The 144,179-nt window shown below is 40.4% G+C and overlaps 1 protein-coding gene and 1 long non-coding RNA gene across 2 annotated transcripts; one reads left to right on the top strand and one right to left on the bottom strand.

Moving 5' to 3' along the window:
• Positions 1-9,177: 9,177 nt before the first annotated feature.
• Positions 9,178-9,681, bottom strand: LOC102154511. Its single transcript, XR_005381838.1, has 2 exons — positions 9,547-9,681; positions 9,178-9,439 (listed from the first exon to the last, which is right to left on the bottom strand). It is a non-coding gene; the product is annotated as an uncharacterized LOC102154511 (long non-coding RNA).
• Positions 9,682-55,274: 45,593 nt separating this feature from the next.
• Positions 55,275-101,072, top strand: UACA (uveal autoantigen with coiled-coil domains and ankyrin repeats). Its single transcript, NM_001003112.1, is given in 17 exon segments — positions 55,275-55,681; positions 58,133-58,266; positions 62,922-63,010; positions 66,237-66,301; positions 67,308-67,365; positions 70,755-70,825; positions 70,925-71,031; positions 73,437-73,618; positions 74,760-74,797; positions 77,967-78,035; positions 80,968-81,075; positions 81,818-81,850; positions 82,322-82,420; positions 90,875-93,613; positions 95,369-95,521; positions 97,402-97,467; positions 100,878-101,072. Coding segments are annotated over 17 exon segments (4,167 nt in total). The 5' UTR covers positions 55,275-55,597; the 3' UTR covers positions 100,950-101,072.
• The last annotated feature ends 43,107 nt before the right edge of the window (positions 101,073-144,179 follow it).

The raw sequence follows: 144,179 nt of genomic DNA, 5'->3' as shown, positions 1-144,179 counted from the left end.
CTGTAGTATCTCCCTGCTTGGGTCCTCAATGGGCAGTTCCAACCAGCATGACCAAAATAGAACCCTTGGTTTTCCCTTCAAAACATAGCATATCGGGAACCCTGGGTGGCGCAGCAGTTTAGCGCCTGCCTTTGGCTCAGGGCGTGATCCTGGAGACCCGGGATCGAGTCCCACGTCGGGCTCCCGGTGCATGGAGCCTGCTTCTCCCTCTGCCTATGTCTCTGCCTTTCTCTCTCTCTCTCTCTGTGTGTGTGACTATCATAAATAAATAAAAATTTTAAAAAAAGTAATTTTATAAGGGAAGGGAGAAGAAATGTGTGGGAAATATCAGAAAGGGAGACAGAACGTAAAGACTGCTAACTCTGGGAAACGAACTAGGGGTGGTAGAAGGGGAGGAGGGCGGGGGGTGGGAGTGAATGGGTGACGGGCACTGGGGGTTATTCTGTATGTTAGTAAATTGAACACCAATAAAAAATAAATTAAAAAAAAAGTAATTTGCAAAACATAGAATGTCCTCCCCATTCAATAAACGGTATCTCCACCCATCTAGTGGTTTGATGTCTCCCTCTCCATATCAATTCTACTAACAAGTCACCTTCATTTCTAGTCTGTATCTCAATCTTGTTTATGCTCTCCTGTTTTTCCTCTTACTCATTTATTATCAATTCTTTCCCTAGAAGCTGGAATCTTTTTTTTTTTTTTGTATATAAATAAGATCCATCATCCCCTGCCTAATTAGCTTCCCATTAGAAAAACCTAATTAGCTTCTTATAAGAAAACAATCCCAAATCCTTAGTTTGGCCTACAATTCCTACTCCTGTTAGCCCCAGGCTGCCTCTCCAAACTCGTCTGGCTCATATTCTTCTACCACTATCCTTCAGCCACACTTAAGTTCCTGTAACATTGCCAAGCTGGACCTCCCCTTAGGGCTTTTGAATTTGCTCTTTCCTCTGCCTGGAGTGTTCTTCTTCCCACATCTAAACTTGGCAGGTTCCTTTCTGTTCTTCAGACCTTAGCTCAGTCACTTCTCCGGAAAGAATTTCCTTGAGCACCAATCTATAGTAGTAGCCAGTTTTCTAGCACATTCTATGTCCACTATCTACATTTATCTTGCTCCTGTTATTTGTTTAGTTTGTTTGCTTCCCACCACTCTTGCTGGAATCCAGCTCCATGAGAGCTAGCAGGTGCTTTGTCTAACTTGTCTGCCCTGCCATTTCCCCAGGGCTGCTTCACACATCACCTGTGACTAACCAACTCTGTGTGTGCTGTGTGACTGAATGAACAATCTGGGCATCCCACAAAGGCATTTCTAAATATTATAATAGTAAGTATAGTCGAGGAGACCATCTGCTACACCGCTCACTGCCCTACATAGAAAGCCACACCCATGTGAGAAATTTATTGTAGAATGCAACATCAGGAAAACTTTACCTCGATGGAGAACCTACCCTGCCCTTTCCTTTTCTAGTATTAAAGCTGTCACTGATTGTTCCCAGTTTCGTTTTGCCCTGGCTCTTAGGAAGCTGAAAGCCAACTTTCAGACTCAGGATAGCAATAATAGTTGTTCTAACAGTAAACATAAATTCCCCCTTCCTCAGATTCATTTCCTACTTTTGTTATGGGAAGTATGGTAACCGCATTTGTTAGAAGTCATTTGATTTCTTTCTGGAGAGGTGTGATTTAAACAAAAGTACGTAAAGTGTTAACATTCCTGCATAGGCTGGATAGTGTTGACTTGGGTAGTGTGGTAGCAAATGGGGGCTTTCTGGCTTTAAGTTTTTAAAAAAATTTAATTCTACTTAAATTCAATTAATCAACATATAGTGTATAGTTTCAGAGGTAGAGTTCAGTGATTCATCAGTTTCATAGAACAGCCAGTGCTCATTACATCACGTGCCCTCCTTAATACCCATCATCCAGGTACCCCATACCCCCACCCTTCTTCCTTCCAGCAACCCTCAGTTTGCTTCCTTTAGTTAAGAATCTCTTATGGTTTGTCTCTCTCTCTCTGATTTCGTCTTATTTTATTTTTCCTTCCTTTCCCATATGATCCTCTGTTTTGTTTCTTAAACCCCAAGTATGAATGAAATCATATAATTGTCTTTCTCTGATTGACTTATTTTGCTTAGAGTAATACCCTCTCGATCCATCCACGGCATTGTAAATGGGAAGATTTCATTTTTTTGATGGCTGAGTAATATTTCATTGTACCCCCCAATGTTTGTAGCAATAATGTCCACAATAGCCAAACTATGGAAAGAGCCCAGATGTCCAGCGACAGATGACTGGCTGTAAGTATTGATGCAGCAGTGTGAGGAAACTTTATCATTGTTAGGTGATCTGCTGTGATTCATATTTGGGAAATTCCATAAGGTTACTTCAGTTAGGGTTTACTTATCTGATAAGAGCCCAACCCTCTGGTTTTAGAGCTTTCAGGTTTCTTTGTATTTGCTGGCTTGATGAGTGACACTTCAGAGTTATGGGCTAAGAAGGTGATGGATCTTGGAGTTTATTATTCTCTCAGAGCCCCACTCTCAGTAGTGGAAGAAACATGCTTTTAGGTTATCTTTAAAAGGCTGTGCCTTGGTCTTTGGCAAATTCATGGACCACACCCTCTAAGGTTCAAAGGAACTGTTCTTAATTGTTGTTTAGGTTAGGGATGGTTTTGAAGTTTATGAAGCATAATATATACATGCTTCTCTCTAGCATAGCAAAATGAAAACTCTTTTGAAGTCCAGAATGAGTTGGTATTTTAATTTATTAGCTATTTTACACATTTTGCTTGTGGCGACAGCAATAGGAAAAGCATACATCAAAAAAAAAAAAAAAGGAAAAGCATACATCAATCAATGATCGGGTGGATGAATATTTTTTGATGCTTGTATTAAACCAGTGTAGATAATGTAAAGAATGTATAGATTATCCATGAGGGTAGAGTAGTGGATACATCTCTCTGCATAAAGTATGCTTTTTAAAATTGCTCTAATGACTCATACGCAAGGTGGAATAATGCTGTTGTATACAAGAATGATACATTGGTTAAAATTTTTCTCTCAAACCAGCATTGTAATTAAATATTACTTGCCAATTTGATACAAATTATGTTTTCATTGTATGATAATTTAAACATTGTTGAAAGTAGTTTTGAAGAAGGGGAACGCAGGAATTTTTTTCTCCAGCTACTGTTTTCCAGGAAGCTAAAGTCTGAGTCTTTTGGTAACCAAATCCATCCATCCATCCACAAATCCTGTGTGGTATTGTGCAAGAAACTAATTTTCAAGATTAACATTTTAAATTACACATTTCATCTACACTTATATGGATTGAATATTTACATAAAAATTAGGACTTACAAGATATATTAAATTGTAGAGATATTTTATGAAAGAATTCCAAATGGTATGTTAGAAATATGTAATATAATATGCAATCTTATGTAAAATATATGCAATAAACTGTGTTTATACTCAACTTTGTTAGAACATCTACATATCTAGTATATTGCCTATAGACTTCCTTTTATCAGAATTTAAACCACTATAGTTGGGGCACCTCAGCTGGGTTGAGCTCCTGCCTTTGGCTCAGGTCATGATCCTGGGGTCCTGGGATCAAGTCCCACTTCGGGCTCCCTGCATGGAGCCTACCTCTCCCTCTGCCCATGTCTTTGTCTCTCTCTCTCTCTCCATGTCTCCCATGAATAAATAAATAAAATCTTTAAGAAAAACCTCACTAAAATCAACAGTAATTTTAATTTAAGTGACAGTATGATCATTGTCAAATGTACATCATAAAGCCTGGACATTTACCAAGTGCCCTTGAACATGAGATTTACCTTGACTTATTTTGTCTTCAGTGTTCTTTCATTAGGATGAGTAGCAAAGATTGGCATGGAGTAACAGGTGGTATACTAGTCATATAACTTACCAGTAATTTAACAATTCAATGAAGAGTATTTACTGATACCTTGCCAGAATTTAAAAAGTCCCTCTGGGGACGCCCAGGTGGCCTAGTGGTTGAGTGTTTGCCTTTGGCTCAGGGTGTGATCCCAGGGTGGGGATTAAGTCCCACATCAGGCTCCCTGTGAGGAGCCTGCTTCTCCCTCTGCCTGTGTTTCTGCCTCTCTCTGTGTCTCTCATGAATAAATAAATAAAATCCTTAATAACAAAAAATTTCCCCCCTGGAGATCTGATCCAGAAGGGGAAGTTATAAGAAGGACAAAATTTTTCTTTAAATTCTATGGAGATCTTCTTTACTTGCCATATTTTCAACTCAAAAGCAAGAAGCTTTTCTACTCATTCAGGAATGCTGGAATCTTGGGAGTCTTTTGGCTCATTGTTTGTGCATATCCTGGCATCCTAGTTAAGATAAGAGAACTCCAAGGTCCAGGAAAGTTTACTACGGAGTCAGACGGTTACTGATCCCTGAACCAAATTCCTTATGTTTATCTGGGTTCTGGGATGAGTAAGACTGTTTTAAAAGAGGCAGTCAAGGGCTTCTGCCTTTGAACCATGCACACACAGGGCCATCCATCTCATTACAGTGAAGCCAATGGCATTTCTAGAGTTTGTGTAATCAAAACTTGATAAGAAAAGTTCATTTTCACCAAATGAAACGGTTTGGTCTTTTTCGTTTTTTTGTTTGTTTGTTTGTTTTACACTAAACCTGCATTCAGAGAAATAACTGAGTATCTCAACTGCCTTTAGGTGTAAGTTCAGACATGTGGAGGAAGTTCCTGACCATGCCCCTCCCTGCTTTTTTTGCTCCCTCTTTCAGTATTGAACCCAATGACACACTTGGATGGTGGTCTGTAAATGCCACGGAGGACAGAGAGATAGATGGAAGGCAGCCCTCTGTGGGAGATCGCTATAGCAGAGCACAAAACAACTCTGTGGGAGAAATTAGAGAAGGTTCTTTAAAAGGGAATTGACATCTCTAGAAGTTTTTAAGTGGAGTAAGAAAACTCACACAAGTGTCTATGGTTCTATAGGGCAGAATGATCCCTTCTTCCTGCTTTTTTCCTTCCCACTCTAGTTTTCCGGGATGGAGACATTGGAGAGCTCACTAGAAATGCAGATGGTTTTTAAATTAGTGCCAAAGATGACCTATTTATTTTTTAAAAGCTCTCTTATGCAATATGTTTTAGTTTTGAATGTGGCAAGAGACGAGGGTGTGAGAACTGCCTCAGGTCTCACATTCCTGGGGATGCTGTAGGGGTTGTGGCTGGGGGTGCCCTTCCTTGTGACCCCATAGCCACACGTGGCTCTGGCAGCTATGGCCCTGGCATCTGAGCTGGGCCACCATGGTTCCTCCATGGAATTATTGACGGGCTTTTTGGCCAGGTTCCCTGAGATACCAGGAGTGGCAAGAAGCTCTAAAAATGAAGAGGGAAGTCATTGCACATGAAGTTCATAACTGGAGCTTGTCTGGAAGATCTTTCTGTTTCAAAAGGGATCTTTTTATGTGTATGTTTCTGATTTTGTGTGTCACTTCTTTATTCTTCTTCTAAGGACTGGTATTTGTCATCTTGTTGCCATTATCATCAGATTATTTTCAGTGAGCATCTCCCAACTGTGCTCTCTTACCTGCTCTGGCTGGTCCTTCTGGGTATCCTTTTCCCACCTGGTGTTGCTTCTTATCTGGGTGCACTCACTGAAGCTCCATCCAACCTTGGGTACCATCCCTTTATGCACACTTATTACCTACCCTTTTCCTTCCCTGAATACCATCTGTATCTGCAATCCAACTCTACATGTCTTAAGTAGTCATTCTTCAATTGAGCTTTGTAGCTTGGTCTAGAACACAAATTCCTTGACAACAGGGGCTAAGGGATAGAGGTGATAAGGAGACTAACTTCACCTTTTTGTATGATTTGAGATTTCTTTACATTGTGCATGTATAACCTATGAAAATAATTTCTAGAACTTCATTTTCCTTCCTGGTTTCATAAACTACAATACATAAGCAAAACAAAAACTTTCACTGAGATTCCGTATGGTAACAAATAAAAAAAATCTATCTAGGTTTGATAAGTGCCTTTTGCTCTGGAGGGAAGATAAGAATAAATAGTAGTGATAATAGTTAACAACACCAAACCAAACCTGTCTGGCTGAATTCTAATAATAGTGACTTTACTTCATGTAAGGGCTTCCAGATCAATATAAAAAGCCTTACTCCATATTCAAACCACTGCTATTTACTTAGCTGTTCTCAAATGGGAATAAGCAGACATCAGCTATCAAGTTTCTCGCCTGGAAAAATCCATAAAGGCCACTAGACACAGACACCATGGGGACATCATGCAGACAGTTCATAAAAATAACTTGCCCAACATTTTTGGAAACTGATGCAAGCTGGAGTTGTGTCTCTGTCTGTTTCCTTGATGTTATGCAGTAACAACAGAAAAGGAGCCAGTGAGAACTTGGATGCTCCAGAAGACAGCCAGTATTCACAACAGCGGGAGTACCAGTCCTGCATCACATGAATACATGGGAACAAACAACCATAATTCACTCTAAAAGAATGCATCAATTCATTCAGGAGTATTCATTGAGCACTTACTACATGCTACGTATCGAAGGGAATTCCAACATATACCAGTTATTCCCTGGTTTTAAGGAGTTTGAAGTCTAGTAGTGAAATAATGCTTGTTCAGAAAGTATGTATTAGCATCATTTGAGATGTACAATTCAGCCATTTGGAGGATGGAGAGATCACTCTCAGTGGAGTGATCAGAGAGGCCTCTGTTAGAGAGGAGGGCACTTGGAACAGATTTATGATTAAAAAGGCTTATTTATTTTATTTTATTATTTTTTTATTTTTAAAGATTTATTTATTTATTCAGAGAGAGAGAAAGGCAGAGACACAGGCAGAGGGAGAAGCAGGCTCCATGCAGGAAGCCCGATGTGGGATTCGATACCGGGTCTCCAGGATCACACCCCAGGCTGCAGGAGGCGCCAAACCGCTGCGCCACCGGGGCTGCCCAAAAAGGCTTTTTTTAAATTAAAGTATAGCATACACACTTATAAAAGTGTACATATCATAGAGACTGTAGGATAACTGAATTTTCACAAACTGAACACACTAGTTACATAACCAGAACTCTAGTTATGTAACCAGATGGAATAGTACAGTATTCCAGAAGCCTCCTTATGTCTTCTTCCAATCATTCCTGGAGGAAGTAGGATTTTGTTAGATGAATGTAGATAGAAAATTACCGGAGGAGGTAATAGCCTCATAAAGATGTGAAAATTGAAAGGCATGACCCACGTTTGAGGAATGGGACGAGGAGTAATTTGTTTGGATTGCCACAGGGAGAACAGGGTTGGGTCCATGTAGTAGAGCCTTACACGCCAAGTAAAAGAGTTAGATTTTATTCATTAACTGCTGAAGGTTTTTGAGCTAGAGAGGAATATTTTGTAAGGCTTTTGATGATTGATAATTTACTGGTGATGGGAAAGGGGAGACTGGAGGTTGGGTGTCTCATTGGGAAATTTATAGAATATCCAGATAGAAGTTTGGTCCTGCAGTGGTAGGTGAGGACAGAGACACAGTGTCCAGGTACTATAAAGAGCCACTAAAATCTGAATGACTGTGGATCTTGAGGAAGGAGGAGGATTCAAGAAAATTTCCTTCCATAGAACTAATCAAGACAACATTTAATAATTTTCTGTTATTTTCAAAGACAGTGTTATTTTCAAAGACTATTCAAAGTTCACTGCCATTTACTTGGATGCTGTCTCTCCAAGAGAGCTCTGAAAAAATGTTTTTACAGCATTTATTTATTTTTAAAGATTTATTCATTTTAGAGAGAGAGAGCATGTGTACCTTCAAGTGGGGGGAGGAGCAGAGACAGAGGGAGAGAAGTATACTTCCCGCTGAGCAGAGCCCCATTCAGGCATGGATCCCATAACCCTGAGTCACAACCCAAGGGGAAATCAATCAAGGGTTGATTGCTTAACTGACTGAGCACCCAGGTGCCCCATTTACAGTATTCAAATAAAACCCTGAGTTACTCTAAGGAAACTCTAAAGAGAGCAACTGACCTTTCAGACAAAAAGAATCCATTGTTTGTTGGAAACATGGACTGTTTGTCTTTTCAAATGGGTACATGCTAGAATAAATATTTTGCTGAGAAAAACTGACTCCAACGAAGACTTTTGAAGATGTCATGTTAAAAGCAAATTATTGAGTGTTCCTCACCTACTTGTTTCTTCATCCTTCCTTGAAATGATTCTCACTAATCCAAATTTTCTGGGCAGGATGAATTAATTAGCTTTAATGTGTTTCTACAGAAAGCAAACACAATATTTTGCAGAAAAGACCATGATATGTTTTCCTTTGATGACATTCTGTATCACTTTGGCTATTATGGGTCATTTTAAAAAAATAAATAAGTATCAAAATCCGGCTTTGCAAAAAAATTATATATATATATATCAGGCTTTGCTTCTTCCATCAGGTCTTTGAACCCCGTAGACTGGAGAACTTGGCTATCTATATCATCTCCTAGCAACTGAGGCAAACTCTGCATATGTTAGTGATATTATGGTTTTATGGTTTGTCTAACTCACTAGATTGTAAGCTTCCTGGATGCAAAGGACCTATCATGTTAATCACTTTTCCTCCAGTAACTAGCAGCGTATAGTACTCCTTAAACATAGGTGTAGGTTGAAAGAAAGCAAGAAAGAATGAATGAATGAATGGATTGGATTGGATTGTCTATTTCAAAGATTTGTGATGATCAAACAAAATGAGATGTCTGTACAGACTGCTGTTAAAAGCATCAACAGATATTAGTTAAATAATCTTTTTTTTGGGGGGGAAGGACAATATAGCTGAGAAATACAAAATATACTACTATTCGAAATAATTTATAAACTTTTAGCTGAAATAATATTATTGAAAGCCTGGATTCTCGTTCAAACAGCCAGGTCTTTTTTTTTTTTTTTTTGAGATATACAAATTAATTCAGTAGATTAAATAGGGACTACTACAGCAGAGAGGAAAGGTCAAGTGTGGAAAGCAAAAAGTATAGCAGCATGTGACCATATGGAAAGAGCTAGACCTTGTTTCCTCTTTGGCACAGCCCAAAGAATTCCAGGTATACTTATTTCTGGTTTTCTTTTTCTTTTATTATTATTTTTTTATATTTCTGGTTTTCAAAAATTTTGTCACTCCTTTTAGCCAGGCTTTACCACCATATTTTTATTGATGCTCTCCCCACCCGCACCCCATCTCTCTCGCTTTCTCTCTCCAAAGCAGCGGGTTCTTCACTCATCAAATTGATTATCGATCATTTCACATTTATTGTCATGTCTTTCAAAGTCCGGTCGTAGCTGGACGTTCTTCGGCAGCGCCTTATTCCTTAGAGGCCGTTGTTTCCCAGGAGCTGCAATGAAACGCCGGCGGGTGGAAGGGAAGCTGAAAGCTGCTGCGCGTCCTGCTGGGAAGCAGAGCAGAGTTAGGGACCTGAGCTTAGGGAAGAGCACGTGCGCGGCGGTGGGGGGAGGGAGGTGGCTGCGGCCGGACCCCTCGCTCTCCTCAGACCTGAGGCCCCGTCACCGAAGTGCGCTGGCCGGAGCCCTGCTCTCCCGCGGGTCCCCGCCGCCGCCGCTCACCTCCGCCGCCCGCGCAGCCGCGGCCCCAAACTTCTGCAGCTGCGAGAGGGAGGGGGTCTGTAAGTAAGTTTGAAAGGGAAGTCCCACCCCCTTCCCGGATTCCGATTGGCCGCGGCCGGCCCCGCCCCCTCGGAGGCCGCGCCAGGATTGGCTGCGGGAGGGCGCCCCGCCCCCGAGTCCCCAGGTGGCAGGTGGGGCTGGGGCCGCCGCCGCCGCCGCCGCCGCCTCCCCGGGCGCTCGCGGCCCGCACGCTTGAAGGTTCGGGCGCCGGAGCGCGGACACCTGGCCATGAAGAGCCTCAAGTCCCGGCTGAGGAGGCAGGACGCGCCCGGCGCCTCGTCCGGCGCCCCCGCCGCCGCCGCCGCCAGCGCGGTGAGTCCCGCGGCCCGTGCGCGTCCCGGGCTCCCGGCGCTGCGCTCCCCGGAGCCTCCCGGGTCGGCCGGGGCCGGGGCTCGGCTCCGCGCGGAGACCCCGGGCACCCCCCCCCCCCGCCCGGGGCGGGTCACACCGCCGAGCGCCCCGGGGTCCCCCCGGCCCCGCGTCCTCCATCCCGGGCTCGCGGGCCTGCGCGGGGAGGACTCGCACCCTGCACCCTGGGAGGCTCGGGCTCCGTGCGTCCCGGACGGCGAGGCTGGGGCGGGTGGCCCTCGCCCTGTCGCGGGGAGGTCGGGTTGCAGAGGGCGGCGTCCACGCGGACGAAGCCCGGTGCGTGCTGACCCTGCAGGCGGCGGTGCAGCTGGGAACGTGGGGGTCCTGTGCGGCCGACCTTCACCTGCGGGACAGGCGTGCGTGACCATCTGCAGCCCGGCCTCCCTGTGCACCCTGAGGTGTCCTCGGGGCCTCTCTCTAAGTTGGCAGCAGATCAGAGCTCTTGAGAAACAGCCTGACTGCAGATGCTGGGGATTTAGATGATTTGGCGAGTCAGAAGAAGGGCAGTGTCATCAGCATTTCTACGTTATTAGGAAAATTCTAGGTCCCTTAAAAAAGCCATGAAGAGTCAGAAAGGTAAAGGAGATAGGATGCTCAGACAGCTCCACTTGCCCCTTTGGAGTAATTGCAAAGAACCTTTATGATTTCTCACTAGTTTTACCGAATGATTACATGCCTTTTATGAGAATACTAATTAATCTGCTTTTGGTTATGAGTTAATTCAGGCTTGTGACTCTTCTCTCCACCTACTTCTGGGATGATGTTAGTTGGACTTAACAGGAAACTGTAGCAAAAGTAGGCTTTTTAATTTCCAATTAAAAAAGGAAAGCTATAGGAGGCATGGTATTTGATGATTTGATGTTGTTTATAAAGCATGAAATTGTTTTATAAGCACATAGAGATTACTTTGTTTCACATTGTTGTTTTTCTTTTTTAGATAATAATTGACAAATGTCGTTTAGTGATGTCAGAGGTCAGTGTAGTTAAAGATTCAACTTTTTTTTTGTAGTGCAGGTTGTGTGTGTAGCTTTTTTGGTAGTGCGGGTTGTGTGTGTAGCTTTATAAAAGACATGCTTTTTAATATTTCTTTGCTCCACTTTCCCATTTTCTTTGGCCTGCACTACATATCCACACCCCACTTGGAGGTTTTTATACCTTGATTTTATCCTGTTTTCTCTTCTAGAAAGGCAGAGTATCTAATTGTTATTGCTATTATCAGCATGCCAGTTTGCATTTTATACATTTGGAACATGAAGTGCATCTCTCTGAACTTAAATCTTAGCACTTAATAAACTGGGCATTCTTTTTCTTTAAGTCCGTAAAAATAAAGAGAAATACAGAGTATAAAGAGGTAGAACTAGATTTGTTAGAAAACATGAACTTAATCTCTGTTTAAGTTAAATCTTAGAATACGTTTTGTAAAATATTTCCATGAAAATAATTGAATATGGGACGCCTGGGTGGTTCAGCGGTTGAGCGCCTGCCTTCTGCTCAGGGCGTGATTCCGGTCTGGGGATCCAGTCCCACATTGGGCTCCCTGCATGGAGCCTACTTCTCCCTCTGCCTGTGTCTCTGCCAGTCTCTCTCTGTGTCTCTCATGAATAAATAAATAAGATCTTTTTTAAAAAAAAGAAAATAATTGAGTGTGATGACTAATAAAACCAAACCAAGATAGAATAAAATGAATGTGCAGGAGGAATAGGTTCCTTTTGCTTTCAATCTGTACCGTAATCCCTAATGTCAGATTTGGTCACATGGGTATGTATTGTTGGTGTTATCTGTTGCTTATATGTTCTTCCAGAAAGAGTTTAGTAACTACAAGCAAATGGGAATATAAATATTCACCCTTATGGGAATGGTTAGGACACTGTACTTGTTCTGTATCTTTTTTAAAAACTGTAAATAATTAGGCCCATTTAGAACATCTCCCTTCAAATCCATGCTGTAATATGCAATGATGAATAAGCCTGTGTATATTTAAAGTTTGTGTGTGCACGTGTGTGCATGTGTGCAGGCACACATGTAGGATCCGTTCCTAAAAGTGGAATTGCTGGGTTAAAGGATATGGAACACTGGTAATACTGAAGAATGTTAAATTTCTTTCCATACATCATGTACCCAAAGTGTGAGAAATTACTTTTCTGGGCTTTTAAGAGCCCACAGCATGTTCTTCTTTATTTTTCATGAGCAGTTTATCATTTCCATTTTTCCATGGGATTGTTGATTTTTAAAATTCATTTGTACATACTCCGTATCAAGGAAATTAGTCATTTTAATATGCATAATATGTTTTCTTAACTGATTACTTGTCTTATGATTTTATGGTGGGTTTTGCTATGCAGGACGTGGCTATTTTTATGCAATTGAATTTGTCAACCTTTTGTGACTTTTAGGTTTAAGTTATATCTTGCCCTTTGTACTCTGCAATATTAAGCAAAAAAGAAAAAAATTCCCCACCTCATTTCTTTTAGCTTTTTTTTTTTTTAAAGATTTTATTTATTCATTCATGTAAGACACAGACTGAGAGGCAGAGATACTATAGGCAGAGGGAGAAGCAGGCTCCCCTGTGGGGGAGCTGATGTGGGATTGATCCTGGGACCCTCTGGGATCATGTCCCCGAGCCAAAGGCAGACACTTAACCACTGAGCCACTCAGGCACCCCATTTCTTTTAGTTTTTTAATTCGTTTCATTTTTTTTAACATTTTAAGTTAAATGTTTGTATAGGATCTATTTTGGCATAAGGTAAGGGGTATATATCTTGCTTTCTCCATGATTACCTAATTTGAATCCCAAAGCAGTCATTTTTAATTATCATGGAAATAATCACAATATGGCCTGCACAACTTTGATTTGAGGGAAAAAAAAAACTTAAAATGTGTATTTCATGAATATTTTTCTTCTCGTATTTATTTAAACTTATGCATCTGAAAGAGATGCATTAGCAATAGTCTAAGGTATGTAAATATTTTATAGTATGTGAAATATAGAATCTTAGCTTAACATGCTAAATTATATGTAGAAAAAATCATTTAAAATATTCTGAATAGTACCATGGTTATAAATATGTCCGTGAGTTTAGAGTTCACTCAACAGAGGTTATGTTTATACACGTATACATAAATGTATTAAAATACATTTGAGACTTTTATCTTGTTCTAGCTGAATCTGGAGATAACTGCCTCTTTTAATCATAAAATAAGACTATTTTGTTGTTGACATTTATCTTAATCACTAAATTGGAGCTTCAGATTTCAGAAAGGGGTAATTAAATGACTGTAAATGCCATTTCAAATCTAGTCAATTATGTGTGCAATTATATGTACAATTATGTATACGATTATACGTACAGTGAGAATAGGCTATTCCGTTTTCACCTACTTCAGACTAGGAAAATTGAGTAATTAAAATTAAGGGGCTATATTTCAAGAACTAGTAGATATACTGCAAACAGATATTGTAAGCAGACATTTTGGAAGGGGGCTTCACTTAAACTGTACCTACACTTGACATTTGTAGTGGAGTCAGTGCTTGATTGTTAAAGTTATCTCTGATATGGGGAGGCTCTGTAGTTATTTTTGCCGCCGTTTCTCTAAGTGACTCTGATTTTGGAACAATGAATTCTATAGGAGCAATCAAATATGTTCTAAAGCATCTTGTTAATGTCTCAGGACCCTGAAAAAATACTGATATTTCTAAAAACATTTAGAGTTACAAATATAGCAACTGAAAAATATCCTCAACAAAATTCCTTTGGTTCCCACTAAGAACAGAAGTTTGAGATGTTTGGGGCGCCTGGGTGGCTCCGTTGGTTCAGTGTCCAACTCTTGATTTTGGCTCGGGTTATGTCCTGAGATGGAGGCCTACATTGGGCTTCCTGCTAAGTGAGATTCCCTCTGCCCCCACCTCCCGCCCCCAGCATCCTGCCTTGGTGCACATGCTCTGTCTCTCTCGTTCAAAGTAGTAAATCTTTAGAAAAGAAAAAAAAAAAAAAGTTTGAGATGTTTAGAAAGCATAAAGGATTAAATTTTGTCTCAGTTGTGATTTTGAAAAGGAGAGTTTTGTGTTTTCCTTCTAGGGGTTAGAGTATGTTTGAAAAGATGTTAATATTATAACAATGATTTTTGGGTAATGTGAATAATTAAGGTGAGAAATTGTTAAATTTAAACTCATGATACTTAATTGAGCACTATTTACTCAATTTCATTAAAGATGCCAGCCTTTGATTAAGAATGTTTAGCTTAAAGTTTTATTCGAACAGTTTCCTAGAGTCATCTCTGCACTGCATTTCTTGTGGTTCTTGAAGGAAGATCACAATAAAGAAGCTCTGTCTCTTTATATTTTTGATGTCAATCCCAGGTTGTCATGGTTATTTGAATTGCTGAATTTTATTATAATACAAAGCAGAATGGTTGAGTTGCTTTGGTACATCTTTTCGTATACAGTGAGTCCAAGAACTCATTGTGTACCAAATGATGAGTAGTTAACCATTTAAATTCCTTCTTTTAGTAAGAGTGGAATAGTAATTGTATCTCTTTATTGTGCATGATACATATTTTTTTTCAAATTTAAAATTAGTTCAGAAATTGGATCTTGTTAAGCAGTTGCCTTATTTAATTTGGAAAACATTAATGGAACACATAAGTTAGGCTCAAGAATGTATTAATAATTAAGTCCTTTGTAAGGAAATTGATGATTCTAAGTTGGAAACAGAAAATGTGCAAGTTGAGCCTGGAATCCTTTGTCACACTAGAAATAAAGGAGGCTATCAAAGATTAGGACTCAGGAGCCAACTTGAAGAGGTTCCCACTATCCAGCAATGGGGTAGTTCCATCATCAATATGGATAATGTGTCAATGTGCCAAAATCTTTTAAGTATGTGAATTCATAATAATTATTGCAAGAAAAGGAGATAGTTGTCACTTTTTGATGTATTCTTTCAAGAACCAGAAAATAGGGGTAGCTCAGCAGTTAAGTGCCTGCCTTCAGCCCAGGGCGTGATTCTGGAGTCCCGGGATCAAATCCCAAGTCAGGCTCCCTGCATGGAGCCTGCTTCTCCCTCTGCCTGTGTCTCTACCCTCTCTCTCTCTCTCTCTCTCTCTCTCTCTGTCTCTCATGAATAAATAAAATCTTAAAAAAAAAACTCAGAAACTAAAGACAAAGGTATTATGCTTTTCCTCAGGCTAACCAAGGAAGGAAGGGGAGTTCCTCTTTTATACAAGGTGTTTTATCCCAGCTAATAGAGGAAGAAGGGAGATGGAATTAGTATATCACAATTTTACAGCTCCTAAAAAATTGATGGATCTAGGGCAAAGACAGTGATTATCAGTGGCTACTAATGTTCAAAAATAAAAAAAAAAATCAGATGTAATTTATTTCCTGATGGGAATATTTATTACTGCCTATGAATAGTCTTGCCAAAAGAACCAAGCCTGAATATGATTGGCTTCCAGATCTTACCTTCATTTAACAGAAAATACAGGGATGGAGGAACATGGGGATGCAAAGGATGTAATTGTGATCATGAGAAACTCTTAGAACAAATGGCCTAGTTTCTTCAAAAATAAATTATAAAAAGAAGAAAATGAAGGAGAAATCTGAAGATTAAAAGATATTTAGGAGACATTAACCAATTGCAATGATAGACTTCATGTAGACCTTGATTAATAATAAAAATTATTAATAATAAAATAATTTTAAAATGCTTAATTTTTTAATTAGCTGACTGGGTGGCTCAGTCGGTTAGGCATCTGACTTTGGTTCAGGTGGTGATCTAAGGATCTTGGGATTGAGCCTCACTTCAGGCTCTATACTCCGTGGGGAGTCTGCTTCTCTCTTGCCCTCTGTCTTTCCCCCCTGTTTGTGCTTTCTCTCTCTCTCTTTAAATAAATAAATAAAATCTTTTAAAAAATAAAAATAATATTTTATGATAGTTGAGAAATGTAAATATTGTGATATGTGATGGCATTATGGAATTATTATTATTATTTTTTTTAAAGGGATAAAGCCCCAATTCCATGTCATTCCCCAGGCTAACATTTTGGAATGATTCTTTCCAGCTGTTAATTATTACCTAAAAATATTTAAATGTGACAGTGGTTGTAATGTGGTTATGTTTGCAAAGCATTTTTATCTCTCAGAGAAACACTATTTACAGATGAAATGATGTGAGGTCTGGGATTTGTTTCCAAATAACCTGTGAACAGGGGGTAGGAGAAGTGAATAGGGGATATAGTTGAAAGAGAGATTGATCATGAATTAATTGTTGTAGGTGGTGGGTTCATGATACAATCATATTTACTTTTGTGATGCTATTGTATTTTGCATATGTTCTAAAATTTCTATAGTAAGAAAAATCTAATCACAACCTTCAGATTTTTAAGAAAGCTAGACATAAAATAATAATATCTTATGTTAAAAGCCATTGACAGAGGCGTATATAAATTGCTGTGGGAGCACAGATATATAGGGTGGGGTCAGGGAGGAGATAGGAAAGTGAAGCTTGAGGCTGGGCCAGATAGACGGTGAACAGCAAGTGCAGTGGTGTGGATTTGTGAAATTATATAGTGCACTGAGGGAACTCCAGGTTTCAAAAGGAACTTTGGTATATGGTAGGGGGTGGTGCAGAGGAGGTGCAGAACTTCGGTCAGAGTAAGGAGGTGGAGAGGGGGCCAGCTAGGGGGAAATAGTTAAAGGAAGGCTTTTATTTTTTTTTGTTTTGTAACCTGAATTAAACTTTTGTATTCCTCAGCAAGTGTAAATCCTTGTTCAGAGAGATTTCTGACTGGAGTGGGTAAGTTTCATCTAAAGAAATGATTCTATTGGGGAGGTAACAAGTTCTCCCTTCCTCTTTTCCCTTTCTCCCTAGAGCTAGCTGATAGCCTGCAACGTTTTATTCTTAACAACCCTGTTTAATTTACAGGCTAACACTTGGTGAAGGAATCTACAACCAAGAATATTAGATTTAAACATTATAATTCATGTATTACATCTCTGTTGTAATGGAGGACTTAAGTGTCCTGTTAGTAATCATGCAAACATTTGCCCTGACACCTAAGGAATATAACAAATGGTTGAAAATTTCCACCTGCCCGAGCTTATTTATGCAAGAGCAATCAAATTGATTTCTGGAGGGAATTTAATTTGCCAAAGAATGATGATTGAAATGCACTTACTGAAATGGTAAATAGAAAGATGGGATAATATATGCTTATTGCCTCATTTTTCTAAATCATAAAATAATTAAAAGCTTTGTATAGCTTTCCTCTTCTAGGCTTAAATATGTAACACAAAAATACAAGAATAAATTTACCTGTTCGTTGTTACAGAAATGGTTTTGTCTTTTGGACTTTTGTTATCCTCAGAAATCTTGAATATTACCAACATTGACTAATTTATTTCTAAATCGTATAATCTCTGAAATGTGCAAAAGATGAACCCATATAGTTGAGTTACTAAAGTTCTGGCAAAGGTTGAGATGTGATAAGATGTAATTATATAATCGAATCAGCCCTGCTAAGTACCCTTGAGAGAGACTCTCTGTATATGACTGAACCAGTCAAGATAAATGGCTGTCTATTGTTTTAAAAATCTTTCCCCCCACATAGAGGTCATAAATGTCCGGTATAGAAAACAATACAATTGAATATAAAGAATAAAACAAGTCACCATGCCATGCCATAAACCACTGGTTTATGCTCTTTTTAAAGATTCTAGGGGTGGGGGGACGCTTGGATTACTCAGCGGCTGAGCCTTTGCCTTCAGCTCAGGGCCTGATCCCAGAGCCCCAGAACTGAATCCTGCATCGGGCTCCCTGCAGGGAGCCTGCTTCTCCCTCTGCCTGGGGTCTCTGACTCTCTCTGTGTGTGTCTCACAAATAAGTAAATAAAATCTTAAAAAAAAAAAAAAAAAAAAAAGATTCCAGAGGGGAGCTGCAGGCAGAGGGAGAGGAAGAAGCAGGCTCCCCGCTGAGCAGGGAGCCTGATGTGGGGCTCCATCCCAGGACCCTGGGATCATGACCAGCAGTGTATAAAATTGTTGCAGTCACTACACCTTTTCAGTAATGAACCTATTATTTAGAACATATTTGTCAACTTGATTGGAAAAAAATAGCTTTAAAAATACAGCTTTAATGTGTGTTTTTGATTTCTAGGGAGTGTGGACATATTTCTATGCCTATTGCCATTTTCACTTGTTTTAGGAACTGTTTGTGTTCTTTGACCATTTTTTTTTCCTTTCAAAGCCTTGTTCATATTAATCTTTAGGGGCTTCACATCTTTATTTTTGCTACTTGGTTTATTGTAGCTTTGAGAGTAGTGTATATCTCTCACTATAGCTGTGTTACTGACACCTTCCCTTATTTATATTCCAGTTTTTGTTTTATGTACTTACTTTTATGATAATTGATATTGGCTATTTTATATTCACCGTGGTGTGTAACTAGTGGTATAAAAGTATCTAATTTGTAATCCAACTTTTGTCTTGAATCCTACTTTGTCATATTATCTATGATATTATTATCCCTTCTTCCTTTTTGCTTTTGTGTGTGTGTGTGTGTATTTATTTGCCCAACATATTGTCCTACCATTCTTGGTTTTAGATATTTAGGAGGACGTATGGATGAAGCAAGTGCTGAGAATCCAGTAGAACTGAAAATTGTGGGCTAACTATCTGGCACTGTGAGTGTACAAGTGTATAACATAGGATATATCCTTTTTTGGAGGGATGTTATGTTTTTAATATTGACCTTATTGATATATTGTCAAGATTTGACATTACCGCTGTGGTAAGGTTTTCCATTCAGGCGCAGAAATACTTTTATGTCTCAGTGACTTTTAGTTCATTTTTTTTTTTAACCAGATTGTCACATTATTAAAGAAAGAGAGGGTAAGAGGGGAAGGACATGTACATCATGCTTTCTAAACTAAAAAAGTGAGTGTATAGTTTTTCTTCTAGCTTATTTTTGTTATTCTATGATTTTCTCATCTGCAGGGTACTTATTTTGTGCAGAGGTTGGGGTACTTTGAAAATGGGTCTCCAGTGGGTGAGCCTAGTGGGTATAGTTGTGTTCTAGTGAGCACAGTACGCCCTGATCTTTTCAGCTGTGTCAGCTGTGTCAGTGAGGAAGCTCCCACAAGCACTTGCTATTTTACATGTGAGAGATCTTTTTAATGAGAGCTCTTTTTTCCTGATCCATCTCTTTTTACGGTTGGATTCTTTTTAAAAATTAACATTTTATATTTTAAAAAGCACATTATAAAATATAAACATTTGTGGCAGTGGCTACGTACATAAATGTGGAAAATGGAGTGTTTTTCAGCCTTAGAAAAGCCAAATTGTGGGCCAAAGAATGTCCATTCATAGCTCTTGTAACCATGCCTGGGGCAGAATGGAGGCAGGGCGGTGTGTCAGCCTATTTGGATTTGAGTCTTGCTGCCCCTTTGTGACCTTACGCAAGTTACTGAAATATATTTGTTTCCTCATTTGGAAAATGGGACTAATGATTATGGTTAAGAACTCAAAAAAATGTTAGTCCTCATTAGTATTAACTGAAAAATCTCACCAAAGGTCTTTCCATTTTTATCCTTTATAACCAGGTGAACAGAAGTCTCTCCTGATCTTTTCCTTTACAATTAATACATGCCCCTGTAGACTTTTAGATCTAGATCTTCAAAAGACCATATGCTCTAGCCTCTTGCACCAAAGGAAATAAGTGGTGTTTATATTTCTCATTTGTTAAAAAAAAAAAATGTTTCTTGAGGGACTAGGCTAAGCACAAGGGAATGAGAAGATGAGGAAGATAAGAGGCTCAAAATATGGTGGGAAATTCTATGAACAGGTAATACAGAGTCATAACTGCTGTGGCAGGGGAGTGTTCTCAGTGCTGATCCTGTCTGGGGTTGAGGAGTTGGTAAAGGTGTTTTTTATTTTTATTTTTTAAAATTTTTTACAGCATGAGCTGCTGCTGCTTTTTGAAAAAATTGAGGTGAGATTCACATAACTTAAATCTAATCATTTTAAAGTGAGCAGTTCAGCAGCATATAGTATGTTTGCAATGTTGTGTAACACCATCTTTGTCTACTTTGTCTGGTTCCAGAACATTCTCATCACCCTAGAAGGAATTACTCAGTATCCATTAAGCAGTAGCTTATGTGATAGAAGGGAACAGCAAGAGCAAAGGCATGGAAGTGAAGTGTCTGGAGTTGGGGGAGAGGGCAGTTAGTTTGTCAGCTTAGCTTTGGTGAACCCTAGAATAATAGGCAATGGGATTGAGCAGGAGATAGGAGGGGAGGTTGGGGCTAAATATTGGAATGGCTTAAAATACGCCATATATTCAGAGCGTTGGACTTGTACTGCATATGCAGAAGTTGGGAACCACTCAATCAAATGTGTTTTGGAAGCATTACTTGGTAGCTCTTTTCAGGATGTTGAGGGGCTCAAGCTTGGCAGTGGATGGACAGTGTATGAGGCTGCTGCCATAGTCTAGGTAGAAATTCTTGAGGCCTGAATTTATACAGTGCTGCAGGGGATGGAGAGGAGGGCATCATGAGAGGAACATGGTTTCTGAGCCCCAGAGAAGTTGTGACTTGTCAAAGTAACACACGATCAACACATAGAAGAACCCTGCCTGCTGACCCTGAGGGAGCCCCAGTAAGCCCCCTGGGTATGATGCAGTGTGTGGGACGTGCGGTCCCTGACTGGAGGTAATTGCGTGCTAGAACACTGTCTGTGGGCACCTGGGTGGCTCAGTGTTTGAGCATTTGCCTTTGGCTCAGGTTGTGATCCCTGGTTCCTGGATCGAGTCCCACATCGGGCTCCCCGCTGGGAACTTGTCTCTGCCTCTCTGTGTCTCTCATGAATAAATGAATAAAATTATTAAAAAAAAAACAAAACAAACACTGCCTGTGTCTTCTTGTACGCTACCGAGTTAGCGTTGTTTTCATGTGCACTTGATATATACCCATTTGGATGCAGAACTCAGTGTTCTGACGATGTTTGCAAAATAGTTTTGAAAGTTTACTTATGATGCTAATAATCATTATAAGCACAGATTCTGAGCACATATCTAATTTGTTTACTACAACTTTTATTATGAAAAATTGAAATATAAGAAAGAATAACACAGTTAACTAGGTAAGATATACCTGCTCACTACTTAGACTCAAAAGTTAACATTCTGCTGTATTTGCTCTATCTATATATGTGTATGTATTTAAGTATAGAAAATATACACACATTTTTCACAAAGCCTTTTGAAAGTAAGTTGTAGACAATATATTTTACCTTTATTTTTATTTATTATATTTTACCTTTAAATACTATAGCATCTCTATCACTTAAGAATAAGACATTTTACTTATCTACAGTGTAATAGTGGTATCTTGAATATAAGGAAACTGAGGCATTATATGACATATGAGGTTGAAGCAAAATTGGAAGAAATAATGTTTTGCAATTCCTCAGACTACTTTCTCTTATATTGTACGTGATAATACTATCTCAAATTTTAGTAATATTAATGCATTATTAAAAAATTTTTTTTTAAGTATCCCTATCACCAAATTTTCATAGTCAGGTCATTCATAGCCAAAGGCAGCTCACTCTGATATCTGAGTAGAGCTAGGGTTTTTTTTTTTTAAAGATTTTATTTATTTGTTCATGACAGACACACACACACACAGAGGCAGAGAAACAGGCAGAGGGAGAAGCAGGCCCCATGCAGGGAGCCCAACGCGGCACTCGATCCCAGTACTGGATCCCGGGTCTCCAGGATCACACCCTGGGCAGAAGGTGGTGCTAAACCAATGGGCCACTAGGGCTACCCCTTAATGCATTATTTTGATGATTTTTGTCACTTTCTTGAAACATTCCTGCTAATGGTTAATATTCTTTTAAAATGATTTATTTAGAAGAAAACTGGATGAAGGATGAGCATCTCTAGGGAAGGAGCAGTAATAAAGGGGTAGAGGCAGATGGGAAGAGCAGGTTGGTGTACAAGTACGTGGTTGCAGGCAGTGTGTGAGTACTTGTGCTCTGCTTGTTCAGTCTCGAAGTTGAGCCAGGGATCATGGCTTTGATGCTGGCTCCTCCTATTGAACCTTTTCTTATTTTTCTTATGTTGGGCTTCTCTTATTTATCTCTCCATGGTCCAGGCCCCACTGCTATATCTGTCCCTGCCTGCAGGCTGATCCTGAATGATCTGGAACCTTAGAAGGAGCTGCCTGAAGACTGTCCTTGTGCCAGTGAGATATGTATATGTATAGGGTGAATAGGTCATACTTGAGAAATGCTCAATTTCAGTATTCTCCCACTATCCTGTTTGCGATTTAAAAAAACCCAACTTTCCTTTATAGCTAAGGATGATAATTTATTCAAATTCTTAATTATTCAGTCATTAAAATTGGAGAATGCACATTTTAAAAAATCATGCATTCTTTAAGTATTTACTATATCCCAGGTGCTGCCTTGCTACAGAATGTAAACATAATTTAGTGTATATTCAAGGTTATTTGGAGTTTTTCTTCAGTTTCTTTTCTCTAAGTTTAATTATCACCTGGAATTATATTTAAGGACCATTTTTGAATGGCAAGTAGGTTATTGAAATATTCAAATAGATTATATGAACATGTAAATTATTAATGTGTCCAATATATTTTTTAAATTTCTTTTTTTTTAAGATTTATTTATTTATTCATGAGAGTCACAGACTGAGAGAGGCAGAGACACAGGCAGAGGGAGAAGCAGGCTCCCTGCAGGGAGCCCCATACGGGACTCAATCCCAGATCCCAGGATCATGACCCGAGCCAAAGGCAGGCGCCCAACCGCTGAGCCACCCAGGCGTCCCTGTGTCCAGTATTTTATTTGACTACTAAATAAATATTCTAGTGTAGGATATTAGGTACATGGCCTTTTTTTTTTTTTTTTTTTTTTTTTGTATTTCTTGTAGCTTTTGGTTTCTTATATTGATCTGTTTGTAAGAATTTTTATAAAAATCAGTGCTTTGGCATAAATTCTTCTATGATTTTACGTTTCCCTGTGTTAAAGAGAAGGAAAATGTGATGCAATTTTAGAAGCATCTTTCATTTTAGTGTCCATACCAGTTAAGAAGAGATATTCTATAGGCAAACGATTGGGAATAAACCAGGAATAACAACAAAAGCTTGGTTTGAGTCCAGGCACTGCTATTGAAAAGCTGTGTGACCTTGGGCAAATTACTTTGTAAGTTTCAATTCTTTCTCTTGTAGGATGGGGATAATTTTACTTGCCTTTCTATCTCGCCAGGGATTTTAGGTACAAAAAGAATGAGCACATTTTGGAAGCTGTAGAACAATATAAATAGAAATTTAAGCAGTGGTTGTTATCTGTCAGTTAAAACATTACATTAGTTTTTGTTTGGTGTACCTAAAATTGTACTGATCCAATTGTGAAAACATAGAAGACGTTGCTCATATCTTGATGAAGTGAAGAGTCAAGTTTATTGTTATATGTAGAATGAAAAGATCTTCTGAATTCTGATTTGAAATGCTTTTCCTATTGATTGCATGAGTGGAGAATAAGAAGAGTACAACTTTTGTTTTTGTACAAAGGAGTTTTGAGTTGGTTAGCTGAATAGAAACACACTTGAGAGGGTAAAATCTTTGTAAGGTTACAAAATGCATATTTTTCCCCACTAAACTTTCATTGTAGAGTAGCACAGTGAATGAGAACCTTGCAAATGGTGGAAAACGTGACACTTGTCCATTTGATACGAGTTGAAACTATGGGTAGTATTTTGTATTTATGACTGTTAGGAGCTTCTCATTCCATGGTGTCATTCACAGCTATCAATGTGTTCTTTCTACTGGTTAGTACCAATAGGCAGATTCCTGGCTTATTTTGCTGGAAACAAGTCTTTGGAATTCTGTTGAGGGACACTCTGTCTACTTGTATATTTGCCACTATGTAAGTTGTAATTACTCTGAGACTAAAAATTTCAGCAAAATTCAGTTCTGCCAATATTTAACATACTCTTTTTTTTTTTCCTTAACACTTTTATTGCCTGTGTTCATTTTCTTGTGACTCCTAGGAACTGTTATCCAGCCTCTTGCAGACTATCCTACCTTGGATCCAGGGTCAGCCTCCTGGTAGGCTGTGGGTAATTTTTAGCCCAAGAGTAGTGGAGATTTAGAAAGACTTCTCTTCTCTGGCTAAGGGGGTGAATTTTCTGAAGGCTAACATGCTTATGATCTGTTGCATTGTACTTTCATTCAACAAATATTTAGCACCAACTATATGCCAGGTTTTCTTCTTTTTCCTTCCTTTCTTCCTGCCTGCCTGCCTCTCCTTTCTTTTTCTTCCTCTCCTTGAGACCTCTTTCCTTCTCCTGGTTCTTCCTCCTCCTCTTTTTCACTCCCTTCTCTTCCTCCTCCATCACTAGGTTTGTGTATTGAGAATGGGAACCATCTTATACCAAAATCGGTTAGCTGACTCCCTCCTGAGAAGGCCCTGCCAGCCTGATCCTTAGCTGTATCCTTAATCCTGGTTTTTAATGAACTTTGGGTGGAAGAGTCTGTATATGAACTAATTTTTCATTTGGTCCATTTACTTCCTCTAATCTTTCTATCTAGAATCAAACTAGAGTTTTGTGTTATGGAAATTGTCACTGGTTTCAGAGTTCTTTGCTTCTTGTTTCCCTAGGAGTTATGATTTGGCATGTAAGTGGCACTAACCTTTATTTCCACTTTAATGGTTCATTGTTTTCCGAAATGTTCAACCACCTGTTGTGACTAGAAAATTGGCCCCCTAAAAGGTGACAGTATTGCAAAATCAACTTCTGTTTTTAAACTAGAAGAAACTTTAGGTCTCTTTTTTATTTAACTAATTGAAAAATTCGTATAATTTTATTTTCTTTCCAAGTTTTAAAATAACCTTACATTTTATTTCTTTAATGCATTTAAATATTCGATTTTTAGCAGTTTAGAATTGGAAAGGACCGTAAAGGTTTTCTGGTCCACTGGCAAAATTATCTTCAAGCTTTTCAGCTACAACCCACAGTTAGAATTATATTTTCTGTTGTGATGCAGAGGGGTGGTAGACAGAATTCTAAAAATGACCTGCATCCCCAGGACTTTGACTATGGTGAGATAATATGCCCATGATTATGTTGCTGTGTGACAACAGAAATTTTGTGGATGTAATTTAAGGTTGTAATCACTTAACTTTGAGTTAGCCAATAAAAGATTGTCCAAGTGGACCTATTCTAATCGCATGAACTCTTCACAAACTCTTAAAGATTTTTCTCTGACTCAGAGGTTTGAAGGACAAAAGGGACTTGTCATGTTGCTGGCTTGAAGGTCTACAGTGCCGTGGGAGAAGGAATGCCAGTAGCCTCAAGGAGCTGTGAGAGAGAGGCTTTGGTCTGACAGCCATCAAGGAAACAGGTGCCTCGGTCCTACAGTTGTAGGGAACTGAATTCCACCAACAACCAGAATGAGCCTGGAAGCACATTTGTCCCCAGGTAGGAGGAGCTGGGCCTGGCTGGCAGCTTGATTTTGGCTTTGTGAGATCCTAAACAAAGAACCTGGCCGATCCCACCTGGATTTCTAATCTACACAACTTTGAGCTAATAAATAAGTGTCCTTTTAAAGCCTCTAAGTTTGTGGTGTATTTTTACACAGCAGTAGAAAACTAATACGCAAGACTATCTTGCAACCATAAAGAAGTTCTGTGGAAGAGAGAGAATTCTTATACGTGAAAAAATCAGAATAAAAAGTGTAGTTACAACCTGATAATAGTCATAAAACATTCACTTGGGAAGAGACCAGGAGGGGATATACAAAGATGATCAGTTATGAATTATGAAATTTTTATTTTCCATTTTCTGTCCTGTTATGTTTTATAATTAAAATGGATTTATGTTATTAGACTTTATAATAAACCTATTTATGTAAAGCTAAGAACTTTATTTGGGAATTTATTACTGGGAACATGCAAATTCGTAGGCCTGAAAGACTTTTGCTGGCAAATGTTAAATGTGAAAAACTTCTGAACGGTCCCCCTAATTTTGCTTAATTACCGAATATGTCACAAAAACTCATTGGTGGCAAGAACCTGTAGGTAGTTAACTAAACCCCCTGTATTTCCTAACATTTACCACATCACTCATTTGCTGAGGAAATAGCTTTTGCTGGCTCCTCTTGACTTGACAAGGAGAATGCACAGGCCTGTATGTTTTTTGAAGAGGTTCTGACTAAAGGTCTAGGAGTGGCCACTGGAAAGGTAGATTTAAAGCTGCTTGTGTATGGCCTTTAAAATAAAGATGTGAAAGGATCTCTGCTTATTATTACTTGTCTTTGAGCCACTTTAAGTCCTTTAGCTTTATTAAAGTTAAAGCGTGATTTGTTGCAAGGGGTCCTGTAAGTTAAACACTTATTAATCAGGATGTTTTCTATACACACAGGAAGTAAAGCAGCAGTTTTCCTAATTGCTGAGATCTAATTACATTCCTGTGGTGGGACTGTGCTGAGGGCGTGGGAAAGGATGAGTCACAAAGGAGGAAGGAACTGCACTTAGGACCCATTATAAAGACTTTTGGGTGTGGTGTGTTTGGGTGTACTCCTAAGACAAATGAAGTGTCTCATTTAACACAATGAGGCTATCCTGGAGGGTTTTTGTTGTTCTTGTTGGTTCTGACCTGTAAGATAAACTTTCGTGGGTCTGCTCCTGACTGCTTAGCAGAGTTGATCCTCCTCAAAGAGCACAATAAGGAGGGAGGGAATGTTGTTGCATCTTGAAGGTGAAACCCTATCTTCTAAGTTATTCTTGAATCAGACTGATTCTTGAACCTAACACTGCTAACCACATGGGATACTGTTGCTTTTCATTGTTCCTGGGTGATAACACTGATTCAGTTAAATGGCAATAATTAGGAAAAATGACAGCATTTCCATTTAAAGTGTGAATACGCATGCTTAAAAATTATAAACCACTTTTTTTTTTAAAAAAGATTTTATTTATTCATGAGAGACACACAGGGAGAGAGAGGCTGAGACACAGGCAGAGGGAGAAGCAGGCTCCATGCAGGGAGCCCGATGCGGGACCCAATTCCTGGACCCTGGGATTACACACTGAGCTGAAGGCAGATGCCCAACTACTGAGCCACCCAAGGGTTCCATAAACCACTTTTAAACACCAGGCAAACTTTATAAAGGACAGTTTAGGAAACTTCCTGGAATGTCTATAGACTTTTCCACTTTCATAATTTCAAAATATCTAAGTGGTCCGATTGTATGCTTGTAGGTGACCCTTCCTGCTGAGTTTCCCTGTCCCCGTTTTGTACTATCACTCTAAACAGGCTAAGCAGACCCTGTGGTTCTTTGGTGGGGGGGGGGGGGGGCACAGATGATGAGCAGGGAGAGTGTAAGTGCCATGGCTTAGTACAGGATAGACCCTAGGGATGTGGGAATCATTTTCTGCTAAATGTATTTCCTGCTGGATGGAGGTGAGATTAAAACAGCAGGTTCTTGCCTCGTGTTTTGGCTCATCTGCTGGCCCTGAGAATGAGTGTCTCCTTAAATTTGGTACCCTACGCAAATCTCTCCCCAAACCCTGATCCTGGCTCCCCTCCCCCTCCCCCTCCCCCTCCCCTCCCCTCCCCTCCCCTCCCCTCTCCTCTCCTCTTCTCGAAACTATTCTTTTTCCCCCAGAGAATATACAACTAGGGTCTTTAAATTGGTTCTTGTATATATGACTTGACTTGGTCAATGCTATCCTAGATTTATACATAAATGTAAGAGAATCTTCAGTTAAAAAGATTCATAAGATTTTTTACGCAGTTGAAATAGTTTGATTTGTATATGGCCATTTTAGCAATTAAGTATTGTGGAAACAGTTTCGATCATAAGTATTTCATGACTGTAACTGCTAATATGACTTTTCTAATATGTTATTTGGGTTTTTTTTAATTGTTGAGACAATATTCTGATATGTTGTGCTTATTTTTAAAATTAATGCTCTATTCCTGTAATTTATTACAGAAGCTTTCTGTGGTGTGTTTCATATCTGTAATTGGTGTTAGATTAAGAGGTGGAATTGGGACGTAAATTGCCATTGTCATGAAGTGGGAAGAGACTCCATTTTATGTTTGGAGGTTGGGAGAGAAACAGCATGATTGATTGGTATTCAAATAAAGAAATAAAAATCAACCTGGGGCTTGGGTACACATTACATACCAAATTCTAGAGCCAATAGATTAATTTAGTTTAACTTCTAACACAATTCTCTTTCATATTGACTTCAAAAATATGGTTGAATTTTTGGTTAAATTATATAGATTAGCAGGAATCTATTATCAATGGACTTTTGAATATTTAATATGTAGTCCCTTGAGAATTTGGTTTATGACTTACATATCTATAAAGTTCGCATTTTAGAATCATTTGAGCTTTTTAAATAAGCAAAATTAGTTTATATTGGCAGAAATAAGACCAGATTATCTTTACCTTAACTCACCTCTTTATGGCAGTGGTTCTCAACTGCAGGCAGTTTTGTTTCCTTGGGCACATTTGGCAATGTCTGGGGACATTTTTGGTTGTCACAACTTGGGGGGTACTACTGATGTGTAGTGGGTAGATGCCAGGGAGGCTGCTAAACATCCTATAATACATAGGATAGCCCCTCCACAACAAAATATTTTGTGGTTCAATATGTCAGTAGTGCCAAGGTAGAGAAACCCTGCCTTCTAGATACTCCTAACAAAGTATAGTTCATGTCATTCTTTGCATTTTCCATTATTCCTCCACTTTAGGTGAACCAGAATTTTTGAGAAAGCGCTCTTATCATGATATTGGATAGCTTACAAAAATTACCTCATTCTCTACCCTTCCTTGTATCCACAGTCTGCAATGTAACTGTTTTCCTGCCTCTTGAGTCTAGGTTGTGCCTCACTTTGGACAGTAGAAGGTTTTGGAAATGGATGTTGAGCCTGGATCTCAAAAGATCTTTCATGCTTCTGTTCTCTCTTGTGAACAAGCCCATGCCAAAGCTAGTTAGCAGTTACTTCTGTTGCCCCAGCTGTCAGCAAACCAGTCACCAGATATGGGAAGGAGGCCATCCTAGACCAGCCAGCCCCCAACCAACTTGAGGAGTTGGCAGTAGACGCGTGCAGAGGCCTCTGAGATTATGCCGTCTGGCCTAGCACAGCAGAACTGCCCCCAGTTGACCTGTAGATTTGTGAACAGTAGTAAATGGTAGCTGTTTTAAATCACTGTGTTTGGTTTTGCAGCAACAGAAAACTGATACGTTATGTATAGTATAGTAACAGTTTTGTGGGGGAATGGACTTTTTTGCTTTCTCATCTAATTATTAATAATTCCAGGCAGAGGGCTTGTTAAAAAAGCCTTAATGTGGGATTGTATTTGTTATCTTCATGTTCTAAAAACAGGAAAACCACTAAGATTGGACTCAAGTGAGCAAAGGGGAGAAAGTGCAAAGAGATTAAATCAGTGATCTCTTGGAGTCTGGGTCATGTTTGGGTAATGGCTTTGGATTGTATTTGGATCCCAATCTAAAGAGTTCAGCAGACTATTTTTATTTTTTTCATTTGTTTACAGAACATCCACATATTGGGTTTGTTTGATTGCTTCCTAATTATTAGTTTTAGGTTCAATATTTGTGGCAAGAATATAAACTACTGGAGGATTTTAAGCAAAGGAGTGACATGATCTGACTTGTTTTATAAACTCTTCTGACTGCTGTGTGGAGAATAACTGTGGGGGGGTGAGGGACAAGGGTAGAAGTGAGGAGACCAATTAGTAGATTATCATAATCCAGTCCAGGAAGCTGATACCAGAAAAAATGTAATCTAGAATAGGTCTTATTGCTGTTGGTTAAATTAATTTTATGCTAGGCTATTTTTAAAACTTTCTTTTATATTATCTACATACTGTCACTTGAGAAACCACGCAATTAAAAAAAATTGGCCTATTAAAATAATGTGCTCCTCGGTCTATTTAAAAACTCATCTTTTCCCAGCACATTAATGTTAAGTCCAGGAGGGATTGAGAAGGGAATAACAAATTGCATGTGTGAGACTGTGTTGTTTGAAAAGCCTTAAGCAAATTATTTGTAGAAGTTGCCCTCTAGGGATCCCTGGGTGGTGCAGCGGTTTAGCGCCTGCCTTTGGCCCAGGGCGCGATCCTGGAGACCTGGGATCGAATCCCACGTCGGGCTCCTGGTGCATGGAGCCTGCTTCTCCCTCTGCCTATGTCTCTGCCTCTCTCTCTCTCTCTCTCTCTCTATGTGTGTGTGTGTGTGTGAGACTATCATAAATAAAAATTAAAAAAAAAAAAAGTTGGCCTCTAAATGTGGCTCACTTCTCTGTTTAAGGACTATGTGATTTTTTTTTTTTTAAGTAAAAGGCTGTGATTGAGGTACAGAAGATATTCCTTTAAAAGATTCAGACATCTTCTATATAACAAAATTATTATATCTTATAAATATGTATGAGCAGATAGAATAAGAAGTGTTTCTAAATGAAGAAGTACTGTGCAAATTAAAAACTGAATGAAACTTATTAGAATGACTCTAACATAAAATATAAGATTTTGACCTCAAGAAAAACACTATTTTTCTTCTTTAATGTAGACACTCATAAGACTCTGAAACGTCTCACTCTTCAAAATCTGTTCACAAAATAGGAGTGGTTCTCAAATAGGTACTGTTATATTCAAAAGGGATAATCTTCAAGACATTCCGCCTCAGACACCTTGGGAGCCACCGATTCAAATTAGCCTGCCAGCTCTGCACAGTAATGATTTTAAAGCACCACAACTATTCAGGATCTCAGATCTGCTCATTATAAAACCTTTCCCACATCCTTGAAATTCAGAGAAAAATATGTCTGTGAGACACTATAGTTAGATACCTCTTATAATACCTACGATTATCACTCATCAACATTTGAGAACCAGTGAGCTGAAACTCTTGTGACACACGCTGCCAGGCCTTGCCATTAGGAAAGGTCGTGTGCTATGTCATCAGCTGAAAAGTTACAAACATAAGCATTTATTAACTACAATTAGAATAATCACCTCAGGGGGCACCTGTGTGACTCAGTTAGTTAAGCATCAGGCTTGATTTTGGCTCAGGTTATGATCTCAGGATCCTGGGATTGAGCCCCCAAGTTGGACTCTGCACACAGGGGGGACGTTTGCTTGAGATTCTCTCTCTCCCTCTGCCCCCCCCACCCGGCCGCTGCTCAAGTTCTCTCTAAATAAATAAATAAAAGAATAATCATCTCAATATAAATAAGTACAGTCCCTCTGTTAAGATGATAATAAAGACAATAAAATAGGGCAGCTCTGGTGGCTCAGCAGTTTAGCATCTGCCTTCGGCCCAGGGCATAATCCTGGAGACCCAGGATCGTGTCCTGTGTCGGGCTCCCTGCACGGAGCCTGCTTCTCCCTCAGCATGTGTTTCTGCCTCTCTCTCTCTTTCATGAATAAATAAATAAAATCTAAAAAAAACCCAAAAAACTCCTTAAAGTTTTTTTTTTTTTTTTTTTTTTTTAAAGAAGATAATAAAATAGTGGTGCCTAGGTGGCTCAGTGGTTGAGCATCTGCCTTTGGTTCAGGTCCTGATCCCCAGGTCCCAGAATCGAGTCCTACATCAGGTTCCCCATAGGGAGTCTGCTTCTCCCTCTGCCTGTGTATCTGCCTCTCTCTCTGTGTCTCTCATGAATAGATAAATAAAATCTTAAAAAAATAGATAATAAAGATGATAATAAAGCAGATCAATAAAGATATTGACAATAAAGATATTAAAGCTCCGTTTCTCAAATACAGAAAGTATTATTTGAAGGCCTGCTGATTATGTCGGCATTCTATTAAAATCAGTACAAAATATTTTAATTCCATTTGTATAATAAAAGTTTTAGAATACTTTGCTATAAATAAGAATTTGACTATAAAAACAAAATATTTAAAGCATCCTAATTAATATGGAAACTACTTGTTACTCCATGCCAAATTTAAATTATTCTTCATAGACAGTCGTTTGATGTAAAATAGAACTGAAACAGTTAAAATTGCTTCTAATAATTGTCAAATAAATAAATAATATATGAAAATTAACTAATTTAGAAATTTGGCAATTTCTTCCAAACCCCAAACCAGAGGTGTCATAAAGGTGTCTGCCAGTACAATATTAGTATTATAACCCACCTAACATTTAATTCTAAAATCAATTTAGGAGATCCCTGGGTAGCTCAGCAGTTGAGCATCTGCCTTCAGCCCAGGGTGTGATCCCGGAGTCCTGGGATCGAGTCCCACATTGGGATCCCTGCATGGAACCTGCTTCTCTCTCTGCCTCCTCTCTCTGTGTCTCTCATGAATAAATAAAATCTTTAAAAAAATCAATTTAGAATACCTGAAATAACAAAGATAATAAAACTCAAGCATTTGTTATTTACCCTTTTAAAAAATCTTTGTTTTCTTTGATCATGGAAAATTGTAAATCTTTAGAAATTATCATTTAGACTGGTCAGGATGTCCAAGATCTATTTATTATGGGGAAGAAAGCAAGTTGGAAGATGGTCTGTTAGTATAATCCTTGTTTGATTAGTGGAGATTTTAAAAAAAATTTTTTTATTGGAGTTCAATTTGCCAACATATAACACCGAATGCTCATCCCGCCAAGTGTCCCCCTCAGTGCCCATCACCCAGTCACCCCAATCCCCTGCCCACCTCCCTTTCCACTACCCCTTGTTCGTTTCCCAGAGTTAGGTGTCTCTCATGCTTTGTCACCCTCACTGATATTTTCACTCATTTTCTCTCCTTTCCCCTTTATTCCCTTTCACTATTTTTTATATTCCCCAAATGAATGAGACCATATGATTGTCCTTCTCCGATTGACTTATTTCACTCAGCATCATACCCTCCAGGTCCATCCACGTCGAAGCAAATGGTGGGTATTTGTCGTTTCTAATGGCTGAGTAATATTCCATTGTGTACATAGACCACATCTTCTTTATCCATTCATCTTTCAGTGGACACCGAGGCTCCTTCCACAGTGTGGCTATTGTGGATATTGCTGCTATCAACATCGGGGTGCAGGTGTTGCGGCGTTTCGTTGTATCTGTATCTTTGGGGTAAATCCCCAGCAGTGCAATTGCTGGGTCGTAGGGTAGCTCTATTTTAAACTCTTTGAGGAACCTCCACACAGTTTTCCAGAATGACTGCACCAGTTCACATTCCCACCCACAGTGCAAGAGGGTTCCCCTTTCTAGTGGAGATTTTTTTTTTAATTGGAAAAATATATGCCAAATTCTTCACCAAACTCTTAAAAATAAATTCCTATGATTGGAGAGTTTAGAATATGGAGTCTCAAACATTCCTGGACCACACTTGAAGAGATGAATTTAGAAGGTTTGGAGTGGTGGTGGCTCTCTGCATTTTGAATAAACACATGCATTTGATGCAAATGGTTTGCCTGCCATGTACTCTGAGCTGCCCTATGAAAGATCTTCCGTGGTGCAGGGACAAAGGAAGAAATACGGCTGTAAAGGAACAGCAACTTTTCTTTATTTCAGGGCTTCTTTGAAGAAAATTTCTGAAATTAAGAAGGTTGAAAACTACCATCTTAGACAACTGCCCATATCGAGTAGAAGTTCTAAGAGGGTATTCAATAATTTAAAATCTTAAACATCACTACCTTATGTTTATTTGATGTTTTTTTTATTTTTGAGAACACTTTCAACAATTCTTTTTTAATTTAGGGAATTAAACCTGAGTAGGACAGATGAAAAGTATAATAGGACTTGAAATCTTTCTACAATGATGAAGTATCTCTCATAATTTATAAATAGGTTGTCAATATAAGTTTATCTGCCCTGTGGACAGTAAGGTTGAGAAAAGTATTTAAAGTAGAAGCAATCAGTTTTAGAGTGCTTTCTGTTATTTCTATATGAAGTGATATCAGATATTTTTGAAGTAACTGTTTTGATTATGTGCTCTTTCTAGTTACACAATAATTATTTATGTATTACAATGAGAAAAAACTTTACAGATATTGTGCTTTGTTAAGTGATATTTTTATGATTTTTAGAAATATAAATGTAAATTTTCCTTGTGTTGATTACTATATCCATATCCCAAAAATGCCAGGGAACAGGAAGGAGACTTGATCTTTTTATATATCCAGCCCTATACCATTGGATCTTTATAAAAACTATGTGTATGGGGATGGAGTCCTGTATCGGCCTCCCCACAGGGAGCCTGCTTCTCCCTCTGCCTCTGTCTGTGCCTCTCTCTTCTTATGAATAAATAAATAAAATCTTTAAAAAAAAAGTGTATGTATAATTCTTAATCTAAAATCCATTTGCTTAATCCTTAAGCAAAAGCTGCCTATTGTCCTTTCTTTTACCTCAGCCACAGCCTACACATAAAGTGAAAGAAATTCGGATTTTCAGAGTTTAAGATGGAAGCAAAGAATATTCCTGGCTGTGGGCGAGTGGGTTAAGATCACCTAGACTCATGCTGGGTGGTGTCCATAACAGAGCTTTGATGGCAGCTCCAGTTCTCTTCAGGAGGTTTCTACAAAGCAGGTGACTCTAGGGCCACCCTCTAGCTCCTGACTGGGGCTCAGTTGTGGTTCCCATTATTTGTTTTCTGTGAGATTTCCCTTGTGGCTTTTTGTGTATCTTTACGATAAATCCTGTTTTTCTAAGGCAACTGAATGGGTGTTTCTAATAAGATAAGAAGCCGGAACAGAATAATACTCATTATAGAAAACTGAGAAAATACAGGGGGAAAAAAAGTGTTCTCTAATACTACATTCCATACGTGTTAACTCTTCGGTTATTTCCTCCCCCCTCCCCCCCCGCCTTTTTTTTTTTTTTTTTTGAATGTTTACTTCTTAAAATTGTGATTTTACAACCTTGATTAAAGTTTGCATGCCTTTTCAATGTACTGAGCCCTGTGATCTTATTTGTAGTTAAGAAGAAAATTAAAGCCAAGTGAAATGAATAATTGGAAGAAACTATGTAGGGAATATATTTTTAAAACCTGAATTTTAGAGAGATTTAGTTTATCATTATGAAAAGAAGAGCAAAAAAGCGTCTAAACTAATGAAAAAAGTACATATTTCTTACAGTTTTTACAGTTTCCTCTGTGCTTCTAATATATTCTCTTATCTTGTAAAAGTTTGAATTACAAGTTTTGTTAGGGGAGACTCAGTTTCCCGTTGCAGGGTGAAGGTCTTTTGTTACCTTGATAAATTCACCTGAGCCTTGTTTAAGCAGAAACTCAATCTTGATTGGATTCAAAGATGCTGAGTTACACTGCAAGTTCACTGTGGTGTGAAGTGTCATCTTATTAACGTGTAAGGAGAACTAAATAGCTGACCAGGGGGCTGGTTACTTCCGTCCAGTCTCTCTGTAATCTGGAAGCAAGTTTATCAGAAGTTTGCCTGTTGAATTAGAACGATGGGAATGAATGGGAGGATATAAATGTGTAAGGCCATGGCGTTTTGATGACTAGATGTCTTCGCCATCTTGGATTGTTCCAGCATGGTCCGTGCCAGAATTCTTGAAAATCTGCCTTATCAGCATACCTCTGCTCTCATTCAAGCACACTGAAAGGTACTTCAGCTGCGCCCCGACTCTCAGTTCAATGATCACAAAGGAAATATGTTGTTGAACTGTCATAATCCCTCTACCTCCGTGGGGAGGAAGATTTGCCTGAAGTAGTTATCTACCTCCTTTCACAACACTTAGCAGCAGATGTTCTCTGTGGCAATTAAAATGACTGTGCTGTTCTTACATTATTTTTTAAAAGATTTTATTTATTTATTCATGAGAGACACACAGAGGCAGAGACACAGGCAGAGGGAGAAGCAGGCTCCCTGCAGGGAGCCTGATGGGGGACTAGATCCCAGGACTCTGGAATCATGCCCTGAGCCAAAAGCAGATGCTCAACCACTAAGTCACCCAGGCTCCCTGTTCTTACATTATTGACTACTGCTTTATACTCAGGGTCCAGGGAGCCTGTGCACATCCTTGGTCAAAAGGAAGGGGCGCTAAGATTGATTTATCCATATTCACCATGGGAGTGGCCACAGATATGCCAACTTTTTACATTCTTGGACTTGATGATTCCTTGAGGTCTTGATTCTATTATGCATCTGAGATATATTTTAAAATTTAATTTTCTTTAACAACAATGGAAGAAATTAATTTCTGGATTTTCTACACATAATGCAGCTTGTGGGGGAAGAAAATAACTATTGCTATTTTGCAGCCATAGGATGTGCTAACAATCTATCATAATGTTTAACCTTAAAAACCAAACTGCCAGGTCTTTTACCAGCAAAAATGAGTTTATTTGAGAATAGCAGAGAATTACAATTCTGGGTGAGCAAACCACTGCAAATCATAGGGAAGTTCTGAGAACAGAGGAGAGAGACACTTTCATAAAGGAAAGGGGTAGGTGCAGTTAGATGGGCTGTTGTAAACAAAAAAGTCCATTGGAGTAAAGTGGAGTTTGAAGTATAGCAGCTTTTCATTGGCTGCGACTGTCCTGACAATCTCTCATTGGCTGGCTGTTGCTGGGTCCCGGGGAAAACTTTTCTTCCTCCTGCTGAGGTGGTATTGCAGGAGCTAATAGTACTGATGTGCAAGGTGTGCTTTTCCTGTTGGGTCTGCTACTGAGGAGTGGTAGAGCCTCAGAGTTCCCGTTCTGGCTTCCTGCCTATTTTAGTGAGGTTTCCCTTTATTAATTTAGGCCAAATAGATCTATCAAATATTCTATAAGATAAAGATTTTAATCTGAAAGATGTGTTGCAGACCTTATTGCTTTCTTTGGTTTGGGCTTTCCAGATTTTATTTTCTGGTTTTGGTGTAAATGAATAGAAGAAAAAGCCATTTGGGGCCAAAATTTACCAAATACACTTGGGAATACTTACTCTATAAAGAAAGGACTTAATTTGTAAAAAAGGTCAAACTTTTTAAGGCAATCATTGGTTTAAAATAGTGCAGTATAGTTACTTACTAGAGAAACCATGAAGCACACCTGTTAGCTGGTTATTGTGAACTCTACCAATTCATTTACCACAGGTTTCCTTGAAAAGTGAAACTCCCTGCTACAGTGTGAAATACTCAGATTGAGGTACGTTTTTAGTTGGTTAGTTAAAAAAAACCACAGGCATTAAAATTTTTAAAAATTTGAATTGGAAGTGTTAAAGGACTGTCATATATTAGGCTTCTGTGTTCTTAACGATTCCTCTCTTTGAAGGACACAACTTTTTCGGAGTGTGGGTATATTCTTTTCTATCAGCTAGCCTGAGAAGCAGTACGAAGGCAAATATTCATAAATGTTATTTATATGGTCACCTTCTATCTGAAGCAGTTGGATTTAGAAATAATTCTTTAATTTCAATATTTGTTAATTTTAGCTTATTTGGTCACTCAACAGATACTTAATTGCCTCCATGCAGAGAAGTGGCTAGGTTGTGAGGATGCAGGTATTCCTTGCTCCTGAGAAACATGTAGATAGGTGAATGGGGGAGACATTATTCCAATGCTAACACATTTAAACATAAAGCTACAGCTCTATGTAGTAAGCTCTGTAAAGGAGAGATATTCCAGAATATGTAACAGGGAAGGCCTGACTTGGCCTGAGAAGTCAGAGAAAGTTTCTCTGAAAGAGTTGAGCTGAGATCTAAGAAACCTGGTTATTGTTAAGTAGCACAGAGGAAGGGAAGGGTGTTCCCAGGTACCCTGTGAAGGAACTTGGTACTTCTGATGAACTTCCCTCTGAAAAGAGATTGGAGAGTTGGAGAGAGAATATGGTCAAGTGGGGGCCAGACCATGCAGAATCTTTGAGATCCTGAGAGCAACAGGAAGTTTTTTAAAAGTGTAAGGATAGTAAGTTTATATTGTGAAAGTAGACTTACTCGAACTCTTTAGTACTTACACTTTCTATAGTAGTAGTTGGTAGTAGTAGTAACACTTCACTGCCACTTATCTTAGCACTTACTCTGTGTTAGTACTTTGGAGCATACCCAAGGTATAAATATTTTAACTGATTTTTATAACTAGTGACGTGGTTGATCTTTTACAGATGAGCATACTGAAGTTCAGAAGGTTTAAGTAATTTAACCAAGGTCATTAGCAAATAAGTGATCAAGCTGGGAACTCAGTTCAGGGTTTTCTGATGCCAAATCCCTGTCGGCTAATAGGAATTCACTCCAAAAGTTATCTACTGTACACTTTCTGGCCAAAGTACATTCAGACAGGTTTTTAAGGATGTTTTTAATAATGATAAATTAATGCTTCTTTTCTTTTGATTTTTTTCATACCTAATTGAAAAAAAAAAAACAACACAACTTCTCTTAGTTGCCAGCAGAGGGAGCCAGAAAGATTGATACTTTAATAAGTGTTGGAATTCTGCGAGTTAGGAGTATTTATTCATAAGCAATTCTATTGAACTCCTATTAAGAGTGATTGTTTATATGACCAAACCAGTCATTGTATGTATATAATATGTTCTAATTTTGATTTAAAAGGTGTATCTAGGTGTTGAGAAGAAGTATGGAAAGATAAAAGAAAGTATAAAGTTATTGTTATCTTTTAGCATTGGTTTTGCTAGGTTATCTTTTCCTCTTTGCCACCTTTTTTTGGGCATACATATTAGTCTTGTCTAATTTTCTACAATGAACATGTATTATGTAGTAAAAAATAGTTCTTATTTGTCGTTTATGTGAGTAGTGGAAGGGCTATAAATGATTTGTAAAGTGTTCTAGTCTAATATGCATCACCCATCATTTTAATGCATTGTTAATTTCCTTGGGACATCTTTTCTGTATTGACAAGGTAAATCTAGGCCATAATTTATCTGAATCTTTAAAATTCTGAATTACTATAGCCTAATTTAAGAAAATGTACCAAGTAGAAATGAAACATATTTTGTTTTAGATTCCTGGTCATCACATTAATAAGAATATTACAGAGTATAATAGAAAAAAGTCATTATATATACTAAATTTGTTTAATAGGATTCAGACTTAGAACTGAGTTTATGGTATCAGCTTTCTCTTGCATCTATGTTATGGAATTGGTAAATATTATAAAATCAAGTTATCACTTCAGTGCAATGATTACTAAATAATCTATCTTTAATTGAAGTTTAAAATTAGTTAGTCTTGGAAATTGAATTTTAACTCTGCCACTTAGTAGTTATTTAACGTTGGCAAGTTACTGAACCTCCCTAGGCTTCTTTTGCTTTATATGGGGAATGAAGATGGTAATAAAAAGTCTTTTTTGATTATAGTTGAAGGCTATGTGAAATGTTTATTAATGATAAATGTTAATTTATCAGGTTTGCAATCTTAATTTTATTTATATATTTTAAAAGATTTTATTTATTCATGACACACAGAGAAAGAAAGGCAGAGACACAGGCAGAGGGAAAAGCAGGCTCCATGCAGGGAGCCTGACGTGGGACTCGATTCCGGATCTCCAGGATCACGCTCTGGGCTGGAGGTGGCACTAAACCGCTGAGCCACCCGGGCTGCCCATTAGTTTTATTTTTGCCACAACCTCACTTCCAACAACTAAACTGCTTTATCCTCTATAGAACCCATATTTATCCATACCAATAGAAGCTGCCATAGAAGCATAGATCCATCACTAACTGTACTTACCTACAACCATGGGCATACCACACTATAATCAGCTACCAGAATAATAGCCATGAATCACATAATATTTTCTCTTTTAACCTTTTGTTTCATTCAAGTTCTATACTAATTAAATTTGCTCTAGAAAACCCCCACAAATCTCGGTGGTTTATAACAGTGCTACATTATACATAGATTTTGAGCTGCCTCTACAGAGTGGCTCTACTCCACGGATTTTCATTCTTAGACCTAGATCAAAGGAGCAGCCTCTATCTGGACTTGCCATTTGCGTGGTAGTGAGAACTCAGAGGGTTGGCTCAAACTTGTGATGTCTCTCAAAGCTTCTGCTCAGGTATGCAGTGCATCATGACTGCTAAAGCCCGTTACGTGGCTGGGCTCTGAGTAGTGAGGCATAGGGACAAATACTCTTCCCACTGGAAGTATAAGCAAGTTATAAATCAGAGGCAGGAATGTGGAAGCTTCTTCCAAGGATGAGGGTGCTAAATAGTGAACAGTAATATAATCTACCACAATTTGTCATCTTCATTACAAATGCCAACTTCTCTTCTGCTTACAAAATATGTTTCTCCCTTTGTCAAGGAAAATACTTCAAGAATTTCTTTCAATCCCATTAGTTTTGAAGTCTAGAACCTCATTAGAATTTATATGTCTTTTATAGATATAGATTTTCTTGATCCAGAGACCAGTTCTCTTCTACCCTCCATCTCTCCAACATATAGTGATAGAACAGAGATAGGCCATCCACAGTAGACATTTCTGTGAAAAAAGGGGGAAGAATGGAGGCACTGAGCATAACTGGTCCCTGGCAATTAATTGTAAAAATCCTGTTGGGTAAATGTAATGGGGCTCCTTTTCTTGGCACTAGGGGATGTTCCTTGATTTGGCCCTCGTTATGCTCCTGTGTGTAGCTCCCTAGTCCATTATTTTTCATGGCTTTTGGCTGTGCCCTTCATGTGATGTTTCCTTTCATATATAGTCCTTGTCCAAATTTGAACAGAGCATTGGTGGGTATGCCCTTGTTGGCTGGGAAATGAGGTAGGGGTTGAACAGCTTCCTGGCCAGTTTCTTGCCTGTAGAAACCTTGGGACTGAAATATGGTCTAGATGTGTAACAGGATCTAAACCCAGGCTGGGCTTGTGGTTTTGGAAGTTACTTTATGTCTTTTTATCTATTTGGTTGAGTCCCATCCATGTGTTAGTTACTATATCCTTGATTCTTTGTGCATTTTTCTCTAGATTTCAATAGTTACCTTGAGCTTTTTGGGCTTCTGTGGGACCACATCCTTAGGTTCTTCCTGTGGGGAGTCTCCCTCTGAGCCATTTTGTTTCATTGAAAGGGTTTATTGGGTTAAAGGAAAACACTTGTTTCCTTTACTCACTATTCACTGAATGGTTCCTTTGTACTCAAGTGGGTGTGTGTTTTTCCACACCAAGCAATTCCCCAATTCTCTTTGAGAACCAGATGGGTGTCCTCCAGTTTAACTGAATCTTGATACTGACTACTTAGAGTTAGCTCAGACTCCACAGGTTAAGGGCTCAGCTCCATAAGACTGTGCCCCTCTCACTTTGGATGATAATCACAGGCCCAGTCTTTTCACCAAGTTATGTCATTTTTTACACATGAACAGTTTTATTTACCACTACATGATGTGGTTTCCCATCTCACCAACCTCCAGTAACCATTTCCTTGTCCATCACTCAGCTTTAAAGCTTGCATCACATATTGTTATTATTTTTGGTGTTGGTAGGTTGTTAAGGTACCATCCTGCTCCTGGTGGCAATGTATGCAGCGTTCAGCTTTGTGGTAGCAATTGCTTTGAATTGCAGAGGCTTCTCAGAATAACAACAAACTTGTATTTCCTACTATGTGTTGTAGACTGTGAGTCAGCTCTGTAGATACAGCCTACGGCTCCCCTCCAGAATCAAGGCTAACGGAAAAGCCCTTTCATGAGGTACATTATTAGTCTCTTGACTGAAGTGAGAAGACTGGCAGAAACTTGCACTTATTGCTTCAAGTTTTTGCTTAGACATGATGTGTGTCACATCTGTTCGCATTCTGTTGGCCGAATCATATCTCATGAGTGATCCCCAAGTCAATAACCTAGGGGTGGCTGTTCTTTCACTATGAGATGATGCACAAATTACACATTTACGTATGGCGAGATACATAAATATGTGTGTGTATAATCTTGCAAGGAAACAGAGGAATGACTAGTCTCAAATAATAATGATACAGTCTATCACAATTTTGTCATGTAGTGTTGGATGATGCACAAAAAATAGAATATATATATATACACACATATATATATTAATTTAATGGCATATTACCTTAATATACTGTATCTAGGGTTCTCCAGGGAAATAGAGCTAGAGATATAATTTTATATATCTATATCTATGTATCTATGAGATATTTATTTACTTAAAGGAATTGACTTACACAATTGTGGGGGCCAGAAGATCTGAAATTTGTAAGGCAGGCCGGCAGCCTAGGACCTCAGGCAGGATTTCTATGTTACAGTCATAAGACAGATTTGCTTCTTGTCAGGGAATCTTTAGTTTTTGCTCTTAGGTCTTAAAGTGATTGGTTGAGGCCTATCCACATTACCAAGGGTAATCTCCTTTACCTCAAGTCAACGTATTTGGCATCTGTAGATGCCAGTCACATCTACAGAATACTTTCCTGGCAACATCTGGATTCATGTTTGACAGAACACTGGGCACCATAGCTGAGCCAAGGTGATGCAGAATTTACTGTCATATATACATAGGGCTATTTTGAAGATAGAGTGAACACAGAGATTACTCTCTTACAGATTTCAATGTAAAGCACAAACAAATTAGCTTGATCATAGCTAATAAACTCAGTATATTTTGGCTGAAGATAATTGAGCACCTAAAACAGGACTTGGCAAACTATGGCCCACTGCCTGTTTTTATAAAGAAAGTTTTTTTTTTTTTTTTTAAAGAAGTTTTATTGGAACATAGCCATGCTTATTCTTTATATGTTGTCTCTGGCTGTTTTCATTCCATAATGGCCATAATGGTTGAGTATTTACAACTCAGTTACAGTCTCAGTATAGAGACTGCATGGCCTGCAAATTTGAAAATATTATTATCTAGCCCTTTACAGAAAATGTTTGCTGATCCTTACTATAGAGAAAAGATCTTGTGGTTCTTGCTTTTTCATGGCCTACTCCTAGTGCAGTGTCTCTATTCAAGAATAAGTATGTCCTCATTAAACACTACAGTAGCAATATTTTATTGTTTAAAGTCACAAATTTTATTAGATTCATAAAAGTTAATGGTTTCTTAATCTTTATTGCGTAGCCATCCAGATTTTTATTTTTTTTATTTTTATTTTTATTTTTAAAAATATTTTATTTATTTATTCTTGAGAGACACACACAGAGAGAGGCAGAGACACAGGCAGAGAGAGAAGCAGGCTCCATGCAGGGAGCCCGATGTGGGACCTGATCCCGGGACTCCAGGATCACGCCCTGTGGGCTGAAGGCAGGTGCTTAACTGCTGAGCCACCCAGGGATCCCACCATCCAGATTTTTAGATCACATACAGAGTTCAGTTTTTGTGGATAAAATGCATATGAATGCTGTTAGTTTTAAATGAATACTTGTGTACCTTTAGGAATATAGAAAGTACTTTAGAAAGTACTCTTTCTACAAAATTTTATCAGTTTCATATTATTATAATTATAGATTTTAACATATCTATTTTCTTTTAAGATGGTAAAAAGTTGTATTGGTGTGCCCAACTCATCCTCTGTTTTAGTTTTTTAATTTTAATTTTTTATCCCCCTTTTTAAGATAATGGATGAAAAAATAAGCTTATTTCTCAATTTGATTGCTTTTATATAATATATAAAATATCTATATATTTATATAATATCTATGAAATTGAATTAGACTATAATGTATTGTTTTGATGTATTTGTTTCCAAACGAAAGAGTAAATCGCAGCTTTAGTTAATGGAGAGAGTCTAGGCCTTGGTTTCAGACAGTCCTAGGTTTAAATTTAGTGGCTTTGTAACACAGCAGCTATTTTATTTGCTGCTGACTGCATGGATCAACAATTTGAGCTGGGCTCTGTGACATGGTTGTTCCACTGGTCTTGTCTGGGGTTACTCATGTGGCTGCTGCCATTTGGTAGCTCCTCTAGGGGTTGGTTGGTCTAAGATGGCCACACTGATATATACCTGACATATTATGCTAGCCAGCATGGCTAGCTGTCATGGTTGGGCGACTGGGATCTTTCCCAAGATCTCTGGTGCTCTAGGAGGATGGCTTGTTCACCCTGTGCCCGTAGTATGCCAAGATGGGGAGGTACAAGGCCTCTTGACGCCTGGATTCAGGAGTCCTACAAGGTCTTCTGCCACATTTTATTTTTCAAAATAAGTTACAAGTCCAGCTTAGATTTAAGGGATGAAGAAATAAATGCCATCTCTTGTTGGGAAGCATGGCAAAGTCACATGGCAGAGGGTGGACTTATAAGAATGAGTAATGGCTGCACAGTTCACTGCTGTAGATTCACCACTTACTTTCTTTATACCCCATTTGGAAAGTAGAAATACCAGTATGAGGAATCCTTCCTAAAGTTTGGCAATTACATATATATAAAACACTCAGAGGTATTTCTGAAACAATTCCGAAATTGAATCTTTATTTTAAATATTGTGCTTTTTATTATAGACATAAATATTTTGAGAGTATATATTCTCTCATTATTACCTTGGCTAGGTATTTTTATATGGAAGACATATTAAGACTCAGAGGAAGGATATCCTCTGTAAAATACCTGTGTACGAAGAGTTAGACTTTTGTAGAACTATGTTATTCAATAGGTAAAAAGAAAAGCAATTAACTATGATATGATTACAAAACATACATTGTCCCATAGCCCTGTGTGTTTTTATATTTCTTCTTTTAGATTTAAAAAATATTGGCCTGTAATGTAAGGTTTGTATCAGTTTAATTCTTGAAGAGTCTTTTGAGTACTTGCAACATATTTTTGTTTAGCTAATGTTTCCTTGCAAAGCCAAGAAAAAATAGAAAGCCAAAGGAACAAAAATATCTCTTATTTTTCATTGCGGTCAAACTCCATCAGAGGCTTTTTTAAAAGTGTATCTGTTTTGCTCTTGACTTTGTTAGGAATAAACACAGAATGCTTCCTAAATCTGTCCTGTTTTGAGATTTTATATATATATATCATATATATATATAAAATATATAATCAGACATATATATATGATATATATATATCAGACATTGGCAAAAATGTTAAAACTCACTAAACTGTTCATTCGTGTGTGTAGGGTTGGGTAGGAAGCATTATAGACCTTCCTCAGTTTTTAGCCTTCGTATTTAAATAATTTCACTCATGGCGTTTAGGCACTTAACTCTAATTTGAATGCATTTTTCCATAACATTTTCTAGGGAAAAGTTTATTTTTCCCCAATAATCAGTTGCTTAACATTCTAAATCTTACTTCTGCAGCCTGAGAGCTCTATTCTTACGTGATAGACATGATCATTTATTGTGTTTAAGATCTATGCATGTATTTACTTTGGAATTTAATGCTTCTGCTAGTGAGGAAGGTTGAGATAAATAATATTACAAGGTGAATGATACTCATTAAAATTGGAGAGGAGATTTCCTGTCTGTATTTTTCAAACTCTTTTGGGTGCCTAGACAGTTTTAATAAAGGAACATTTGTTGTAGGAACTTGTTATAGGAATTTGTTAAGGAACCCCTGCAATATGGGAAGGCATTTATACAACAGACTAGAATAGGCTCAAACCAGGTGGTCCGGAAATCTTTTCAAAGCAGTGCTTTCTCTGAGTCTGTCCGACTTGAGTTCTTTAAAATTTCTTTCCCCCTTCCGATTTCATAGCCACCTTTAGTCCTGAAGATGTTACATTTATTATTTAAACAGTAATAATAGAAACTATTATTACTTTTTTGGTCCATGATATTTTTATGTAGAGAAATTCCATTAAAGAAGGATTAAACTTGTTATTGTCTTGGTCAGAAAAATGATCAATGGCTTATAATTTTCCCTTTCCTCTATTTGTTTCATTGAGTAATAACTACATACTTTCAGATTGTTCAGTGGAAGTTTGAGAAATCAAGAAAAGCAGATGGGGCATAATTAAATAAGGATAAGGAAAAATGAGAAAGGGAAGAGAGGGGCCAGGGAGAGAGAAGCTGGATGTAGAGCTTTTGTTTTCCTGGTTTATTTTAGCATTCTTTGTTGCCTTTTCGATTACATAAGCTCTCATTTGCTGTTATGTAAGAGGAGGGAAATAAATAACCTTTGGACTACATGGAACAGGGGAAATATTTCTAATTATCACCAATCCAATGAACTGTAGAACAGTTCTTAATTGTACAGCCTAATCTGCAAGGAATGTTTATGCTTCATGAGCTTTGCTTTGTGCTGTTCGCTCAGTGTTCAGCTGTGGCAGAGCTTTTCTTGGGTTCAGTAATGGGGAATGTTGACAATTGTAGAGTCCTATCAGTGCCTGTTCTTTGTTTCAATGAGATATTTAGGGCAGTTTGCCTAAACGTACATGTTGTTTAGTTTATATTTAGGATTTTTTTCCCCCTCGGAGAAGACTCTATTTAGTTGCCCCTGTGATCTTTTTATTTGAAGAGCCTTATCTTGTGGATGTGATTATGAAATCCTACTTTTTGGAGGTGCTGTTTTCCTTTTATGGTGGATTTTTTAGTGAAGTTCATGTCCAGGTTTGTTCAGGTTTCTAGGTCTGATGTGGGTGAGCTAGATTATAATATCTCTTATGTTAAAATAATTAATCTTATAAACATTTCAAGGCAAGTTGAACTTCAGCCGGTTATTTTTAAATAAATTCTTGGAAGTGAAAAAAGATAGTATGTCGGGATGAATTTTTTTTTTTTTAGTCTTGATTCTAAAGTGGCCAGAAGAACCCTATGAAAAATAATTGTCGTAGTTCTTGAGGAAATCTCTTTTGAAAAATGTTTAAGACAAAACTAGAGAATCCCACTTTTAGATCCTCATCTCCTCTGTACCCTCATCTCATTCTGTGATCCTTCTTACTCATTATACATCAGCTATATTGGCCTTCTTTCAGACATGCTTTCACTAGTTTGTTCCCTCCATCTGAAATGTCCGTTCTCACAATCTGGTTGCTACCTGTCATTGGAATCCCACCATCAGCATCACCTTCTCAGAACTTTTGAGTTACCAAGTCTATGCATTCTAATCATACTCCAGCATTCCATCACATCTCCTTTCCCTGTTTGCACCTGATGCTTTCTTGTTTTCCATAATTGTTAACCTATCTTACCCCATTAGAACATCAAATTCCATTAGAAGAGTGACTGGTAATTTGTGGCTCTGATGGTTGTGATGGTTTTAGGGGTGTATACTTATCCCCAAACCCATTGAATTTATGAATTAAATATGTACAGCTTTTTACATGTCAGTCACACTTTAATAAAGTATTTAAAAAATACTTAGGCTGGTTTATTCACTGCTGTATCCCTAGTACCATGCATGACATGTAGTAGGTACTTCATAAAAGTGTAGATATGCAAATGTGGAAGCTTTCATCCTTTTCTGCTAGAAGGAGATCTAAAAGCTTATGTTTAAAATTCTAAAATACCACTTGTGTTTTTTACAACAAAGATTTGTTTTCAGACAATTAGAGAAATGGAAACAGCTTAATTATCGGAAAGCACCGGACAAGAAGTTGTAATGATAGGATTCCCAAATCATTCTGCAACTAATTATAGTGAACAAAATTCCATGATCTCCTATGCCTTGGTAGCTACATACATAACAGGAGAAACACTGTTAACTCATGTGATGAGGTGAGGAGGTTGTTGGGGCAACACTGTTGAGGGATTTATGGACCCCATTAAGGAGTTTTGTCTTTATCCTACAAGAATAGAAAAATGTTGAAGGATCGTGAGTGGGGGGTTGGGGCAGGGTACATGGAAGGGAATGCTGGTGGCAGTAGTATGACTAGGTTTACAGTTTGGAAAAACCATTCTGGCTACAGTGTGGAGAATACAGGGAAGGGATGAAATGAATATGGCCAGACTGTTCATCACTGTGTTCATTGTGGTGAGGGATGCTGCTACCTGAAGTCAGGTAATGTTGACAGGCATGGAGAGAAGCAGAGGGATTTGAGCAATTATGGGGAAGTAAAATCACCAGGATTTGGTGATTGAGGACCAAAGAAAGGAGGGTCATCAAGACTGATTTCTAGGGTACCTGGATTTCTAGGGCTCAGTGGTTGAGCATCTGTCTTTTGCTCAGGTTGTGATCCTGGAGTTCTGGGATCAAGTCCTGAATTGAGCTCCCTGCAGGAAGTCTGCTTCTCCCTCTGCCTATGTCCCTGCCTCTCTCTGTGTGTCTCTCATGAATAAATAAATAAAATCTTAAAAAAAGACTTATTTCTAGATTTTTGTCTTGTGCAACTAGATAGATCATAGGATCGTTTGCTGTGTTACCACAGCTTGCAATAGGATGAGATTTCAGGAGGGAGAACATGTTTTTTGGTTTTAGGATGCTGAAGAATTGTCAAGAAGATATTTGAATACGTGGGCTTGGAGCTTAAAGAAGTCTGGGTCGTGCGTGTATGTGAGTTAATCGTGTCTAGATTTTAGTTGACAATCATGAATATGAAGTGCTTTGTAAACCATCAAGGGCTACAAGTTGAGTTGGTATTTTCCTAATTTGTTTTTTTTTAAGTTTTTTTGGTATTTATTTATTTATGGGAGAGAGAGAGAGAGAGAGAGAGAGAGAGAGAGGCAGAAACACAGGAGGAGGGAAAAGCAGGCTCCGTGCCAGGAGCCCGACGCGGGACTGGATCCCGGGACTCCAGGATCACGCCCTGGGCCAAAGGCAGGCGCTAAACCACTGAGCCCACCCAAGGATCCCCAGTATTTTCCTAATTTGTGGTGCTGTTTCAAACCTAGTGATTTTCTACTCATTCTTCAGTGGATGGTTTAGTTATGTTTTTCTATAAAACTTTTCTGATTTTTCTCTCTTTTGAACTACTTCTATAGCTTACACATAGTTATTGTGGATTACCACAGTGTATTGTGCTCGTATGCATGTTTACATACATATATGTCTGTCTCTTTACACTGGGACGTCAATAAGAGGGTTTTATTTCTGTGAATTGCCTGAGACCAGGCCTCATGTCTGTCTCCTCCCTATGGTATACCTAACACCCAGCATACACCATGGCACATAGCAAATGATCATACATATTTGAAAGTTGAGTGAAGTTTTTATATCCCTTTATACATAGATGCTCAGTAAATTTTTATTGAACAACCAAATTTTCCAATCCTCTGGCAGTTCTTCAGTACTTGTTTTATAAACCTTGTATAAAAGACATAACTCTCTTGCTGCCTCTCTTTACGTTAAGGATTTGTTTTCTATTTAGGAATTCATGGACTCCATGTTGTAGGGAGATCAGTGAACTCTCTGAAAAGAAATGTGAATTTTTCTGAATATGTATAATTTCTAAAGGAGGATCTATGGTTTTCATAAGATTCTTAAAGGGGGTCCATGACACAAAAATTATTAAGATTTGTTAATTAGATATTTTTGTTAATTAACTAGATATTTTGACTCCTCATGGTTTTAAGCAGTTTTCAATGAAAGTTTTACTGTTATCCTGTATATTTCTCTTTGGAATAATAAATTAAAAATTGCACTGCTGGGGATTTACCCCAAAGATACAGATGCAGTGAAGAGCCAAGACACCTGCACCCCAATGTTTATAGCAGCAATATCCACAATAGCCACACTGTGGAAGGAGCCTCGGTGTCCATCAAAAGATGAATGGGTAAAGAAGATGTGGTTTATGTACACAATGGAATATTCCTCAGCCATTAGAAACAACAAATACCCACCATTTGCTTCGACGTGGATGGACCTGGAGGGTGTTATGCTGAGTGAAATAAGTCAATCAGAGAAGGACAAACATTATATGGTCTCATTCATTTGTGGAATATAAAAAATAGTGAAATGGAATAAAGGGGAAAGCAGAAAAAATGAGTGGGAAATATCAGAAAGGGAGACAGAACATGAAAGACTCCTAACTCTGGGAAACAAACTAGGGGTGGTGGAAGGGGAGGTGGGTGGGGGTGGGGGTGACTGGGTGATGGGCACTGAGGTGGGCACTTGACGGGATGAGCACTGGGTGTTATTCTATATGTTGGCAAATTGAACACCAATAAAAAATAAATTTATATAAATTTTAAAAAATTCCCTTTAGGTTAAAACTGGCCATCAGTCATTTTGGCTGTAATCTGTTGAGTCTACCTCTTAAATATAAGTATTTTCTGTGGATTTGCGTATATGTTAGAGTATCTTTATTTGCATCTATAAATCTCTTCTCAGGAGACCTTGTATCCTAAATATTGAGTAAATGAAGCAACTGTTGAACTCATGTAGGTTTAAAATAAATCTTGATTAAATCTTTTATAGAAAAGAGATTAGAGGTTCATATACAACATTTTTAATCATCTTTCTGCATGGTGGAATTATACGTTCTCTATTTTAACATACAAACTGAAATGCATTATAGATTTGCTGCACTGAGCATGAAATACTTTTATTAAACATTTCATAATTTTCAAAAAACTTAATAATTTGAAATTGATGTTAATATGACGGAGTCATTGTCACAACTTTTTAAGTGACTTCCTTTATGTTGATTTGGAATTTTAAGTTATCATCCCATTAGGTCTAGAAAGCGAGATAACTACTTGTGTTAGAGTGTTCTATTTATTCTCTAGAAACAGCTGTATTTTGTCATTTACTGTACATACTTTGGCTTGCTGCATTCTGAGTTTGATGAATATCTTTTTTTTCCAAAAGACTGCAATCCCGGACTTTAGAAATGTATTTGTTATAATATCCAGTAAACATTAGTGCTCCTTAAAAAATTTACTGCTGCTTTTTGAATGCTTTCATTTGATATCACAGGGCTTATCTTGTTAGCATACGCTTGTGGACTCACTAAAATATGTTGAAATGTTAATAGCTTAATTTTAATCTAGAGGAGACTGAATAGAAAGGATGTGTTGTGTTTCCTACATATTAATGAGTCTGTAAAGGGCCTTGGTGTTAAGCATGTAATATAGTTTACACATTTATACAACAACCAGATTTATTGGACCATGTATCAAAAATGTGTAAAATATACAGAAGTTGAGAGAATAGTATAATGAATCTTGATGAACCTATAACTCAGCTTTAATAATCATTAGCCTATAGCTAATCTTGTTTTGTCTATACTCTCTTGTCTTGTTTTTTTTTTAATCTTTTTCTTGTTTGTTTTTCTTAAATTTTTTATCATGCTAACATTATTGGAAGAGATTGCATTTCTTTCATTTTAGTATTTTTATTTTTAATTGTGATAAACACATACAATTTACAATCTTAACCATTTTTAAGTGTACAGTTCAGTAGTGTCAAGTATATTCATATTGTTGTGTAATTGATCACCAGAATCTTTTCATCTTGCAAATCTGAAAAGCTACACCCATTAAACAATAACTCACCACTTCCATCTTCCTCCAGCCCCTGGTAACTACCATTTTACTTTCTGTTTCTATCATTTGACTACTTTAGGTACCTTGTATAAATGGAATCATACAGTCTTTTGGGGAACTGGTTTATTTCACTTAGCATAATGACCTGAAGATTTATCCATGTCGTAGCATGTAATAGATTTACCTTCCATTTTATGGCTGAATAATATGCCATTGCATGTATATATCACATTTTGTTTATCTGTTTATTCATCAACGGATATTTGTGTTACTTCCCTTATCTTGGTTATTGTGAACATGGATGTACAGATCCTCTTTGAGACCCTGCTTTCAATTCTTTCAGATACATACACAGACTAGGGATTGCTGAATCATATAGTAGTTCTATTTTTAATTTTTAAAATTTTCAACTTTTTGATGAAATGCCATCCCGTTTTCCATGTAGCTGCACCATTTTTTGTCCCTACCAACAGTGCACAAAGTTTCCAGTTTCTCCACATCCTTACCAACACTTACTATTTCCTGTTTTTCTTTTTTTAAGATTTTTTTAATTTATTCATGAGAGACACATACACACAGTCAGAGACACAGAGGGAGAAGCAGGCTCCATGCAGGGAGCCTGATGTGGGACTTGATCCTGGGACTCCAGGATCACACCCTGGGCCGAAGGCAGGTGCCACCCAGGGATCCCCCCTATTTTCTGTTTTTTTGATAGTTATTCTAATGAATGTGAAGTGATATCTCATGATCTTGATTTGAATTTCTCTGCTGATTAATCATGTTGAGCCCACCCACCTCTCCTTCTGCAACCCTTTGTTTCCCAGAGTGTAGAGTCTCTTATGGAAGAAATCATTGTCAAATACAATGTCACGAAGCTTCCTCCCTATAATTTCTTAAGAGCTTTGTGGTCAGATCTTAAATTTTGGTCAGCCATCTTGAGCATTTTTTTATATGCTTGTTGGTCATCTGTGTATTATCCTTGGAGAAATGTCTATACATGTCATTTGCCCATTTTTAACTGGGTTATATGTATCTCTGTTACTGAGTTGTAGGAGTTCTTCATATATTCTGCATATTAGCCCTGTATCTAATATAATTTGCAAATATTTTCTCCCATTCCATAGGTTGCCCTTGTACTCTGTTGATTGTGTCCTTTGTTATACAGAAGTTTTTTTGTTTTTGTTTTTTAAAATTTAGCTACCATTCATTTATTCAACCATACGTTATTATAATTCTATAACTTAGGGAATTAACAGCAGGATCTCTTTCACAGAAGGTAAATTCTTCTTCTTTTTTATTTAAATTCAATTTGCCAACATATAGTAGAACTCCCAGTGCTTATCTCATTGTAATTTCTTGTGGAATTTTTAGGGTTTTTTTTTTTTTAAGATATAAGATCATACAATCTACATACAGATAATTTTACTTCTTCCTTTCCAGTTTTTATAAAATTTCCTTTTTTTTTATTGCCTAATTGTTTTAGCTGTGACTTCCAATACTGTGTTGAATAAAAGTGGTGAGGATGGGCATCCCTGGTTTAATCCTCATCTTAGAGGAACTAAGAACTCTCTAAGGAACTCTTTCATCACTGTGTATGTTACAGTCAGCTATGTGCTTTTCATATATGGCCCTTATTATGTTTGGGTAGTTTCCTTCTATTTCCAGTTTGTGAAATGTTTTTATCATGAAAGATGTTTGAATCTTGTTTAATGCTCTTTTTTTTTTTTTGCATCAATTGAGATGCTCATGTGATTTTCATCCTTAATTCTGTTAATGTGTTGTATTACATTGGTCACTTTTCATATGTTGAACCATCCTTACATTCCAGGAATAAACTCCACTTAGTCATGGAGTATAATCCTTGTAATGTGCTGTTGAATTCAGTCTGCTGCATGATTATTTTGATTCTTTATTTTTAAGATATTATTTATTTATTTGAGAGAGAAAGAGAAAGAGAGCATAAGCAGGTGGGAGGGGCAAGGGAGAGGGAGAAGCAGACTGCCCACTGAGTAGGGAGCTGGATATGGGACTCAATCCCAGGACCCTGAGACCATGACCTGAGCTGAAGGCAGATGCTCAAGCAAATGAGCCACCCAGGCGCTCCTCTTTTGATTCTTTTTGAAGCAAAAAGCAGACATAGGCAGTCAGCTAATAAATAAACATATGATATAATGGCAGATAGTGATGGGTATTATGAAGAAAAGTAAAACAGGGCAGGAAGGTTAAGAGTGGTAGCAAGGGGTACCTACCTGGCTCAGAGCGTGTGATTCTTGATCTTGTGGATGTGAGTTCAATCTCACATTGGATGTTACTTTAAAAAAAAAAAAAAGTGGTAAGAGTAGAGTAAGGCTGGGGTTGTTTAGATATGAGTTTTGAGAAGCCCCCTGAGGTAGTACCTTTTGAGAAAGTGAGAGAAGAACCTACAGGCATGGGGGACAGCAAAGGTGGGACTTAGAGCTTTTGAGAAATAGCTGGGAAGGAAGGTGTGAGAGTAGGAACAAGAGATTGTGAGTGGGTGGAGAGGCTCAGGAGGTCTGCAGTATAGGAGGGCATGTAAATCCCATCTTTCTGAGCCTTTGCATGAACAGTTCCTTATATGGCTTTTATTACTCATTACAGATTTCCTCCTTTTTACTTCCTTTGCTTTTGCTGTCCTATTTCTAGAAAGAATGTGCTTGCTTTGTTAACCAAAGGACAGGGTCTGAGTTTCATCCCAGATTTCCTCTGAAGAAGGGTGAGATAGAGTGAGTGGAGTCTCTAGCCAAGAATCCATTGTGATGTCTAATGTGATTTTGGGGAAAAAATAATTGTTTCAAAAACAATAAATTATGGTGTATGAACTTACATATTTAATAATTAGAATATGTATCTAATATTTTAAACTTAGTAGGGAGCGGATTGCTTAAGTTCATAGCAGAATTTTTAACTGGCAGCATGATCTATAGTATAGCAGTTACCTCCTTCCTGTAAATGAAGAATGTATTGGGAGTGTTTTGCATTGCCATGAAACAGTTTTCCCAAATTTGTCTTTTTAGGAAGTAGAAATTATTGTCACGCTATTGTGGTAATAGAAGGTAAGAAAACACCCTGGAATTTGCAGATGTTTGTTATATTCCTTAATAATGTAAGGAACATTGGCACAAGTATGCTAAACATCATAAGGAATGTAGAGACGTAGTCTGCTTTGTCCCCAGATGGAGTTGTATTTACAGTCTAGCCCAGTGTTTAATATGCATTTGCCTCCTTTAGCTTTTAATCTGTTTATTTTTTTTAAAATTCCTGAATCCAGATAATTTGATTTTCCACCAATAAAATATTTACTTGTCATATCGGGCAGGGTGCTAAACTTTGAAATTAAGAGTACTGAGTTAAATTTAAAATTTGTTGAAAGTATTCATCATAATGCAGTCTATTTAATATCTTGGCAGTGCCTCTGGCTCTTCTCATTTAACATGTTAGGAGACAGACTGGCAGCAGTTGTAAACTGAAACCTGGTTGTATGCAGTGAGCCTGATAGGGGTATGAAAGAAAATGGAGAAAATTTGAAAACGTTACTCTGTGTGTGTGTGTTAAAGTGTGACACATTTGCTTAAAATAGAATTTTATATTCTGTTTATCAAGACTATTATAACTTCATGATAGATCCTAAGACTGAAACTGGTTTTAAACATTGTCTCGTGGAATAGCCAAATTCACCCCTCACCAGTGTTGTCCTAACGTCACGCGGTGTATAATAAGCACGTTATACAATGTGTTTGAGTCATTTGTCCCCAGTGGACCTGAAATTTATTACTCAGAGGAGAAGCATGCATTTACAGTATATTCTTAGCTGCTCCTTTCTATCACTCAGCTGTCAAGGCGTATGGAATCTAAAATAGAGCCTGACCAATGGGAGGCCGTCTAGCCACTGTTTACGGGGGGGATTCGGAGGTGGACAGTTTTATTATCATGCACCGGAGCGTCTGTGCTGCAGGGTTGAGGCAGCAGGATGTAGAGTGCTGTTCAGGTTCTCCAGCGGAGTCCCCGAAGGGGCCAGCTTCATTGAAAGCTTCTGCACAGTGAGAGGAGGAGTTACAGTACCTGACTCGGGGCTGCTCTGAATCCAGTGCTGCTCAGCCGGGAAGATACTTTCCAAGCGTTATGAAGGCGGAGAAGGATCCCGAAGACGAGGAAAATATCCTTAGAGATCCAAGCTAAGTGTAGCCCAGCATGAACAGGAAGATTTGTAAAGAGAGGGACGGATTCACCGGCTAGGAGTTTGTCTGAGGGCGTGCTTTGTGAGCCGCAGAGATTTGTAACTTAATGCCAAGTAGTTTGCTGCTAGCAACCAGAAACCAAATCCTGTCTATGATGAACTGTTGGTTTTCTTGTGCTCCCAAGAACAGAGTAGGTATCCCTGCTGCCCAGTGCGATGAAAGATTCTTGGTTAGGCTTTCTCAACTGTGTTCTTTGAAAATGTACTGCTGTTTTATTAATTTTAGTCTCTTTGTCCTCTGTTTCTGATGTATTCGATTAGCAGGTTGGGGCTAGTGATAGAAAACAAAAGTTCTTGTTTCTTTTTCCGGGTTTAAAAAAGCACATCATAGAATCTTAATAATTGAACAGTATTTCTGTTAACTGACAGTGACCTGGAGTGGAAAACAGTGCTTGGGGAAGTGGAACTGAAAAATCACATGATCATATGAGACTTGGATCACTTTTGATTATCTTCTAAAAAGCCTTGCTCTAGGACTTTACAGGTTTTTGGGTGTGTGTGTGTGTGTGTGTGTGTGTGTGTGTTTTAAATAGCTCCTTTCTCCAGCAGCCAGTTTACTTGGCAATAACGTTGAGATCGTTTCAACTGCAATGTTAAACTAATCAATTTAGAGCGAGTATCTGTGTGTTAAAACACGACTTAATCCCTAAGGCATTTGAAAACACAGTCTCCTAAGCCTACATCTATTACCACTCCCCAATTTAGAGTCTGTAAACTGTTTCGTTTTAAAGAAGCGGACTGCCTAAAATGTAGTTTAGACTTTGAGCCAGTAAATTGGGCTAGTCTCAGAGTTGACAATTGGAGTTTTTGGAGTTAGAAGGAAGTGGGCTCATCTCCAGATGTAACTAATTTGGCAACAAAAATGCTGAAGCTTGGTGTAGGTACTTGAACCAGATTCCATTGAAATTCTACTTTTCAGGAGTAGATTAAAATTTTAATGATTTTACATTTTTTTTCATATTCAATTTTCATATTTATTTTCACTTTAGTGAAGACACTGCTTATTTAGCTCAAAACTTGGTATTTTGTGTTGCTGTTTGAAGGCTATAGGTAATATAAAGTAATCCCACTGGTCATTTAGAGGATATGCTTCATATGAAAGATTCATTTTTGTCCTCCCTCAGAGATTTGTTATGCTATCTATGGACAGAGGAATTGCTTTGTAACTTTCAGTGAAATATTGGTTCATCTTTCTTTGTTCTAGAAATAGTATTGGGCTTAGTATAGAATTTAGCAATAAGTTTATTGTATAATATTTTAAAAGGCTAAAACCTTACTTGATTAAATAGTATGTATTTTAGTTTTGGGTTCTACATTTCTGCCTCCTAAGAAAAGATCCAAGTTATTGGCTTCAGAATGTCTTGAATATATTTTCTCCAAAGTTAAAAATAGCCTTGATACAATTAAAATGTATATCATGTGATACATCCTCCTATTTAAAAAATTGCCTTTGACCTTCCTCTTAAATATATGTACTGAGTTTTGTTAAAACAAAAAACCTTTTTTAAACAACAAAAAAAAATACATGCTAAGTGTAAAAAAGAAGGAAGAAAATCAAAGTCTCCTGCAATCCTATTGTTTTAAGATTTTAAAGTAGTTAATACTTTAGAGTCTCTTCTGTTTTTTCAGTTTTTTCTTTTTTTTTAATTTTTTTAAGATTTTATTTATTTATTCATGATAGTCACAGAGAGAGAGAGAGGCAGAGACACAGGCAGAGGGAGAAGCAGGCTCCATGCACCGGGAGCCCGATGTGGGATTCGATCCTGGGTCTCCAGGATCGCGCCCCAGGCCAAAGGCAGGCGCTAAACCGCTGCGCCACCCAGGGATCCCTTTTCAGTTTTTTCTATGTAGAAGTTTCTTTTTATTCTAATATATAAGCTTAATGAATTGTTTCCTCTGTTGAGACAGAGTATGTGTAAATGTGTGAATGTATGTATCTAATTTGTCTCCATAAATATATTTCCAACAGTACTTTTTAAACAAGCTGTGTGTTTGTGTTTGTGTGTGTGTGAATGGGGAGGGGGGAGTGTCTTAAATTGTGTACAGAATTCCGCTGCATCTAAGGTCTCGGGAGATATGTAATCAGAGCCAAATCGGAAAGCAGGAATTAGAGACTAGGAGCAGCACATTGATTTTGGAAGTAATGAGAAGTATTGGTTGGGTTTGGCCACTCAGGTCTTTTAATGTCCCTGGAGCCTTGACTTGTCTCATCTGTTAAATGGGGATGATAATTTTAGTTTAGTGGGGATCATTTGAGTAACTCAACTTGGCACAGTGTAGGAGTTCAACAGCTATTAATCTCTTTTCTTTGCTCTGAAGGCAAAGAAAACAGAGAAAATGAGAAACATGCTTTTTCTCAAAAGTAGAACTTAAAATATTGCTTGAATGTCATGTGTTTTGGAGAGGCTCTTCTCATGAAGTTAGCACAGCAGGGAGAAGGAAATGTGGGATGCAATGGAGATTGAGTGATATATTATGCAGTATTGCTTTCCTTTCTCTTTTCCTTCCTTCTTGACAAAGTCTTACTAATATAGTAGAGTAGGCCACATTTACTTTTTTTTTTTTTTTTTTCCTTTTCATAGCATGCAGCAGATTGGAACAAATATGATGACCGATTGATGAAAGCCGCGGAGAGGGGAGATGTAGAAAAAGTTTCCTCAATCCTTGCTAAAAAGGGCATCAATCCAGGCAAACTAGATGTGGAAGGCAGATCTGCGTAAGTATTGCTGATAATTCCCTCAAGAGAATTTGGGTAGACCCTTGAGACACAAGTGAAATTCATGTATTGTGGCTGTCAGCTTATCAATTTATCAAAGCCCACACTATAAAATCTTTCAGACATTGCTTTCAAACATTATGGACAAATAACTGTTCCCAATTTGAAAGATATCCAAGCTAGAGAGAATACTAAAATACTGTCAAGTGATCCAGTTGTTTAGGCCCCATGGCAAACAGTAGCCTGGGTTCTTTGGTGCATTTTTGTTTATCGGCTTTTTGATGTTTCTTACCGTCATTGATCCTTTCAGGGGCCCTCTAAAAGCAGTAGGAAAAAGTATACAGAGGTTAAATAACTTGGTCTAATCTCATGAAAAGTCACAGAGCTGGGATGTGAACCCAAGTTTTCTGTCTTGAAAGAGTTCTCTGTTAATTACACTGACTTTTCTCAGCTCCTAATCCATTTTTATATTTGGGCAATCATTTTAAATAAGAATTTTCAGAACAGAAAGGAAAGAAGAATGCCTAGCGTGGCTTAGGGAGGCATAGGTAGTGATCCCACCCTTTGTTTTTTTGTCTCACCAAGGACTGCTGGCTTGTTTCCATGCTAGCTTTCCTCCTACCCCTCCCCATCTTCTTCACTTCCTTCTTGTCAAGGATGGGTTAAAGGGTAGGTGTATGTTCTGTTACTGCCCACTATAATTATAGCAGTGAAAACCTTATCTGGGAAACCTTCCAAAGTTAGAGGTGAAAAGTCTCATTTCCTAAAATTCCTCTCAGTCTTGCATGAGTTTATTTAGAATATTATAATTGGAAACCAGATACTAAATATAGAAATGAATATTAGGAAGTGAATAGTTAATGTTTGCTGTAGAGCACTACCTTAGATGCTTAAATAGCTAAGTATAGGAAAAATAGCAAAGCATGGCGTGAAAACCAAGTAGTTCTTAATACCAATAAAGTTTGAAAAGTTCCATTTTTTTTTTAAAGATTTTATTCATTTGAGAGAAGAGAGAAAGAGCACAAGCTGGAGGGAGGAGCAGAGGGAGAAACAGACACCCCACTGAGCCGGGAACCCCTCGTGGGGCTTGATCCTGGGACTCCAGGATCATGACCTGAGCCAAAGGCAGACATGTAACTCACTGAGCCCTCAGGTGCCCTGAAAAGTTCCAGGTTTTTAATACTGTTTCAGTTTTATCAAGTAGGCAATTTGATACCTACAGAAACATTGCTTATTTTGAGTCCTGCTCCTAGTTTTGCTAAATTTTAAGCTATATCTAGGGCTCACACTATAATCAGTGAAAATTTAATATCCTCACGCGACTTTGTTTTTCATGTTTCTTTTTTCCCAAACGCCAAGGTGTTAGAAGATGAAGGAAATCTTTGGGATGAAAATCTTCAGTGAAACCTTACTTCTTCACTTCTGCTCATCCGTGCTTTGAATGTTCTGAATGAATGGTTGCTTGAGTTTCTGTTCATAGTTTTTCAGTGTGAGGTTCAGTTTTAAGTAAAGCTATTTGTATTAAGGGCCAGAGTTAGAAACATCTGGTGTAATTTGATGAACTATGGGCTTCAGTTTGGTGGGATGTATGAGTAGTGTTAGTCTCTGAGGTTTTCACTGTAGGAAATAGAATTCTTTTAGGATTCATGGGATAAAATATTTCCCTTTTGCTATTCACACACAAACTCAAACTCTGTTCTTCCTTAATTAGAGCATTTCATATTTAGTCAAGTATAGGACATGTTACAAATACACTTTATTAGCAGTAATTATAAAACTAATTTTATTTTGAGTGACTTGTTTGTTTTTAATTTTGAAATTTAAGACAAAAGTAGCATGTGCTTCTTGATCTTGATCCAGCTTCAAAAATGAAATATTTAAAGCCTAGCTAAAGTTACTACAAGGATTTGTTTTCTGCATGTTCACCTCTCTCCGAGGAAAAGCCCATGGCCAAAGCAAAATGGGGCAGATCCACCAGGAATCTCTGCTGCCACTTGGAAAGCCAGATGCCAATTCCTGTCTCCTTGTCCCCTCAGACTGTCAGAAGGATGTTTGGCCTCCCAGCTGTTTTCTCTGGGATCAGCACATGTACCTTGGCAAAAAATGGCTTCAAATACCAAGCTCACCTTTCTGGGTCTTTGCCCTTCCCTGCATCCTGGCCTAGTTATTTTTCACAGTCTTCTTAGCTCACTGATGCCTTCCAACATATGTTTATAGTTTATTCAGCTTTTCTAGTTGTCGTCAGAGGTCATCCACATTACCTGGATTTCTTACTATGGAAGCACAAACACACATCTTATTTAAAAAAAAAGACAACTTGAAGTTGAAAACGAGTATTTCTATGAAGTAAGTTTTCGAATTTCCTTTACGATGCTTTGCAAACACTTTAGTGATCGATATGTCTTCCTTCCGAAGTCCACTATTTATAGCACATCAGCATTAATAATGCATTGTAGATTTGTTCGGTTTCTGCCCTTCAGTACATCATCAGCATAATGCTGATTATCTTGAAGAAATAAGGCTTCCAAATATTTTGAGCTCAGAAAGGGAAACAAGCAAACAAAAAATGTTCCCTCCGAGATTGTTGGGAGACTAAAAACCTTTGCTTGAAGGAAATTACCATTTCTCCAAAGGTTCTTTTTTTAAGAGTTTTATTTATTCATGAGAGACAGAGACACAGAGAGAGATGCAGAGATACAGGCAGAGGGAGAAGTAGTCTCTATGCAGGGAGCCCAATGTGGGACTCGATCCTGAGACTCCAGGATCACGCCCTGGACTGAAGGTGGCACTAAACCGCTGAGCCACCCAGGCTGCCCTCTTCAAAGGTTCTAACAGTGCATTGCATAGTACAGTTCTCTATTTTGGTGTTGGAGAGGTTGATACCCTTAGCTTTACAGCAATTTAATTCCACTGTAAGGAGAACTTTCTTGATTCCTGTGCACACACTATTTCTGTTTCTTGAATTCAAATTGTACACAAACTTCCTTTATTTTGCTTAGTAGTACTTGGTCTCTGGTTTGTATTCACATCTATCGTAATAGAGACACATGGCCAAGTGTCTCTACAAGACACTTGGTGTAAGTGTTGTAATATCTAGAAATGGATTTGCAACCCACCTCTAGATTTTGTCTCTAAGCATTCAGTTAGTCAAATATTTAAGGGCCCATCATCTGTCTGGTATGTAAGTTGGTCTGGGAATATAATAGGAAGCAAAACAGACAAAAATCCCTGCTTGCGCTGAGCTTATAGTTGAGTGGGAGGAGAGTGGTAGACTATAAAGAAAATAAATCTTGAATTTACATTTCATATTAGAAAATATGTAGTTCTGTATAGAATAATAAAGACAAGGATTGGAGAAGCAGGAGTACTAAGATCTCAGGGAATGAGGAAACGTAAAAATTTTCTAAGGGGTGGTCAGGGAAGACCCCTCCTGAGAGTGTGATACAGAGTTTGTCTGTATCCAGGCCGCTTGCTGAGCACTCGTGCAGCCTTTATCTCCTGGCATCTTCACAGTGGTTATTGTACTTGTTTAGGGTTCAGTTTTATTTTGACCTGAAGTCAGCATCCTTTGTCAGCAAACCTTACTGTCTTCACTTACCACTTTGGATTTGGTCGAGTATAGTCCATCAGTCCCTGTCCATTCTTACGGCACACAGGATATTTCTGTAAATGTTTGTTGATTAATAAAGTATTAGGTGATCAAAGAAACAAAGGGATATTTTCTCTTGTATCTTGAATACCCGATGGCTTAAGATTAGTTAAGCAGGCTTTCCTTGCCTTATTAACAAGCTTGTATAGTCATGGCTGTTTGTGTAAAACTTGGCCCACTCATACGGGTCTATGAACAAAGGGAAAAATTAGGTGGTAGTTGCGGGTGCTTTGGGGGAAGATGACACCAGGTCTTTTACGGCTCTTCAAGTGTAGCTTAGTTTGTTGTTTTGAAGGCTTTTCTATGTACGGTTTAATTTGATCATTCTAAAGAGAAGGGATAAATGTTTGGATCTGTTTTTGGCCTTAGCATTCTGCTATAACTTCATTTGTTCTGGCAGTTTCAATATATTTGAAATGAAGCAAAATAATCTAATAGAAAATTTTCACTGCATTTATCAAGCCCCCAGCACCAGTACATTCAGCACTGAATAATAATAAGCTATAGAGTTAATGGTATCATGGTGTAAATTTTCTGTTATTAAGACTATTGAGGGGTCCCTGGGGGGTTCAGTGGTTTGGCGCCTGCCTTCGGCCCAGGGCGTAATCCTGGTGTCCCTGGGATCGGGTCCCACATCAGGCTCCCTGCATGGAGCCTGCTTCTCCTTCTGCCTCTGCCCCCCCCCCCCCCCCGTCTCATGAATAAATAAATAAATAAAATCTTTAGGGGAAAAAAAAAAAGACTATTGAATGTTGGAATATTCCATTGGTTCTAAGGTACTTCTAGACAGTATTGGCTCCTTATGTAAATCTGGGTTAAAATTAGTTTTTCAGAATAAGGGATAGGTTTCTTTTTTCTGGTATAAAATATATAGTTGTTTTAATGTAGCCTTTAAAATTGTGTGTGTGTGTGTGTGTGTGTGTAGAATAGAAGGTGACATTAGTATAACATTTAAGTTGACGTTTGGTAGTTTCTATGGCATAACAAATATTTTCTTCTTGTTTAGCTTCCATGTTGTGGCCTCAAAGGGGAATCTTGAATGTTTGAATGCCATCCTTATACATGGAGTTGATATTACAACCAGTGACACTGCAGGTAGGTTTGCGTCAGTTACAAAACAGAAATCAGTATTAGAGGATTTTAGAATCTCAAGAGTTTGAAGAACCTCTAGAGGCCCTTTAGTTTATACTCATGTACTTTTGAGTGTGTGAATCCATGCTATCATGAGGTCATTCGATATTTAGTTGTGCATTTCTCCTGATGGGGAGCTAACTGCCTCATAACCAGAAGAGCCTTCCCAATAATGACCATAACAAGAAGAGCTGACACAGTACATGCTACTCTGCTGAGCTGTTTACATATAGCAACTCTTTCTATCCTCACGCAGTCCCAATGAGGCTGGGAGGCACTGGGCCAGCCCTTCAGTAACCGGATGAGCTGCGGTCAGAGTCTGTGTCCCTAACCATGATGCCTTACAAGGAAACCTATTCTGTATCTGGTTAGCTATATTTATATATTTATATATTTCTTGGAGACAGTTTTAAGTCTGTTTCTTATTGTGCCTTCTGCTTAAACTTAGTTATACCCATGTCTGTCTTTTTAAAAATCTTACAGCATAAGTTTGTCGACATGTCACAAGGTAGACCTTTAAATATTTGAATATAGCTATTGCTTTTCTTCAGTGAGCATTCTAGTTTTTTCAGGCTAACCATTCTCTGTTCTCTTGACAGCTTATTTCTCTGCAGTTCTACTTCGTTATTCAATTAAATACGGAGGTGACCTAGAACAGACAATCTCCTTAACAACTTTAATATTTTATCCTGTGATTCCATATAAAGACAAATAAATACATTATAGTTAAATCAGCACTGTGTTTAGAAATGGAGGGGAGGCAGAGGAAAAGAGATCACAGTGAGGAAAATCTTGACCTAAAGATATGTCAAATTTTGAATTGAAGTGCAAACTCTATCTGTCACCTTTGAATGAATAAAAAATGTGTTAATTACTTACAAAAGCATTCCATTGATGTAGAGGAATATTTGTTGAAATTTTACACTAACCATATGCCTTTTTAGAGCCCTTTAGACTTTATTTATTTATTGTTCTGATTCTAACTTAAGTATCTATCTTATTTTTTGTCTGTTCTTTCTGCTCTGGATATTTTTGCCTAGTGGCCAATCTGTGACTTTTGCCCTCCCCTCCTTCAGTGCAGATCAAGCTCAAATGCTTTCCCAGGCACACCAGACATCATTTTGTATGCTGCATCACCACATACTCCACTTAAACTCTTTGTCTTTTGTTTTTGCTGTTATTTATTCGTTTTACTATTTTTGTCCTTAGAGTTGTCCTTTCCTGGGGACAAGGACCTTGTCTTATTTGCTGTAATATTGTCTGTTATAATCCAGATGTAGATATTCAATAGCAATTTGATAAAAAAAAAAACTTACATGTTTTATCTTAACTCCTCTATTTGCTAGTAGTATGAAAGTATGTTGAAAATAACCAGATTTCAAGTGAGTGTGGTTTTGGCTTTGAGGTGTTTGTGACTCCGGTCTTACCAGGTAGGCTTCTTGGGTGTAATTCATAGTGTTGTACTTTAGATTTGATGTTTCCTTAATTTTTTTTCTGCATTATCTCAAGTGGCTAGATCTGGATTTTGCTAAGGAAATACTCGACCTCTGACATTTTTATGCGACCCAAGTTTCTGTGGCATTGTGTAGGACACTAGGAACTGTCCCCACCATCCTACTCCATACTCTCTCTTAATTTCCATGTAAAGGACCATTTTCCTTGTCACTTTTCACAGTGTTAAATAGTTCTAGGAAACTTGTCCGTGAACAGTAACAAATTGAAATTTGAAATCATCACATCTGACTTATGTGTAACTAGAGGGTGTTTAGGTATGAATGAATATGTTGTACCTGGGCCTCACTGCTGTTTCTTCTGGAACCTGATTAGTCAGGACACACAAGTGAACAGATCCAGGAAAATTTCATCCACTTAACTCACATAAAACTGAGTGAGAGTTGAAAGTTGAAGTCAGCATATTCCTTCCTCTAGGATGAACAGAACATAAAATGACTTATTTTCTAGCAGAAGGGTCTAGATCATTTTTTTAAGAGGATTGTGAAGAAAGAGGAAAGGCAAGAGCATGAAAGATTGGAAGCTGGAATGGCCTGGTGACACCCTTTTATCTTTCACCATCCAATGAGATGTATGTGTAAAGAAATACAATGAGGAGAAATAATGTTTGGAGGTAGAATGTTCTCTGTAATTTTACCTTTTTCTGTATTCAGAGCTAACCTTCCAGATGATTTGTTTCCTTTAAAACAGCACATTTTAATACACATTATATTTGAACAAGTTGTCTGATTTTCAGAGACACAGTCCTAGTGAACTTTGAATTTTAGTTGAAATTTAGTTTCTTTGACTTCAGTCTTTAAAAAAAATTTTTTTATTGGAGTTCAATTTGCCAACATATAGCATAATACCCAGTGCTCATCCCGCCAAGTACCCCCCTCAGTGCCCGTCACCCAGTCACCCCAACCCCCTGCCCACCTCCCCTTCCACTACCCCTTGTCCATTTCCCAGAGTTAGGTGTCTCTCGTGTTTTGTCACCCTCACTGATATTTTCACTCATTTTCTCTCCTTTCCCTTTATTCCCTTTCACTAATTTTTATATTCCCCAAATGAATGAAACCATATAACGTTTGTCCTTTTCTGATTGACTTATTTCACTCAGCATAATACCCTCCAGTTCCATCCATGTCGAAACAAATGGTGGGTATTTGTCGTTTCTCATGGCTGAGTAATATTCCATTGGATACATAGACCACATCTTCTTTATCCATTCATCTTTTGATGGACATCGAGGCTCCTTCAGTCTCTTAACTTCCTGCATTTTAGTGTTCATACTGCCTGTTCAGAAATGTTATCAGAAATCTATGTATCTTTCTTGCCCTCCTATTCCCATTCTCTTTTTCTCCTCCACTTTCTCCCCCTCCCTCCCTTCTTTCCTGTGTCGACTTTACTTACCCTGTCTCAGGCACCGCTCTAGGTATTGGAGATACAGTGGTAAGACAAGAGTTCTTGCTCTTTATGGGTTTATATGTTTAATTTTTCCTTCCACCTTCATTGTTTTGATGTGTACTTTATCTCTTACTAAAATATCAACCAAAATGCAAGCATGCTTACAAAATAAGTATCCTGTCAACTAATCTTGGAAAAATTTCTATGGAAAATTCACTTGTGAATAAAATAACCCTTCATGTGTATCTTAAATTTTATATATATACATATATATATATATTTTTTTTTATAGGAAGAAATGCTCTTCACTTGGCTGCAAAGTATGGGCATGCATTGTGTCTACAAAAACTTCTACAGGTAGTAAAAGTGGTTAATAGCTCGGCTTTATTATTTTGACTGCAAATAATAGATGTGTTTTCAGTGTGTTTTTGGAATTCAAGATCAAAGAAAATAGTAGGTTAATTTTGACTGTTAGCTTACGTAATTTCTTTTCCATCATTTGTGAAAGAATGTGAACAATAAAAAGAAAAAACTCTGAGGGAAGTGAATCGCATAACTCAGTGTATTAAAAATAAATAACAAAGGCTTGACCTTCCTGTTGACATTAGCTGGAGACTGGAATTTTCTGCCGTCTGGTCTATGACATAAAGTGATACAGCATAGGAGCTATATATTTCTATATAAACATCAGTCACTTAGATTATGTGATATCCACAATATTAGTTGAACTTGTAGTCAGGCAGCTACAAAATTCCTAGAACAGGTGGGCTGAATAAAGTTTTCAGTTAAAGGGTCCCATCCAGGGGCACCTGGGTGGCTTAGTGGTTGAGCGTCTGCCTTCCGCTCAGGGCGTGATCTCAGGGTCCTGAGATGGAGTACCATATTGGGCTCCCCACAGAGAGCCTGCTTCTCCCACTGCATACGTATCTGCCTCTCTGTGTGTGTCTCTCATGAGTAAATAAATAAAATCTTTAATAAATAAGTTAGTAAGTAAGTACAGGATCCCATCCTACATTTCCAGAAACATCACTACCTGCTAAGTTTCACAGGCGAAATTGTTCCTCCTGATTCAGTTGTTCAAATTTTAACTCTTGGTGAGATAAAAAACCAAACAATAACAGTTCCTACATCCCAGGCTATTATAATGTACCATATGTTTTCCTGTTTGGTAAAGAACGCAAATTTACAGTATAATGTTATTATATTTGTTTCATGTCAAAATATTTAGTGGGTTGTCTGGTAGTCTTTAGCATTTTTGATAAATGGGACATTTTAAGATTAAATAACAGCTGTTCATTTGAGTCTAGATGTTTAACTTTAAAATAAAACCCTCCCCGATGACCAGGTTTCTATGTTTTAACAGTACAATTGTCCCACTGAACATGCAGACCTGCAGGGAAGAACCGCACTTCATGACGCAGGTGAGTGAGGGTTTCACTTGGACATAGCACTTATTTGTTGAAACAGCTTGGCATTTAAATTAATTTCAAAGTTTTAACATGCATATATTTGTATAATTCATGGAGAAACGGAATATTGTGAAGTTTGATTGTACAGCTTAAAAAGATTCATTCAGCCAACGTTTACAGGCTGGTTGGCTAGATACTAAAAGTCCAAAGATAAATAAACATGATCCTGCTTTCAAGGAGCTCCAAGCACCCTGTGACTGTGTGTGTGGGGTGGGGTGGGGGTGGAATTGGTAGGAAGGAGAAAGGGGAAGATGATTCTTTACTCCTTAAAATGTACATTTGCCTAATTAACATGTCTGACCATCATTTTTTGCATCTGCAAAATGAAGTTAATACTACTGCAATAAGTGGTTATAATTAAATCGTAATTAGTGCCTGGTGTGTAGTCATTTCTTAATGGTGGTGGTAGTTGTTGGTTTAGGCCTCAGTGCTACATTTCATATCACTGTAACGTGCTGTATTTTTAAAAAGGATCTATATTAGTAATTTCATGGATTTTTAAAATCATACTGTGTATTTAAATGTATTTGCATTATTCTTCAAGTGTCTTAGAGACAAAAGTTAGATATTAAATACCACAGTCTGACCTCTGATGTGACTCTTCTAAGTCTGATATTCTGTACAGTTGACTGGAAAGCCAAAGGAAAGAAAAGTAGCTACCCTCTGTTTTCACGTTTATGGAATATATCTGCAGTAGATGAAAGTGGTCTGTGTTAAAAATGCAATATACAAAAAAAATGCAATATACTGCAAATTTCCTTCAAACTTTGGTACCTTAATTTATTTCAACTTTTTTCTTTTTATGTTTTATGTGCTTTTATGATAGTTTAGTTTTTTACACGAGGTGTTTTTTTCTTTTATTTTTGTATAAAGTGGTGGTATTTGCAAAGCATTCTCATATATGTTATCATTTGAGCCTCATAATGATGACCCCTGTGTGGTTTTTGGTTTTAAGGAGAGATCCCTTATCCTGTGTTCTCTGTGGGCCCTCGCTCTGCCTCCTGGGAGGTTCTTACTCGTCCATTATTCTCTAGGGTCACAGATAAATTGTGCATCAAAGAGCACTGTAGAGGCAGCTGAAGGCTGGAAAAGTCATGAGCGTTAGCAGATTGGCCTTCTGGGACTTTGGGTCATACAGTTCCCATAATACCTTGGTAGGCTTTCTAGTTTATTTGTGGTCAGCCACTTCTATTTGTCCATCTCCAAAGTTATTTTCTGAACATAAAGTTTTAACCCTCCTTTATTTCTTGTCCTGTTTGTAGACTGATGACTCTCTGCCTCCTCATCTAATGGCTGCTACCTCTCAGCCATCTGAAATACTACTCTTGAATAGGATTATAATATCCTTACGATGATTTTTTTTTTCTTACGATGATGTTCATTCTGAGACTAGATTTTTTTTTCTTTTATTCTTATTGGGAGGTCCTTGAGAAAAGTTGTGACCAACAATAGTGTGCTATCTTGCTGTTTGACATAGAGAAACAATCGGCTTCCCCACATCTCTGAGGTCCCAAATTTCTAGACATTCTCTATTCGCTTTTCTCTGTGTTCATAAACTGGCTGGTTCTTGCTTGACATCCTCTGTTTCTTTTCCATACCTTACTAGAAGCAGTAAGCAGCTGCCCAATATGCACTAAAATTCTGGCTCTTTCCTATTGCTTCAGCTTGAAAGGCTCCATAGTCATATGGTACACTTAAATGATCACGGATGATAGCTCTTTCAAATGTTTTGCCACAGCATGAAAAAAAATCACAAGATTTCTAGCCTGAAATATGTTTAGTCACTCCCTAGTACCCAATCACTAAACCAGTGCCATATGATTTAGGTATTTATTGTAACAGCACCTACCTCCTGAGAGCAGTTTTGTCTCAGGAATAAGGCTAGGCTGCTGTGACAAAGACACCAGAAAATAACACTGGCTTAAAAAACCCCACAGATTGCTTTCTTTCATGTCACAGTCTTGATGTTCAGATTGGCTTGTGCTTCTGGTCACTGTGGCCATTCAGGGACCCAGGATTTCTTCCATTTTGCCATTTTACCATCGCCTGGGGGGTTATCCTTGTCTATACAGCTGAGGCTGATGGCAGGCACTCCTGCCTTCCTGCTAGTAGGAAGGGGAAAGATCATGAAGGAATGTGTAAACCACTCTTTTTAAGCCCTAGAGTCAGAAGATAGCACACGTCACTGCTGTCACATTCCACTGTGAGATCTAATGCATGTGGTCGTGCCTGCATGCAAGGGAGTCTGGGAACTGTGGTCTCCAGGTGAGCCCCCGTATGCCCAGCACAGCTTCATTATCATGGAAGAAAGGGTGACCACGGTTTAGTGAACAGTTGGCACTCTCCACTATGCTATGGCACCTTTAATACTGACTTTACTGGTTCAATATATTGTAGCTCTGGAATTTATTATGCTTTACATTTTTTTATTCTTATTTTTAATTGGACCTGAAAGGTTGTTAGTTTTACAATTCCCAAATTAAGGTATTCAGTTTCAGTTTATCCTTTTTTTTTTTTCAAGATTGATCCTGCATTTTATATAAACGACTTGCTGGATTAAAAACAGCAGAAATGAAAATTTACTTGATTTTCTTATGTATATTTGGTTTTATTTTATTGAATTTTACACAAAAGAATGCTGACTTTGTCAGTATATTTTTGTGGTTATGGATCTAGTCTCAACTCATAATAAACACTCATGGGGAGTATTTCTGAATAATAATATAAAAACTTTTAATAAAAACTCATGGGGAGTTGAAACAATATTATTTTATGAAGTTAACAATTTTTTTTCATAATACAAATATGAACCCTAGTGTTGGTCGAGAGGAAGTAGTGTGTGGTTTTATAATATAATTTTCAGCAAAATGACCCTGTTTTGCATCATTAAAGCCAGACATCTCAATCTCTGCTTTTAAAAGGAAATACGAATTAAAGGAGTCGAACCTTATTTACTGTGATTCTTCTATAAAGACCTGAATATGATTCATTAAAATTGAGCTAATTCTTCGAGGATCAAGTCTGTTATAGCCACATTTAAGAATATAAGTAGAAAATTTAAATATCTTTATTTGCATGTTTACATTTAGGGTAGCAGTATATTGTCTTCTGCAAGGGTGACAATATTCCTTGGTCCCAGTAAATTGTATACAACATTTATAAAATGATCTGGTCTTAGCCATATTCAATAATGGGGACTTATAATGCTACACTGAGAGTGGACGATGTGAAGCTTGGTAGTTTAGAAATTGGAGAGCTTATGCCTTACATGGACGTAGAAGAGCACCATGTGTCTTACCAACAGATGTTCACCATTTATCATTTTCCTTTGTTCCTCAAAGCAATGGCAGACTGTCCTTCCAGCATACAGCTGCTTTGTGACCATGGGGCCTCCGTGAATGCCAAAGATGTGGTAAGTCAGTCATGTTTGTCATTTCAACTCATGCATTCTAACTTCTATGTTTTGAGAGATTTGTTGTCTTAATGCTGTTTTATTTTCGTTGTTGCTTAGGATGGGCGGACACCGCTGGTTCTGGCTACTCAGATGTGTAGGCCAGCAATCTGTCAACTGCTGATAGATCGAGGGGCAGAGATTAATTCCAGAGACAAACAAAACAGGTAATTTTTTTTATCACAGCTCCGCAGACACCAGCTGGATTCACAGTGACTCTGAAACTCTGCTGCTGTGACTTGTCCTTTCCATCCCCCTTTGGATATCTCTTTCCTTGGAATTAGCACCCACTTCTTTTTCTTTCTTTCTTTCTTTTTTCCCCAGAGTCTGATGAAGGAAGGAGAGGAAAATAGGGGGAGATGACAGGGTAAATGGTAAATGTGGAATCCAAACAGTGATTGGAGCCTGTGTTCAGGTTAGAAAACCAAAGAAAGAGGAATTACATTCCAGTTATTTATTTTAAAGTTTTAAAACAATCTTTAATGAAAAATGGGCTTGGATAAGATATGAGGGCGAATAATTTTAAAAAATCACACCTCTGGTCTGCTTCTTTGTTAGTGAATCTTTTGAGAATAAAGGTTCTTGGGTGTCCTGAAGCTTGGCATTTTTCCGTAGACTTTCTCGATGTACTCTCTCTCCTTACCCTGCCTGGGCTTAGTGCTGTCTCCATCTCTGAAACCGAGTTCATTTCTGCACCCTGAAGATCCCTGTGCTTATTTTTGCTTCTGTGTTCCATGTCATTTTAGTAGACGTGCTCTAATACTTTCCATAATTCTCCCCTTCCTCTCCTCTAGGCCTAGTGTATGGTGGTGCTCTATTATAATTCTTAGGTTCATAGTTACAATGTTTCCGACAATGGAATATCTGAAATATATCCCATCCCCTAGTTGGAGCATTTCAGTAATTTATAATAAATTTTTGGTATTTTGTAAATGATTACTAGTAAAATTGTTGGTTTCTTTTGACTTAATTTTATTCTTCTAAACATATATCCTATTTTTTGTAGTTCACTGGAAATACACGTGTAATAAAAGTCTTTAGATGTCGGATTTTATAGCTTTCCTTGTTTTTATTGTTCAGACCTCTCAAAGGAGGAAATTCTTAAGCAATTAAATCATTAATGTGATTATTAAGGAAGTGGCTTTTTGGCATTTGTTTTTGCAGATACTATAATCTGGTTCCAAGCATGACTGAGAAAATTGGGTTTAAAAAATAAAGTTTAGGATCAGAGAAGGATGATCGGGTTGATCCATGTATAATGCCTTATTTTTTTTTTCTATAGATCTTCTGTTTTCCTAAGCACTTTGGAACGCTCCCCTCTCCCCCTGCACACGCGCGCGCGCGCGCACACACACACACACACACACACACACACACACAATGAGGTAGGGAAATGTATATTAAATAGGCAAGGTAGCAAATGGCTTTTTAAAAAATTAAAATCTGAGATGCCTGAATGGTGCATTCATTTGAGCTCCAGACTCTTGGTTTTGGCTCAGGTGGTAATTTCAGGGTCATGAGATCAATCAAACCCCACGTTGGGCTCCATGCTCAGCACAGGATCTGCTTAAGACTTTTTCTCCCTTTCCCTCTCCCCTTCCCACTGCTCTCTTGCTCTCTCTCTCAAATAAATAAATCTCAGAAATAATTAAAATCTCAAATAAAATTTTAATATAAAAACAAGTTAAAACTCTGTTTTTTTCTTGCTTTATCTGTAATATTTTTCCCTAACAAAAAAAAAAAAAAAAAACAACTTTGTTGGTGGTACCTGGTGTATATAAAATTGTATTCCAGTAATTATTGGGAAGTATGAAAGAGAAATAGGATATACATAGAATAAAGGCAAGAATCTGTTTCTATGAAATCCAATATTTTCAGTCAAGGACTGTGTTAGATATAGGATAAGTCAACCTCATTTCATTAGATATTTTTTGGTTTCCTCAACAATTAAAATAGGAATGGGACAAAATAATTTCAGGGGTCCTTCTAAATTTCCATGATGATTCAGTTGTTTACATGGTATTATTGCTATTTGTACTTTTAATTGTTTCAGTGCTGATGATACTGTCAGGGCAAAATAAACCAGTGGTCCATGATAATGGGGATAATTAAGAAAGGTTTATCGAGGAGGCAGGATTTAAAATTAAGTGTGAAGATATGAAGGTCTCCAGTTAGGAGAAGGAAAGATCTTTTGAGGAGAGAAATCAGAACTGGAATCTGGATTTGTTGAAGAGGTTTGCATGATGAGTTTCATTCAGTTCATGAAGGGACTTGAATAGTTTGGGTTTATAGCTATAGGTTTTAAGCAGTTGGGGTGACCTTATCAGTGGTGGAAGATTTTTGTGGTAACTTGTAGAACATGGAAGGACTGGAATAAAGGAGATTAGTTTGGTAGTAGAAGTAACAAATGTATGTAAGCTGATGCAAGATAAAAATATGAAGTAAAATCTGTATAACAAGTATGACTTTTAAAAGTAGTATCTATTCTTTAGGAAGGGGACTTCTGGAATGTTTCTGAAATATTTTCTTGGGTCTTCTCAAGGTCTTTTATTGCTTCTGTCTTCCTTCTTAGAACTGCTCTCATGCTTGGTTGCGAGTATGGTTGTAAGGATGCTGTAGAAGTCTTACTTAAAAATGGTGCTGATGTAAGCCTGCTGGATGCCTTGGGCCATGATAGTTCTTACTATGCAAGAATTGGTGACAATCTGGACATTCTAACTTTATTGAAGACTGCGTCAGAAAATACCAACAAAGGTAGGTAGCAAAGTAGCTAGAAAAGCCTAGCTTAATAAAGAGCAGCTTTTAAAGACTCAGATGGTGGAACTGCAGTTGGTAAGAAGCAAAGCATTCCTTAATGCCACACATCACTGGTCTATCTCCCTCTATGCCATGGCATTGTGTATTTGTGTTGTGGCAGTCATTTGCTTTGAGGCTGTGCATGTTGCGTGTGTTGGCTAGTTTATCAAGTAAAGCCTCCGTACTATGGAGTAAGTTAAGAAATGGGGAGAAAGAGCCAAATCAAGTGTGTTTTACTAATATGTATCCGGATTTTTGATGAGGAGGGTTGCAGTGCTTGGCTTTTATACTTAGAAAGTTTTAAAAGAAAGAATCATTGTTTGAACATGTATATAAAATATTCAACTAGTATTTATCAGATATCTGTACCAAATAGTTTTTTTTATGTTTTTTTTTTTTTTTTAAAGAGAAATATCCTTCCAGTCTTTTCCCTATGTGTGAAGTTGAGGTCACATGTAGTAAGTTGCAGATTACTTTTTGTGTAATAAATTTTGAAGGGTTTTCCCTCATAAATATTTTGTCAATAGTATGATTTTTATTAATGCATAAAATTCCATATATTAAAGTCTAATGTAATTAAGTAGTTTTCTGTACATGTCATTTAAGTTGTTTAGAGTTTTTGCTAATGTGTATAAAAACTTAATGACTGTTGTTATGAACACATATTTTAGCATATTTTTTTTTTTTTTTTTTTTTAGCATATTTTTATTATAGTCTTAGGATCAATTCCTAGAAATTGAATCATGGGTTTTGGGAAATACTCATTTTACGCTTTCGATATATATTGACAAATTGCCTTCCAATTCTCGAGTGTTAAAAATTTTGTATTTTGCAATTACCTTGCCTTCCTAGCATTGAATATTATCTACGTGGATGTAGTCATAGCAAAAAAAAATTAATAATTTTGTAATTTGACAGGTAAAAATAAGTCATTGTCATTTTAACTGTAAAGTAGTAAGCTTTAGAGGGGAGTTTAAAAGTGATTTCCTTAATGACTCAATTGTATAGTTAGGGAATCCATGATTTGTAATCTACCCAAGGTAACCTGCTCTTTTACTGTTTCCCTCTCTTCTCTCTTTCTCTCTCTCTAAATCTTTAGGGAGAGAACTTTGGAAGAAAGGACCATCTTTACAGCAGGTAGATCTTCATTTTTAAAAATTGTATATATTTTGCAATTTCAGTAAAGTATTTATCAGTTAATGATTAAATGTAACTGTTTCAGGCTTAAGTGCATGCTGTTTTCTCTGCTCAATCATGCCCATGTAGAACCCTGGTATTAAGATCCTGAGGCTTTGATGTAATCATTCAGCTTGAGACTGTGGATCTCAAGTACAGTAATATAAAGAGTATATCCAATAGGAAATAAATAGCCTCCTGATTGCTGACTTTGAACATCTAGTCCTTTCAAATAAGAGATATTGTACTTTGTTGAGATTCTTAAATTATGAATTTTAGCCTAGCAGGTCATAAACATAAACATTTCCCCCCTACTAATAGAGTGAAATGTTTACTGTTCCTGGAAAATTCTTCCAATGCTGTAAAAAATAAAGAAAACAAATCAAAAGTGATTAATATTGTGATTTCAATACCACTGTTAATAGTTTGCTTTCTTTGTGCTTCTTTTGCCTTGTTATTTAAAAGGACTTTGAAAAAACACAGTACATGAAGTAATTCATACTTTGCTCTAGTTGTATTATCAAATCACTATGTAACCCTGGTTTTGTGTCCCACCTAGTCTCAGTAAATGTCTTATTGTTTTCCCCTAATCTCTTCAGGTTAGCGTAAGTGGGGCTGGTTTACTGCACTGTCACCATCTTGCTCAAGAGCTAGTGTAGGCAGCTTTCCTCTTCTGTTGGCTGTTCCCTTCCAGACTTTCAGCTTTTCTCTAGTGAGAGGAACCTGAGCACTTCCAAACCCTGAGGAGAGTAATCAGGTACCTTCTGAGAAATTCTGATCATCATTCTCTCTGCACATCATTCCTCTACCTCTCACCGGAATCTGAAAGCTATATTAGAGCATGTTTTCCTCTCTAGTCCATCAGAATTAAGTAATACATTCATGCATGGGTCATGTCTGCTGTCACCTTACCTTTCTATCTGGAGCAGCCCTTTCCACCTTCTCCCCCATTCCTCAGATGACCTAAGTGGAAGTAGAGTGGGAAAAAATGCACCATGTTATGTCTGTGCCAGTTATCTTACATGGGATCAGAGAAAAGTGATTTCCGAAATATACATATATTTAAAATAAAGAATCATTGAGTATTAATGTGGGAATGGCATTCTACTTAGTGTTCTAGGAGGTATCTAAATGAATACACAGAGTTAATATTCTGCTAGGAGTGGTAACACTCAGTACTTCCATTTTTTGTTGAATACGTTTTAAAGTATCTGCTGTAAATAGGATTTGTTCCTGTACTAAGGGACATATAGTCCCTGTTATCAAGAAGACTACAGTATAGTTTTTAAAATAAGACTTACTCAAATTCAGTCAGAGACAGTTGTCATTTGATCTCATTCATTTGTGGAATTTAAGAAACAAAACAGAGGATCTTAGGGGAAGGGAGGGAAAAATAAAACAAGACAAAATCAGAGAGGGAGACAAACCATAAGAGACTCTTAACACACTGAGGAAATAAACTGAGGGATGGGGTGACGGGTAACTGGGTGATGGGCATTAAGGAGGGCACGTGATGTAATGAGCGCTGAGTGTTGTATAAGACTGATGAATCACTCAGCTCTACCTCTGAAACCAATAATACATTATATGTTAATTAATTGAATTTAAATTTTAAAGAGATTTATTCGGTTATTTGCTTAACAGACCTCTGTGGGGCACTTAGTATATGTTCTAAGTGCTAGAGGATCATAGTGTACAAAGTTGTTGTCTCCTGTTGCTCCCAGCCTACTGAGAGAAATGAAAACAATAAGCAAATGCTAGTATTTGGTATCATAGCATCTGCTTTGAAGAGAAGTGGAACAGGATTAGGGGATGAAGAGGGGAGAAGCAGGAAGCTATTTTAGATGATGCAGTCAGCAGAGGCCTCCTCAGGAAGTGACATTTGAGCAGAGAGGCCTGAAGGAAGCAAGAGGGGAGCCACAGGGCTCTGTAGGAGAAGCCTCATGGGCAGAGGGCAGGGCAGGTGCCAATGCCCTGAAATAGGAATATGTTTAACACATCCATGGGGCAGTAGAAGGTCAGCACGGAGGAGTGATCTGCACATGACCAAGGAGGAGAGGCGGGTGACATAAGCAATTGCCAGATGATGAAGGACCCTCTGAAGGGAAGGCAGCGGGGATGAAGGTAGAATGAGGAAATGGGTCAGATCCCACACAAAGAACAGTCCTTTGCTGGAAGGAATTAGGCTAGAAATACAGTTTGGGCCAAGTCATGGATATGGAATATCTTTCTAATGCAACCTAATTCTAAATACAAACTCATTTGAATGATAGTGAAAACACGTGGTTAAACAAAACTCAACATATAATGCAAAACATAAAAAAAATTTCTTGGAGAATTAAAGCACTTTTTTTTTTTTAAGCTCTCAGAAAGAAAGACAGTAGCTTTCTAAATTGTTATGTAGATTTAAATGTCAGTTTGGGCCAGAAGAAGGTTATATGCTCTCTTGTTTAATAATTGTGTTATGTTTTTATTTTTTTTTTATTTTATTTTTTATTTTTATTATTATTTTTTTTTGTGTTATGTTTTTATTAAAGCAAATCTCTAGGCTGGAGTAAGATTTCAAAGCAGTAAGTGTACAAAACAGAGCATGTACTGAACCAAGTCATTTAGAGATCTTTTTTATATAGCGCTGGTCAGAGGATTGTCTGTCTCTTTCTTATCATACCTTTGATATTTTATCAGTGCATAAGGAAATAAATGATTTCCATATTTCCTTTCAAAGTTAATATAACTCCCTTTCTTCCTTTTTAAGTACTAGATTTTTCCTTTGGGAATGGCTGATGATGCTTTATATAGTTCAACTTTAGTTTTATGTCTAGTACAAATTCTACTTTTTAAATCTTGGTAACTTTAGTTAAAATAAGTCCTTCTTAACAGTAAGGATTTTAAATTTTATTATGTCTTAGTATTTTGAAATCAATTACACTCGATTTATTTAAAACCTCTATCCTTAAAGATGCTTTCCACTTGGAGTTTTAAGTGCAAACACTGCCACCTTGTGTTATGTACAGCAAAATTTAATGTTGGATAAGCTGCAGATCCCTAATTGGATATGTTGCCTACTGAGGAAAATGTACTTTTCTGTATTTTCATAGTTGCTAACATGTATTCTCATATTTTGCCAAAGCGAAATTTGCCGTACATGCTAGATGAAGTAAATGTGAAGTCAAGTCAGAGGGAGCATCGAAACATTCAGGTAAGAAGGAAAAAAATGGTATCTTCTTTGTAAAGGATTGCAATGTTGTTTGTAGTCGGGTAGGATGGAAAGAGAAGGAGCAGGGAATGTGGGGGAAATAAATGGGCAGCGGAAGGGAGGACAGCCTGCTATATTTTGTGATTCTGTTTTCTTGCCCAATCCCTTATAAAAGAATTGATTTTTAATATGAATGTTTGTGTCCCATTATCTTACAGAAAGTATTATTTTAGTATGTATCTGGAAGCAAATCATTTATCAACTTTATATAACTTTTTTTTATTGATTTAAATATATCTGTTTTGGGCCATAAATCCTAAATTTGTATTCATTTTAGAAAGCTAAGTACTGTGATGAAAAATGATGGTTATTGTTAACGTAAATGAATATTTATTTTGTTTAAGCATTTTTTTATTTTGATGAGAAGAAACCACTTTGTTTAACCATACATTTTATGTTCGTCAGAGTGTTCAGAAAATAGTTATTATATGGATTATGTCGGAGGAGGATTCCATAATGAAATGGTCTGTGACTGAAATGCCATTAAAATATAAATCACGTAGCTGTTTTCCATATGATAAAGCAAAAGCATTTTATTTGGGCTTTTATACTTTACTATGTAGTATTAAGAAAGTGAACTCTAGCCCTAAATTGGAGCCTTAAATGTTTTATCAGAGCACTGAAATAATTAATGTAGTAAAAGCATTAGGACACTTTCATAAACTTGAGAGGTTTAAGCAAAAGTTAAAATGGCATATTCTGTTTCCAGGTGATGCTTTTATTTATTTTATTAGAATCATGGTGGTTTGCTGTCTTGTATATACTTGTATTAGTTAGATAGCATAGGACCATAATCTTCTACAGGCACTCCTCAGAGACACTGCAGTTCAGTTCCAGATCATCCCAATAAAGCAAATATTACAGCAAAGCAAATATCGCAATAAAGCAAGTCAAATGAATTTTTTGGTCCCAGTACATATAAAAGTTATGTTTGCATTATACTGTACTCTATTAAGTATGTGGTAGTATTATATTTTAAAAAACCAATATATATATACCTTAATTTAAAAATACTTTATTGCTGGGGTGCTGGCTTAGTCAGAAGAACGTGTGACTCTTGATCTCGAGGTCATAAGTTTGAGCCCCACGTTGGGTGTACAGATTACTTAAATGTTTTTTTTTTTTTTAAAGAAAAAAACACTTTATTGGTAGAAAATGCTAGCCATCATTGGAGTTTTCAGTGAGTTATCATCTTTTTACTGGGGATAGAGGGGTGCCTTGATGTTGATGGTGGGGAGTTGTTGAAGGTTGGGGTGGCTGTGGCAATTTCTTAAAATAAGACAGCAACGGATTTTGTCACATTGATGAACTCTTCCTTTAACAAAAGTTTTCTTGGTAGTGTGCTGTTTGACAGCATTTTCCTCACAGTAGAACTCCTTTCAAAATGAAGATCTTCTCAAACCCTGCTGCTTTATCAACTAAGTTTATGTCGTATTCTAAATCCTTTCTCACCATTTCAATAATCCTCACGGTATCTTTACCAGAAGTAGATTCCATCTCTGCTCTTGCATAAAAAGCAACTCCTCAGCCATTAGTTTTATCATGGAATTTGCTACCAATTCAATCCCATATTCAGATTCCTCCTCTAATTACAGTTCTCTTGCTATTTCTACTACATCTGTAGTTACTTCCTCCACTGAAGCCTTGAACCCTTCAAAGTCCTCCATAAGGGTTGAAATCTACTTCTTCCAGACTCCTGCTTATGTTGGTATTTTGACCTCTTCCCATGAATCAAAAATGTTCTTAATGGCATCTAGATTTCCAGAAGGTTTTCATTTTCCATTGCTCAGATCCATCAGAAGAATCTCCATCTCAGGTGGCCATACAAAATGTATTTCTTGAATAATAAGCCTTAAAAGTTGAAATTACTCTTTGAGCCATAGGCTGCAGAATGGATGTCTCGTTAGCAGCCTTCATAGAATTCATAGAAGAGACTTAGGGCCTTGCTCTGGATTAGGCTTTGGCTTAAGGGAATGTTGTGGCTGGTTTGATCTTCTCTCCAGAGCACTCACGCTTTTTCCAAATCAGCCGTAAATCTGTTTTGCCTTCTTATCATTCATTTGTTCACTGGAGTAGCGCTGTCCATTTCCTTCAAGAACTTTTTCTTTTCATTCACCACTTGGCTAACTGGTACAAGAGGCCAAGCTTTTGGCCTTTTCCATGCCTTCATCACCAAGTTTAATCATTTTTAGCTTTTGATTTAAGGTGAGAGATGTGTGACTCTTCCTTTCACTTGAACACGTAGAAGCTATTATAGGGTTGTTAATTGGTCTAATTCCAATACTGTGTGTCTCAAGGTATAGGAAGGCCTGAGGAGAGGGGGAGAGGTGGGGAAACAGCCAGTGGGTAGGGCAGTCAGAACACATACAGCCTTTATTGGTTAAATTTGCCATCTTAGATGGGCACAGTTCATGGTGCCCCAGGACAATTATAATAGTATCTTTGAGGATCACTGATCACAGATCACCATAACTAATATCATAATAAAAAAAGTTTCAAATATTTTGAGTTACCAAAATGTGATAGAGACACAAAGTAAGCAAATGATGGTGGAGAAACAGTGCTGATAGACTAGCTTGATGCAGGGTTGCCGCAAACCTTCGATTTGTAAAAAAAGAAAAAAAAAACCCACACACACACAATCTCTGCGAAGCACAGTAAAGCAAATCTCTATAAAACTAGTATGCGTGTATATTATTTCTGATCTATAAATTTTAAGTCATTTCAATGTCATTGAAACTATCATGTCTTTGGACTTAAAGCTGTTTTATGTATGTATATATCTGTACTGGATAACAAACTTCTTTTAAAAATTTCTTCCATAAGAATTGCTCTGTTAAGCCTGGTCTAGCACCTGTTATCTTTACTATTTAAGGAGCTGGAGATTGAAAATGAAGATTTGAAAGACAGGTTGAGAAAAATTCAGCAAGAACAGAGAATATTACTGGATAAAGTCAATGGTTTACAACTACAGCTGAATGAGGTAAATAATCTACATAATATTAAAAAATTAAAAACTGTTTTACTATCCGTGATCATCATTGATAACAAATCATTAATGATCACCTGCCACGTCAAGTCATGGTGCTAGATGCTAAAGGAAGTACAACCAGGTCACTGCCCTTGAGGAAAGTTCTATCTTACTGGGATCTTTACGTGAATCTTTCAGTGTCACATATAAGAATAGGGAATACTGTTAGTGTACGGTAATAGCAAAGCACTGAACCATGGTTGGAGGGTTGGAGAGAGAGGAGTAGACGAAAGATGTGAGGAAGAGGATTAAGGAGTTGATAACTAATGGGTTCTCAGAAGAATCAAAGTGCTTTTGAACGTGGTCAGTGGGAGGAACGAGTGACAGCTCAGACCACAGAATTGGTCATCCAGAGACATTTTCTCCTTACGTCCGTGTTCGCAATCTTTTTTTTTTTTAATTTTTTTTAATTTATTTATGATAGTCACACACAGAGAGAGAGAGAGAGGCAGAGACATAGGCAGAGGGAGAAGCAGGCTCCATGCACCGGGAGCCCGACGCGGGATTCGATCCCGGGTCTCCAGGATCACGCCCTGGACCAAAGGCAGGCGCCAAACCGTTGCGCCACCCAGGGATCCCCCGTGTTCGCAATCTTAAAGACACGTGCCAGTTTTTTACAAAGATATTCACTGAGCTCATGCCTTTAAAAATAAACTTTCACTAATGAAAATACATTTCTTCTTTTTAAATTTAGGAAGTGATGGTTGCTGATGATCTGGAAAGTGAGGTAGGATGATAGATTTTACTCTAAAGCTGTAAAATGTTATGTAAATTGAAGATGATATTGCTGTAGAGGTTTGAGTCCTGAATTGGGATGGGCACAAGGATTAAAGGGAAAAACAAAACCTACTGTGACTATAAAAATATGTTTTAAGTACAGAAGCATGGCATTTTGTTGTTATTGCCTCTGAATGCCTCATTTTCTGTGAAACCTTTTATGAAAAGGTGTAAAATTCTAAACATTATAAATAAAATGTCTGAAAATTTAAGATTTGAAACAACCAGCAGAAATGTGATTTTTCACAGTATTGTTTGTATATATTATATATTTTATTAGTATATTTGTAGTAATTTTGAACTCTACTAATAGTTTAAAATACTAAAAAATCAAAGTAATTCTAATTCACATTTCTGAAACACATTTTTAACTCAGTTGCACATAGTGATTTTGCTCTATGTTCATTCCTTTCCATTTCAGAAAGAAAAGCTGAAGTCTCTTTTGGTGGCTAAAGAAAAGCAACATGAAGAAAGCCTAAGAACTATTGAGTCTCTGAAAAACAGATTTAAATATTTTGAGGTATAGAAAGCTTAAATAAATTATTTTGTATAACACATTATGGGCAGTGCTAAGGAGCTTGGAGTCAGGCTTGAATTTGAATGATTACTTTCTTCCTTATTGTGTGACTTCAGGCAGTTTATTTAAAGTCTCTGAACTTGCTGCTGCTTTTGCAAAATTGGGGTGATGGTGCCTTTCTCCACAGAGTAGTTTGCAAAGGTTAATTGAGACCACTGAACTGACCTTCGTGGGCTGGGCATTCCCTTTCGTCCCTGTCCTCTTCCCTGGCCTTCCTCTTTGTCTTTACCTTTATAGAACTTCACACTCTTATTTGCAATGTTTATGATGGTGATAAGAACAAAGTGTCAAACAATGAATGGCGTATTTCCAGGATTGGTGACAAGAACAAAGTGTCAAATGAATAGTGTGTTTCCAGGATTATCTCAGAAAGGGTTTTGTGTGTGTGTGCATTAACTACAATGCTTGGTTGAGAGTAGTGTATCAGTAAGGCTCAGTTCATATACTCAGCTTTAGTTGAATCAGTTAGCTCTTAGTTTTTCCAAAGTTGTGGTATTTTTAAAAGTTTTTGTTGAAATACAGTGTACATTATAAAGTGCACATGTTAAAGTGTGTACATTGAAGAATTTTGACAAGTCAAACACACCAAGATCAAAAAGTAGAATACACCCAGTACCTAGAAGCCTCCTCACACTTGCTTCCTTCACGACCCATGCTTCCTGCCCTGACATGCCCACTCTCCTGAAGAGTGGAGTTTTTCACCTGCAAAGTTTGTTTTGCAAGGCCATAATGAATATTTTAATAAATATTGTTCATCCCTGGGGCTGCTGAAGAAAGTGGCTAATTCAATATGAATCTTTTATCTTTACTGGAGACTATAACCCCAAAGTACATAAGAAAAGCAATTATTTTCTTTGGAGATGAAAAATATGTGTGCAGTGGTGAAAAAAAAAAAAGTAAAGACATGATGGTTGCCTGAAAAGAAATCAGATACAAAGAGTATATATTTCATGATTTCATTTTTACGAAATTTGGAATCAGACAAAACTAATCTGTGGTGATGGAGGTCAGAGTAGAGGCCACCCTTTGGTGAGCGGTTACCAACTAGGGGCGTGAAGAAGCTTCTGAGAGTGCTGGGAACGTTCTATGTCCTGATCTGGGTTGTGATTACACAAGGTATACATATGCAGACATTTATTGCACTGCACATTTAACATTCATGCACTGTACTGCAGATGAATTATGCCTTGATGCATGTTTGCATATATATGACTGAATTCTGAAGATTATTCAGAAATACAGGTTCATAAGCTTATGAACTAGTAGAGTGGCTTCTATCTTTCACATTTGAAATTTAAAAAAAAGATTTTATTTATTGAGAGAGAGAGAGAGAGACCATGCATGTTTGTGTGTATACGTGGATGGGGTGGGGGTGGGGGGAGCAGAGGGAGAAGCGAACTCCCTATTGAGCAGGGAACCCAACAAGGGGCTTGATCCCAGGATTCTGGGATCGTGACCTGAGCCAGGGAGAACGCTTAACTGACTGAGTCACCCAGGCTCTCTGAAGATGTTTGTTTTTAAGGTTAATAGTGAAACTAGTAATAGCTAACATTTTATAGCACTGACCGTGTGCCAGGATACTGCTCTGTGCACTGTACATGCATTTCATAGACACATCAACTCTGTATGGTAGATCTTATTCTTTTCTCCACTTCATAAATGAGGAGACAGAGGCACAGAGCAGTCTATTTATGAGGGGCTCTGTAAATAGTAAGTGGAAGAGCCAGAACTTTGAACCTAGGCGATCTGACTAATTTCATGCTCAGATAGCTTGAATGAGAAAATACAGATGTGTATATGAGATTCCTGAGGTGTCCATCAAAGTTGGATATCTATAATCAGATACTATTTATGTGTATTACTTTTCTTCTAAGAGTGGACTCTTGCATCTTAATAATAACATGTTTTTCTGCAGCTTTTGACAAACTTGGGAGCCAAGTCTATAACTTTCAACGAGGTTATAATATATTGTAGAAAAACAACACGTTTTTGTCTTATAAAAACAACACATATATTTTAGGATACTGAGAAAATGTGGTTAAACTAAGAGCAGAAAATAAACACACCTATAATCCTAGCACTCTCAGCCCCTGATTGATCTTTCAGAACTTCCTTTGTGCATAACCTGTGCATGCACATTCAACAGGTGGAAATATTGTTTTATAACTTTCTTCCCATAATCCAATGGGGACATTTTCTTTAGTTGATACATAAATTAATTTTGATGAATTTTTATACTAGAAATGAGTGTTTTACTTTCAAGAAGAAAATTAGAGGCCCACTTTATATGTGACCCAGTATTTATGAAAGTAACCATTAAAAGCTAAGAATGTATTATTTATAAATATTGAGTACCTACCGCTATATCATCTCACATGATAAAAATTCCTCATAAAGTGCCAACAGGAATGCTGCATTATGTGTAATATATAATATGTAAGCAGTATCCTTATGTTGATAGGAAAAACATGGGAAAATATGGGTATTTTAGAATGAAGCTAATTTTATGTTACAACTCATCTGTTCATTTTTATTTGGGTAATCAAGTAAAAGTAATAAACCCAAACTAAGTTTTTTTTGAACTCCTTATGTGTGTAGGTCTCCCCCAACCTATATATGTATAAGCTCATTTGGTAGCTACTGCAAAGTCTAATATTAAAAATTATATAAAACAAAGAGCTTAACTAAATTTAGACATATTTCCATACCTTTGGGACGCTACGGATTAGTGGAGGTGGCATTAACTTAGTTACAGAACTATAGACCATTTTATTGTTGTCACCTATTTGATTTTGACACATAGCTATTAGTACACACACAGATACACAAACATGAACTACATCTTCCCTTTTTTCTAACTGAAAATAGATGATACACAATGTTGCATTAGTTTCAGGAACACAACATAGTAATTTAACAACTCTCTATGTTATGTTGTGCTCACCACAAGTGTAGCTACTGCCTGTCACCATATAACGCTGTTATAAATACTATTGACTATATTCCCTATACTGTACCTTTTATCCCATGACTTATTCATTCCATAACTAGAAGCCTGTATCTCCCATTCCTCTTCATCCGTTTTGCCCATTCTCCTACCTCCTGGTTGCCCTGCAGCAACCATAAGATGATTTTCTGTATTTATGGGTCTGTTTCTACTTTTTGTTTATCTGATAATTTGTTTTGTATTTGGCATTTCACATATAAAGTGAAATCCTACAGTTTTGTCTTTCTCTGTCTGATTTATTGCACTTAGCATAATTTCCTCGAGGTCCATCCGTGTTTTGCAAATGGCAAGATTTCACCCTTTCTTAGGTTGATATTTCAGTGTGTGTGTGTGTGTGTGTGTGTGTGTACGTCCACCACATATTCTTAACTATTCATCTATTGATGGACAGTTGAGTTGCTCCCATATCTTAGCTTTTGTAAATAATGCTGCTATAAACATAGAGGTACATCTATCTTCTTGAATTAGTATTTTTGTTTTCCTTGGGTAAATTACCCAGTAATAGAGTTACTGGATCATGTGGTATTTCTATTAATTTTTCAAGGAACCTCCATACTGTTTTCTAGAGTGGCCACACCAATTTACATTCCTACCAACAGTGCACAAGGATACAAGTATTACTTTTTCTATACATCCTTGCCAGCACTTGTTATTTCTTGTCTTTTTGATATTTTGATATTTTTACATTATGGGAAGTGTAAGGTGGTATCTCATTGTGATTTCACTTGCATTTCCCTGATGATTAGTGATGTTGAGTGTCTTTTCATGTGTCTGTTGGCCATCAGTATGCCTTCTCTTGTAAAATGTCTATTCATGTCCTCTGCCTATTTTTTAAATTGGATTATTTTGGGGGGAATGTGGGGCTTGTGTATGTTTTTCCTGTATTTTGGATATTAATTCCTTATCAGATATATGATTTACAGATATCTTCTCCCATTTGCTAGGTGGCGTTTATATGGTTTCCTTTGCTGTGCAAAGACCTTTTATTTTGATGTTATCCCAGCAATTTATCGTTGCTTTTGTTTCCTTTGCCAGAAGAGACATATCTAGAAAAATGTGGCTATGGCCAATGTCAAAGAGATTATGGCCTGTTTTTTTTTCTAAGAGTTCTGTGATTTCACACGTCATATTTAGATCTTTAATCCTTTGAGTTTATTTTTGTGTATGGTGTAAAAAGTGGTCCAATTTCATTCTTTTGCACATAGCTGTTCAGTTTTCCCAACACGATTTGTTGAAGATACAGTATTGTCTCCATTGTATACTTTTGCCTCCTTGGTTTTAAATTAACTGTATAAGTATGGGTTTATTTCTGGGCTCTGTATTCTGTTATGTTGATCTGTGTGTCTGTTTTTCTGCCATTACTATACTGTTTTGACTACTATAGCTTTGCAATGTATGTTGAAATCTGGAATTGTGATACCTCCAGCTTTGTTCTTCTTTCTCAAGATTGCATGGGCACTTTGGGGTCTTTGTGGTTACATACAAATTTTACAATTATTTGTTCTAGTCCTGTGAAAACTGCTGTTGGTATTTTGATAGGGATTGCATTGGATCTGTAGATTGCTTTGGGTAGTCTGGACATTTTAACAGTATTAATTCTGCCAATCTGTGAGCATGGAATATCTTTCCATTTGTGTTGACTTCAATTTCTTTCATCAGTGTTTTATAGTTTTCAGAGTACAGGTCTTTCACTTCCTTGATTAAGTTTCATATCGGTATGTCTTTACTCTCGTAGGTATAATATTTGAATTTATATGTTCAATTCTGACTTGAAAAAAGGACCAGTTCAAATAGACTTCAATTCAGAATACCTGAAGTTTCTCCTTTATTCTCCTTCTCCTAACTGATGCATTGATGGATTTATTTCTGATTGTGTGTAGGCCTTGCTTCAGTGTCATCTCCAGCTCTGTCTTCTTTTGCCTTCCAAAAGTAATCTGTATTTTATAAATTCTGAAAAAAAGGGATTTCGTGAATATTTCACAGTCAGTGAGGCAGGCTTCCTGCTCCTAACAGTGGGAAAGTGAGTACTTGATGCATGAATGGCATTTTCTTCCTTTTGAGGTAAAGAAGCAGCACAGCGTATGCATTGAAAGTTGTTTCAGTTCATTTGAGGCTCACTTTCTTTTTTCTTTTGAGCAATAAAGTTTTTCCTTGAAACACTTGGCTGCTTTTATTAAAATGCTTAGGGAAGTAGTTTATTCCCACCTGGCCTCTCAAATTGTCACTAGTGCTGTGTCTTTTTATGGTTTCAAGTAGAGTAATACTCAGCAGATACAAGGAATATTGAAATGTGGTTTTAATGATTGGATCACTTAGAGTTAAAATAGATACAGAATTTAACAAAATGAAGCAGTATTCACCTAAATTTTTTTTTATGCTTCTGATTTCAGAGCGATCATTTAGGATCAGGAAGTCATTTTAGTAACCGTAAGTACAAAAGCATAGATTATCATGACCGTCCCCCTAGCTTAAACAAAGAAGAATGTTTATGCTTATTTATTTCATCTAACTGTATATGAATCTTGCCGCTAAACTTCTACTACTTGTGTGTTATGCCCAAACACTTGGAAGTAGAAGTGGTGAAGATACTACTGTAGCCTCTAACATAAAATCTGGTAAAACTGGGGCTCTGGTTTTCCCTAGCCACCTATTTTTAAATTGTATCTTGTATGAGTTACCAAACTTGCCTTGTTGATTAATAGACACTTATCTTGTGATATTGGAGCTTATTTTTTATGAAAAGAAACATAGTTTTCTGAGTTGGAGAAATCTTTGGATATAGTCTCAATGCAGAGAGGCATTTTAAAATTAGAAGTTGCATAAATACTTATTTCTTAATTATTTTAAGACTGATTAATAACTTTTGTGTATTATTTGCTGATTATATATAATTTCTCTAGAAAATCCATTTTTTTTTGCTTCCCAGTAAATCTTAAATTATCCTCAAGCTAAGTACAACAATAATATTTATTCCATAAATTGTAAAGAACACCATTTTTATTGTGACTGATTGTAAGATTATTTTATAATAATTATGTAGCTTATGTAGTCTAACAGTCATATATTTCTAAAAATCAACTTAGGATCTATGCAGAAGAATATGATTACTTCCTTTATGTATGTAGAAATAATAGGGGAAAACAGGAATATTTTAGAACATGGATAATTTTATGTTGTAACCCAGGCTTTGGTTTTTTTTTGAGTAATAGAAGAGACATAATAACACCAAATCAATTCTTAGCCTACTTTGGTGTGGATATTTAAGTTAAGATATCATTTATTTGGATTTATGTAGGAAAAGAAGATATGCTTCTCAAACAGGGTCAAATGTACATGACAGATTCACAGGTAATTCTGTTTTGATTTAAAAAATTTATTAAAAATATTTGTGCCTTTTTAAAAAGAGGAAAGCAGCATTATATATCAGTGTATATACATTGAATATGGTTTTCATTATCAAAGAGAAATTGTTCTTGGTGTTCTGAATTTAATAAAAGCAGATATTACTGTTTCTGGTGCCCTCTAGAGTGTTTTTGATGACAGTAGCTTAAATAAGAGATTTGAATTACAATTCCATTGTCCTTGGTAGTAAGCTTGTATTTATTAACAGTGTTTGGTCAGCTCTTCTTATTTGCCCATATAAAGGGGAAGACAGACATGAATAATTCAGAAGTAGATTTTTTTAGCTTTGAAATGTATTTTTCTTGTATTCAAATATATATTCTACGTGTTGGAAATTCACTTCAAAATAAGGAAAGCTTCCAAGAGGTAGCGGTGTCTGATTTTCTTGTTTGTCTGCTTCTTATTTTTACTTTATAGTATATATAAGTTTGCATTTTTAGCACCTGCCATGGATTGAACTGATAAATATTTGGGCTTTTAAGGGCTTTTTAACATTCTGTCATTTATAGGCAGAGAGAGTTAGCCTGTGTGATGTCTAAGATCACTTTAAGCTGGAAACTTCTAAGATTCTAAGTTGAGAAAATGAATCTCATCTGAAAAGTATTTAAGATTAGGTAAATATTTGATTGTAATGAAACAAGTAAGGGAAATTGTAAAGCTGTGTAAGTGGTAAATTATATCAGTCTTAGTCTAAAGATCATTGGTAAATTGAAAGGTAATTTAGAAGAAGAATGAGGCTGGGAAATTATTCCACGTTGTTAATTTTCTTCTTTTGGATCCAGGGGAAGGCAACGTAGATTTAACTGAACAACAATAAAACCTGCCTCTTAAAATAGTGGAATGTTATGCACAGCACGTGGCTTTTATTGAGTTAGTATCTGCAAAGAGCCCTTACTGTAATAGGCTGTATGGGAAAAAATAAAATAATTGAACTTAGTCTTGCATGTGGTTATATGTTATGTTTATGAACTATTTCATGGGAAGTTTAATTATACTTCTGTTTTGTGTCAACTCTTAGTGGAGGGAATAAGATGTCAATCAAATTTTGTACTAAGATCATATGCTAAGTTCTAGTTCATCCTCCTTGAGAGAAGAAAACTGGTTTCATTTTTATGAGTTAACTAATACTCTCTCAACAACTCATATTAGCTGTGTTTATTTTGGTGGCAAAAATATAATCTGAAAAAAAATATAATCTGGTTATAAAAATATAATTTGAAGAATATTACATCGGAGTTAATGAAGATATTCAGAAATTATCTTATTAGAAGTTAAATAATATGTCATTCTATGAAATAATTCGCAGATTTAAAATTGTAATACTTATTTTGATTCAAGGCTTCTGATGACCTGCTTCAGAATTGGAAGTTTTAAGCACATTATGTGCTATAAAGCATAGAAATAATACATGTATTTTGATAAAGTTGATATCACTTGTGGATAGTTACTGTAAGTAGAGAAAGGAAGAGGAAATAGGTTCCAGAGACCATAACTATTTTTATTCTTTGTTTCTTTCTTCCTTTTTTTTAAAAAAAGATTTTATTTATTAATGAGAGACACACAGGGAGAGAGAGAGAGAGAGAGAGAGAGAGAGAGAGAGAGGCAGAGAGAGAGAGGCAGAGGGAGAAGCAGGCTCCATGAAGGGAGCCCAACGTGGCTTGATCCCTGGTCTCCAGGATCAGGCCCTGGGACTGAAGGTGGCGTTAAACCTCTGAGCCACCCAGGCCACCCCTTTCTTCTTTCTTTTGCCAGAAATACGCTTAAAGTGAACAGACTCTCAAAGTATCACTGCTTGAGAGTGTATTAAGTGAATCATACCCAGAACTGTTTTTCTTACCTCAAAAATCAGTACTGATTTTTCCACTAGGTTAGTCTGCAAGCTACAGACTATTGGTGATGTGGGAACTTTATAAGTCTGGCAAATAAGTTAATGTCTTCTTTATGCCTTTGTGATTAGTATTTTGTTTTTTTTTTGTTTCCCTTTTCAGTGTACTTCCCCAGGGGTGCCAGCCCACATGCAAAGCAGGTCTATGTTAAGACCACTGGAGCTATCATTACCCAATCAAACCTCATATTCTGAAAATGACCTCTTAAAGAAAGAGTTAGAAGCAATGAGAACTTTCTGCGAATCAGCCAAACAAGACCGCCTCAAGCTCCAGAACGAGCTGGCGCACAAGGTGGCTGAGTGCAAAGCTTTAGGACTAGAATGTGAACGCATCAAGGAGGACTCTGATGAGCAGATAAAGCAGTTAGAAGACGCATTGAAAGATGTGCAGAAGAGAATGTATGAGTCGGAAGGTAAAGTAAAACAAATGCAGACACACTTTCTTGCCCTTAAAGAGCACCTGACCAGTGAAGCAGCTATAGGGAATCACAGACTAATGGAGGAGCTGAAGGATCAGTTGAAGGACATGAAAGCGAAATATGAGGGTGCATCAGCAGAAGTGGGAAAACTGCGAAACCAAATCAAACAAAATGAGCTGCTAGTAGAACAGTTTAGGAGAGATGAAGGCAAGCTGGTGGAAGAGAATAAGCGATTGCAGAAGGAACTCAGTATGTGTGAAACGGAGCGAGACAAGAAAGGAAGGAGGGTTGCTGAGGTGGAAGGCCAGGTAAAGGAACTCTTAGCAAAGCTGACCTTGTCAGTTCCAACTGAAAAATTTGAGAGCATGAAGAGCTTATTATCAAGCGAAGTAAATGAGAAGGTGAAAAAAATTGGAGAGACAGAAAGAGAGTATGAAAAATCACTTACTGAAATCAGACAGTTAAGGAGAGAGCTTGAGAATTGTAAGGCCAAACTTGCTCAGCATGTCAAGCCAGAGGAGCATGAGCAGCTCAAGAGCAGACTGGAGCAAAGAGCAGGAGAACTTGCAAAGAAGGTCACGGAACTCACGTCGAAAAATCAGGTGTTGCAAAGGGACGTTGAAAAGGTTTATCTGGATAATAAGCTCCTCAATCAGCAAGTACATAATTTAACAAGTGAAATAAAAAGTCATTATGTTCCCCTACAAGTGAGTGAAGAAATGAAAAAGTCACATGATGTCACCGTCGAGGAACTGAAGAAACAGCTTTTAGATGTCACGCAAAAATGCGCAGACAAGCAGCTGGAAATGGAGAAATTGCTGTTGGAAAATGACAGTTTAAGTAAGAACGTTAGCCGCCTAGAAACTGTATTTGTGCCTCCTGAGAAACACCAAAAAGAGGTCACAGCTCTGAAATCCAGCGTCGCTGACCTCAAACGACAGCTGTTGGAACTGAACAAGAAGTGTGGGGAAGACCGAGAGAAAATAAACGCCCTCGTGTCGGAAAACACTAGCTTGAAAAAGACCCTGAGTAATCAGTATGTGCCGGCTAAGACCCACGAGGAGGTTAAGACCGCGCTGAGTGGCACGCTGGATAAGACCAATAGAGAATTACTAGATGCGAAGAAGAAATGGGAAGATCTCAATCAGGAATTTGTAAAAACAAAAGATGAGAATGAAATCCTCAAAAGAAACCTGGAAAACACTCAGAGCCAAATAAAAGCCGAGTACATCAGCCTCCGTGAGCATGAAGAGAAGATGAGTGCCATAAATCAGAACATGAAGAGTGTACAGGATAACAGTGCAGAAATACTGGCCAACTACAGAAAGGGCCAAGAGGAGATTGTGACACTACACGCAGAAATTGAAGCCCAGAAAAAGGAACTTGACACCATCCAAGAATGCATTAAGCTCAAATATGCTCCTATTATCAGCTTCGAAGAGTGCGAGAGAAAATTTAAAGCCACAGAGAAAGAACTAAAAGAACAGTTATCGGAGCAGATGCAAAAATATCACGTCAGGGAAGAAGAGGCCAAGAAGTACAAGCAAGAGAATGACAAGTTGAAGAAGGAGATTTTCACTCTTCAGAAGGATTTAAAAGATAAGAATGTTCTCATCGAGAACTCTCATGACATGGAAAGAGCACTCAACAGAAAAGCAGAAGAGCTCAACAAACAGTTGAAAGACCTGTTGCAGAAGTACAGTGAGATAAAGACTGAGAAGGAGAAGCTGGTTGACGACAATGCCAGACAGACTTCTGAGCTTCTTGCAGCCCAGACCCTTCTGCAAAAGCAACATGTTCCATTGGAACAAGTTGAGACCCTGAAAAAATCTCTTAACAGCACAATTGAGCATCTCAAGGAAGAACTGAAGAATAAGCAAAAGTGTTATGAGAAAGAGCAGCAGACAGTGGCCAAACTGCATCAGATGCTAGAGAACCAAAAGAACTCTTCAGTGCCCCTGGGAGAGCATCTGCGGGTTAAGGAAGCCTTTGAGAAGGAAGTGGGCATGATAAAGGCCAGCCTGAGGGAAAAGGAAGAAGAAAGCCAAAACAAAACCGAAGAGGTCTCCAAACTGCAGTCTGAGGTTCAGGACACAAAACAAGCATTACAAAAACTAGAGACAAGAGAGGTAGTTGATTTGTCTAAATATAAAGCAACAAAAAGTGATCTGGAGACCCAGATTTCCAACCTGAATGAAAAACTGGCCAATCTGAATCGGAAGTATGAAGAAGCCTGCGAGGAGGTGCTGCGTGCCCAAAGGAAGCAACTGTCTGCCAAAGATGAGAAGGAATTGCTACATTTCAGCATTGAGCAAGAAATCAAGGATCAGCAGGAGCGGTGTGATAAGTCCTTAACAACAATCACAGAGTTACAGAAAAGAATACAGGAATCTGCCAAACAGATCGAAGCGAAAGATAATAAGGTAGGCACCGAGTAGTCTGCATGGCTTTGCTTTGGAAGCTCCAGAGCAGAGCTGCCAGGGTGGAGCGGGGCCCTTTATCACAGCATCCCACAGGACAGGGTTACAAAAACATTAACTCTGTGACCGCTCAATGCCACCTTTCTGGTTAGACTACTAGTGTGCAAAGAAATTCAGGATCAAAAAAAAAAAAAAAAAGTAAAGTCTTACAGACAAAAGCTTTTGTCCTCTGGTTTCCTCAGCTGATAGAGCCAAGAATTGAAGAAAGATGGGGAGATTCAAGGTTCACTTGCCTCGTAAGTGAGTAGTCAAGATCCAGTGGGTTTTAGGGTACCAGAAGGGTGATGAGAGAGAGGCTGCAAGAAACGAAGGACACTGGGGAGCACCCCAGACTTGATCTTGGCATTCACCCATGCCAGTAACCGAGCCCTCCCATTCCTTGTATACTCTGTCCTCATTCTTTACACAGACTGGTCTCCTCGCCCAGAGTGCCCTGCCCCTCCGTCCTACTGAGTTAAGTCCCATACATTCCTTAATGCCCACCTCAAAACGTATCCTCCTTCCCAAAAGCCTTCACCATCCAGCCTAGCCTCCGGTATACTGTTCCTCTCCCCAAATGCATGTTTTCTCTTAGCATTGCCATCCGTTTAAAATGTCTACGTTTCTGTCTCAAGAGTTATGTGGTTGATCTTCTCAACCAGCTAGTAAGGTCAGACCTTTTCTTCTCATTCGTTCTCATGATACAATTTACAGAATAGGTGCTCAACAATATTTTTGAACCTGGTAATTGGCATAAAGTACTGTGTACTGTGAAGACGAGAAGTACTGTGTACTGTGAAGACGAGAAACCAGGAAGATTGGGTGCGTCTTTATCAGTACAATAAATAATTATTAAATGCTTTCTATATGATATGCCAGGTGCTGTGGTCAGTTCGGAGGAATGTGACAACTAAAAGCAGGCACACCCCTAGCCCTCCTCAGTGGAGAAATACTAGCACTAACCTGATCCATCTACTCATATGGCTGGGAATTTAAATGCTCTCTGCTTGTTCAGAAGGTTGTTATGAATATAAGAGTGTATAAGTGTAGTAGCAAGTTCTTAAATAACTACTTAAAATTGTTGCCACTTACTGAGCATATACTACATTCCAGGCACATATTTATGATTGCATTTGATTTTCTTAACTATGGTAGAACCCCCACCCCTTCCCTTGGTTGAAGGAAATTAACCAAGCTCATATAGCTAATAATAGATCAGTCTGACTTTAACTAAAGCCTTTGCTTTCTCTTCTAGTCTGAACAGCCTCCTGATTTTTTCCCCACCCTTTAAGACAAAGTAGTCTAAAAATCATACATTCTTGAGACGAACAAGGCACTTGAGTTAATGCTAGATTTACATGCTCGCATTTCAAACTTCGTTGGAGGCAATGCCCCATGAGTTCCTATGTTTCAAATAGGTACTTAAATATTAACTAAGAGTAAGAAGGCCAAGGTCACATTCAGATCTTAGGATATATATTCTCAATTTGGTAATGCTTTTGTAAGGAATTTGCTGAGAGGGATTTAATTAAAGAAATTACATTATTTATATATTGTATATACCATTGATAACAATCTTGACAATATTCATTCCTCAATTTTCTGGTGTATGAAGGTAAATTGTGTGCCTCAGGAGTGATTTTTGTGTAAAGGTGTTCATTAGAATCGAATAAGTGAATAATCTATGTTTCTCCCATACCTTTTTTCTTTCTTTCTAAGATAACAGAACTGCTTAATGATGTGGAAAGACTCAAACAGGCACTCAGTGGCCTTTCACAGCTCACTTCCCCGAGTGGGAGTCCCAGCAAGAGGCAGAGCCAGCTGATTGACACCCTGCAGCACCAAGTGAAGTCTCTACAGCAGCAGCTGGCTGTGAGTACCCTGGACTTGAGTCCTTCATGCCCATATGTGCGGGTTCATATTAGTCTGTTAAAGTTTATTTAGAAATCACAATAATTTGTGGCTATGCTCAGCTCCAGGAAATTAATCATTTTTGCTAAAAGTTACTTGTACTAAATGGTGTATTTGCTGCCTACTGTATGGCAGGCACAACCTTAAACACTTTACATACTCTGACCTTGATTCTTCATCACCACCCTCCCAAAGAGCTTTTGTTCCCCCCCCTTTAGTTCTTAAGGAAGCAAAGATGAAAATACTTGGTGCCTAGGGACATGCAGCTAGAATTTAATCCTGGGACTAGCCGACTCCAACTCTAGTGTCTTTCTAACTGCAGCACACTCTAAAATATTGGTCCGTTAAACTAAAGGAGGGTTTTTAAAAAATAATATTTTATACTTACAAATAAAGGTAGGTATCCTTCTGGTTTTATACCTTGTATATTCAAAGAAAACATCCGTGTGTGTGTGTGTGTGTGTGTGTGTGTGTATGTGGATGGATATATATATATATATATCCATCCACATATAGGTATCCCATATGCAGTTAAAGAAAGCAACTGGATTGAGAAACTGAAGACTGGACCTCAGTTCTAAACTCTACCACTTAAAAGCAAGTGATATGGACCATCCCCCTTAATCCTTGGCCTCCTTATCTGTAAAATAGGCTAATAAGAACTGATTACTTATTTGCTTGCCTTTTTAATCTGATGAGGTAATACAATTACATGGAAATGCTAAAGAAAACATAGTCTGCTCAAATGTAAATTGTTCCTAATGATGTCTCATTCTGTAGGAGTTGGGTAAGGAGTTGTTTTTGAATAGAAGAAAGCTATTTTTCACCTGGCCTGCAGATTAATGATGACAAATTATTGATTGGATCTTATCAAAAGGATATGGTAGTCCCTTCAAAAATTGGAAATATTTGTTTATCATTTAGTGTGTTCATGATACTGTGTTAAACACCATCAGGGATAGAGTATAGTTTTTGCTCCAAGGAGTTCTGGGTAGTTAAAGAAGCAAAAATACAGATCCATGCAAAGTAAAATAACAAGACCAAAAATGTAAAATATAGAATTGAGAATAAGATCCCAGATTCTAAGTGATATGAATTCACAGGAAGGAAAGATCACTGGTGTGGTGGTGGGAGCTAGTCAAACAGGAAGGGAACATGTGGCCTGAATTTGTAAGGTAGATGGTGTGTTGGTAGGTGAACGGGAAACAGAGAATCTTCCAGGCAAGGGAAATCATATGAAAGAAAACATAGAGGTGGAATGCAAGTGGCATACCCACGGGGCAGTGAAAGGCTGATCAGCCTGGCTGGTAGTAGGAGCTGTATTTGTGGCTAAATTGCCAACCCTGTTGAGAAGCAAGCTGATGAGTTTGGATTCTCTTTTATATGTAATGAAGTTTCTCCCAAGGTTTTGAGCCAAAAGTGCTATGAGAAAAGAGCTATCTTAATCTCAGAAGCGTGAGAGAAAATAAAATCTAGAGGCAGGAAGACAAGATGGAAAGCTTTTGCAATAATCCAAAATATAAGTTGGTAAGTGCATGATCTCGTGGCATTAGATGTGAACCAAGGTGGTAATTTCATTCTACCTAGGACAAGTGGCATCACTTTCACTATGAATGCTCCCACAATTGATTAGGAAAGTTTATCCTATCATTATGCTATGAAGTTTTGCATCTGGTGGGCCCAAGGTGGTTTGTTAGAAGATGTGGCGGGAACATAAAGTGGCAGGAGCACAATACGGTTTTGTAGCATCAAGCCTGAAGGTGGCATTATCACTGTCACGAGCCTCCATGTGTTGGAAAACGTGAATGTACTCTGATCTGTCCATCTTTCCACATTTCTAGGACACTGACAGACAGCACCAAGAGGTGATTGCGATTTATCGGACACACCTTCTGAGTGCTGCACAGGTAAAACACTATTTCTCCTTTGGAAAAGATTTCATTTTATCCTTTTTATTTTCTTTATGAGAATCCTTTCAATTTTTTAAAAAAAATTCCAAGAGAAGTTAACATAGTGTTATGTTAGTTGCACGTGTACAATATAGTGACTCAACAGTTTCATACATCACCCAGTGCTCAACACAGTTGCAGTCCTTAATCCCCATTTTAGAGAAGACATTTTTTTAATTGTCAAGTAAATTTATGTGAAAGTCATTGATGTGTAAAGTAGTTGTATCCCATCTGCTTATTTAAAAATAATTGTGTTTCTTTTAATCATGGCTTGTGTATCTTGCAGAGAAATTTACAAAGCTATATGGTAACACAACATCTTAAATTTCGTGTTCTCTCCATCTGCTTGTCACTCATTTTCTAGACCGTTTGGCAACAGATGATGGCAGCACATGTTAATGGTACTGCTAGCTGGAGATAATGCCTTGACATCCATACCTGGCTGTCAGCTAAAGAGAGAGGACTTCAGTATTTCTCAGGAGTATTTCTTTGAAATGTAGAAAAAATACTACAGAGGTGCAAAAATGGCAAGGTGTGCACAAAATTATAAAAATGTAAGGGAAAAAAGTGGTTCTGTTAGGAGATTATCAATAATGAGGCTTTATTAAGGCTTAAACTCGGTGAAGCATAATGTTAAGAATTTCCTTCTTTGAGGGTATGATGAGAAAGCTTCTTTTTAGAAAAATAAATCACACTAAGAAAATGTTTAGCATATGAAGGATACCATTCTTAATGCTCTGTAGAAATCCTATGATCAGCATCTCTAAAATTCTCAGAATAGGTTTTTCAAGAAGACGTACTAAAAGAGACAATGTTAGAATGGCAGGTGAAATATAATAGGACTTGTTTAGAATTTGAAATGTCAGCCCACGCTGCCTTTTTTTTTTTTTTTTTTTGAAGTGTTGAGAGAAAGCTTCCAAGAAGGTCATTTTTTAATAAAAAGAACTAGGTAAAATAATAAAAAGGAAGAACTTTACAGTGTCAAATTCTTAAAATCAAAAAGCCTTTCTTTTCTATCAGAGGTGAGGGGGAAACAAATGGAAAAAGATGGTATGATAAGAGAAAGTATCCTTGGCTACTTTCTTTTGAGGAGCTAGAGAGTGAGCTGGGATTTGAACATACAGTTGACCCTTGAACAGTGGGAATTAGGGGTGCCAACCCCACATGGTCGAAAGTCTGCATATAACTTTTGATTCCCCAAAAACTTGACTACTAATAGTCTATCATTGACTGGAAGCCTCACCAATAATATAAGTAATCTATTAACACATATTTGGTATGTTATATTTATTATATACTGTATTCTTACAATAAAATCAGCTAGAGAAAAGAAAATCTCATTAGGAAAATCATAAGAAAGAGAAAATACATCTATAATACCCTGTGGCATTAATAATAAAAAAATTCTGAGTGTAAGTGGACCCACATGGTTCAAACTCGTGTTGTTCAAGAGTCAACTGTATATTGCAACTGTTAGAAAAGACAGTTGATGGCCGGCAGAATGGGAACTGTAGGAGGGAAATTGTAGAAAAGTGTAGATGTGTATTAGAGAGGATGAGGTACTCATTTGGACCTGCTATTGGCCAAAGGAGGAAGAGCATTCTCTTGCCAAAAGACACTGCAGACTAAGGAGCCTTTCAACTTTGTATAATGTATGCTTCCAAAAGTTGAAATTCTACTGACTCCTAATGAAACATAACAAAAACAACTGGCATCTGAAGTAGTCTTGCCTTCTGGCATCATAAAGTTAACTAAGAAATTCAGTTTAGTCAACTATGGCTAATGTTTGAAATTTAAACATCCTGCTGTTATAGAAACAGATTTTGGAAGCATAACTTTTTATATTAATAGGAAGTGTTATGCTGAAACCTATTCAAGTGTTCAAGCAAAGAAAAAGGGGAAGAGGGTGTTGTAAGCCTACCATATTGACTCGCATTTAATCAACCTCTTGCCATCTTTTTAAGTTCAAAGTGTTTCTTCCTAAGTATAAGTGGCAAACATTCATATAAAAAGATCTCAACCTCATTGGCAATGGATGCAAATAAACAAGGAGGTACCATTTTTCACCTATGAGATTGGCAAATATTAAATAAGATGATACTCTGTAGTGTTGGCCAAGGTGTCTGGGAAATTGGCATGTATATACCCTGTTGGTGGGAGTATAAATCATTACAATGCCCATAGAGGGAAGTTTTGTGGTGCTTAGCAAAATTAACAATTGAGCCTGCCTTTTTTTTTTTTTTTTTTTTGAGATTTTATTTATTTTTTTTTTTTGTGAGATAGAGAGGGAGAGAACACTAGGTGCAGGGGGAGAGGTAGAGGGAGAAGCAGACTCTCTGCTCTGCAGGGAGCCCATTGCAGGGCTTAATCAGGATCCTGGGATCATGACCTGAGCAGAAGGCAGACACTTAACCAGCCGAGCTACCCAGGGGCCCCGAGCCTGCTTTTTGATCTGGCAACTTCTCTAGGAATCTGCCCATAAAGACAGGCAACACCTTACATGGCTGTCAGTGGGAGAACAAGTAAAGAAATGATGATACTTCCATATGGTGCAGTATTATCCAGTAACTTAAAATAATTAGGGATATAGCTGGGGAACGACTTTGTGACATTAGGTGAAATGGCAAGTTGCAGAATGATACATGTGATCCTACTTAGGATAAGTATGTAAGTAAGGGTCTTTTTCATTAATTACTTTTCTAATTACAAAAACGTATCTCATCAGGAGCAGAAAAAAAACTTGTAGTTGACCTTGCTCATCTATAACTCACGCTGCCCCTATTATTCCAGCTATTATTAAAAAAGAGGGAATGAGAGAAGTTTATCCATCTGTCTTCCGATAATAAGTGTTGAGAGCAGCTGGTTTGTGCTTCTTTTAAATTGTCTGTCTTGTCTTTTCTTTCTTTCTTCTTTTTCTTTTCTTTTTTCTTTTCTTTTCTTTTCTTTTTTTTTGCTTTCCTTTGCTTTCCTTCTTTTTTGTTTTTATTGAGGGAGGGAGGGGAGGGATTCGTGAGGGTTGGGGGGTAGGGAGGGGAGTTTCTTTTCTTTTCTTTCTTATTTATTGAGGAGGTGGGGGCTTTTCTTTTTTTCCCTTCCTTCCTTCCTTCCTTCCTTCTCTTCCTTCCTTCCATTCCCTCCTCCTCCCTCCCTCCCTCTCTCCCTCTCTCCCTTTCTCCCTTTCTCTTTCTTTCTTTCACAAAGCTCTGCCCTCTTTTCCAGTAAATCCTTTAAAATATCACTGGGATGATGAGGCTTTAGCATTTGCTGAATCACAACCACATAGGCCCTGTTTCAAAGCCTCAGTCTTCAGAGTTCTTGCATAAATGAAGATGACATAAAATATTTCTGCCTTTCTTCTTTCTCTCAAGGGTCACATGGATGAAGATGTGCAGGCGGCCTTACTCCAGATCATACAGATGAGGCAGGGGCTCGTGTGCTAGCAGGCAGTGCTGACTGGCTGGTGTGTGCTTTGGCTGATGGTGCCAAGCATTCCCCTTGCAACTCCATGGCCTTTCTGGGCCTTGTGCTAGTATAATTGAAATAAAATATATTTTGTTTCATCAGCAAGTTTTTTTTTTTTTAATTAGATGGGTATGTTACTGAGTTTTTCCATATCGGTTTAAATCTTATATTCGATATAGGTTAATTTTATGGTTAGGCAAACAATGTAACAGTTTGCCTTGGATAGGCTACATATTTTTAAGCTGCTGAGTCCCCAGTAAAACATAAGCCACCTTTGTAGGAGCATGTGAAGAGGGGGTAGGCTGAAATAATTGTTTAAAGATTTCTTTCAGGGAAATTAATTTGGTAAGTGGATCAAAAGATCTTTCAGGTCTTCGGTTGAGCCATGAGACTGAATGTGATTTTAAGGAACGCATCATACGTAACTTGGCCAGCCAAGTTGCATTTTTATTGAAGTAACTTCTGAGTGCCTTTGACTTCTTTTGGAAGTACAGATTTTTTCTTCTTATACTAGTAACTTTTATGCCCCTTTAAATACATTTCTTTTCATAAAGTGGTGTGCAGTGCTAAATTACATTTAGATTAAAAACAGATGAGGGTAGAATGTATCAGGAATTTGTATTAAAATGGCCTCATAATATCCACAACAGTACCTTAATTTTCAATTGTGGTGATTTCTCTTGCCACAGTATTTTGAGAACTATGATAAATGGGATAGTAGATTTTTCAAAAACTGTCAAAAATTTTAGGCTTTTTTTTTTTTTTTTTAGCAATTACGTTGACATTTGCTACTATAGTAACCAAACCAAACAGTCATTATACACACATCCTCCAAATGCTTTGTAATTATTTATAGGAAAATTGCACTAATGAAATTAATAATGTGAAATGCAGTTTTCTTGCAACATTAGAGAACTGATTTTAGAAAACAGATTTTTTAGGTTTTAGACAAACGCAATAATAAACTGTAAGAATGTAGATTGCAAGGAAATAATAAAATTGTCCATGTTTTAGTAAATACTCTATTGTAACCAACCATTTTTACTGAGTACATTCATTAAGGAAAGTTATATCTTTTGCTCTTTTTATTAGTATTTTGTTTACCATCCAGATTAAACATCACTATTTTGACCATTAGCAAATAAACTGAACAAATTAATCTTTTCAAACACATTTTCTTTTAATTGCAAAATATGCCTTAGCAATAATCTTTGAGCGTCCTGAACCAGATTTCTTATTTTTCTGTGCCCAACATGGGGCTCAAACTAACCACCCCGAGATCAAGAGTCGCATATTCCGCTGACCATGCCAGCAATAATCTTTGAACATCCAGAACCAGATTTTTTTTGTTCCGATTTTGTGTAATAACAAGGCAAACAGCCCTCAAAATAGCCTCTCCCACCAGAAGCCATCATATTTCTTCAGTGTAGAAACAGTGAAAAAAAATCAGAATTGGATTTATTTTTAATTCTTTAGATAGTTTACATGAGTAATATTTGGATTCTTTGATTTTTATATTTCATGTTCTTATGCATGAGTTCTGTGTTGGGAGTTTTATTTAGGTCTCCTTTGAAGCTCTGAAGTAGAGAATGTTCTTTACTGAATACTCACATTTCAGTGTTGTATTTTCCTTAATAGAAGTGGGAGGGGAATCTTGTGTGTACTTTATTTTGTTTTCAATCACTAATAAAATGTTTTCCGTAGAATATTGTTTTGAACATCCTCATAAAAGATTTACAAGGCCAATTTTGGCATGTGCCACTTTGGAGAATTTGGAATAGGGAGTGTTGGGGTCCAGCGTACAGATGGTATTGCCCATTTTTGGTCTGTGATACAGAGTGGAGGAGCGAGTAACCTCCTTGAATTAATCCCAGTGTTTCTCTCACCCACATTTTGATATCAGAGGCAGACATTGCATTTATAACACCGAAGGCTAAAGCTTTTTAGATGGTAAACAAGTAGAATATACAGTGGGCAATGCTGGTCTCTCTGCTATTCTGTGTTCAGAAAAATTATGACATCTGAAGGAAGATGAGTTGTGTCTGCGATGTGAGTGCTCTCTGAAAGAATCACCAGATTCCTATTGGGATGTGTCCCTTTGTTGAAAGCTCTATTACTCTCCCACTGTTCAGTTTCATTCTTATCATTCCTGCTTCATCAGGAAAGCTCATTCTTTTTGCCAGAGGGTCCATGTTATAAAATAACTATTAAAATTGAATATTCATTTAATGACCATCTTAAAATTTGAATATTACAGTGACTATTCACTAGCTATACCTGCACTGTTCTAAAACCCCAGATAAATGCAGCCAAATCTTTCTGCTGGCTTGCTTTTTATTTCAGCCTTTGCTCTTGACCCTAGCCAAATATTACATGGTTTAAAACTCTCTTCTGCATTGGATCATTGCTGCTGCTTTGAAAACCTTGCAGCTTCCCAACATGAGTGCTTCCCCACCCCCCACTGTTACCAGCTTTCCTCGAACAAACATCTAAAAACTGTTCTCATAGGGATCCCTGGGTGGCGCAGCGGTTTGGCGCCTGCCTTTGGCCCAGGGCGCGATCCTGGAGACCCAGGATCGAATCCCACGTCGGGCTCCCTGCATGGAGCCTGCTTCTCCCTCTGCCTGTGTCTCTGCCTCTCTCTCTCTCTCTCTCTCTGTGACTATCATGAATAAATAAATAAAATCTTAAAAAAAATATTTAAAAAATAAAAAAAAAATAAAAACTGTTCTCATACACATGCTTCTTATCTACCTGAAGGGTTCGTGTTCTTGGTTTACTTGTTTCAAGCTAGAAAAGGGAAGAGTTTCACATTAATTTCGGGTGCCCAGGATGATGAGGTATATTAGTCTCCACTCCCACTGAAGCTAAATCTTAGATGGCAGTGGCTACAAGCTTCTCCGGACATCCACTTCACTACAGTGGAAGAAAACTTCTTACTGCCTCTTTATTCCCATCGCTGGACTCTGCAACTTCGCGTGATCTTTTTTCTTCTTGCAAGTTCTGTGCATCAAAGTAATAGCAGTACCTCTGGCACCAAAATAAGGATGGAAAGAGAATTGCCTGCGATGAGCATGCAAAAATATGGTGGTACGCGCCTGCCAGAGAAGGAAGAGACTGGGCCTCACTCCTGGCTGCTAAATGTGGTGAGCGATATTCAGCAGTGACTACGTTTCAGAAAGCAGGAAGAAAAATGGCACTGTAAAACATATTATGTACAAAATACAAAACGGGAAATGGGCATCTCTGCTCCCTTTCATTCAGTGATAACCCCGCCTAAACTGGATCCCAAGACTTTGTTGTTGGAAATTATTTCCATGCCCCAGCCTTGGCTATTTGAAGCTGCCTAGATTGGACCTCTCCAGATTAATAATAACCTGCTTCTTAGGGCTTCTGTTTCTGACCACATATAGGGGCCTCTGCCTCACAAGAGCCATGATTGTAGAGATTTAAAAAAAAAAAAAAAGAAAGAAAGAAAGAAGAAGCTGCCGCAGAGGTGGCATTCCAGGGAAGCTCCCTGGGCTTTAAGAGCACTCGTGGTTAGCATAATTGGTCATGTGACATCACTTATGCATTAGGGGGCATGTTCATTATTTATGCCCGCGTGAACAAACATCGATGATGAATGGATTCAACCAAAAAGGGAAGGTTACAAAAATGTCATATGTAAATGAGAAAGAGCCAAGACTTGTGAGGGTTGCTTCCCCAGTAGTGGTGTGTGTCTATGTGTGTGTGTCTATGTCTGTATCTGTACCTACCTATATATGTTCTACTCTGTGAAATACTGGAAGAGACATCAATAAAAATAATGCCCATTATAATAGATATTTGGCATCAAATTGTACTGAGTGGGCCTGATTTTTATATTTTAAACAGCTTTGCAATTTGTTTTTCACGATAGCAGTCCTGGGAATATTCTGAATTCAGGAAAGAGTTTAGAGAGGTTATTGCCTTCTTAATAATTTAGAGCTTCTATTGCTCTGCCAAGTCAGAAGATTAACATTTAATAGAAAAAAAATTATATATCTATAATTCAGTCACGGCTATTAGATCAGATGGATTTTACATTAAGTGACAAAGATGTCGAGCGTTTAAGGACCATTAAGCTCCAGGACTCTTTTATTGGGTTTTGAGGCCCCTGAGTCCAGGTCCCGCTGCGAAGAGTATTTGTTTCATATATACAGAACACATTAAGGATGGGAAAGGGGCATACATTTTAAAAGAAAATAAGCCATGAAAAAGTGATTTTCCACATTGTGAACAGCTACTATACAGACTCAGCCTGATTTTATACTAATGAGTTTTGTTCATCATTAAGTGGCTTTCTTACAGGCTACAGGAAGATGGTGAAGGCGACATTAAAAGTGGAACCTACAGGAAATCCCAGTACCTGGGCACCCTCCCTCAGTAGTTCACTTTGAGAAACTACGTTCCTAGTAGTTTCCAGGTCACTCTAGATAACAAAGAATGTAAGTTCGAAAATGCCTTCTCTGGTGGTCCTTAAGGACCATGAAAGGAAAAAAAAGAGAGAAATGACTTCTAGTAAGTCTTTATTTTTTTTAGTGTTGCCCCAAATTATCAAAGAGGGGATCAACTCTTTTTTTTTTTTTTATTAGAGTTCAATTTACCAGCATATAGCCTAACACCCAGTGCTCATCCCATCAAGTGCCCCAAAGAGGGGAATCAACTCTTGAGAAGACCCACTCACTTATGGGGATAAATCCTTATTAAGTGCTTGTAACATGCTTTATATTACGGCAATTAAAACACGATAAGCAGTATCTTAAGTATTATAAACGTTTCTTCGTTTCTTAACGCTTTATGCCCATGTCTCCTGTCCCATTCCCACCTCCAAAACCCTGGAAGAGGATAAAAGCAAAGAGATGTAGGGAGGATATAGGAATGGAGCTCATATAATTTGTAACTTTTCCCCTGCAATGTCCAAACAAATTGTGTGATTTTTCTTGCTTGCTATTCTAGGCTTTTTTTAATTGCCTCAGACTAAAGTGGCACCTTATGGGCTGCTTCAGAATTTGTCTTCAGGATTTAAAAATGAAGCCGATTCATATTCAGAGTCTTCCTGCTAAAATCTGTTAAGCCAAAATAAAAATGACTGCTACTTAAATTTTGTTTTCCTCCTCCTTGCTACAAACATTGTCTCACAGGAGCTGTGCGTTCCCGTTTATGCACAATTAAAAACTCTTCTATGGATGGAGAGAGCTGAACCGTCATGGCAGTGCTGCCAGCACCAGGCCTCAAGGACTCCAGTGTATGCGCCTCAATTGAATAAAGGGGAGCTGCTCTCTTGAGCTTGGAGGCTTTTTTTTTTTTTTTAACGTGAATTGTTCCAGTTGGCCTTAATCCCTAAGCAATATGGCTCCTTTAAAACCATCTTTATTCATTCACACCAATTGACACTTTAAGAAATTCCTCCAGCTACTGTTCATCTAAGTCTAAATATATCTGTTAGAGTTGAATGCGTTTAAGAGGATTTGCAATCTGTGATTATCCAAAATACTATTCATTGTCAATATTTTTGGTGTGCCATAGCCAATCTTGTTATTATAATGTACATAACTACTTAACGGCAGCAAAGCCCAAATACATCACAGCGATTGGGATAACCTGAAGGGGGGCTTTTCTCCGACTCCACGCTACCATTCTGGCACAGCTTGCGTGGTTCTGAGCATCCGAAAGAGCTCCTTAATAAGCTCTTGCTCCCCTTCCAGACCCTTTTGGGTAATCTCGCCCTCATGTTCTAAGTAGAGAGCAGTTACCAGGACGACAGAGAATTGGAGGAAGATTTAATTGTGATCTGATGTCTAACCAGAATAAAGAGCCTTGAATTTCCATTCGAGGTTCCCAAGCAAATGTCAATATGCATATTTATTGTTTTCGCCCTGCCTCATGACAAAAAGGAAATTAAGGTGGCTTGCAATGTTTTCCTTAATATGGGAGAGGAGAAGGGGGATGGCAAATACCAAAAAGGATAGGAAAAATAAGCAGCAGCTTGGAATCCAGAAAACATGTCATAGACACCATAATATACCGCTCGCTTTTCTGGAGCTGGCCTCCATGTGACTCAACTTCCTAGCAGCCGGTGCAAGGACAGCATCACATGCATGAGGCACGTAGCATCCGCTATAAAGAGCACAGTTATCCCTGGTTCTGAGGCTGGGCAGCCTTTCCCCCACAGTACATCTCAGACCCTAGTGTGCGCTCCCCTGGGGATGCAGCCAGTGGATTGGACAGTGCTCCATCAGACTGGATGGTAGGAAACGGAAGCTAGGTCAGGATAACCTTTTTAGTCTGGAATCGTTTGTAGCCCGTGAGATAACTGACTCAGCAATAAGAGCCCACATTTGGGGTCCATTTGAGTCCGTGAAGATGTTTTTTCTCTCATCTTACTCTTGATCTCCAGATGTTTCAAGAAAATTTCCGAAGTGGGGATGTGTCTCCAGCATTTTTTACTTTCCTTTCTGCTCTCTCTGCATTTATCATCTGTGTCCCTTCAGGCCTCTTCTGCTCTCACCATACTCTGAACCCTTCTTTGGCACCCCTCATCCTGGCCTGCTGCATACTCCTGTTTCCCTTCATCTCCCTCCCCTCCGTTCCAAGATAGGAAATGGGGCCATTTTTTTAGGCAGGTGTATTAAAAAAACACTATGATCAATTCACACATTATTCATTATTGATAACCTGGTAACTATTACAAATGAATTTTTACTTTAAAGAAAGCATGTTTAACTCCCAATAATGTATTAATTACAGAATCTTAGAGGAATAATAAAATTAAAGGGAAATCCCATTTTAAGGGAAGAGGAAGAGAGTTTGCAGCAGGTGGAGGAGGCCTCCATCCTTCCCTGAATTATGCTCACCCTGTCTTCACGATTCCCTCTATTACCACTTTTCACAGATTTCTGCCTCCCCCTATATTTTTGATGAAAATCTCTTTTTTTATAAAAGATTTTATTTACTCAGGAGAGACACAGAGAGAGGCAGAGACATAGGCAGAGGGAGAAGCAGGCTCCCTGCAGGAAGCCCGATGTGGGACTCGATCCTAGGACCCTCGGATCACGACCTGAGCCGAAGGCAGACACTCAACCACTGAGCCACCCAGGTGCCCCCAAAATCAATTCTTTAAAGTGTATTAAGAAGTGGATATCCACTGTCCTCTTGACCACCCAAGATATGAACCATCTTTCTATGTTTAGGGAGTTGTCTGTCTTATGAGCCTTAACAAGATGAAAAGACATCCACCTGCTATAGAGGCTTAAAATGCCAGATGTTTCTTTTCCCTGACATCTTGGGATGGAGGCACACGACTTAGGCCAGTTCATTTTGCTGACTGTGCCCTCGACTAAATGACGGTAAGAGGCAGAGGTGATACTGACCTCTTTCTTGTAGCAGGGACAGTTGGGTTTGTTCTGAGATCAATGTTCCTGGTACAGAGGTAAAGGTGGCCCGAAGATTAGCATCTATTGCTTGGTGGGACAGCTGCTGTTTTCTCCCCAGACAGACTTTGGAGTATGATTTGGAAGCTCTTTCTGTCTGCTTGGGCCCGAGCCTGGTCTCCCGCCTTCTCTGTAATTCAGTGAGCTACCTAGTATATTCGAGATAAATGATAAATCCCCTATTTGCTTAAAACAGGCAGGATTGGTTTCTGTTTCTTGCAATTAAGTCAGGCCAATATAAAAATTTCCTCCCTTATTTCCAAAGCAAAGTATATTCAATTTAGAAACTTGGAAAATATAGTCAGGAAAAAGGAAAACATAATTCACCCCAACACAGATATAAACACTGTTAATGCTTCTACTACCATTGTATGCATCCATCCCAAGGAAGACTGTGCTGTGGGAAAATAATGATCTGGGATTCTTTGGGGGGGCCACTTTATTCCTTGTATGGGGAATCCAATAAATAGCCTTCCTACATTTGTTTTAAGAATCTGGGGTTAAGAGTGCTTAATTGAGTTGGACTGTGTGTGCAGGAATTGCTTTTAAGCCCTGTAGGTAATGAAAGAATCATCTACAAAAGGCTGTTAATTCTTTGCTATGTAGGTCGACCTTTTTTCCCTTTTAATTTTGTCCATTGTACTTTAGTTTTGTTTTTTCTCCCATTCTGAAGTTTAAATTTTGCAAATTTGTCCATCTTTTATGGTTTGTGGCTTTGATGTCATGCTTTAAACATCGTTTGACAACATATAGATCTACATTTTATCTAGTGCTTTTATGGTATTGTTTCTATTAAACAATCCACTGAGAATTTGTTTTACTATATCATGTGACATACAGATTCAGCTTAATTATTATTTATGTTGCTATCCAGTTTGATTAATTCAATTATCTTTCATCTTCAATGCAGTAATTTGTTTTCACTACTGATTTCTAATGCCACCTTGGGAATGTGCTAAATTCCCGTCTGGGGCTGTTTTTTGACTTTTCGTTCTGTTCCATTGGCCTACCTATCTCTTACTTCCACTTCAAAATCTATATATTCCCTCAAGTTCCAAATCGTTCTGCATTTGCTCTTGGGGTGAGGGGCGGGGAGACAATGTTGGAGTTTGGGGGAATCTATCAATTAGGGGTTACCATTGTGGAAAACTCTGTTCTTTAATGGAATGGAACTGGTTAATGCAGAATTCTTGTAAATAAGCAATTGCATTGAATTAATTGGATTTTGACTTTGAGAATTCATAAGACCTGTCAAGACCTTACGGTATCTCAGGGTCATGAGCAGTACTACACGTACTATCATTAGATACACTGATGTTCTTGTTAACAGAGTCTGAGAAGAATACTGGATAAAATAGAATTGACTATATTTTCCTTTTTGGATGCTGGGAGTGAAGTGAGTATTAGGGGTCCTTGGAGACAGGACGAGTCCAGTTTGCTGTGAGAATTACCACATCTACACGAAGCTGATGAATAGAGTTTGTGAGTTAGAACTATTACAGAACGCTAGCTAAACCATCATAAACAATTGGTCAGTAATTGACAGAGCCAGTTCCCAGAGGAGGGAAAAATTTCTTTCTGTCCTACTAGGTTCCAAATAGCTTTTCTTGAAGGGGAGTCAAGGAGACCCGCTTGGATTTCTGTAGCACACCACAGAATACCCTTGCTTATGCTTAGGTTTTTAGAATGCTTAGAATAATCTGTACACATTTCCCACATTGGTAGAATTGATTGTGTTGGAGGAAAGCCATTGAAAACCCATACATAGGCTAATAAATGAGGGAGCCAGAGCATCTGTACTCTTCCATCCCAGCCAAACTGGGCCAGTGCCATTGCCCTCATAGTCCTGGGCTTGCCCGCCTCCTTGCTTTGCCCATCTTAATCCTGCCACTTGACATATCTCCTCCTCCATTTATTCCCATTATAATTCACCTGATTCTTTAAGGAACAACCCAAATCCTATTTCCATGAAGGCTTTCAGGAATTCCCTTTTGGAAGAGTCTTTCCTTTTATTCTGAACTCAAAGACAACCATGAAACATTTCTTGAGTACTTCCCATGTATTAGAAAGGCGCTGTCCAAGTCGATGGGGCATATAACAATTTCCTATGGTTGCTATAACAAATGACTGTAAACACAGTGGCTTAGAACAATAGACATTTGTTCTGTCACAGTTCTGGAGCCAGAAGTCCAAAGTTGTTTTACTGGCTTTGGTCTCCTAAAACCAAATTATGAACTTCTGGGCAGTAGGGGTACTCAGAAAACTTTGAATCTCTGTTAGCAGTGGCTTCCCCAGCCCAGAAACTTATTCACTTGAATAAGTGAATGTATGAATAAAATATCAAGTGAAAATGATCTAGAGAACTAGATGAGTGAACAAATAAATGTACTTTAAAAATACATTCACTTCCCATACTGCATGAAGCCATTTATACAACTTTCTCAGATTGACGAAATTACAGCAATGGAGAACACAGAAGTGGTTGTCAGGGGTTTGGGTTAGTGGGAGGTGAGTAGAAAGGGGTAGGGCAAAGGAGATCTCTGTGGGGGTGGAATGTTCTGTGCCTTGACTGCCAGGGAAGTTAGATAGTCACATGGATCCACACACACGATAATGTGATCTGGAGCTATATACACACATTGTACCAACATCAAGTTCTTTGTTGTGATACTTTACTGTATTTACATAAAATACAAAAATACTGTATTTACATTAAGTGTAACTGCCAGAGGAAATTAGGTAAATGTAAGCAGAACCTCTCTGTAATATCTTTAAAACTTTTAGTGACTCTGTAATTATTTCGTGATGTTGAAACCATAAAAATAAATTCACTATGTTTTTTAGAAAAGTGAGCAATGACTCGAACATATATGACAAAGTAAAGGTAATTACAGTAGGAAATTGAGGGTTAAGATAAGGTAGGGGTTAAGTCCTCATATCAGAACTAAACTTCACCAGCAAAATCAGCTCTGAGCTTCCTAAAGGCCAAAGGAAAACTAGTCTGTTAGGGCTTTCTGTTTCCCTTGAGCTACTTCTCTGATCCAGAGGACAATGCCTTTAGGACCTGGGTGAATCAAAGAGCCTTTTCTGTCATTTCATGTTACATTGAAAATGTTGGCCTATGTCAATCCTTGCTTTTCTGTGTCAGGATCCAGGTGTACCGAAGAGCTTGGATGGCTCAATTTTTGCCGTGGCTATAATGGGCAGCAGGAAGAGCCAAGGCCCATGGTGGAAAAACTAGCCCAGTAAAATTTCCAAAGTGCCAAGCTTGCTGAGATCCTTCCAAAATGACACTGTGTTGGAGAAGACTTTCATGTCTAGGGGAGAGAAATTAACTGTAAATCAGGTGAGGCGTGTCTTTTAAAGATTATTGGGCTCAGCAGGAAGTTGGACTTGCCTTTCTGTAGAAAGTGTTTTCATCTTACTGGTCACAATTATGTGTGTATGTGACCACATTAGATAATATCTAACACTTTTTTAAAAAGGATTTTATTTATTTATTCATGAGAGACACAGAGAGAGAGGCAGAGACATAGCCAGAGGGAGAAGCAGGCTCCCCGAGAAGAGCCTGATGCGGGACTTGATCCCAGGATGTGGGATTAAGACTTGAGCCAAACGCAGAGGCTCAACCATTGAGCCACCCAGGCGCCCCAATATCTAACACATTTAATGATGAAAATGCATGCAGTCTGTGGAATGTATAGATGTAAGCAAGACTTGCTGCTGGGTCTTGGGTACACTCTTGACGATCGATTGATGTGACCTTGGATAAATAACTCCAGTATCTAGTCCTGAATGGAGAAGAGATGGTTTGATTATTACAAAAGTACTTCTCAGCATAAAGGTCTTACTTTTAATAGAAAAGATTCTATTCCTGGAGCAATTGTTGGTCGGTTTGGCATTGGGACCAATCATGCTCTTACTGTTCTGAGTTATGGATTTCAGGTTGCTGTTTCTGACACTTTGGTTGAGATGTATGTGTGCTTGCTTGCATGTCTATGAACCCCACAGCACTGGTGTTATGCAGTCACTCCTTGCTTGTGTGCATTAACCAAGAGATGAAAAATTCAGGGGAGAAGTAAGCTGCTACAGATGGAAGAGCTTCTCCCCTGCCTCTGCAATACTGGCTGGGAGACAAGCCATATAAAAGAAGGAGAGATTAAAGCCAGAGGGTTCATAGAGCTCACTAAGGAAGTAGCAAATTGATGCTGGAAGCAGACTCGTTCAAAAAAGTTTCCATAGTAGCTCAAAGGGACTCATCATTTCATTTGAACCCAGAACTCTGTTGGGGGGTGGCCCTATGTCCTATGTCCTGGGCCACTAGTCTGAAAGTTAGAATGAGATTCTTCTACTTCTCTTTAGAAATTATGTATAAGTATCCACCAAGGGTTTTGGTTACAAGCACAGTTGTCTGACTGAAGAATAAACATAATTTATTGAAAAAAAATTCTATGAAGAAGCTTATAGAATCACTGGAAAGATGGAAAGACGAAGTGTAAAGCCTATGTAGCCAAACCACGTTGGAGAATTGGTTGAGTGTTGATGCCACTGCCGTTATCACAGTGCCTGGTCCCAGGTGGGCTTGCATCCTGGCTGCCCCTGCCTGTGCTAAGTGGGATGGAGGCTGGAAATCGGGTCCTGGGCGGCATCAGCACCATCTCAAACTAAGAATCAATTCTAGAAAGGGGCTCAAGTTTTGGGAAGCCAAAAATCAAACAGAACACAAGTATCCACTAACTTCCCTTTGGTGTCCAATCCCATAAGCCCTGTTGTAATACTGTGTATACCATTGTACACTAAATGTAAACACATTCTCAAGAAAATTCAGCCTTGTCAGGTGTGAGCTGTATGACCAGGAAACAACTTACATAACAGGGCGAGAGTTGTGTGTTAGTAGGGGTGGCAGTTCTGAGAGCCCCATCAGGTGACTCACCTGAGTCTAGGTCCCGGGGGCCATACAGTGCCATTTGGGGCTGGGGTCTGCTCCAGCTTAAATATCAAGGGAATAATTCTGGATGCTGCAGCAGGAGGGGATTCCAGAACAGTCACAGGGATTCTAAAATTCCCCTCACTTAGTTGGTTCCTGTTTCATTGTCCTATTCTGGAACGAACACCAATGATGGAGGAGTATACCCTCCATCTCTCTCCTTTACTCTATGGGGGGGTAGCCTGCTGTTTCTCTGCTTGACCTCATGCTCCTTCCGTGTTCCTCGAGTCCTGCTGCAGAAACAGAAGATAAGGTACAGCTGCCCCCATTTGAGAACAGAGGTTGGGTGGAAGACAGGGCAATTACTAATTGTGCTATATCCAGGTCTGCGTCATTGTGTGTTATTGCATATCAACATTATTCCTCCTTTGCACATTTTTGCTTCAAAAACAAAGTACGACAAAACAAAACTCTCCCAGTCCTCACCTCATATGATAAAAATTGCATTCATCCATCTGTCAAGGGCAGACCATCAGGTGCCTCAATCCCAAGTCCACACCCCAGGTCTCTGGGGATGCCCTCCTCTGCCAGTCCTGTCACATTCTTCCCACCCTTCTGTGACCTGACCTTGAGACTAACCTGTGAAGTTAACTACCCCAGCTGAGGACAAGGGAGCAAAGACAAGGACGAGGATTACAACCCACAAATGCATACATGGCCTGAAAGGAAAAATGGGTGGCCTTGTCCAGCCTTAGTTTTTGCAAACGAACCCAAGGCTGGATTTGGTGTTTGTGACTTCTCTCCCACACAATATTTAAGATTCTCTTTGCCTTCAGCTAGAGCCTCGGTTGGATTACTTAACCAGGAAAGGTGAATCCAAACTTTCATTTCCAAGGGATCTGAGGCCGATGACCCTTCTTCCAAGGGAATTACTTATCAGTGGCGTGCTGGACTTACCTTGTCCTGCCTTGTTCTCCCAAGGTAGACTGGTGTATTTTTGGCCATGTAGAGAGTCATTAAAAGCAGCCATTATTAATAGTTAAATTCTATAAAATCACAATGCAACACATTATACTAAAAACAATGTAATAAATCCCCCAAACACATCCCTTCCTAATTATTTTTTTAAGGATTTCTTTTTTTTTTAAGATTTTATTTATTTATTCATGAGAGATACAGAAAGAGAGAGAGAGGCAGAGACACAGGCAGAGGGAGAAGCAGGCTCCACACAGGGAGCCTGACATGGGACTTGATCCTGGGTCTCCAGGATCGTGCCCTGGGCTGAAGGCGGTGCTAAACTGCTGAGCCACCCAGGCTGACCCTCTTCCTAATTATTTTACTAGGCTCTATCCTTTGGAGATCGTTTATATCTTTTCTGTACGTGGTAGAAATGCCATATAATGGTGTGCTAGCATTCCGCTCCTGTTTCCCCACTTACACGTTCCTAATGCAGTAATGTCATATCAGTAGCTTGACCTTGGCCACGGTAGGTGTTTTTCCGCTAAGGAAATGCAAACACTACAATACTACCACCGGCTGTAGTTTCCATTCACTTTTACCACTGATCATTGCAGTGTCAAGAGGAGTCCCATGGGATCTTCTGTGCTCTCTCTTTACTGTTCTCCTGCATTATGCAGCGGCCGTGTTACAGCAGTGGGTGGAGGTGAAATGGTCAAGTACTTGAAGCCATTGCTTCGTCTCCTGATGGAAACATTCTTCTCTCAAGATGAAAAGCTTTCAACCAACTCAAAAGAGCTCTGAGTTATAGGAATGGGAAGCAAACAGTTTGTGAATGGGTCAGTAGGCATGACACTGCCAGGAAGTGCTAGTTCTACATCCGCTGCATGGTTCTAGGCCCCAGGTATGGGTTGCCAGTTCAAGACATATATTGTGTACTATTGATCAGCACCCTCAGCTGAAAGGTGTTGTTCCTCCAACGGCGCTGAAACTGGAGTTTTCAATAGGCCAACCGTAAGGCCAACTGCCTCTGGGTGATTTGGTACATGGTAAAAACCAATGAATGAAGACCCGAGATTGACCAATTTTCTAATTTTGCAGAAAAATGAGTTACCTTAGAAGTGAGGTTGTCTTTGCTATGAAGTCTGTGTAGAAGGTGAGTCTCCAGATGGCCATGCTGGCAGAAGCACCACGGCCATAGAGGGCAAATCCAAATGTGTTTTGGTGAGAACAAAGCATCGCCCTCTCTATATGGTGCTGTATGACATCTCAGGTTGGTCACTGCTGGCAAGTCAGGCCCATGAGGTCGAGAATATGGGAGTCAGGGGCACCTGGGTGGCTCAGTCCATTGAGCGTCCGACTCTAGATCTCAGCTCAGGTCTTCGTCTCAGGGTTGTGAGTTCAAGCCCCACTGGGTGTGGAGCCTACTTAAAAAAAAAAAATTAAAAAGAATGTAAGGAATCAATGCTTTTCATTCTTTCAATTGATCTTCACCCTTAGAAGGAACCACTCACCTTGTGGTCCTTGATTTCTTCAGGCTTTTCCTACTACTCTCTGCCCGTGGCTCCCCATGGCCTTTAGACTGAGATCCAGGTTCCTTAGCATGGCTGTTCTCGTTCGGAGCCCGTCTGCCCCTTTGGCCTCACGTCTTGCCCACCTCAGCTCCAGCCAGGCAGCTACTCACTATAGTGAATGCTTTCTCCTCCAACAACCTGTCCCAAGCCCCTCTGCCCTCCCCCCACTTTTGCATGTGGCATATACATTCTTTCACGGGTCCTCTGCCCTGCCATTCTGATTTTGTTCTCTTGATCCCTCTTCCCAAGGGAAACAGAGCCGTCCTCTTAGGCACTGAGCTACTACTACCCTAGATGGTTCTATCCAACAGGCCCAGAGGGAGGAAATATGTATTGAATGAACAGTAGGCAAGTGTCAGCTGGAGCTGCTGGGGCTTTGAGCACAGGCCGCGCTGGGACAGCCACAAGGCATCACCGAGGCAATGGGGAGGGGATGTAGGGCCTGGGAGCTCTGCTTGCTGGGGCCAGAGAGAGGGGAGGACACGGTGGCCCCCCCCCACCCCAGGATTGTCCTGGTGAATGAGACCCGATGCTGCCCCACTCTGGGGAGGCTCAGCAGCTCCTGAAGAGCCTGCCAAGGGCTTGCTGAGGACCTGCCTCGGGGGAACAACAACCCTACCTCATGGGGCTTTCCAAGGGCTCCCAGCCCTTATGACTCTAGGGCATGGGCTGCAAAATGAAAGATTCATCCAGAGCTCACACTTTCCATGGATGTTGGAAAATGGGAACTGACTTCTTGTAAGGCAGGTATCCCTCATCCAGGTGGCTTGTGAGCTCACGTGCCCGTCGGCTGTCTACCGAACACTTGGCCTGGGCCAGGCCCTCTGCTGGTGCAGATGGCCAGAAGGTAAAGGAACCACTCCTCCTCTCTCTCTCTCTCTCTCTCTCTCTCTGTAGTCACTTAAGAAGCATGTGTGATGTGTGTGGGGTGGTAGCAATAGAATCTTGGAGGCATAGGGAATCTCATTTTTTCTTGAACATGGCCAGTTCTGGGCAACTTACCACCAGCCCATGTCATTGGAGGACAACTCCTGTCACAAAGCTTTTTCTTTATTTTGACTTGAAACCGCCTTCCCACGACATCCCCCTGTGGGTCCTGAGCTTAAAAAAAAAAAAAAAAAATGCCATTTCCTGAATGAAATGGGATTAGTTTTTTGTTTTTGTTTTTGTTTTTTTTGTTTGTTTGTTTTTTTTTTGACAGCCACACTCCGTTATTGATTCGTCCTGGGTTTAGTACCAAGTAAAGCCTGTAGGACTATTTTCAGGGACAATGATATCAGGCCTCTTGTAGTGTGAATATCAAATGTCATCATGGTGGCTCAGGCCTGTCCTTTCCTGGTTAGTTCCAGCATTATGGGAGTTAAGCCTGCCGCCCGACATGTCGCTAGTGGGCAGGAGATGGCAGGAGAGAGCCAGGAACGACCAGCATGGCCTCCAGGACTGTGGAGGTGTGCAGTTCTGGAAACCAGCTGGTGGGAGGAAACGGGAACCCAAGCAAAGTGGCCTCTGCAGCGGGGAGCAGGGTGAGGCAGGGGCTGCTCCTCCACTCTGAGCAAGGTTTGCTGGTACTAAGAGCAGGTTGGTTGAAGGCGAGAGAATCATGAGGAAGGACTCATGAGCCCCACGCAGGGAACACAGGCCCAGGGGTCCCCCAAGATGGTCCCCAGACCCAGAAGCAACCTACAGAGGCAGTGAGAGGGGAATGTGCCAATCACGTAACCTATGTGTAATGGGACATTTTGTTCTGATTATAAAAGCCATTTCCAAAAAGTCTTATTTTTTTTTATTTTTAGTTTTGTAAAGATTTTATTTACTTATTCATGAAAGACACAGAGAGAGGCAAAGACACAGGCAGAAGCAGGCTCCCTGCGGGGAGCCCGATGAGGGACTCAATCCCAGGACCCCGGAGTCATGCCCTGAGCTGAAGACAGACGCTCAACCACTGAGCCACCCAGGCGTCCCCCAAAGAGTTTTAATGACAGAAAAATGTTCTGTTGAAAGTGAGAAGCCTGCCATTGACCCAGTTATGTAGTAGAGATCGGTGGGCTGTGTGGACGTATACTACATACGTGTGTGAAGGAAGGAATATTCTGAACATACATTCTCTACTGAGAAAGAAAGAAATCAATCAAAAAGTTAACATTGCAGAGTTAACTTCGAGTTTCTACATCTGCCCTGGAGAGCATGTGCTACTTCTATGGTCAAAATTTGCAGTCAACGTTATCGGAATTTCCAATGTTCAAGGATTAGGGCATGATGACTACATGAGAGCGCTAGGATCCCCGCCTGCTACTTGCAAATGGGAACTGACTTCTTGAAAGGCAGGTGTCCCTCATCCGGGTGGCTTGAGAGCTCACCTGCCCGCCGCTGTCTACTGAACACTTGGCCTGGGCAAGGGAACCACTCCTGTGCTGCTGTCGCTACCCTGCGGGCCCCAGGGCCCAGGATGAATTCCCGCACACAACACTGGAAGGGGTAAGGAACAGGCTTAAGGGGGGAAACCTGCAAGGAAAGACCAACGAGAGACGCGAGGTGCCCATCTTCCCAATGTCCCATGGAGCGGCCACCAAGCCACCAAGCGAGGCTCATCGGGTGGAGGAAAGCAGTCGCCTTACACTTGGGAACCTCGGGGACCTGTGGGAGCTTCAGGCAGGCCCAGACCCTCTTGCTGGAGCAGAGGGGCTCTTGGTGCCCTAGGAAGCTGGGAAGAGGAGGCCCCCCCGCAACCCAGAGCCAGCTACGGGGGTCAGTGTCTCGCGATGCCCCTCGCACCCCTGCAGGCGCAGTCCGGGTTCTCACAAAGCTCCTGGCACCCAGGAAGTCAGGCCAGGATCCCGAAGAGCACAGTCCCGAAGGCTCATCATTTGAGGCCGCTAAGATTTTTTTTTTTTCTTTTTGAATTTGGCATCCCCGACGTGCTGTCCCTCGCAGCTCTGCGTCCTCAGCTCAGTTGACGGACACATTCTGTGTCTGCATCCCACCGGGCTAAGGAACCAGCCTGTCCGCGGGCCCGTGCCCCTCAGCCTGGGGTGCTATCAGCTCACCCCACCCCTCTCTCAACCTCCCTGCTCCTCCCGTCCCCCACATAGTCTCCAGGGCCTGTGGCCTCCAGGAGGCTCCAGGCCCTCCCTCCCTCCAGCCCCGCTGTCACTGTGGCTCAGACTTCCTCCTCCTCCTCCTCCTCCTCCTCCTCCTCCTCCTCCTCCTCCTCCTCCTCCTCCTCCTCCTCCTCTCTCCTCTTCCTCCTCCTCCTCCTCCTTCTTCTTCTTCTTCCTCCTCCTCCTCCTCTTCTTTCCTCCTCCTCCTCCTCATGAGACAGAGAGAGAGAGGCTCCCTACAGGGAGCCCAATGCGGGACTCGAGCCTGGGACCAGGGGTCATGCCCTGCGGCGAAGGCAGACGCTCAACCACTGGGCCACCCAGGGGCCCCATCGGACCTTCTTTGTCTAGCAGGTGCCCTGGCTTCGCACTCCCTCCTCTTCCCATCTTTCATTCAATCAGCATCATCTTTTAAGTAGCCACCCGACCGGGATATCATTCAGCAACGAAGAGGCCCAACCGCTGACGGCCTCCCCCACGGTGAGCCTCGGCCCCCCCAGGCCGAGTGACGGAGGCCCGAGGCCAAAGACCACGGGCTGTGGGATCCCGTGACCAGCGGCGTCTAGAAGTGGCAACTATATAGCAGCAGGAGGGAGAAGAGCGGGTGCCTGGGGCTGGGGGCCATGGGAATTGCCTACAGATGCACAATGGGACTCTCTGAGGTGACTGAAATGTTCTGAAAAAGGATTACGGTAATGTTTTACAATCCTGTAAATCCACTAAAAATCACTGAATTTGTACACTTAAAAAAAAATCAGGCACATGTACGGGGACAGAGGGAGGGGGTGATGAGGAGGGATGGGACAACGTGTTGGTGTGCTCCAGAAGATTCCCGCACAGTCCACCGTGTTGGTCACCATGGTGCATGTATGTGTAAGATGAATGTCACACTAATTCTTTACCCAAGGGAAGAAGGATTGCTTTTTTTTTTTTAACCAAAGCAACAATACACATATTCTTATTTTTTAAAAGACCAATCTGATCATGATACCGTGTGCTTAGCAACTCTCTAGAAGCCTGAGCCTCCATGACTCAATCAAGGGGCTCTACCGTGGCATCTGGTGTCCCTGCCCTGCCTCCGGTGGCTCCTCCTCGAGAGCCCTGCACCCCAGGCCCACTGGCTCGCCTGTGGCGTCCTCAGCCGGAGGCACGTTTCACGCCTCCATTCAACCTTCATCTCCGCCGCGTGTCCTGGACACGCGCCCATTCATCCTTCAAAGCCCAGCTCACACGGTGCCTTTGCTTTGCTGGGGTTGCTGGTTCTTTTCTCTCCGTTCTCACACCCCGTGCACGACAGCACGTTTCATACGGTGAGGCAGCCACCTGCCTCTGTCTCCTGAACCAGAGGACAAGCTCTTTTTGGTTTTTTTTTTCAAAGATTTTATTTATTCATGAGACACACAGAGACACGCAGGCAGAGGGAGAAGCAGGCTCCCTGCGGGGGGCCCGATGCAGCGCCTGATGTTGCACCCCGGGATCCCGACCTGAGCCGCTGAGCCACCAAGGTGCCTCCGGGGGACAAGCTCTTGAGGGGACAGCCTTTGTTCTGCTCCTCTATGCAGTCCTGGGGCGCAGACTAGATGCTCAACAGCTCACTCGTTCACTCGACAGCCCCCACGTAGAGCCGGGTCCCTGGGCCTGGGCCCTCTCGGCGTGCTGGGACAGATGATGCGTGGTTGCAGGCGGCTGTCCTGGGCCCTACAGGGACCTGAGCCTGGCCTCCAGCCACTAGATGTCAATGCCCCCCCTGCACACACACCCCAGTTGTGACAACCCGATAGGGTCTCCAGACCCTCTATGTCCAGGGGAGAGGATGCTGGTTGAGAGCCTGTGGTGTGACAAGCGCCACACTTGGAATCTCCCTCCTGCTTCCTGGGGAGCGTGCGGGCACAGAGGGCAGCCTGTCCTCGGCACCCAGCTTGCCGCCTCCCTTGCAGCATCTGCCAGTCTAGTGACCCTGTCGAGCCCCTGCCTCTGGGGACCTTAGTTAAGTGTTGATTTCTCTCTCTCTCTTTTTAAACATTTCATTTCTTTGAGAGAGACAGAGAGAGAGAGCACGAGCAGAGGGAGCGGCAGGTGGAGGGAGAAGCAGGCTCCCCACTGAGCCCCATGAAGGCCTCGATCCCGTGACCCCGGGATCACCACTTGAGCCAAAGGTAGATGCTTAACCCGCTGAGTCACCCAGACGCCCCGAATGTTGATTGCTTTTAACTCTGTCTTCACCTTTTATGTCTCAAAACATTTGCCTTTATTGGAAAGACGGGAGTGAAAGGGGAGTTTAGTGGTTCTGCTTTGTCCCTGTCGCCCGTGAGTGTCCCTTCCTCCTTCTCCAGCTCCCCTGGGACAGACTTGAGCCTTCTGGGGTTTGGCCTGACGGCAGCCAGGCAGCCAGCCCCAGGGCCCCGGGGTGGAAGCCTTTGCTCCCTGCCTTTGCCACAGTCGCTCCTTCTGCTCTTTGTCCTTTTAAACACCTGCTCCCTCCCAGGAGCCTCGGAGAGGCCAGAGCCTTGGAGCTGCCTCTGAGGAGCGGATCATCTGTGTTTTCTCAGAACTTGTAAAAGCCTCCCATCACTGAGCTCCCTTCCTGTTCCTAGAGTTTCCAGCTCGGCCTGTTCTGAAATCTACTTCCTCAAGTCTATAAATAACAGTCATTTGAGTATTAAATGTTTATACATTTGTAGAGGCCGATGCAAACCCAGACCGGCTGACTCCGAAGCCGGGAGGATTATCCACTCTATGACTGAGCATCCAGATTTCTTCCCAGATTTACATTCTCGATTGTCACATGACCTCGGTCGGTGTCCCTCCAGACAGAGAGCCCCGGGGAGGGATGTGAGTGAGCCTTGGTGTTTTGGAAAGCGGTCCTGGGAAAGGCGGGCAGGGGAGTGGGGAAGTCAGGCGACAGGGGAGGAAGCTTCTAGAGCCTATGCATCTGTGCCCAGTGTCCCCTTGGGCAGTGAAGGCTCGGTCCCCTGGGGAGCCCCGGGAGGCCCAGGAGGGCATGCCCCACGCGGCCACACGGATGGAGAGCAAGCTGGGCGAACCCTGGTCCTCGGTGCCCGCCGATTGCTTTGCTGACCAGAGCTAAGTCCGTGGAGGCAGGTGGAGGCAGGGTCTGGTTCCTCCACTTCCTGAGATTAGACCATCAGTGAGGACTGGACTGCACACCTAGCGGAGGGGGGAACGGAGCTCTTGTGCACCTGCAAGATTCTCCCCCTGCACCTGCTTCTGCGAAAACGCGGTGAGGCTTGTCAGCAAGTCCCGCCTGCTGCTCCCTGTGGCCTGGACCCGTGTGGAGAAGGGTGTGGAGTGAGGGGGGCCCCACTGCTCCCCGCTCAGCACTTCAGAGAGAGTAGAGAGGCATCTGGGGCCCCCGAGCCCAGTGTGGATGGAACACACTACAGGAAGCGCACCCCTCTGGATGGGCAGCGTTGGGGGGCCAGGTGCACTCCACCCTGCAAACTCGAGGGGGTTTCACTGCGCCCTGCTCCCACAGAGGGCTCTGGCCCAATGACAGCACCTGCTGTCCTGGCCTGTGAGTGATCCTGAGTCCCTGTGAGGACTCCTGCTTGTTTTTCTTTGCCAAAATGGCTTTTCCCTTGGAAGAATCAAGCACCTGGGGATGCTTAGTCTTCCTTTGTCCTCCGTAGAGAGGTAGGGAACAGCTCCACTCATCCCAAACCAGGGGAGGTCCCGGGGCCCAACCCAGGAAGCCCCAGCCCCAAGGACTCATCGTGAGTGTGAACCCCGAGCAAGGCCGCTCCGAGTCCTTCCTGAATGGACTTGCAGAAATTCAAAGAAAGGGAGAGATGCCTTTCCGTCCCCGTCAGGCCTGCGAAGAGCTAAGCAGAGATGCTCACGGTGGATGAGTTGGCCTGCCAGCCTCTCCCCACTGCTCGGCCCCCTTTTATTTTTCTCACTTTTAAAAGCAGGGCCATGACAGTGGGTGCTGACCATGTAGTTTGCGGGGCGAGCCGGGATCTGGAACCCCATCTCCAGTGGTGGGCAGTGAACCAGGGTGGAGGCCTAATGAGAAGCATTTAAAAGCAACAGACCAGATGTTCACTTAGAAGCATGGACGGATCCTAAAACCATAGCCCTGAGGGCCCATAAAATAAAATTAAAGACAAATGGAGGCAGTTAAATAAGATAGTCTGCAAGTCCCCTCTCAGTCCTGCGAGTGTGTAAGAGTGTGTGATTCACAGAAGTTAGAAATACGGACTCTGTGTTCTGTTCCCAGAACCCCCACCCTGCTTCGGGGTGGGCTGCTTTGGGAGCCGTTGGCTCTGGCTGTTCCAGGTTGGCCTGTCTGGCTCTCATGCCAAGTCCCAGGTATTCACAGGAACCAGGACTCGGTTTCAAATCCCAGATCTGCCATATACTAATACTTTGGACAAGCCACTTAGGTTCTGAGCCTCGGTTAAATGAGGATAAGAATCCCTGTAAAGTGCGCTGCACGGGGTTTGGCTCACAGTAAGAGCCCAAGAAACGAGGGGCAACTGTCTTGCACGGTGGGTTGGCAGCATCATTCTGGAGGGGAAGGAAGGCAGGCTTTTTAGCCCATGGCAGGGACTGTCAAGGACTCTGCAGGTGTGGAGGCCCCGGGAGGGAGGGAGGGAGGGAGTAGAGAGCCGGGTACTGTCCCTAAGGGATGTGGTGCCCTAAGGTCGGCTCCTGCCAGGTGGCCTCCAGGCCCCCTTGCTGCCCGGACCAACCTTATCCTGGGAGGGAACACTGCCCACCCCACCCCCAAACCAGGGGCGGGCCCCCGACGGGGCTCAGCCCATCTGAACTCCAGGACGCCAGGGATGAGTCAGGCTGCGACCACCCAAGCAAGGCCACCCTGAGTCCTTTCCTGAGGGGACGTGCAGAGATCGGGACTGAGAGAGACGCCTGCTCCCCGGGCTGCGAGCCACCTGGAGATGCTGTGGCCGTGGGTGTGGCTGCCAGGCTCCCCACCGCCGGCTGGGGGCCCGGCCACTTGCAGAACACCGCTTCCCAGGGGAGCACTGTCTGACTCAGGACCTCGGGGCTGCCTCCTTCTTGCTCCCCCTTGCTGCCCCTCCAGAGTCCAGAGGGGACGTGACTGAGCCCCTAGACCTGCTGTGCAGAGACCCCGGCATCCCCGTGCAGCTCATGTGCGGCAGGACAGGACGTGCACCTTCATCAGTGCCACCCAGGTGTCCCGAAAATATTTACTTCAGGGAGAGAATTGGTTGGCATATCTACTGGGTTCAAGAGAACCTAGGAAGTAGCACCCTCCCAGCCTACCCGAGTTTCTGAATATACTGAGAAAATAGACAAGAGAATAAGGCAGATAAACACCAAAATAGCTCCTTTATTAATGGTGAGTTTGGTATTTGGGCTTTCTAATCCCAAACCTCAGATGTTGATGGACGTATCCACCCAGAAGCATTGGCTTGCAAAATTTTGCTCTTGGAGGAGCATAACAGAAGATGTGCTTCCTCAGAGCAACCTGTTCCCAAAGGAAAGAGCAGAAGAGGCTGCACTGCCCATGCCCACCTTCTCTTTTCTCCCTCAGGGGTCTGAGTGAAACCAAAGTGTTACATCTCCGTGTAGAATGAGACACCAGTGGGGAATAACAATGCCCCTCTAACAATGACACGGGTTGGAGGAAGACTGTAAGATCAGCTAGCACATTCTAGAATTTTCCAGAAAATATTGTGTTTAATTGCAGAAGAAGGAAGCAGTCCAAAATGAGTCTTTTAGGTTGCTAAAACAGGGATCAAGGAATAAGGAGGAAAAAAATAAAATTTCTCTTTCCTCAGAAATTGCTACTTAATAAATGTTCACGACATTCTTGTAAACCGAGTAGGCAATGAAAAATGGTTGAGACAGAGGACCCCAATCTGGAGCACCTCTTGGAAGTTGTAAAAAGAATGCCTTGGCTTGATTCTGAAGGCTCTCCTAAAAGAGGGAGAAAGTACCTTTGGCCAGACTTCATTTGACTCATGTTTCAAGAAGTGAGCCAGTCTATCCCACGCAGAAAAATTCTACTGAGATCATCTATGGCATAGCTTTTATGCTAAGTGATCGATTCTATCTGAACGATATATGCTTGTAAAAGCAACTATAGTGATGTCTGGTAATAGCACGCTGGGTAATTTGGGTTAACCCTCCCACTTGGCATAGTACAAAAAACCAGGCAAATATTATTTAAAAAAAATCTACTTGAGGAATAATGGTCAGCTGATGTGATTATGAAGAGTATTGGGGAAGAACGGTAAACCAGAAGGAAAGATGCATTCAGAATTTGGGACATTTGGAGTGTGTTCTCTGACCACACTGGAATTAAATGAGAAATCAGTGGTAATAAGACATACAGAAAAAACTCACACATTGGGACTTAAACAATACAGTCCTATATAATTCATGGTCAAAGAAAAAATACCAAGGAAATTTAGAACTGTTTCAGACTGCCTGATAGTGAAATATAACATTTAAATCTGTGGATTTAGCTACACTAGTGTTTAGAGGGAACTACATAGCCTTAAATACTTATGGTAAGAAAAGATGAAAGGTCTAAACAAAATGCCCAAGGGTACCATTTTAAAAGCTAGGGGAAAACAGAAAAAGATAGAACAAAGTAAACCTAAAGTAAGTAGAAGGAAAAAAAAAAAAAGAGCACAAATCAATGTAGAAAAGATCAAGTAATATAAAAAAATAACAAGTTCAAAGTTGTTTTCTTAAAAAAGATGCACAAATGTGGTAAATTCTTGAGCATGAAAATATAGAGAGAAGCCAAATGACCAATACCAAGAATAAGTGACAGGTTATTACCATAGACACTATAGATATTAAAAAGTTTAGGAAGGGAATGTTATAAATAATTTTATATCAACAAATTCACTACTACAGATAAGATGGATACATAACTTAAAAAACAATATTTGTAAGAATTGTCACAAAATGAAACAGAATAGCTTTCTCCTATACCTATTAGATACATTTAATTTGTTGTTAAAAAAAACCACTTCCCCCTAAAAAATCCTCCAGCCTCTAATATATTTTTTAAAATTATTTTTTGAAATCTTAATTCCAATGTAGCTAACATCAGCCTCTAATATCTCTATTGTTAAATTCTATAAAAACCTCAAGTATGAAATAGAATAGTACCAATCTTACATCAAATCTCTTAGAAAATAAAGGTGGAACAACTGTCAAACTAATTTCCTGAAGTCGGCATAACCTTAGTATCAAAATCTGTGCAAGATATTCCAAAAATAATATAAAAAACCAATATCCCTCACAAACCTTCGACACAAAAGTCCTTGGTAAAATTTTAGTCAATTGAACCCAGCAGTATATAAAAGGGTAGTATATTATGACCATGTGGGATTTCCCCTAGAATTGCAAAGCTGGTATAACATTCAAGAATGAATATAATTCATCATATTACAGAATAAAGGAGAAGAGCAATGCAATAATTTCAATAGAAATAGAAAGTGCATTTGAAAAAATTAATATCCAATCCTAGTAAAATCTCTTAGCAGCTAGGAAAGAAGGAAATATCTTCAAACTCCTTTGGGGCATCTGTGAACAAATTGCAGCCCATCCTTCATGGTGAAATAGGAAATGGTTTGCTCCTGAAAACTGGGAGCACGGTAAGGGTGCAATACTCATTGCCACCATCTAACATTATACTGGAGGTCCTAGACAATGGAATAAGGCAAGAAAAAGAAAAAAAAAGGTATAGAGGTTGAAAAGTGAAAAGTAAACTCCCTCTATTTGCAGATGCCATGATGGTTCACACAGGGAATTCCAGGGACTTTGCACAAGTCCCTATAGTCACTATAACTAGAAAGTGAATTTAGCAGCTGCAGGACACAGGTATAAATACACAAAAATTCATCACAATTTATATGCTAGCGGGAAACTATAGGAAGATGAAATAAAATGATTCATTTAATAAAATGCCAAAAACATAAAATGCATAGGATTAAATATAACAAAAGAGTCATGCACTGAAAACAGAAGAACACTGTTGAGAGAAATAAAAAATTTAAACAAATAGACAAATAATACCATGTTCATGGACCAGAAGACTCAATATCATGAAGATGTCAAATCTTTCCAGATTGGAATATTGAATATATTAATCAATCTAAATCCAAGCAGACCTTTAAAAACCAGAAATTGATCCACTGATTTTTAAATTTTGAAATTGTAAAGAATCATGAAAAGCAGATGCCATTTTGAAAAAGAAGGAAAAATTTGGCAATTTAACCATGTGACTTCAATGTGGCATGCAGACATAAAGGTCAGGGGGAGAGGGGAGCCCAGAAAGGCACCACCCGCAGAGAAGTGACTGCTTTTTGACAAAGCTGCCAAGATAATTCAACAGAGGAATAGCAGTCTTTTCAACAGTTGGTGTACACAGACATCAACACACCCCAGACTATACTCTTAAAATGAGTTCTTGTGTTCAAAATATACACAATTTTTTTTTTTTTTAACAAATCAATGAGAAAAGATAAACACCTAATGCAAAATGGAGCAGGAGACTAGAACAGACGCTTAAAATACAGCTAATGAAGATATGCAGATGTGCTCAACGTCATTATCAGGGAAACGCAATTTAAAACCCAAATGAGCTTCCCTTATGTGGTCACCAGAATGGCCAAAACGAGAAGATTGATAAAACTAATTGCAGTTTTGGTGAGAATGTAAACTGGCAAAACCACCTTGAGAAACAATTAGATTTTATTGACCAAACCTGAAGACACGCATACTCTGTGACTCGGCCATCCTGCCCTAAAAACACACACACATGCACGCAAGAGCCAGATGCAAGACTGTTTAGGGCAGCATCATTTATAATATAGTCCAAATAAACAACCCACGAGTTCACCAACAATAGAACGAACGACTGCAATGCAAGCTCTTCGTACAAAGGAATTTTCACAGCAAAGAAAATGAAGAAGCGACAGCGTCACCCAACAGTGCGGATGAGTCTGGCAGACATACGTGAGGTAAGTGAAGCGGGACACGAAACGACACGGAGCGATTCCACTCTTAAACCAACAGGCCAAACTGAAGCCCAGTGTCCCTGGATGCACGCTGGTTGGTAGCGCTATGAAGAAAAGTGAGGAAGTGATGACCACGGAAACCTGTAGGCCCTCCCACGGGCAAGTGGGATGCAGGATCCACTAGAGGAATTAGACCTTATGGGGTCATGGGAAAGGCTGCAGGAGTAGAGTCTCAGAAAGGCCAGCTGAAGGAGAAAGAAAAACTGCTAAGCAACACCGCCCCCTCCCCAGGCCCTGTTCCACGCGGGCTGCCACGTGCACCTGCTGGCTGGGGACGTGGAGAGGAGCCTATAGGAGGCTGGTGCCTCTGCAGAGCTGCCAGCGGGCAGGGAGAAGTGACGACAAGCTGCGATCCACGGGGACCTCTGCACCTGTCTGCCACCACATCGAACCATGAGGACCTTCTGAAGGTAATGGTGCTGTTTCATGTCTACCTTCCAAATCTTGCAGAAGAAAAATACCTGGAGGGCAGGGGAGGGGAGGGGCAAAACCTCTGAGTTCCTCTACAGGGACCTCAGGGGTCCCAGGAAGCCCACCTACGGTTTAGCCAGGTTGGCACAATCCAAACCCCACCGGCTGGCACGATGGGGACTTCGGCCGGCGGGTTGATGTGAGTGACACAGACGGGGTAGGTGGGGACTTCCAGGAGGCCCGCAATGTTATATTTCTTGCCCTGGGTGGGGGCCACACGGATGCCCACTGTGAGCTGAAAGTAGGTCATATTACAAAATCCAATGTCTTTTGCTTATTTATTTATTTTCTTAATAACCATGACGTACCTCTTTCCCACTCCACCTTCTACCTCGAAGCAACCAGGCCATTCTGTGCTGATTCTTTCTGGAGAGGAGATGATGGCAAGAATGCATGGAAACACCCCCCCGCCCCCTGGCATTTCCAAACTAGCCCTTTGGGCCGTGAGACGTTGAGCAACATGCTCCCGTACAAGCCGAGTCGGTAGCAGACTGGATGGAGGGAACCTCAGACTCCAAGACTGGGGTAAATCCTGCTGCGTTGACCCACCCGCAGAACACAGAAGAGGCCGGGCGCTCAGGGCACAGGGTGGCGAGATGAGTAACACTGGGGATGGGTGGCGGTCCCCTCCCACCCCACGCACAACGGCCTCATCCCTTGAGCATGATGGTGTCGGAGCCGGGGTCACAGCGGACGTTCCTGAAGCTTGACTGTCCCCACGACGCCAGCTCTATGCTCTGCAAATCCGTGCACTTCTCTCTCCTAAGAACAGGGCTCCGTCTTTTTTTTTTTTTTTAAAAGATTTTATTTATTTATTAACGAGAGAGAGAGAGAGGCAGAGACACAAGCAGAGGGAGAAGCAGGCGCCATGCAGGCGGCCCGACATGGGACTCAATCCCGGGTCTCCAGGATCAGGCCCTGGGCTGCAGGCGGCGCTAAACCGCTGAGCCACCCGGGCTGCCCATGCTCCGTCTTTACTTCCTTGAGAAAGGGACTTGCAGGTGTCAACCTGGACCGGCTCCGCGGGTGGCTGAGTGTGACCCGTGCCAGGGCCCGCAGTGACCGAGCCAGAGGCCCGCATGGCCCTGGGGGTGACGCTGCATGTCACCTGGCTGCGAGGGGGCCGCCCGGAAGGGCCCAACCCAGGCCTCTGCTGCCATCCTTTGCCTCCCTGCACTACCGAGGCCCAGGCCCCCCATGCAGGTCTCTGCGGGGGGGGGGTCACGCAAACGGGCCCACGGACCGGGCAGAGAGGCACGGTGTTGGAAAGCTCTCCTGTCTCAGCCTATGTGCACTTCGGTGTCCCCGTTACCAGCTCCCCCGCTCTTAGGTCCTGCCCGGAGGGAGCACTGCCAAGGAGCCAGGAATACAGAAGACGGAGAAGGGATGCGTCCCCCGGCAGCGCACCGGGCTCCAGTTTCCAGCACCTCCTGATGGCCTCATGCCCAGCCCCTCACACCCAGCACAGGTGGCTGGGCTTCCCCCTGAGCTCCTGCAGTGCCCCAATGTTTAGGGCATGCTCCCTCCACAGAGATCCAGTGCCCGCTCTGGGAGCCCTCCTGCAACATCCTGAGGTCCCAGCACCAGCAGGCCGCTGCCCTCTTCTGAGGGATCCCACCTCCAGGGGCCTGGGTTCTGGTAACCTGGACTTCGTCCCTCAGCTCCCCTAGTCCTGGGGGTGGTCGCTGTTTCCTGCAGTTACATGTTTGTATGACATATGTGTTCCTTTCTGACTTCTCAGTCCTTTGACACCTGGCCCTTTGTTGTCAGTTCCCTATAATGAATCCTCTTGCTGACTGCTCATGGGTATGGGTTTTCTTTTGGGGTCATAAAAATGCTCCTGGAATTGGGTAGTGGTGCTGACTGTGGAACCTTGTGACTATACTAAAAACCACTGAATGGCATGCTTTAGAAGGGCGAATTTTATGATATGTGAATGATACCTCATTAAAAATATAAAGCCGCTATGATGAATTACCTGACTGGATCCTAACTGATAGAGCACGAATCAAGGAGAGTGTGGCGGTTAATTTTATGTGTCAGCTTAGCTGGTTCACAGTGGCCGGATATTTGGCCAACCATTAGTCCGAGTGTTCAGGCGAGGGTGATTTGGATGAGGTTAACATGTAAATCAGTGAACTTTCAGTAAAGTAGATTGCCCTCCATAACGAGGGTGGGCCCTATTTAATCAGTTGAAGGCCTGAATAGAATTAAAAAAGACCAGTCTCCCATGAGCAAAAAAGAAGTCTCCAGCAGCCTGCCTTTGAACTTCATCTGCAACATGTCTCTCTGGTTCTCCAGCAGACTGCCTTCAGACTTGAGCTGGAACGTCTGCCGTCCTGGCTCTCCAGCCTGCCAGCTCAGCCTGCAGATTTCGGGCTTGCCGGCCTCCCCAGGAACTGTGGGAGTTGCCAATTCCTTACAATAAATCTCCTTCTCTCTGCCTATACATCCTGTTGGTTCTGTTGTTGCCGGCCGGTGCTGACCAGTCCAGAGAGGGAGCTGTCAGTGGTCCTAGGAGAGGGAGAATGAATCGTGCTGAGACCTAACAGATTGGTGCAGTCTGAGAGTGCAGGGCGCCTGGGCCTGGTTCTCCTGGTGGTGCTTTGCAAGGTGGCGGGGTCCCAGAGAACTGGTGCTTGCTCAGAGCATCTGGGCAGATGAGGGCCTCACAGCCTTTCTCAGTCCCCTTCACGCAGAGCGGGGATGGTTGCCAGCAGCCAGAGCAGGAACAGGACTAAAGAGAGAGACTTTGGAGACCCTCACCTGAGCACTAGATGGGGCCATGGACATCTCATGGAGTCTGCTTGTCTCGCTGATATTGAAGACTGAATAGCTCTCCCCACCCTTCAAAGACTGGGTTCTCTGGAAGTCCTTCTTTTTTTTTTTTTAAGATTTATTTATTTCTTCATGAGAGACAGACACAGGCAGAGGGAGAAGCAGGCTCCACGCAGGGAGCCCGACGTGGGACTCGATTCCAGGACTCCAGGATCACGCGTCAAACCAGGGCAGGCGTCAAACCACTGAGCCACCCAGGGGATCCCCTCTGGAAGTCCTTTGGAACTCAAATGCCACCCCAGGTGAAGTGGGAAGTGTCCCTAAATGGAATGAGATTGTTTCTGCTACTCCAGGGGGAATAGAAGCTCAAAAAAAGAAATTCATTACAGCTTCGAGATACTAGAAAAAGCGTTTTTTTTTTTTTTCTTGTATTTCTGAAGATGCGAATTGGAATTCGCAACCACTTCACAAACGGTCGCTTTCACTGGTTTATTGTCAAGTTAAAATTTGGCATTTTAGGAGTGGGATATGAAATGGGTTTTCAGGACCAGAAACTTCGTCTGAACTTTGCTACCTGGTGTCGAGGCAGCTCTGTAATGACGTTACTACAGTGGTTGGCTGTGGGCAAGAATGTTTGAGGAACTCAAAAAATATGGTCTAAAATGGATATAGTAGAATAATGAAGCCTCCAAGTACCTATCAGGTTTGAAACAGAAAAGCAAAAAGAGAGAATCTGACTTATTGGAAATACATGAAAACATGTTGAAGGGGTTCAGGACAGCCATCCCCCCCCCCCCCCCCGGAATGTGCCACTTGGGCACATGGATTATTTTGCACTGAAGGCCCTTGAGACCCTGCAGGCTCAAGAGAAACTTCGTCCCTCCCTTAACCACACAGAAGAATCTAAACTGGGATCTTTCCAAGAATATGGTTATGGACAGAGAAAAAATGTTCGAGTGACCCACCTGTATGGCAGGGCGGACATCCATTTACCAAACATCCACACTTCTTCCCATCGCGTGAAGGGCGCACCACTAGCCCCTTCTCCTCAGTTCAGAATGACGGATGGACCTCATTTTGTCTGGCTTTGGGATTGCCATGTCTGTGTGGATTCCCCATACCTACAGTAATTTAATTTGATTTTCTCCTGTTAATCTGTCTCGTGTCAATTCGATTCTTAGCCTAGCTAGAGGGACCTTCAAGGTTGCTCCCCAGCCAGGTACAAAACCACTGGCGGCTCCTGAGCAGGAGTGGGCAAACAGCCCCATGGAGAGAAGAGGGGGGCCTGAGAACAGATCCACGCTGGCGGGAACCAGATGTATAACAGAGTCCTGCAAACAACCCGGGGGAAGAACAGACTGTTTAATAAATAGCTTTGGAAAATCTTGCTCACTCTGTGAAAAGAGAGTTGAAGCCCTACTTCTTACCCTTGACAAAGGTGAACCCTACTGAGATTTAAAAGCTAAATTTGAAAGGTGAAGCTATAAAGCTAATAGGAGAAATTGTTGAAAGATAGCTTTGCGATTCGGGGATAGCCCAAGACCTCATAAATGAGACCCTCAAGACCTCTCTCTTGAGGGAGAAAAATGAATGCATTTGATGGTATCAAAATTCAAGATTTTGTTAAATGGTCTTCAGAGATGAGGTTAATAAATACTTGATAGATTGGGAGGTATTTTTTACAATGTCAAAGCGGATTAGGCTAAAGGGAAACACTGAACATGAACCCTAAATTAGACATTAGTGTTATATAAATGATAACTTTGTTGACCGGATGAGTCATATTGTGGTTTGTGTAACAGAATGTCCTTGTTCTTAGATTTACATTGAAGTGTTTAGCAGTGAAGCATCTGAATGTCACCAACTTGCTTTCAAATGTTTCCTCAAAATATATATTTCTATATCTATGTTTAAACCTATACCAAAGACAGCAAGCAGGCCGACGTGAAACAACATGAACAATTGGTAAATCCATCACGAATACTCGTGTAACTATTTTGTTAGCTTGAGATTTTTCAAAATAAAAAGTTGGAGAAAAGAGCAATAAGGTAACATTCAGAATACGCATGGAGCTCTTGAAAATCAACAATAGGGAAATCAAGAACAATTTAGAAAAATGGGCAAAGGCCGGGAACAGGCAGCTCACAGAAAAGGGAACCTGATTGTAATAAATACGCGAAGAAATGCTGAGTGTCACCGGTAACCACAGAGAGGAAAAACTAAAGCAGAAGTAAAATACACATCACACCCATCAGGTGACAAAAGCTAAAAAACCTGAGAGTGACAAAGGTCATGGAGACCATGGGGAACAAGGACCGTTGTTATGGGAGGTCCAGGGGTCTTAGGGAGCAATCTGGAAGTGCAGGGTGCAACTGGGCACGTTCATACCCTGTCTGTTCTCAAATGCCAGAGAGCCTCAGTGGCACACTTGTCCTCAGATGTTCACGACGCTATGGCTCGTCTTAGGGCAGATGCAAAGCCTATCACCTATGGACGGGATCGGGCAAATGGGGTAGACACCTGCCAGCTGGGGTCCAAATTTTGCTAGAACAAGCTGCCAGAACTTCGGCAAGACTCCAGAGAGACAGGCAGGAAGCTGGAGGGTTGGGGAAAGCGCCAAAAAGTCTTCTGGGCTTGAGGGTCTGGAATTAGTTGGATGAGGAGGACAAATACAATTCCATCTATTGCATATTGAAATTTATGAGTATAGATTTATTCCCGCTATGTTGTCATTAGCAGCCACTGGGCTCCTTAACTCCCCAGAAGCCAAATGAAAGATAATGCTTAGTCCAAAGGATTGGATCCATAATAGAGGAATTTGAGGGAGTCTAATGGGGCGGGGGGATGGATAGGCTTCAACCCCGGGGCGGGGGGAGGGTGCTGGGGAATCCCATGATGTAACATCTAAGAGATTTTATGCATGGTGTAAAAAAAAAACAAAACAAAACAAAAAAAAAAAAACAAAAAAAGGAGTTTCAAAGATCCTGAAACTTTTTCTTAAGAGAAAAATATTCGTGTGTCTTAAAAATAAATGCCCCCAGTTTGGATGCTAACAAGTTCTGAGCAGCCTGAGGGGAGGTCTTTCCAGGGAAGAGAATAAATGTGTTCATTTCCTGCGTAGGAAAAAAACCTCTCATGTTTTAAAAGATTAATGTACAGGCCCTTTCTGCAGGTGTTGATTGTTCTCTCCTAGTCCTCACAGGAACTTAAAGTCCGATGCCTTTATCTCTTCCTTGACGTCAAGTAAGCGGCTGATACTGAACTTGCTGTGACCAGAGGTGAGGACACAGCGTTTTCTCTGTTGAGCATCAAAAGAGTCTCTGCTTGTTGAACTTATCCAGGGACCAGATCTTGGCAGGACAACTCTTCTGGGTCTTCTGAGAGGTGAGCGCTTCGGAGAAGAACCCGTTCTGACCCCTCGGGGCTCCTAGGGCGATGGCCAGGATGCGACCAAGGCTCTAGTGCGGATTGAGTGGCCACGGCATGTCCAGGGCCGGGCGAGGCATCTCCACAATCTGATTTGTATCTCCCACCCTTGCCCTGATGAAGGGGGCGTCCCCGCCACCCAGCTTGCAGCTACGACACTGAGCTCCCCAGCCATTCAAGCGGCTTGTCCGAGGCCACAAGCCTGTTCGCGGGCAGGGGGCATGTCTAGCACACTGGGCTATCACACTCAGACAGCAGCTGAAACCCATTTTTGAAGCTTTTTCCTGAGCCTCTCTAAGGCTCGGAGCTCTTCTGAAGAGGGTTCCCCACCCTTCTGGAGATGCTCTGCTCCCCTACCCGCCAACACCATCAGCAGAAAGTGACCGTGGGAACAATTACGGGTGCAAATGGGAGTCTGTGCATCTCAGGTGACTCCGTCCTATTCCACACGCCCACTTTATTCCTATGCCAGCTTCAGGCTGGAAATGTCACGTTCACTGAAGAACGGGAGGGTGGGTCCCCAGAAGCCAGTGGGGCCCTCGAGGAGCGGGGCTCAGCGGCCACGGGGACCCGCACGCCAGTTGCCCAAAGTGATGGGGTGGGAGGAGGTGCAGGCCGGACGCCAAGCGCTTAAGAGGCTGCAGTTTTGAGGCTGTTTGCTCCTAACCTTTCAAAATTCCTGCTCTTCAGGGAGGAGGAGGCATCAACTAGAGATCAAGGTTGATGAAAAGTTGAATATCCAAGCTGACATTCTCTAAGAATGATGAAGGTGGGAGCTTTAATAGCATAACGAATGATTCTCCTGGAAGGAAAGGTCAGGTGGTCTTGGTTTTTTTTTTTTTTTTTTTTTTTGTCCTGGACTCTCTTTCCACCCCTTACACACACACACACACACACACACACACACACACCCCGTTACATTTTGGCTTGTTTCAACTTCCTGCCAACCAGCAGGAAGAAGTGAAATTAGGACCGTTCCAAAGCCTTGGTTTTCAGACGCTAATAAATTAGGTGAATGATAAGGTATTGGTGAAAGCCTGCGAGGGGCTGATTTTAAATGGATTCTTCTTGAATCAGTACTGGCTTTGGTGGGGTGTGGGACTCTAGTGGGGGATCTCTAGGATCTTTAGGGGATCTTTATGCCGCACGCTCCAAGTCCTGGCATATCATGGGATGGAGGGACGGAATCTGATCCTGATGGGGATTCAGTGTAATTAGGTCCAACAGACTTGTTCTGCTTCCAGATGAAATGTTTGTTTCAAAGGGATCAGCTCTGCAAGGCTGTGACTGAAAACCCCGACTGTCCTATTAGGAAATGACAAGCGTGTATGCAGTTTGTCTGTGGCTCATTTGGCTTTGGCTGGTGTGGGATTTGGTGTGATTATGGGGCCTTCCCCAGGGTTTTTTTTTTTTTATTTTTTTTTCCTCCAAAGAGGAAAATGACTCCCTGTGCAATGACCTTGTTACATACAGGAGGGTGGCAAAGTCTCACAAAGATGGTTTTAAATTTTAATGCTCCAAATCGAGACTAATTTATTACAGCTAGTTGTGTCGATCTATCTTCTATCTACTTATGTTAATCCTATCTTTCTACTTAGGTCTAAATGTTTGTCCACCACCCCCCTTCCCCCCAGTATTCACATGTTGAAATCCTACCCCTCCCTCCAAGGTGGTGGTATTAGGAGGTGGGGCCTCTGAGAGGTGGCTAGGTCACGAAGGTAGAGCCCTCAGGAATCAGTGCTTTTATAATGAAACAGGCTCCAGAGAGACCTCCAGCCTCTTCACCATGTGAGGACACAGCAAGAAGGTGTTGGCTCTGAACCAGGAAGAGGGCCCTCATCCTTCCAGGCTCCCGCTTTGATCTTGGACTTCCCACCCTCCAGAACCGTAAGAAATAAAGTTCTGGTGTTTATAAGCCACCCAGCCTTTGGTGTTTTGTTACAGTAGCCTCAACGGATTAAGACACTATTTTTCTTCTTCTCCTCCTTCTCTCTCCCCCATCTCCCCCCTTCTTTCTGCCTGTCTATTTATCCAACTAATCATTCCATAAATTGAGTGCCTACTATCTGTGAAGCTCAACCAAGCTTTTTTTGCAGGCCCCAGGGAGCAACACCAAGAGCTTCCTAAAACTGTGGATCCCAGGCCCCTCTTTCAGGAATTCTGGGTCAGTAGCTCCAATTCACTCAATACTATGTACGAGATGGGTGTGTGATCTCATCTCATCTCATCTTTATGACATCCATTCCAAGGAGAACAATTCTTCTTCCCACTTTACAGGGGAGGCTCGGAGAAGTTGAATAATTCCCCCTATGTCTCACAGCTCTGAAGTAGTAGGATTCTAACCTAGATCCATCTGAACCCAAGGCCAGTGCACTATCTATCATGCTGCTCTTTCTTTAGGCCAAAACTCTGCCCCAGTTTCTGATGCCAGTCCAACAACGGGCACCTCCCGAGATAATGGTCTTCCTTCCTGTGGCCTTGATTTGGATCTCGCTCAGGTATTTGCTCTTGTGTGATCCTCTTGTCTGGAAGCATTTGGCCCCCCAAAACCAATGTTTGTGTGTGTGTGGGGGGGGATTCTAAATTCCTTGGGTTGGCATTCAAGGCTTTATATAATTTGGCTTCCTCTCATTTTATCCTTCATTGTTCCCCACACACACATCCTGGGATCCAGTTGGTCTGCCCATTATCTTTTGAATCCAAGAGTTTGTTATAATGGAGGAAGTTTCTTTTATTCTATGGAAGGCCAGCCCTTCCACCCATCCTGGATCCCATTTCCTTACCTTCAAGAACTTTTCTCCCTCAGTTAGCCTCTCTTATCCTTATATGATTAACCTCCCTCTCTTTCTACAGCATCCCTTCCACAGCTGAAATGCTGTGAAGTCTCTCCTCTTAAAAAAAAAAAAAAAAAAAAAAACGCCTCCTTGAGCCTGCATTTCCTCCCCAGCCATTGCATTATGTCAGACAAACTTCTCAAAAGGATTCTCTCCACTGGCTGTCTCATCTCGTTCACCTCTGTTCACTCTTCTGCTTCCTACTGAAACTGCTCCCATCAAGGTCACTTCTGTGCTGAAAAATCCAAATGCTTTCCCATTCTTAAACTCTCTATAGGGTTTGACCCAGTGAACTCTCCCCTTCCTTATTAAATACACACTTTCCTCCCTTCTCATTCAACTGCAGACAATGGGATCCATCTGAGCTAGACGAGGCAGAAAGAGATTTAATAGAGTGTTGTGTTTCTAAAACCACTGGAGGGGCTAGAGAGGCAGCTGGAGGCTCTCACCCTCTCACATCCAGTCCAGCAGAAACATCCCCTAGAACAACATGCAAGAACTGGCCTGCCATGGGAGCTGCTGCCTCTGGCATGGTGGGGATGTGCACCTGGTCCATCTGGTCCACAGGGCTTTTGTGGCAGTTCGTGCCATTGAAGATATGCCCCTTGTCTGCCCCTCAGCACTCACAGAGCTAGGGACTTCTGGGATCCTCTGTTACCAGTGCTGCTCAAACCACCCTAGATGCCTCCATGGCCCCGCTTGCCTGGAGGTGCAGCAGGTGCAGGCTATGCCCCATTATCCAAATCTTGAGTTAGTGCACCTGCTCAGAGAAAGCCAGGTAGCATGCAGAACCAAGCTGGAGGGGAGCATGGGTAAGACATTCCTTTTTTTTAAAGATTAATTTATTGGAGGGAGGGAGGGAGAGAATGAGTGGAGGAGGCACAGAGGGAGAAGAGAGAGAACCTCAAGCAGACTCTGCTGAGCGTGGAGCCCGACATGGGGTTGTGATGGACCAGGACCCAGGACCTTGAGATCATGACCGAGCCGAACCAAGAGTTGGATGCTTAACGGACTGAGCCACATAGGCATCCCATGAGTAAGGTGTTCTTTAGCTTGCCAGTGTCTAGTGGGCAGAAATCCTGGCTCACTGCAAGGAAGTGGAAATGGAACTGAGTGAGCTAGAGCTTCTCTGACACCACCGTCTTCTGATTTTCATCCTGCCTCAGTCTAATTCTTAGTCTTTGCTCAACTGGCCTCTATCCAAGGGCATCAGAGCTTGATCCTGGGTCCTCTGCTCCTTCTCTGTCCTCTCCCTAGCAATTTCTCCCAGTCCCATGGCTTTTAATCTCCATTTCAGTGGGTCTTATTTTTGTGTCCAGGCCTGTTTCTCTCTTGAGAACAGAACTGCATGTCCCACTGCTTACCTGAATGTCTAAGAGGCACATCGACCATGGCAAGCCCCAAACAGAACCTATGATTTCACTGCAAATCTTCTCCATCTCATAAAAGGCAGAATCATCATCCAACTGCTTCAACCAACAATCCAGGATTTACAGGGCTCTATCGGGTAATAGGGGCTGGATATTCTCCTGAATTCTCATAACGATTTCTGTAGTGTGAGTTCATTGCTATCAGATCCCACTGGACAAAGGAGGTTCAGTAAGTTGAACCTAGGGTCATACAGTAAATGGCTTCAAACTCTGAAGCCCATCTCCTGCCTCCTGTTGGGATCTTTGGGTCCTCCAGGTTGGGTACCCAGCAGGTGACCAATAAAGCCTTGTGAGATTCATGGCTAAGTGTGTGCACTGGCAGAAAGAACACTGGACTAGAGGGTAGGAGACCCATGCTGGGCAGCACTGGGCAGACCCTGCTGTTCTCTGGGCCTCGGGGCCCCTGGGCAGAGGGCTGTTCTGTTGAATGGCTCCTAAAGACTGCAGATCATGCTCTGGGCTCCAAGCAGAAGTTCCTCAAGGAAAGAGGCTCATCTTTCCCAGCTATATCTTCAGTGCTTGCAACAGTGCTAGGTACAGACTAGGAGCTTAATAAACATCGGTTGAACAAATGAATCCCTCAGCCCTCCCTGCATCTTGGTAGGCTGGATATGATGGAGTGAGAATCCAGGCTTCTCCAAGTTGCAATTAATGGAAAAAAGCTGTCCAGAGGGCTAGGGTATTTGGTTTGGTGCTGAACGTGCTGGGTCCCAGGTGGTGGCTCAAGACCCAAGAGGCAGCCGAGGCCTTGGGAGGTGCAGCAGTGACCTACCCAGACCACCTTTCCCTACCTGAATGAGCCGTTACCCAAAGACAAAGAAGAAAGAGGCTTTGCCACCTTCTGGGTCCCCACTTCTGGTCACTGCAGAAAGCACCCCTTTCTGGGCTGATGGCCGCCCGCTCTGGCTCAACCTGTAGTGCCATCTCCTCAAAACAACCAGGCGGAAGCAGCTTGGCAGGGCATCTGGCTTCCATTTTGGGCCTGAGTCCAGAAGCTCCAAATATATGTGACCCTGAGATTATAAAAGGGGATCAAAGGTTTCCTGGCAGACAGGGCCGAAGGCTGCCTTCTTAGATCCCTGCATCTGAGTGACCACCGAGGAAGAAGGAGGTGGGATAGGGGCAGCCTTCCAATGCAGCCTGCAGCCTGCGCCCACCCCCAGGTTTTCCTTGGGATTCAGTGGCCTCCTCCAGGGAGCCTACCAGCACTCAGGGCACCGGGAGGTCCAGCCCTCCGAGAAGCTAGGAAACCATCGCAATGGCCTGTCTCCCTGATGAGGAACACGGCATGAGGCCAAAGGCTGGGCGAAGCTTTGAGGGCTGCTCCTGCATCCGCATCGTAAATATCAAAGTGGGAGCTCACATGCCAGAGGTCTCCCTGGGTCTGGTTGGGCTCTCTGGAAAGCCGTAGAAAGTGCACCAAGAGGCTCCTACCCATGTCCCTCTCCCGCCTCCCCTTTCGCTTCCTCCCTCCTCCCCACCCTTCTCTTCTCTGGCCTTTGACTGTGATTTTCTTTGAAGGAAGAAATTATTTTGCCCCAGGAAACTCATTTATAGCAAAATAAGTGAAAGGTCTGGGCATCTGGCCCCACTTGGGGCTCGTTTTCGGGTTATTGCTTTAGCATGCCTTCATCTGGCTCGCCGGAGCTTGGCACCTCTCCCCGCCGACATCACACCTGGTTTCAGCTGGAAGAGAAAGGACTTCAGCTTTTCATCTTCTGGGCCTCTTTGTTATTATTGGAACCAAGGTTTGGCCTGGGATCAGACAGGGGGGCGGGGGGCTGGGATCTGGAGCTGGAAACCGGCCCAGCGTCCGGGGGGAGAAAGTCTTCGCACAACCCTGGAACGGCTGCCCTCCTGGCGGGTGCGGGGCTGACCTGCAGCCAGACCAACCAGGTGTAGGATGGAGCCTCTGGCCTTGGGGTCATGTCTGACTTGAGAGGTCCACGAGAAAAGGCCTTTCTCGGGCCCCTGGTGATAAGGGACTTTAAGTGCTTTGGCTTAAACGAGATGCACTTGAGGACGTGCAGAAGCAAAAGGGTTAAGCTTGGAGAACCATATGCTGAATTTCCTGAGTGGGGAGATTGCTTCTTGGGATAGTTTATAGGTTAGTGGTTAAGATTTCTTTAAAAGCTGGCTTATTTCTATCCCTTATTTATTTTTTTAATGTAGCTTTGAGAAAAACCAAATTATCCGTTAGCATGCCTAGGAGGATTTCATCTATCGTGTGTTTCGGGATCTTTACGGGGCGCCTATCTAGCGAAAACCATTTCCCATAAAAATACCGAGGGAGGGCATTTCGATGGGATTTTAAGCTTATTTGAAATTAATTGCAGATTCATTTCACTGCACATTCATTGAGGGCTTTTCCTTTTTCATTATTAATATGAAGCAATGATGAGGGACTTTGCCAAAAGTCTGAGAGGAGAGAGTGGCTGCTGTAAAAGTCTCCAGCAGCAGACATCTGCCCAAGGTATGCATTCCCGGGCTAACTAGTTTCTGGCCTGTGTCTGATTAAATGCAGCCCTTGGCCTGGACCTAAGGCCCCACTGGCGGGGCCTCCAACTGCTTCCTGCTCTCCCCCCCCGCTCCCCCGCTCAGGCACAAAGGGCATCACAGAGAGGACACGACTGGCACGTTTGAGGGTGTGAAGAATTGAGATGCTGAAAACTAAGAAGGGCCCCGTGCCTGGGGCTGGGGGTAGGCTGCTCAGGGACTGTCCCAAGGCCAAAGTCCCATTGGGTTCCTCAGAGCAGCCTTGGGTATGCCTGGGACTGTGCAAGGGCACCTGCTGACAGAAACAAAGCCATCATTGGTGGGAGATCAGTAACAGTGGCTCTAAGGTCTCTGTGCAGAGACAATTATAACCAGGTTTAGTTTCTTTGAACTGCTGAGGCTCCAGAGATGCATTCACTGGGATTGGGTCCTGGTAAATCTATGGGTCCTGGAGATGAAAGAGGCCTTGGTGGGCATCCTGGTCCCCACCATTTATTTTACTCTGGGAACCTGGATGCAGTGAGAAACTTTCCCAATGTCACATAGCTGGCTGGGGAAGAACCCGGACGAGGGCCCCGGCTCCCGTTTCCTAGTTAAGTGTGCTCCAATCCATGCCAAGGCTGTGGCAAAACCATCTCTTAGATGGGAGAGCCGGGCGGAGAGCCTGCCCAGAGTTGGGAGATACTGGCAAAGGCCCAGAAGGCATGGCCTTTCCCATGGGGAACTTGGGGGTAGAGTGATGCCCAACACTGGTTGGGGGACATAACTGTATTTTTGATTTTTTAATAATTTTTTTTATTTTAATTTATCTGGCTCTTCAATGGTTGATTTAGGGATTAGCCTTCTTGTTGTTAAACTAGAAAAGAAATGGCATTTATCACTCACCAGACAGGATGATGATGTGGTCTTTTCTCATGAGCACATTATTTAGTTCTTTCAATTCTAAGGCCAAAGCTGTGACAGTCCCCACTTTGCAAGGGGAGAACAAGGACGTGATGTGAAGGCGTGTACTCCCACCACCACCGCCCCCTCTGTAAGTCCCCGTCCAGCTGGCATTTACACTCCCCTGGTATCAGTGTCAGCTCAGACCTGTGTCCAAAGTTCCTTGAAGAGTCTGGGTGTTTTCCTTTCCTAGTGCACAGTTGCCATGGTAACTGGCTGCATGACTCTGGGAAGGGATCAGGAAATGGTGTATGACATACACTTGCGATGGCATTATGGGGGTCTCTTCTCAAGGACGTCTGGCCTCCTCCGCAATCCCTGGGTCCCAGGGCTGTGAACTGGCTTAGATCCGAAAACTGTAGGCCGAACCATTGCTTTCTAGTGTGGCAGCTTGTGGCAGCTTCCGGCAGCTTCTGCTCACCAGCTTTCAGTGGTTTTTGTTTTTCAAGTCAAATAACACTCCAGCCAGCTGTCTATCTATCATGCCCCTCACAACGGCATGATCCATCACCAAGGTCCCTCCAGGTCAGGGTAGTCCGATGGCACTTGCTGCCTCTCATAGTCACTCTATCCACCTTGGTGCTGCTGGTTGACTGTTCTCCTTAGCATCATCAGCCTTTCTGGAATCCCATCATCCCCACTTGGATTCTGGGGGTCCCAGTTCCATGGCAGCATCTGCAGCGTTCCACCCTATCCTGTGGAGAACAGTCACCACCACTGCTGAGCTTCTCAGAGAGTTTGGGGTCCCCTTCCCAGTGCAGTTTGATTGCCTTATAATGGGGGTGGGCTCGGGCTGCTTTGAGGAAGCACGTGAGTTCTGTGCCTTCACATAATACTTCCATTCCCACACTCCCAACTTCCTGAGAATTCCGGAAGACATTCCAGTATCCCCACCTCCTGGGCCATGGGCCATGACTGAGCCCCGCCTTGAAGAAGCGTCAGCAGTGTCCTACGCTGGCTCCCAAGGGCCTGAGTCATGACGTGCTTCCATGTCAATATAAAATATATTTCACCTTATCTTTAGCCAACTGTAGTGAGCCCACACTCCCAAGATCTACGTCCACGACTATTCCCGTGGTTCTTGCAGGTGTTCACCAGCAGGTGAACCACCACTCCTTTGATGCATGAGCTGTTTTGTCGCAGAGTAGAGGCTGGGAACCCCTGCTTGGGCTGTGCTGAATCCTGACCCTGGTTACTGGCCTGAAGCATGCAAGCAATGGTGCCAGAAGATCTTGAGAAGGCCAAGAATCCTTTTGGGGGGTGCCCCTCTCAGGTGAAGGTTACATGTGGTCTCTGGGCCTGGGGAGGCCACTCTTCCCTAGCAAGGAGGAGGGAGCCTCTTCTAGCCCTGAGAACTCCGAGCATCAAGAGGTTCAAAAATTCTCAGGCTTGCCCACTCAGTGTTCCTGTTCCATATCTCAGGGTCCCCCTCTTCCTATGAAGACTTTGGCTTTGATGTGGAAGATTTCCCCTAGTAAAGCTGCTATCTTTACAATTCGATCTGGGGCCTGAGTTTTGGCCCAGGAATCGCTGTGGGTGAAAGAGATGAGAGGCCCTCTGGCTTTCCCAGTGAACCCCGAGTTGGTCACTACCTGATTTGGGCCTGTTAGTTTTTTTCCCCTTCTGTTCCTTTTTTTTTTTTTTTTTTTTTTTTGGAGAAGTCACAGCAAAATTGAGTGGAAAGTACAGAGAGTTCTTGGATACCCTCTCCACACCTCAATCCCCTCCACACACAGCCCTATCGACACACAGCCCCAGAGTGGCAAACGTG

This window comes from Canis lupus, chromosome 30, assembly GCF_011100685.1.
Source record: "Canis lupus familiaris isolate Mischka breed German Shepherd chromosome 30, alternate assembly UU_Cfam_GSD_1.0, whole genome shotgun sequence".
Taxonomy (NCBI): domain Eukaryota; kingdom Metazoa; phylum Chordata; class Mammalia; order Carnivora; family Canidae; genus Canis; species Canis lupus.
This window is presented reverse-complemented; position numbering and strand designations above follow the sequence as displayed.